At 38.9% G+C, this 144,179-nt stretch overlaps 1 protein-coding gene across 2 annotated transcripts; it reads right to left on the bottom strand.

The window, feature by feature from the left end:
• Positions 1-47,679: 47,679 nt before the first annotated feature.
• LOC126354181 (elongator complex protein 2) lies at positions 47,680-126,496 on the bottom strand. 2 transcript variants are annotated; one of them, XM_050003624.1, is made up of 12 exons: positions 125,579-126,496; positions 124,439-124,763; positions 123,166-123,426; positions 122,841-123,089; positions 112,027-112,253; positions 105,743-105,895; positions 89,881-90,073; positions 89,489-89,629; positions 72,427-72,592; positions 53,318-53,457; positions 52,845-53,172; positions 47,680-47,859 (listed from the first exon to the last, which is right to left on the bottom strand). In XM_050003624.1, the coding sequence occupies exons 1-12, from the start codon at positions 125,714-125,716 to the stop codon at positions 47,730-47,732; spliced, it is 2,451 nt and encodes an 816-aa protein (XP_049859581.1). In that variant the 5' UTR covers positions 125,717-126,496; the 3' UTR covers positions 47,680-47,729. The 2 variants fall into 2 exon arrangements, with proteins under 2 accessions (XP_049859581.1, XP_049859582.1); XM_050003625.1 differs by having other exon boundaries at positions 123,166-123,423; positions 125,579-125,926.
• Positions 126,497-144,179: the final 17,683 nt, after the last annotated feature.

The raw sequence follows: 144,179 nt of genomic DNA, 5'->3' as shown, positions 1-144,179 counted from the left end.
ACTAAAAATAACAAAATAAATAACAAAAATAACAAAAGAAATGGACAATAACATCATGTAACTTAAAAATAAAAATTGAACCCACTAACGATAGCTCAAAGGTGCTGAAACATGTATAGGTGAAACAAAACAAAAAAAAGGTGTATTGGATAAGACGGAACTTCTCATCTCATTTTCGTAGCAAGCATGGACACAACAAGAAAAACTGCAGCAAAAGATGATTAAAAGTAACATACTTCGTCTACTTTAATAACGTCAAATTTTCTAAAATTGGTGCATTAAAAACTGATAAGTGTAAAAAAGTGACTATCAAGGGAAATGATTTTTTTTTTTTAACTAAAGACGATCTGGAAGAATGGAAAGCAAACGTACCCTGTAATTTGGTATAGGTTAAGAAATATCATGTAATATATACAGATATTTATTTCAATAACACTGAAACAGTGATTCACTTATGTGAATGCGTGCCGAGATGTTCCACGCAGTGGCGATAACATTGTGTCCCCCATGGCATAGTGGTTAACGCACCTGTCTAGTAAGTAGGAGATCCCGGGTCTGAATACCCGCCCGCCACACATGTTCACTCGTCGCCGCTGATTCGGAATAATATCCCGTTGCAGCTGACGTCAGTAATCCCTTCCCTTCCCTTCCCTTTCCTTTCTCCCCCCCCCCCCCCCCTCCCTTCACCTTCAATTTACTTACAAAAGTGAATCAAATATTTCAAATTCACTGAACACATTTTGCTGCTATTTACTACACAAAAAATAAGTGCGAACAGAATACTCATCGGTGTTCCATATACTGAACTGAATTCATCCTGAGTTCGGAAACAAGTAATTTTATTAACATTGCTTGGGTCCGTTTTTACGATACTGCAGTGCACGCTTTAGGTTGTTCTGTAAATATATGATAAATAAACAACACCGAAACTTTTCCAACGTCAACTCCAATGAGTTTATTTCCAATTTAAGATAACGTGCAAAGTATTTCTCATCATATAACCTGCAACGAAAGACGCTATACGTCCAATCCTGTTCTTGACATGTTTCTTTCTCCAAGTACTTAATAAATAGTTCTATAAAAAAAAACTTAAATCCTTAGCGTCAATGAATAACAATTTTCCTGAGCTTTTGTCGCTGACAGGAAGCAGTATTGCCGCGATGGCGGCCAACCAGTATCAGCAAGGGCCAAAAAAAACAGGTGTACTTCAGAACCACATTTGCGCTTTGTAAAAGCATACTCCACTGCGCAGTGCACTTCTGAATTTCCCAATTCCGAATTAAAAGTCTGTGAAAAATAAAATGTTGGTTTTTCATTACGCTTTCCGTAAACCATCCGAGGAAATTAAAAACGCTTGCTTTGGAGGTTTTGTCGCATTCTAATTCTAGACCGAAGAGGAATTTTGTGCACAAACTACCACATGCCTAGCATCGTCGCATCGAGGACGAATTTCCTGGAAGGAAAATCCTGTATTCTGTACAACAGAACAAAATGGCACTATGTTGGTCAACGTTCACTGTGGAATTTAACTCGACAAACGACACCAAGAGTGATATTCATGACCTCATAAGGGGACAAGAACAAACAAGCAGTCGGCCAATTACATGTCTTGTATTAAGCTCTTTAAAGCAAGTAAAGACTTCCATACGCTAAGAATGTACGCTACACTACATGCAATTATTGCTCTTTCAGTTATGACTGACTTGAGTTAGCACATGTATCCATCGTCAAGAAGAAGAGAACAAGAAAAAAAGCGCAATTCTCATTTTGACAGCTTAATGGAGTTCTGAAAATTGTAATTAAATGTCTCAAAACACGTGAGTTGTCACGGCATACAACTAAAAAGATACCTTTTTTTCTAATACGTTTTTGCTGAAGCGTAATGAAAAACCAGCAGTCGTAATTAGCATTTCGCAGCGAAATTTCAATTTTAAAAAACATATTTATGATGTAACATCGCAATTCAGTTGAAGTCAAGTTAGCTGCAACAATGCCGCATGAGTTTTTCTAAAATAAGTTCGTTTCACTCAAGTAGAATGACGAAATAACACATTTTCGCACGTTGTAGTATTTCCGGATTGCCTAACATCCCAATGTAGTTAAAAAAACTATTAAATAAGCAGTACCGCGTAAATCAGAAAATTTATAATTTACATAAGGGATACACACTATTACTAAATTCATCATAAATCGTAGGAAGTTTACAAAGCACCTTGAAGCACGCACATTTAATGTGGTGTATTGTGTTGAACATAGAAAAATATTGCCACAGAAACCTGAAAATTTGTGAAGAATAAACGATAAGATATGTTGACGAGCAGAGATGTACACCCGTGCGTTGCTGTCTTTTTAGTATGTTAAAAAAGCTCTTGAGTTATGTGCCACAGCAGTAATAAACAGTGTACAAGAAAACCAACGTAAGACAACACCTGCGTATTTAATTTTCGAACGGCCGCCAAACACAAAGAAAGATAGCTGTTTAAAGTCCCATTCACGACGACAGCATTAGTGACAGGACCATAAGAAACTGTCGTAACAGAATCATCTTTCTTAAAAATTCTTACCGACATTTGTTCCAGATCGCAGTGTCAAGCTAGCCGTCAGTGGATGAAGTCACATCGAGTGAGTCATCTAAGCTATTAAGTTCAAATATTTCCAGAATTACTAAAAATATCGCAATTCCGATTCCTCTCAGATGTACAGTGAGAAAGTCTTCACTAAACGACGTGTATTCTCTTTTTATGGTAATATTATTTATGAAGATGTGTGTATCAATGTAGTTTCCATTCAAAAGTAATTATACTAACGTTTGGTGCTAACATTGTACATCTCGAAGAGACAAGTTCAACGTTATTTCATCCTCCGAAATCCGTTAAGTGGAAGTTACAGATTTTGGCACTTAGAATTTCTAGATTTTAAACATTAAAGTCATTTATATCTGATGTGACAGTTCGTGATATCGTACCGAACTAAGGAAACCAGTCGCGATCAGATAAGAAGGCACCAGATAGCTACACCCCTGCGATACCAGTATAAAACACACATTAAAAATGCAGATTTGTATCAGGACAGTTTTGCGAATATGCGAAAAAAGTCATTGGACAGACACTGGAATTTTAGGCAGGGATTAAGGACAAGCCTGCAGCGAAAAGAGCGAAAATAAATTTTCTGGAAGTTTTTGCTCGAAGTCTGCATGTTAGTGGACGTCCGATCATTGTCAAAACTGCCAAGCAATTTACCGTCAACAGGGTGTTGCAGCCGAAGAAAGAATTGAATTATATTCATAAATAGTCCACGAAGTTTCTATATTCTGTTTCTTACAGTCAACCTTGTATTCAGCAGAAATAATCGCGTTCGTTCCGTGTCCGTAACTAGAAACTACGTAAAAATTTTCTGCTGTATTGTATGTAATATAAAGGAGAAAGTACTACTCATCAGCAACAACAATTCCAAAGCCCGATGTAATCATGACAATTAGACACTCAAAAGGCCTTTAAAAAAAACTATGGCATGTCTCCACATAAAATATCTTCTAGTGTTCTTCACATTTTGCATCTAACAGTGTCATGGGTCATTTCACCAGTAGAGCGATCTGAAAGTTCAACAAGACATAAAATTAAGTCATTCGGTTCTGATGCGTTAATGGGGCAACAGATTCTTTCGTTAAGTAATTCTCTTTAACAATGACGCCACATTTATACTGTAATTAATGATTTGCGCGTAATGAATAGGCGCTGGTCTTCTGACAATCCACACTGGCTAAGACAGGACGAACACCAGTAGTGCAACGTGAACGTTTGGATTTACTGAAAAGCATGCAGCTGGCTGTTACTTCATTTAGGGAACCTCAACCGTAAGCACTATTTGCTACCGAAATGCTGCGGATTCTTTTAGAAGAAGTACCACTGAAATTCGTCGCTAGACGCGCTGCAAGTTCGGATGGGTACCTGACTCACTGCTCGCTTGTCGATAAAGCGTGAAGGCGTTATCAGGTAGCCTTCCGACGGACTATTTTGCTGGGGGTAAACTACAAGAGGAAGCCTATAGACAAGATCCGACGATTTAAAATATCGCTGTGTCGCAGAATGCGCAACGATATTGAAACAAATTCTTCGGTCTGTCTGGAAGTATTTGCAGAAACGACTGCAAACGTGTATTGCAATGGTTAGTGGACACTTGGGAAACTATGGCAATTCACCGTTATGGAAGTTTTAATGCCTTGTTCTTTTACGGCTTTCTATTGTTGATGCTACTAAACGTATCATTCCGCAGTGTAAATGTGAAAATCGAAATAAATCTCCCTTTCATTTTTTTAATACTGTATGAAATTTTTATTAAGAAATGTCAATTCCTCAATCCTCTGTTTTACATATCGATTCCACTTGTGGCATTCGTGTTTCTTTCAAGAGTCTGACGTAAAAAAGCAAAATGTTGCAAGTGAGAAAGAACTCTGCAGAAAGACACACTCTTTTTAATAAATAACTTCTTCAGCGTAACCATTTTCGACCCAAGACCCATCATCGGACGGCAGCGAAGATTTCCGCCAATTTTCACAGTTTATACTTAGTTTAAACGAATAACTGTTAGTTTCTAAATTTATTAATTTAAAATTAGTATGGATGGTTGCAGTTTTCTTTCATTTTCTTCAGCCGCGGTGTTCTCATGCCATCATGGATAAAATAAAGAACAGGTTAACTGGTGAACCATCCCCGAATTAGATATCCTTTTGGCTTCCAGTTAACGTATTGGTCCAACCTTATATAGTCATTTGTTATTTGCATCAACTTCTAAAATAAACTCTTATGCTCTATTCCGAATCTGTAATTAGGCTCATGTAACTGCTTCAAACTGGAACCACGAGTGACGTCTCCATGTGATACGAACTTCGGCATGTAACAGCAATGAGGTCGATATTAAAAACGGAGAAATTGCAAAATTTCCTGGAATGTACTCGCCGGAATTCGGACAGTGGAACACTGTTGAATTAGTGTATTCCATGTCTGCCATACAAGCACCAGAATTCCCGTAGTTCTACTTGAAAACCAAGCTCGCACCAATATCTCTAATTACTATAGCTACGAAAAATAAACTATATATCACTTATTGAGGACATTCTCACAGTTCATCAGTACGAAAAAAAAAATACGATTTGTCAAATTGTTCTGGAAGTATTATAGATTATCAGATTACTTAGCTTCACCCTGTTTACCAGTTCAAAAATTTGGCAGTCTTCGAATTAGATTATTAAGCTGTTTGATATGAATCCACGACCTCAGATCGGTTTCCACGTGAAAGCCAGCAATTTCAGCGTGCTCCTCCGAGTGGCAACATGACTACAGAGAGCTGTTTGTAAGACACAAAACGAGCTGACTGACTTCATACATTATAAACATAAGAAAAGGAAAACTAATAACTGCAAAAGAAAACAAAAACAGTAACAAAATAAGGTAGAAATTTGAAGTACTTCGGTTACTTTCACGGAAGAAGGTAGAAATTTTAAATACTTTAGTTATTTTATGCTGCTACTGTACAGTAAAAAGGGCACGTTCTTAACAATTTTATGCCAAATGGTCATTTCAACAGGTAGCTCTCAAACTTTGCTTACTGGCGTTGTTCACTGTTCACTAAATTCAGGTCACAGTACCTCAGACTGGGCGTGGTTCCGAACTCGGTTCCTTGAAAGTCGACTATTAAAACACGTCAAAAATTAGCATGCGGTTCATTTCCAATTACCTCGTCGTGACGAGGGTGTTGCATCCCGATAAACAACAAAATTAAATTCACTTATAATCATTAATGATTATATTCATATTTTCTGCCCGTAGCGGTCGGCGATAACAATTTATGTATTATAAGTCCTCTCGTTCAGGTTCACGCAAAAACTAGCAACACATCTAGAAGACGATATAAAGAAGTAGTACTAATCATTTCCAGCAGCATTTCCCGAACCTGAGAGAACTGTGATAGTTACGAAGCGAAAAAGTTTTCAAAGAAGCTCCTGACCACGCAAAATAGCTTTACATTTGTTAAAATGTTTTCAATACAGAATTTTACTGTTAACTTCACTCCTTCATTTCAGAATTAAAATCCATTTTACAAAGAAAGCCAACCCTGAATCGTGCACTTGGCATCACAGCAAAGAGCACTTCAAACAAATGGATATCACAATACCACTGAGTACGAATTCGCATCACGATCCCATTGTCAACCATATTGTACTTCAGCCATCTAATTCACTAATTTAGAGAAGATAGTTACTATAGCAGACCCAGATCCTGCCGAATAGTGAACTTACATGAGGACCTAGTTTCTCGTGGCGACATTCTTGAATAAATGCTTCACGGAGTTCTTGCGCCAGTCTCATCTGACGCGGCAAGAACTCCGTGAAACATTCAAACTTAAATGATCCTAGTCCAACACAAAGGCTGAACAAAAGCGTTGTTAGCAAAATTCTAAATAAGTGTCCTCCGTTCACGAGCGCAGGAAACACTAATGAGAATGAAACAGGGAACATTGTATCATTCAGGAAAAAATAGACGCAGACAACAATGATTTATAAGAACAGCAGTAATCCCTAGGTATGCTTTACACGCAACATTTCCCGGCGTAATTCGTTGGGAGATACTGTTGAAATGGTGAAATAAAAAACACTATTTTTTGCGTTGACGTGATGAAAACGTCTTTGCAACAACTATAGCTACTTTATTATTTGTAAAGAAAAATCTGCAAGAAACTGTCGTTCTGTTCAAGCGAAGAGGCTAATATCAGTGGTTGTTTCAGATTGTAGTGATTCGTCTTCATATAAACTGCGGTACATGATTTACATTATATGAACGACGGATGACTTCGAGATGTGACAATATACAGTGGACTGGTTCTATAGACATGCTACTTTTTCATACAAATCTCATGCTCTGTGGCGCTAAACCTTACGTAAAGGCTATTTTCACGCACGTAACGCTACGGAGATTATTACTTTAAACGTGGTAGGTTATTACACCTTCACAATTTTTCCTAGTACAGCTTCCTAACGTTCTCTTATACTGTATCGCAATTCCATATAAGGCTGCTAACGATGAAGCTCTGAATCTGTTATCTGAAGTTTAATATATATCACTTTACGCAAGCCCTCTGCAGATGAACTTGCGGAAATGCAAACAGATGTCGGCTTTTTTTTGGTGTCAAATGAAACAGAAAACACAAACTGTGGTCTATTAAACTTAAGTCTTTCACGAACACGCAATACATAGTAAAGAAACCTTCTGTGATAGTTCCACGGAGAGATTAAGAAGCCTGAAAATAACCCTATTATTGTGTGCGTGAAGTGGCGGTAGTGAGAGTTGGAAATAAACGGCGAATATTGTTTTTACCAAAGCGCATCTACCAAACATGTATCAAGAAAAATATTAACTGAAGAAGTAATGCCGCCAAAAATGACTGTGTGATGGAAATATAATATACAAAAACCACCGAGGAAATAAATTCCAAAAATCAGCAGTGGGTTGCTCGAAGCATAAACTGAAGCATTGAGATCACTGTGAGGCCTTAAAGTTGTAAAGAAATGGAAAACGTTGAAGACACTGCATTGCCTCCATAATGGAAATTTGACTCATAACGATTTCTAAGTGTTATCCAGAGGAAATGCTGGTACAATCAGACAAATGATGCGGACGGAAGAGACATAAGAACTTAAACAGGAGTAAAAGTAGCGAAAAATCTAAACAGAAAGAGGGGCGTTTTTCGGTAGTTATAAAAGCACGCAATACTGAACGTAATCAGTAAAACGCCCATCGCCAAACATTCTCGACTCATAAGTCGGCACAGCAACAGCAAGATCTTTCGATTTATTTATTTAATGTCTATATAGAATGCTTCATTGTCATTTCTTAAATGAGTAAACTAACTTAATTTTCAACGCAGTTTTTGCTTGTTTGCCTCTTTTGTTAGATTCTCGGGATACGTCAATGGAAGCCAGCATTTCTGTTGCCTTCACGGGCAACTGCCGAGAAGGCATCTCTGGGACCTTCGCGTCGAAACACGTATGTAAGCCATCCTTAGAAGAGTTCGTTAATTTAATGAGATGTGCACACTTCTACAATATGCTTTTACACATATGGTTGAGTCTCTTTTTGGGATGCACTTGATTTATAGCACAACGTTATCTCTGTGGTGCTCCACTAACTGACGCATTTTATTCAAGGTCTTTCGCTTGCAATTTATTACGTATACTAATCACTAGTGTCACTACGAAATGTCTAATAGTGCGTAGTGCAGAAACTGGTGAAAGCTTTGCCTTAATTTTGTAATAACCTCGCTATGTCCCTTATCGACAACAGATGAAATTCGTTTTCCCGACTGACTAGAACACACACTGAATTTCAAGCAAATAATGATCTCGTCTTTCACTGCGTGCAGACATTACTGAGCACAACGTTTTTAATTCATGTTACTCAATCTGCAAACAGTCCATCGACCTTAGATTCCTCTTTAGAAATAAGGACAGAAATCAGCGTCTTTCAGCAGTTCATATCTTCCGACTACATCACTTACGTAATTGTCGTCGAAAAGCTGCGATAGCCTACGTACAAAAAAAAAAAAAAAAAAAAAAATCAAATTAAACAAAAAATAAATAAACTTTTTAAACAGTAGCAAGTAAAGAATCAAACACCTCGCGACTCAAGCGATATCTATATCGAAAATGTTCATTTTTTAATAAATATATGCTATGTAATCTTGAACGATAGTCCGGTAGATGGCGGTATTGCTTTTTCAGTCCGATTTTCCAAAGCTGTACAGCGTGGGAAAAAATTACAAGAAAAAGAAGAACTAAGCTCCTAGGCATCGAAAAAAAAAAAATTTACTTCGACTAGTATTGAATAATTTGCAGAAGCCTTGGGCAGTACATTCAGATTCGTAGAATCTTACATATAAGATTAACAGTGGATCGCTTATTGATTTAGTAGATTTTATTCTGGGTAGGTAAGAGACACAGACGTCCGCGATACATTTCATTGGAGAAGAAAGATGCTGTCGTCCTAACAACTTGATAGTGCATGAAGTAATGAGAAACTGCTGTAAAAAAACCATTCGACATCAGCTCACAAGAATAGAACGATACTATGTACTGTAATATGTGAAAAGGGAGAGAGATTAGGTTGCAGTTAATTCGAATGTGTCTCTTCCAAAGTAAACAGAAGATGTATTTTCCCGTCAGAAAGTAAATCGCGTTGTACTTATATTTCGCGCAGTAATTAACATAATCTGATACTTCCTACCAAGAAAACTCTTCATGGACAAAAATAGTGGCAATATTTCTCTCTAAATCTCCTCCTAAAATTCAAAGTAGAATACAAAAAACAATTAATCGCGAACAAGACAGTAGTAGCTTTTTGCGTTAAACATAAACCGCTGTAACAGATAAACGGATTTTCTTGGGTGCTTTCTTAATTTAATGAAGGTCAATAATTTCTACCCAATTGAAGACGTGTTTCGAGCACATGAAGGACGTGCGTGGACTTTATTATGCTGTGGAAGAATGCGGGTCTGTTGCACTGGCGTTCGCTTGAAGACCGCCTGCTCCAAGAAGGCGACAACGTGGTTGCTAAACGTCATTTCGTAGCATGTTCGCGCGTTCCTGTTCCACGGAACGAAAAGTTGCGTCATCAAAGCAACGACGCGCTGGTTCTCTTTCCCGTATTTTTTTCTCAAGTACATCATCAATGCACAGTCACGTGGTCTTGTATCTGCACTATTTAGCAACTATTCTTTTTTTCTTAAAAAAAAAAACAGACATTAGAGTTTATAATATTCACGCAACAAAATATTCAAGCAGGAACGTACATTCGGCGGGTTTTCAAAAAAGTGTTGAATAGGTCTAATAAAACTTACGTTATTTATTGGAAAGGACTGTCTTTATATTACTCGTGAAAAAGCAAAAAAAGCGACTCTTTTCTAACAAGTCAGATACCGTTACTCCAAGGGAGACAACGTGAGGGGGAGAGGGGGGGGGCGTGAAAATTTACAGAAAAGACAAAGTCAGGAAACAGTATTATTACATATCGTAATTCGTTTATTCTAAGAGAAATGGTCCGTCAGAGCATTTCGTTAACATCAACACACACTTTTATCTTTTGCCAGTTTGTGATGAATCTGAGTTTTACCCTAAATTTAACACGGAAAAAGACAGTACGTAAGTAATTAGAAACTTTATATTCACTGGATATCGACTGAAAGGCATCGATAAAAATTGCTGTTATTGGTAGCGAATAACACAGTATCCTGATGGATTGGGCGTTCTGCTATCTCAAAAATTTTTGTTTGTTGTTGGTAACGATGGCAGATAATTTATGAAATGAATCTGTGGCAAATGTGCACAAGTTTCACATTGATACAGTGCAGTTTTAAATGAAAAAATTATACTCTGATTTTATTACTTCATGAGCTTAAATTAGTGCACGTTGTCACTGCAAACCCATATTCTGAACTTCGAAAACATTTAACAGAATCTGGATTCATTAAATTAACGCCCACCGATACAGTTTTTGAATCTGTCGATGCACCGTAAATTAACTAACGTGTAGAATTTCGATAACCTCGATGTTTACGTAAGGTAGTCTCAAGCAGTAATGTTGTTTCCTCCTAATGGAATTTGTACAACATTCGATTTACGAATTTTGGCATTCACAGAACAGCTTGGTATTCAGCACACAGTCTGTGGCGAAAATCAGTAACTGAATTTTCATGCTATGAATCATGGAATATATAGTAGATCCGGGGTTAGCGTGAAGTTTAAAGCACCAAATGTTGGGAGTTTTGACGATAAACACCTTTCGGTACTAATAAAGATGCAATATAACAGCAATTCTGAACAAAAGGAATCTAATTAAAGGTTTCTAGTAAAATAATAGCAGCACCGTATGCCTAGAAAATGCGAAGTTAACAGCACTCGGCATTTAATGTTAAAATATAAGATAATCCCAAACAAGAAAGTAAAACAACTTATCTATCCCCCCTAATATCCTAACAAATTTCTCGGATTGTCATTCCCAAAATATAACGTATTCGCTCTAATAAGTATTCTCTTTCTAACATACGAGCGCATTAACGCGACAATCTTAGCGAAAGCAATTTTCTGAAACAACTGTGTAATACACTCCTACTACAACCACGTACAACAGCGTCACGATGTTCCGTCTGCAAGTATTTGGAGCTACAATTAAGTCAAAGTCATCTAAAAACATTTAAACAGTGACGGTCATTGGTAAGAGAACATACGTCTCGTTGAACATGGAATCACCACGCATTTTTGACAAAGTAAACAAACAACCACGCTTCCCTGCTACACCGCCCGACGTGCACGCCGACACACGCAACTATTCCAAGAATTTTCATACTACATAACGCGTCTCCGCTCTCAAGAAATTTTGCAGATGCTGGAATGACAGTTCTCCACGACGAATGACAGTTTCGTCTGTCTCAGCCACAGCTCCTGTCAAACACTTGCTGATCCAGCGTCTGTTTCGGCGGGATGTGTATTTACATCGCCGAAAAATGCCACAGACAACTAGCAGTGTCTACGACAGCTTTCACAGGCAACCACATTCGACGAAAAACAGCGCACACGTAAATTCACATCACTGCAATGACACAATCGAACATTGTTACCTCGTTTCGATGTTGAAGCGGTCCCCGCTGGCCCCGGCGCTCCGGCGAGAGACAGAACCAGTCCACAGAATAACCACCACATTTTTTACGTTTTAACGGCATTTTCCACGGCCATTGTGCAATATCAGGATTCCAGTTTTCAATCAAATCACACCGTTTTTCCCCTCCAAACGCCAAGCCCCAACACTATCGACCTGAGCAGCCGACGCTTTGCACAGCTCTGACTTCAAGTTCAATAAAATTTGGAACATTCTCCATGCTGCCATCTGGTAGAACTCCGGGCGAAGCTTTGAATAAGTATGAGAACCTCCAGCGCTAAACGGGCTCAACTTCCCTCGCACTGCCTGCTGGGTCCCCACGCACGCTCCGTGAGGGCGGCGTAATCAATAATATGAGCCGCCATCTTGTATTTCCCGCTGACGGGCTGGGCGTCTGCACTTAACCTACAAATATCATTTACCAGTTGGAGTACATAAATAAGACTTCATTTCGAGCTAAGTAAATGTTAGTAAATCCTGTTGTTTAGGAAAAAGATTTTTTTAAATTTTAAACACCTGAGGTAACGTAACTGAAATTACACCCGTAACGCGACTTTTTAAAGGACTTTTGATAGCTTCTCTACTCTCAATTGTTTGGGAATCATTTTGGAAGGTGAAATACCGTAGAAATAATTTGTCGGTGGTCCGTTAAACATAGGAATAGTAGCACATCATATTTGTAGCTACGTAGCATAGCTACTGCCATTTAAATTTCGCGGTCGCGCGAAGTTTCGAATCTTGCGCTCAGGTGACTCCGCACTACCGCAAACACCGTTTCAGTTTCCACACTTAATGAAAAACCACGATCCTCTCACTCCACAAAACTTCTTAAATTAAACCAGAGTATTTTAGTCTCTTCAGGAACTATGTACGCCTCGCCTTTGTTTCTCCTAAAGACACGAAGCTGGTTCCATGCCTTTAAAAAAATGTATATTGCTTCAATAATTGGATTCCTCTGACTAATTCTAATCATGAATAACATTTAACGTTACTTTATGATATGCCCCTGGGCTCTTCAGAAGAATAGGTCCGCAATCTCCAAATAAAAAAAAAACACCAATTCAGCAAATTCTAGCTGCCAAATTTAACTGCTGAAGACAGAAAAACCACACACGGCTTAGAAGTAACGGCTAGTTACATAATTCCTCAATATTGACTGAGGTTCCTTCGTAAAATGAGAATCCCATCTTAACACCATTTCTCACAATACTACCAGTTATGTATATTGGTTGACCACCACCACCATCAACACCAGTCAAGCGGTACGAACATCTTCATTCATTCTGACATCCAGATGTTTATTTTGTTGTAAAACTCATAAATGCTGTTGGCAAAGGTAAGACTATCTTGAAGCACAGTTAGCCTCAAATATACGTTATTGTTTTTTGTTTTTTTTTTTTCAAAAAGCAAATTGAAAATGTAATTATGTCATTTCTACAGAAATACTACGTTAAGGGTTATAAATTGTGTCACAAAGAATAATAAGTCACACTCAAGCCTTAAAATCTTATAGATATTTATTGACTTCCTACAAATGCACCATTATATTTGTTTGGGTGAGGAGGGAATTAAACAGGTAAATATGGACCATTAATCTTGGTCATATTTACTGACACACTCGATATCCTTGTAAGTTTATCACAGTTGGATTGATGGAGCAAGAAATAAATAAATAAATCATGGGGGTGCAGTTTGAGCATGGAAACTCATGGATGGTGTGTAACTTAAATAGATATGCCATTTTTTAAACTTTGCATCTATTTATGACAAATATCACAGAAGTATTTAAGTTATCCATCCATAGATCACTTTCCACATATATTTTAATGTTATCTTCATACAAAGAGATACACAACTGAAAAGCTAAGTTGTAAATATTAATACTAGCACTTCATTCTACCTAGGCCCATTTTACAGTCATAGAGGATTTGTCAGCTTAATACTTGGAAAAACAAAGATCATATTTACAGAAATATGAATATACACACGTTTATATAAAGAGGAGGGGACAAGTGGTTGACAGTGGCCTTCTTGAAGGAACCATCGCAACATTCGTCTGAGGCTATTTGGGACATACATGAGAAACGTAAATCGAGATGACCAGACTGAGCATACATCTTCATCCCCCTGAATCTGATGTCAGTGTCTTAACAAATGTACTATGTCTTTCAGTTATGTGCAATGTATTTCTTGTATGTTTGTACATACCTGGAACAAGTTGGCTAAATAATAAGAAAAATAATTATACACTCTTCATCTAGACTCACTATAGCTTCAACACTTCATAGTTAAAGTCACATTTTTATATACAGGTGTTCTACATCCTGGAAGATAATCTTGTTAAGAATCTATTGAAATAAAAAATACACCTCTCATTTCATCTGCCAAAGGCTTTGCATTTTACATATGTTTTTTTCTGTATACATATATGTAAACAAGTAAACCAATAATCTTAAAAAATGTTTGTACACTAGATATTCATATAATCTTAAGAAGTTTTAGCACACTAGTTATTCATATTGTTTCAATGGTCTCTCTCTCTCTCTCTCTCTCTCTCTTTCTGCTAACATCACGACATGACAATACTTGTGCCTTTGTGTAACATCCGTTGTATTTCCTCATTTGTGCCTCTGAAAAATTGAGTCAGCATCCCTCAATATACAACTACAATGTTAAGTTCACAGAAAATGGTAGACAGTTAGTATCTCACCCTACACGGAGCTTGCACATAAGATTTTACAGTAAGATGCAATATATTTTGACTACATGCTATAGAATTACAGAAATGTCTCAATACTTGACTTGCTCCTTTATTTTGTAATGTGTTTGACTTTATTTTTAAAGCTCTTTAGTGGCATAACAGGAACCACTGTTTCCAAAATGCATGCATCTGCATGTACCCTATTGTTTTCAGCATTCAAGAAGCAATTAGTAATCTTTTTGGAAGAGTAATAAATTAACTGTCTCTTCCAGCTCTGGAAACTAGCAACATTACAATTAGTCCTTGGCGTTGTGCTTAACTGTCCCTCTCATTGCAGATGCACGTGTGAGAACAGAAGAATAAAATGATTTTGTTGTCAAAAACAGTAAACAGGATGCAAAAAAGAGAATGGTTAAGAGGCCTGGCTGCAGATGTGCATTTATATGAAGTTTCAAACATTATAAGTTACTTAAAATCAAATAAACAATCAATATACAAATTAAAAGATTCTGTAGCTATCAATACAAGGTAGTTACGCTGGAAAATATTGCTCTTCAGTATATAATAAAAGATTTCTGTCTATGTATATTCACAAATGATTGCAGAGAAAATATTTTAACAGCCTAGAGTTGGAGAGGTTTGGAGGAACTGAATTTAACTTTGCTTTCATCTCTGACAGAGAAATTAACAGCCCTATGTTTTTAAAAATATTTGTTATGTTGACAGGTGAATAAATAACTATTTGTGCATATTCTTGAAAGATGTGGTATGCAGTAAACGAATGATTAGAGGTGGGCAGGAGAACTAAATAATGGGTTTCACAGTGTTTGTGAATTTTTGCTCTTCAGAGAGTTAACTATTTTGCTGGAGAAGTTGGTGCATTCTCAAACTGACTGAATAGCTGTCATGCTGATGACTGTTACATATATTGCAATGCTTTTTCTTTTGACCTGACTATGAAAGATTTCTCTTTTATGTTCAGAAAGTGCCTGTTAGACACACTAGCTACATGTTTGTTGTCATTTGCAAATTCGGTCAATGTTTTTAATTACTAGATCATTTTTTCCCTGCCAGATTTTCTAGTCCCACTTCACATCACATACCACATTGTTTCAGATTTATTTTCAGAATTGTTATTTTCTGACATGAATTACTGTTTCATTTTTCATAATTCTTCTTATTAGAGAAAAATACCTTCTATATTATGAAAACAGCTGCTTGTCTGTGCTTGTCCACACTGTTTTGCATGGTTCTTTTTCCTGCTACAATATAGTTAAATGTCTTTTTAATGTTATCAGTTGTAGAAACTCTTCCCAGTGGCTGAATCACCATCAAAAATTAATATGCGCTAACTATAAAAGATCTAACAAAATACATCTAGTTTTCAGCAGAGCTACGGCATACAGTGCGCTTATTAGGAAAAATATACTGCCTACCACATTTTTTGTTCTGTTACCAATAACCAAAATTCCTTCTATGATGCTAATATAAACCATTTAACTCTTGATTAAAGCCCACTGTAGATCAGAAATTTTGACCATAAAACCTAGTGCCCTGTGCAAATAGTTACAAAGCAGCAAAACTTAAGTATTTGTATGAAACAATTAATTTTTCTGTGTCGCAATGGTCACATTAGCTGTATATTTATATTTTTCTATGATAAAAGAAGCAAGTTAGTTTCTCATTTTCTCTCAGAGAATGTAATTACATTTGATAAAATCTTGGAAGAAACTAAATAAGGGCTTTTATGGAGAAGTATCCTTATGAACTCAAAAAGGAGAAAATAGTCAAATGAGGCACTGAAAACAATAAGAGCCTAAACCACATCATCGTCAATTGTGAGATTGTGGCATGTATTCATGCTTGCATGTGCTGTACATCCACATGGTATATATGAACATTCCAAAAAGCTGTCTCACCAGTTTCTCTGACATTCACTTAAATTTGGACTCAACAACAGCATACTATAGGCCCTTAACGTTCTCAGCATCTCAAATAAACTTGAGTTTATCAATGTAATGCAAGGTACTGTTGAGCATGCCATTCCCGTCATTTGAATCTGCTATTCATAAGTTCCACTCACTGCAAAAGATAGGGGTTGGGAATTGCTCTGAGAAACAATGTTTAAATTACACTGCTCCTGTCAAATATCAGGAAATTGTACTACTTGACTTAAATGTATCTACTTCACTTCCATTTTTCTTGAGTTAGTTAATTGTAAAAGTTGCCCCAAACAAGAAAAATTTCCTGTGCCTAAAACAGTACAAGAAATAAATTATAGGAACAACTTTTCTTATGTCTTAATGCTGTTGCAACAGGTCTCAATTTTTAACCACTTTGTAAGAAATATCATGGTTTGAATTTTGCAAACCACAGAGCTCATTGGAGAGCAGTAGCAAATAATTTCAAGGTAAATAAGCACTTTCTCACAGTGCCAAATATCAGTTCACTGAAATCATAAGTATGTGTCTGATTCTGTGTCTGGTACTACATTTTGCAAACCACTGTACAGTGCATGGCACAGAGCACTCCCCATTGTGCCATGTATTATTGTTGCAGAATATTAAGTTTTAGTCTTTTGTGAAATGCACAATTTTACATGTCTGTACATTTCAAGCAAGTTACCAATCGTTGAACCACTTACCAAAATATAATGAATATTTGTGCAGCTTGTTTTCAGACAGTACTTCATTGTAGATAACTGCAAGTAGTTTGAAGCTGCTGCGAAGTGTTGTCTGCCATGTTATAAATACATAACGTGAACACCCAGTATCCCAATACACTTCCCTGGGGCATGCCTTGAGTTATTCCTGTAACTGCTCATGTATTTACATCTAGGATAACATGTATTCTTTCCACCAAGAAACCCTAAGCCCAGGCAATAATTTCATTTGATACATCATTGGTGTGGTACTTTCCGAAAGTCAATAAACACTGCACCTACCTGACTGACTTGATCTATGGCTTTCAGGTTATCAGGTGAGAATAGTAGGGATTTCTATGACTGATGTTTTCAGAATCTATACTGGGTGGAATGAGAGGGATCTCTGTTTGCTACACCTTGTTACATTTGAACTCAAAATGTGTTTTAAAATTCTATAACAAATGGATGTCAGTGATATTGGACTGTAGTTTTGTGCCCCCCTTCTGCTACCATTCATGTAGACAGGTGTGACCTGTGCTTTCTTCCAACTGCCAGGCAGTTTCTTATTCAAGTCATTTGTGGTATACCATGGTTTCCTTTGATTTATCTTGAGTACATTTGTTAATAGTAAATTTTGAAATTTCTTACCACAACTGAACAAGAAATAACCACAAATAAAACAACTTATTTATTTTAGATGATTAAATTATCATACTCTCAATACCATTACTGCTACACTACTACAAGATGAATACTGTATCTCTCCTTTTCTTACTGGGCACATGAGAATGCATTAAGTTCTGTTAAAAACAGTAGGAATTGGTCTGTTTTAATGTTTAAAAGTACAGGGAAAAGTTTCAACCCATCAGCATCCAGAATATTTAAGTACATGTAAATGATAATTTACTAAATGTTGTCACATTCCTCATACTAGACCATTGGTTTAAGACTTCCTTTACATATTAGTATACCACAATTTTAAATGTACCCAAGGCTAAACCTGAAAGAGTATCAAAGCCAAAATTACCATGTATGATTAGTTATCGCTGAACTGGGATGAGCACACTAGCACAACAGCAAAAAGATTTTTTTCTTTATCTCATATTCTTAGAATTCTAACCTCAATACATGACAATGTGCTTCTGAACATTGTATTTTACACAGGTTCATGGAAGCTTAAGTTCTTGCTTGAGGAAAAAATCCTCAGAATCTTTTTACCATATTTAAGTGTTCGAATTATGTATAAGAATCATAACAAGTAGTAAAAGAAACACACACTGTACTAATGCATTAAAAATGCCTTTCATTCTAACTGTGCTTTCAGATATAAAAACACATTACCACATATTCTGCAAACAGATCTGTTCACAGCCGTATTATTAGACTTCACAAAGACATTCACATTCCAAGAATGAACAGAAATAATAGCTTCAAGAGTATTTATTACCATAGTATAGAACTATTAACAGTCTGCCACAATACACAAAATCACTTGTAAAATTTAGAAACTTTTTTAATTGGCAGCTGCTTTTACTCGGCACAGAGGGGTATGTCGTTGCAACTGAGACTGTAGAGGAATAAAAAAAGAAGTGTTGACTGAATGAAAAAACAGCATACTTTATGTGGTATCCTATTTATTTTATACAGGTGTATTCTTTGTAGTGTACAAGAAGGCAATTCAACTGAAAATTATGCATCTGATGTGAAATTACTGAATTACAGGTACTAACGAAAAGTGAAAATTTTTGCTTCTGCCACATATATCTATTCGTATATACATATTGAGAACGAATCATAAGTGAACTGGCAAACAGATAACTTTTTACTTGCTATTATTTATGTAGTGCAAAAGAGGGACAGACTGAAATTTATTTACTTGTATTTAACGTTGTAATTTTGTATTTGTAACTTTCACAGAGAAGTGGACAAAGCCCATGCAATGTAAATTGTCATGGAGTGAATAATCAAATCAAATATGTGGAGAAGCCTGCATATTTAATTCTGCAAATATATAAGTTATGTGGTGACTACTCTGATGAAGGCTGCCTGAAACAGTACCCACATTAGTAGTGTTGTTATATCTTGTCACAGTCACACATAGAAAAAAGCCCTACTAGGGAGAAAAATCTTAAAAGTAGTCTAGCAGTATCTGTTATAATTTTGTGGGTAGGGTACTTACTCATATTTTTGTACAAAACTGATAACAATAATATTTTTGAACTTAATTAAAAATAGCACCCAGCTGTTACAATTATGTGATTTTCTTGGATGATCTATTGTTTCCACTTCATAAAATTTATACCACTCACTCATGCAATTCAGACATATTATTTGTCAACAGTTTCACTAATTGGGTTAAAGGCACATGTACACAGTACTACAGATGTGTAACCAGAGGATTTGATATAGGGACAGTCTCAAAAAGACATTAAGAAATGAGTGTCATTACTGACGTCAGTGTAGTTTTGATGTCAGACAGGGCCTGAAGGTCCTAATCTGATCAAATTAAGTAAATAAAATAAATTTACTGTGAAAGCAAGGAACAACAGTACATTGCTTCATATTACAGAATGCTACAGACCTTAATTAGAATGGTAATATAGCAGGAAAGAAAAACCATGAAAATAATTCACACTTGCAGTGAGCAATAAACCAAGAATGTCATTGGAATGAGACATTACTGTATCAGTGTATAGTTCTCAACTGTGGGTAATAATCAGGAAGTGATGAGTGAAATATGTGAATGAAAATTACTCCACATGGTTGAATCCCATCGATTATTACAGCACATCACCACCTTGCCGTAGTGCCAGAACATTGTAACATTTTATGTTGATATAATCAGAACCACTTTTAGGAAATCATTTTACTGTCATTATTGGTGGAAAAGTTTTCCCCAGCATTCCTATTAGGTTCTCTTCAGTAAGTAAATACAGTATAGAGTCCCCATGTGAACATATTCTTTCCTATTATACTTAATAAAGCTGTTAGTTTTCAAAATTAATTTCTTTCATGATGTGATTGTTTTTTCCATATGTCATTCCCCTGAAGACTCCACAAAATTTTTCTTTAGCTTAAGCTCATAATACTTCAGTTCTAGTGTTTGAAATTTTAAGTATGCTGCAGGTCCCTTTCATATTTCACGCATATAGTAATTTGTTTTGCTAGGGAAGATGGTTGTTCCATTTTTCTCTCTTTTTCATTTATTTTGTAGATTAGATTAATACTTGTTCCATAGATCATGAATACGACACTTCGTAATGATGTGTCAGGTTAATGAAAGATGTCTGTACTTGCTATTTTAAATAAGCCTTTTTAATATTAACTGTCAAGTAATCTAATTCTGTGTTCATTGTAGGTTGAAACAATTGCTGATTAAGCAAAAGTGCTAGCAAGTGAAATGAGAGATTAGCATTGATAACAGAATATATCATGGTGAAATTTGGAGTCAGCCATAACAAATCATAAAATAATGAGAAGTTACGAAAACCATGAACAACCATAACAACGAGAAAGAAAACTCTGAAAGTTATTCATACCTGTAGTGTGTAATAAACAAAGAATGTTATTGGAGTTAAACGTTACGGTATCAATGTGCAATTCTTGAAAAGGGGCAATAATTAGGAAGTGATGAGTGAAATACATTAATGCAAATTACTTCACATGGTTGAATGTGTTTACTTGCCATTGATTATTATGGCACATCATCACCCTGATTCATGCCATTTGCAGTAGTGCCAGAACATTGTAACATAAAGCTGATATTATAATTATTTCAAGTTTACTTTATTCTATTCTCAATGAGAAATGTGTATTGTAAACACACTTTTACAAGTAAGAATCAAGAACATGACAAAAAGTTAGAAATAAGTGCATCACAGAGTAAAAAACTAATTACATAAAATTTGTTATTTCTAGTGGTTGCCTTCATTTTGATTTGTAACTGGGCTTATGATACTGCCAAAGTCTGTTTCACAATATTCCATCACTACTTGATTTGCTTCTTAACTCTTTCTGCAGTTGCTTCTACCACCTTTTCTCTCATGATGCAGCTTACTGTTAGGAAGCATTATCTTCTAATTTACTGTGTTTTTTGAAAAAAGGTTTCCCAAATCCTTTACCATACCAGTAATAAAAAAACTATTACAAATTTTGTTTTCTGTTATACTTGCCAGTCACACCCTTGCACAACTTGCATGGCAGTCATTACTATCTTCTGGTTTATAACACGTAATTGTGTGTGTTACCAGCTGTCATGATGGCCCATTATGTCTGATCACAAACTAGGCTGCACTTTCATAAAAGACACCATAATATTTATATGTGCAGGTAAGTGTTTTCACTACATGTTGATCTGCTAATATCTCTGTTTAATAACCATGTCAATCCGCTGGCTACCTTTCATGTTTCAGAAAGTACATCCTTTCTTCACACATTCACCACGAAGAATAATTTACTGCACATTTTCAGTCACTGTTGTTACATAACATGAAGACATAATAAGAAAAGCTTTGAATTTATGCTCTTATAATGTACAGTGAAATAGTGTTTATTTTTAAGACAGATAATCTGAGATGCCTTTCTATTTACAGACAACAGAGTGACATATTTTAAAAAATCACTTCATTTCAGTTTATAATCATAATTTCAGAATTAAGTTTGTTTTTATTTTCTCTAACTTTTTTTGGAAGTGCTGCAAATATGGGGAATGGAATAAGAAATGATTAAACACTCATTTTTGTTGAAAATAATTTATTTCAATCAAAGTATAATACAATTTGTGTACTACATAACTGGATATTCTTTTATTCTAATTAATAAAATATTCTGAGCTATTATGCCACTGTTGGTTGGATTTCACATTAAAACACAATGTTTTGTACCCATCTGCAGGAGGTACTTTCAAAGGGAATTGTAGCTTCTTTGAGCGTCTGATTCACACATCGGCTTGATACTGACTGCACCAAAATTCTGTTTGTGTGTGCTCTCATGGGTTGGTATGATATCACATACTTTGAATACCCAAGCGCAGTTGGTAGATATCAGCTGCTGTTATCCGCTGCTGCTATTTTCCCTTGATGGATGACTGTTGCACATCGTCTTCAGCACTGGGATGTAGATGTCATTCTATTTTACACCCTCCTCCTTCGTACTGAAATTCCTGGGGCATTTAACAATCTCTATGGCCACTCTGTAGAGCCTTTCATGGTATCCACTTGTGGCTGCCACTAACTGAGCCCTATCAAAATGAATGTGGTCGTCGCCTGGCTGCAAAGTATGCTCTGCAACAGCTGATCTGTCAGTCTCTCCCCTATTATAGTTGCCTTTGAGCCACATTTCATATCAGAATGTTTCAGTAACTGACCTTAAAACCATGCTATTAAGTGTCCCATCATGACCACCACCTCCACCACCACCACCACCACCACCACCACCAACAACAACAACAACAACAATCAGAATCAATCCATTAATCCTTTCAGAAAACACCCAAAACTTCTTTAGTTTTCAGTGATAAGGTGAATCCAGTTTAATTCAATATCTTTTCTTTTCCATTCTCTCTCTCTCTCTCACACACACACACACACACACACACACACACACACACACACAGAGAGAGAGAGAGAGAGAGAGAGAGAGAGAGAGAGAGAGAGAGAGAAACCTTTGTGACATTGCCATTCTAAAGTTGGTATGAGTTATAGGTAGAAAGTAATTACTGTTCCGGGAAAAAAAAAAGTTTTTTTCAACCAAAGTTTATTTTTACAAGGAAGAGCATATCTTAAACTATTTTTCTCCATAGTTGGCATCATTGTTCAGACATCTGTCATAGCTGGAAACCAACTTTCGTATGCCATCTTCACAGAAATATGCTGCCATAGAACAGAGCCACTGCTGAACACTTATTTTTTGCATTGTCACTGCTATCCAAACGACCTCCTCCAAAATCATTCTTCAAATTCAAGAAACAAGGTGCGAGATCAGGGCTATATGGTAGGTGATCGAACTGCTGCTAAATGCATTGCTGAATAAGGCTTTGAGTGACACCAGCTGAATGGGGACGTGCATTGACATGAAGCAACACAATGCCCTAACTGAGTGTTCTACATCTTTTGTTTTGACTTGCGCACTGGGGTTTCCTCAATTTTCACAGTATCGTACTGCATTGACGGTTTCACCTCTGGGAAGTAAATCGAGAAGCAGATTGCCCTGTCTGTCCCACAACACAGTGCATTTGATTTTTGTGCTGACAATGTTGTTTTGTGAAGGATTGTGAGGGCATCTATTCCATCAATTGTTGTTTTGATTCAGGAGTGTCATGACAGACCAAAGTATCATCACCAGTCACAATTCTCTTTAAGAATTCATCTCACTGTCATCTGGTAAGAAATGTCAAATCCTGCCAGCTTGCTTAATTTTGTATACAACTATAAGCAGTTTCAGAACCTAACAGGAACACAATTTGCAAAAGCGTAAGCAATTTGTGACAATATCATGCAAAACAATTCTTGAAATTTGTGGAAACTCATCAAAAAGCATTCTTATTGTGAACTGCCTGTTTTCACGAATTTTCTCATTCACTTTCTCCACAAAACCATCACTGACGACAGAAGGCCGCCCACTCTGTGCTTCGTTATGAACACTGGTTCGTGCACAATTGAACTGTGTCATCCACTTTCTCATCATTTTATCAGTCATTACTTTTCACCACAAACCTCTATAAGTTGTCAATGAATTTCAGCTAGCTTATCATTCTTTGCATTGAAAAACTGTATTACAGAACACACTTCATAGTTAGCAGGCTCATTGATCGTCTTTTAAACATTTCAAATGATCACTAACAAATGATAACACAACACAATCTGGCTGTAATAGCACCAGTGTAAGGTCATGAACCAGAGAGACGAGTGCACAACTGCAACACTAGTGCTGCAGTGGCAGTAGAGCAAAATGGTACTTACTTTGTGGACATGCCTCTTATGTTTTCATGACACATTCCTCATTTTCTTACACTGCAGATGAAGAAAGATTCTGTTTCCTGCTGTATTCGACTACTTGTTGCAGTAAGAGTTTTCCTCCAAAACAAACAGTAAAAAAGAATCTATGTATAATTAACATCCCCTATACTGGCCATACTTCACAACCTCTTTCAAAACAAACAAGATACAAAAATATGATTGTATACAACTAACAAATAGGAGCAGAAATTAAACTGCGATCATGAGCCATTGAAGATGCTAGCAATATTATAAAGTAATATGTCAGCAATGTTCTATATTGATTTCAAATGGTAGAACACAGTCTTAAGGAACTCCAGGGATTAAATAAAGGCCAGGAATGAAAGAACTGAAGAGGAAGAGATAAAGAAATATTAGCTAAAATATCAAATGAAAAACTTCAAAGTGCTGTGAATTTCTTCACATGTTTAACAAACAATAATAATCTTAGGTGATGCAAAACTTTTACAGTAATATGTAGAAAGAATAACAGTGTAATATTCTTTATACTACTAAAATTTTCCTATACTGAGAACATAGAAGTCCATGTCCTGTTAACAATCTGCAGCATTACATCTTCATCTCACTTGTTTGTGGAGTTTCTTGTGGATACTGTATGCTACTGCCTGGTTTATTTATTTTCCTGTTTTATGGGTGTGCATAATGATTAGCATGTATAAAAATCTACATAACTGGATATCCAAAATTCCACAAGTAAAGCTACTTTAATATCACTCAACATATATAGGACATCCACACAAACATTTTTTTAAAACTGTCTCACACTTTCGCATGGATGACAACAGATGCAAAAAGACACGTACACAATTTTTACTCCAGGAGTGAAGAGGGGTTGTGGGTTGTGACAAGAAGAAGGGAATTGGCCACTCTGTACTGCTAACATTGCTAAATCCAGATGAACATGCCAGCTCCATGAATATGCATGAAATGGAAAAGAAAAAAAGAAGAAGAGTCAGTATTTGTCTAGAAACAATGGAAGGAATTCTCCAAAAGCTTATGTTTGTTGTCGTGATAAAATTAGTCCTGTCAATATTGCAGATCTTACCTTAAAAATAAAGTGCCTTAGTCATTCAAGTAATGCACATATTCAGTGCTTCAGTGCATGCGACAGGAACCATCCCTTAGATAAATTTAGAGAAAGCAATAGAATACTTAATTCACAATGGACACATTAGGTTTAGCATCTACACTGAGCAAAGTAGACCCCATAGAACACACAAATCTGAACAGATATCAAAGTGTATAGTATCAGATCATGGAAAATCTCATGCATGTTATCTGTTATCTTGCTCTTCTGGAAGCCTAACAGATATTTTTAATATTTCTCTCTCTCTCTCCTCTCTCTCTCTCTCACACACACACACTCACACACACACACACACACACACACACACACACACACACACGAGAGAGAGAGAGAGGTGGGGGGGGGAGAGAGAGAGGTGGGGGGGGGAGGGAGAGAGAGAGAGAGATGAGAGAGAGAGAGAGAGAGAGAGAGGAGAGAGAGAGAGAGAGAGAGAGATGAGAGAGAGAGAGAGAGAGAGGTGGGGGGGGGGGAGAGAGAGAGAGAGAGAGAGAGAGAGGAGAGAGAGAGAGAGAGAGAGAGAGAGAGAGAGAGGTGGGGGAGAGAGAGGTAGGGGAGGGAGAGAGAGAGAAAAGAGAGAGAGAGGCAGGCAGGGAGGGAGAGAGAGAGGAGGGGGAGGGAGAGAGAGAGAGGGGGGAGAAAGGGTGGGCAGGGAGAAATTTCTGCAAATTTGGTATTATTATAGTATTGTTTACAAAAAGTAGCTAGCTACACCCATAAGGACACTACAGATTTTGGTCATTGTTGGAAGGCAGGCAGATGATACCACACGTACAAAATGATTATACCTTCAACACTTTGTACTGTGTTACATTACAAGAAAACATACCAAAACATACGTGCTAGTATGCATCAGATCCCCATGGTTGTGAATACAAGCTTCCAAATGTCACAGCATGGATGTTGTACAGGTCTTGGACGTAGTCCTGTGACACTCCATCCCATGCCACTTACACTCAAGTGTGCAGATCAAAACACACTGATGGGTGGAGAGTGTGGAGTTTCTGATGACACACTCCACAAGGCACTCCACAAATTCTCGACTGGGGCAATGCGTTTGCCTGTGGTACAGTACCCACAGCTTCAAGACATGCTTGGGAGGTGACAGCAGTATGAGGACAAGATTTGTCCATTTGAAATAGGGTATGGAAGTTCACGAACAGCAGAGCAACAGATGGCAGGACTTCATCCATGAACCATGCACCTGTCACTCAGTCCATTAGGAGCACTAACAGTGTATGAACACCCCAAGGACATCGTTCCTCACATGATGCTGGCGAGATGTGTGATGGGAGACCACAAACCATTCTTCATGACACTCTCCACTGTGCTACCAGAAAAAAACCTGGTAGTCTTTCCCTTCAAGGTAGAAGTGGAACTCTTAATCAAAGATGACCTGCTGCCAGTCTGCAGGGACCTAAATCCAATGTCGTGAACACCAGGTGAGTCAGGCAAAACACTGCGAGGATGTAAGTGGAAGGCTTCGTAATGGTCGGTGTGTAACAAGCCTTGTGTCATGCCATCAACTGTCAATGGTTTTAGCACTTACAGAACGGTGTGTAGAAGGCAGGACAGTGTACTGAATGGCCCCTATCATTGCTGATGGGTCTGCTCGCATTTAGCACACAATCCATCAGTGTGCTCTCTTTGTGATGCATTTGGACATCCAGATGCTACATGTGGATGTGTGCCTTCCTGTATCCATTGCTGCTAACAACAGGCAATAGTGATTTCCATATGACTGTTGTAGCACACAGTATGATGACAGGACCACCAAGCCTCCAGCAGCTCCAAGATACGGCACCTCTCCAACTCATCCAGCTGGACAATGTGCAGTTGTGCACATATAGATGATACTATAGTGATGATATCTGCTCTAGTACTGACCATGGAACATACCAATATATGATCTTTAGGATAAGTATGCCATGAAGTGTTGGCCACAAGTGTCAGGCTGGCAAATTTGCAGGCTCAGATAAGCTTTGTGACATTCATATTTCATTTATCCATCATTTTAAAAATCAATTCATTATACTGCCATTAATTTCATTTCAGTTTTATCAAGTATAAAAACATCTCCGATTTGGTTCGACCACTACTAATCAATACTTGAAGGTAAACCACAAACAACTCTCATTTCGTAATCCCAGAATACTTTTCACAAGAAGAGAAACTAACTTTCTGTTCTTATGTATGTAAAGATCTCATGTACATGTTAGGATCATTTTCAGGCTAATACTCTCATGATATAAACGACATTCTCAAACACACTGTTAGCGAACATATATTGTAAATTTCAGTACTAAAAAGGAACTATCAGTTTGTAAATGCCAATAGGTTTTTTATTGTAATCTATAAAATTTTCTGTCTACGATAATGGATGACATAACATGTAATTATTACAATGAAATAACCTAAAGAGCCAAAGAAACTGGTGAACCTACCTAATATCGTGTACGGCACTCGCGAGCACGCAGAAGTGCCACAACATGACGTGGCATAGACTCAGCTAATGTCTGAAGTAGTGCTGGAGAGAACTGACACCATGAATCCTGCACGGCTGTCCATAAATCCATACGTGTACGAGAGGGTTTAGATCTCTTCTGAACAGCACATTTCAAGGCATCCCAGATATGCTCAATCTGTTCAAGTCTGGGGAGTTTGGTGGCCAGCTGTATTTTTTAGGGTGCCAGTTGTGCAAACGTTTGTAACAGTTTTTGTGCAATAAACATGTAAATGGAAAGTGAGATTTCATGTCAACCTGATTGCATGCAATTTCTCTTGGCACTGCAAATCATTTGCTACACTGTAAAGAGTTCAAGAGGTTGCAGCAAATTTGATGGACCAGGTATTCATAATTATTTTTACAGACACTGTGGCATCACAGTTCAACAAAAAATGAAGATAAGTATTTTCTGTTGACTGCTACACCCAGAATAACAACATAATACTTCAATTGTGGTGCAGGATCCTGGTATTACAGCTGCCCTGCTTATGAGGTTTTGCTAACAGATTTTGGAGTTTCAGGTTGATTTACACAATAATGGACCCTGATACATTGGAAAATTTAAAAGAAAGCACTGGCATGGACTATAGAGGCCTATTGATGCAAGAAACTGACTAAAGAGGCAATAAGTAAAAACTGGCCACAAAAAGATAAAAAAGAAAAAGGAAGACATTTGTGGCACGGAAAACAGTAATCAAGATAATACACCAGTAGAAAATCAGGAACAGGTAATAGATAATGTTGTGAGTTTGAACAGCAGCCATAAGAAGTGTTAATGTGGGAGCTTGTTAATCACTCCTTGGTTTTGACAAAACTGAAGCTCCAAGCTCAAACAGTGGGACAGTAGAATTATTGTCCAACTTAACAGCTGAAACTAAGAATATAACTCACAGAATTACTGAAGCAGCTGAAGCTTCAGGTGGCAAAATTACAGAAACAACTAACACTTTAGCTGGGAGAATTTTCGAAACAACTAAAACTTTAAGTGGCAGAAGTACCGAAACCGTTAACATTTTAGCTGGTACCTTATGTGGCCAACTTGCTGATACAATCAATACTTTGAAGGACCTTAAAACACAAGTGAAAAATACTAATAAAAAACTGACTAAAAATGAAGAGAAGATACCAAAGAAACAGATTGAAAACAGGTTAATGATCTAGTTGGATCTGTGGAAGCCAGAAATTTTCCTGCCAAAACAGAAAGCAAAGGGGAAATTGCTCATAACGAACACAATTTCAGAGTTGTTCTGTAGAAGGTAATTGTGTTGAATTGAAAAATGTATTAAATAATAGTAAGTCAGGCATAGAATTCTAAAAATTAAGAGACCACTGTAGTGACAGAGCATCAGAGTTAGACTCTGAAGTAACTAAAGTAGAAAAACTTGTGATATAGGTGCATGTAATAGCAAAATGAATCATATAAACAATAAAATTACGGAATTGTACAAAAATTTTGTAGCTGAAAGCTGTAGCAATAATTGTGCATGCTTGCAGGGTAGCATTTCAATTAAGCAATTCCCAGGTGATCCTGCTGATTTCCTACACCCATGTAGGGACAACTTGTAAGTGCTATGACGGATACTGTAATGTCTTATGGTGAATCTGAGAGGGGTTTTCTAAATAAACTTTGGTCTGAAACAGAGCAAGCAGGAACAAAGAGTGAATTTTTGAATGGGCCGATTTATAGATAAGGGCATGACAGCATTTTGTGAAAACAACTTGGGAAGATTAATTCATTTAAATAAACCATTTGATGAACTCACATAGACTGGTGCCTTGAAAAGGAGATTGCAAACCACCAGAATCCACCAGATAAATCTGTGATGGAATTCTTAAAATACATGGACAAACCTGACAGAGCCTTAGAACAAAATGGAAATCAAGACAGTAACTTTAGTAGGAATAACGGATATCAATCGAATGGATGGAATCAGTTTAGTAATTGGGTTAATTGTGTGAGGAGAGATGGCAAAAAATTTCAGAAATGATTGCACAGGGAAAGAAACATAACAGATAATCAATAGAGAGATAGAGATAGGAACAGAAACAAAGAAACAAATAACGGAACAGATTATGAGTGAGAGAGAGAGAGAGAGAGAGAGAGAGAGAGAGAGAGAGAGAGAGAGAGAGAGTAGGAAATTTATCGTAACTTGCAACAAGACAACAGAGGCAACCATAAGGAACTGAAGGTCACCTCAACAGCTGCCTGTCAGTTTGGGGCAGAAGAAATTTTCTGGATCACACAAAACATTATAGGACAAGAGAAAGCAATGTAAAATCCCACACATTCAGTAGTTAGGTGTCTCACCAAGACTATGCTTTGGTAGAATGTTTGGAGGGCAATGAAGTTTGACGAATGCAATACAAGTAATTTAGGAAGTGTGGAAAGCTGTGAATGTCGACTGAATGCAGAAAGTTTACATATTCTGTACAGTTAAGAGAACACAGTAAAACCTCTATTTTACATTTTGTGCAGTCCAGACTTAAAAAATGCAAAATTGAGGAAACTGTTAAAACCTCCAAAATATGAGGAAAAACATATGTAAATGATTAAAGATTATAATCCTCTCCAATACGTTTTATACTATCTGAATAAGTGAAGGAAATAAAATGTACCACACAATGTTTATACAAAAATTTGTGGTAAAGAATTTCATGAGTTCTTAAAAAATCACGTATGTGTAACAGCAAGTAAAAACCCATCAAAAACTGAAGTGTTATCTGGGTACAAGGTGATTGTGCTTTTTCTAACATGCTATGACTACAAATTATACATCAAAACATGTGCTTTTGAGATATCTTTCCTTTCTGATCACCCAGAAAAAAAATTGATAACATGGTGAATTAATGAGTTAAACAAAAAATTGTGAAGTATGGTGAAAGGCACTGGAGTCTAACATGTGTAGGTTTGTGTTTTCTTTATAAAGCCAATGGCAGTGCAGCATACTCTCGTGACGCGACATCAGTGACCTCTAGTGTATTGCTTGTAAGCTTTTCCTTTGTTCATTGTGTTGAGTGGTGGAAGTGGAGCGTTCTACAGTATTGCCAATGTGCACCATTTGCACTTCAAACTCATCACATGGCCATAGTGTACACACTGCTTGTTTCATGAAAGCATGTATATACACACAAGTTTTCCTTCACGCGTGTTACTAGTTATACCAATGAATATGAAATAAAGTTAAGCTTTCTGTGATTTCAGCGTTTCTCTGTCCCAGCGATCCGTTACATTTATAACAAGCGATCTGCCATCACAAGCATTACACACCATTGAAGGCTGTAACACAGACAAACAGGCCACTGCACAACTGTTCACTGCACAAGTCCTATTTTATAGACACAGCAAATGGAGTAGCCTACACCGGCTGCAGTCGGTAGTTGCATTATAAGTTCCAAACTCTATCGTAGGTTCTGAGTAGAACTACTGTAACTAAAGTTAATGCATGGTAGTGAATAGCTTAAGATGTATAACTATATAAATTAAACCTAAGTGGAATCCCTGGCCATTACATTTGCTCTACACCAATCTCATCAGCCATACTTTTGAACAAGCTGCCAAGTAAGTCTGCTGCTTATCTCACTATATGCTACACGCCACCGCATTAGCTTGACATCACCCTGCTATACAGCTATTTGCTGCATGTGGAACACAAACATCCAAAATGGTACAAACACTTGAGTGTAATCCAGCAGTTTTCACCATATTTGACAGTTTTCAGTTTATTTCACCATGAAGACTATAAATTTTTGAGGTGAACATAAAATGAAATCTGTCACAGTGGTGTGTTGGGAAATGGCTCTGTTGCCTCGTATATCATTAGTGAAAGTGGCAGTCTTTCCAGTTACGTACCATACAGTCTTTCTAGTGACAAAGCCCACTTTTTTCCTAACAGGTCTATCTTGACACAAAACTTTGAAATTTCTTTCTTGCCTGTTTAAAGATTAGTGATTTAGGTATGTCAGCTGGCATTATGAGTGTTGGTAAAATTGCTACCTAGGAGGAGAAGAATGAAATTCTCACACCGGCTTTGGTTTATAGTTTCTGTGCTTGTTTATACTTTATAGTCCAGTACTTTAGGAATTTCAAATGGTTTGTAGGCTAAAGTCTGTAAACTTATTAGGTAGTGAGCTAAACAGAGAGCTAGAATACCATAGAGAGGCACCATTGCAATCAGAGTGAAACAAATAGAACAGCCCTTTGCTGTGTTTTTGGAAGTCAAAACAAAGAGGCATGGTACAGGAAATTACAAAACCTAGCCTAAAATAATGAATTCATGTAAAGTTAAATTCATGAAAGTTCTTTCTGTGCTGGGGTATAACACAAATTAACAAAAATACCAACAGATAACATTTATAAAGAGTGCACATATGAAATGAGGTATATTCATAGTTTTACTGCTTTTGTGCCTGCAGTTATGCACTGTGTAAACCTTAGGCATGATATCGAAAAGAAATTCCACAATTGCATAGCTTGCAAGTTTGCGCACGTACTATCTAGCTTTTAAAACAATCACAGAATGACGAATGACTAAAATGAAGAAGCCACAACCGCTTTGGACTTGTATTCATCTGAAATCAGACATCTAGCACATGATGTTCTTTAATTTTGAGAGGCTTCATCATATTTCATTGTTTCCATATTATAACTCATGTGTTATGATAGTATGCTGTTATAGTGCAACAGAGCACCGAGATTTATCACGAACATGTCACTCTACATTTTGTTACAATTAAATGTCAGTTAAGGAAACATCAACTGCAGAAGTCCTTACAAGACTCTAAGTTGAATGATGATAATTTTTGAAATTGTAACTGATCACTGTGGTCATGTGGTTAAGACGTGCAATACGGGAATCGGAGGAACTACATCCTGGTACAAGCCCTTTTTTTCCCACCTTAGCGTTTGTAACATTATTCATATAACACAATTATAAGCTGCAGCATTCAATGTTATCTACATACAAGAGCATTGATAATGGTGCTGCTGCTGTGAGTGAAACAACCAGCAATGACATTTATATCTGTTGTTGTCATAAATATCTGACCCCCCCCCCCCCCCCCCACCGCCTCCTCTCCTCTATTCCACCAGAATATTTCGGGATTTCAAAGAGTGTGGTTAGGAAGAAACCATATCCAATCGCTGTGAGTGAAATGAGCAGCTGTGACATAGCATGTCATAGTACTTGGCTGTTTATTTCCAAATATGGTGTGACTTCAGTGTGTGTGAATAGAAAGGAATCTAAGAGCGCGCAGCTTGAACTGCTGCAAATGAAATACGCGGTAGTCATATTTATAGTCTTGTTTGCCACCAATATTTAGCTGCCATCAAATCCTTAACAACATTTTCACAAATTTGGCATCTAAGACAAACATTGCACCACACAGCAAGCAATTAATGCCATGCGACCAATTTTCAAATGCCAGTTGCACACAACAGACTTCCTGATTTTAGTCGCTCATACACGATGACTTCCAAAAATGTGGTGGATAACAGTCTAGTGTGGCACTGCAGGGAGTGCTGAGCCTCCTTATGTACATTCTATCTCTTTGGAGCTAAGCAAAGTGGCAAGCTCATTTTATGTGTGTTAGCGTGGCTGGCAGTTGCTCGGAGATGTAACAAGTCTTTGGTCAATAATAGCTCACTAGTTGGAAATGACCAATGTTTCGTTGATTCTGGCTGAGCATATTGTTCGAGACTAAGTGTTTGAATTAAAAACACTGACAACCAATATTGGTACTAAATACAGTACTTCAAAAATAAATGCATATAGATGAGTCTGAGTTAAAAGTGGCACAAGAAAAGGTGGCCGCTGGGCCACTTCATCACATATCGGTTCACTCTGAAATCCTTCACGCCAACTGTCATGTTTTTCCAATGCTACTGCAACCTATCAGTAATTGTATCATAATTGCATGGTGACACTGAACATTGCAAGCTGTGTTGGCAATGCCGATTGTGGATTATATCAGTATTTCCTCTCTCACGTCTCCCCTCTTCGCAGTGGCCTGAAATATTCCCTGAAATCTACCACCACCCGCAGTGTGAATCATTTGTCTTGTTTCACTTATAACTCATTCAGTCACATAAAATGTAGGTAGTAAGAAAATGGGATGAAGTCGTGTGAGACGTCAAGTAAAAATCATGGTAAACCTTACTAGGAAGAAATGTAAAATTGGAGAATTTTTAGCATTGATTTATGAGTTTTTCACAGGGGCTATGAATTTACAGTACAGGATCATGAATAAAGTAAAATCGTTCCTCTGTAGTAAGAATATGAGAAGTGGAAGTGTTAATGATGATAACTTTCATTTTTATGGTATAAATAACCTGATGAGTAATGAAGGTATGGGAAGTATGAGTAAATCTGTTTGTTGTTATGTTGAAACTAGTCAGTCTGATGATTTTGTATCAATGGGGGAAATAAAGAGTGTTAATTGCAATGCCAAGGCTGAAGATCTTGATTATGATTCTATGGTTTGTGAGGCTGAGGAGGTTGATAATGATCCTGTGATTTACAAAATTAATTCTGAGAGTCTGTCATGCTGTAGTTGATTATGTTGTAGATGGCACTGATGATGATTTCAGAATTGAGGGGTTAGATGGGATGATTGATGTGGACAGTAAAGATGATGTTTTGAAGGGAGATGATGCTGTAAGTGGGGATGGTGATTCACCCAGGAAGGGGGGGGGGGGGTTTGAAGGGGGGGCAAAGCATATGATATGAAACCAATCAGATAGAAGAGAGTGTTTATAATGAGGGCAGCAGCTATGTAACTGATGAAGAACACAGCAATGATGAGAACAAGAAGAAGGGGGTATTGTGAACTGGTAAATTCAAAAGTTAGTGAGGCTAGTAACCTTAACTAAGAACAAAAAACTAGAATTGAAAGACTTTTTATTTGAATATCATTATATGTTTTGTGAGAAACATGGAAGAGTGAGGAATTATTAGTGTAAGTTGACGTTGAAACCTCATGAGCCGTTTCTCATACAAGCTTACTTTGTTCCAATTTCAAAAAGCGAAGTCATTGATAGCGAACTACAAAAAATGAGAGGAGTGAGGTGTGTCACAGAAACGGACTGTAGTGAGAAATGGGAAGAAATTGTTACAAGGGCCATGAAACAGCAGCATAATTTAAGAAAACAGAGACATAGAATGAAATTATCACTCTGCAGCAGAGTGTGCGCTGATGTGAAACTTCCTGGCGAATTAAAACTTTGTGCTGGATTAAAACTGTTTTAATCTGCCAGGAAGTTTCACATCAGTGCACACTCCGCTGCAGAGTGAAAATCTCATTCTGGAAACATCCCCAGGCTGTGGCTAAGCCATGTCTCTGCAATATCCTTTCTTTCAGGAGTGCTAGTTCTGAAAGGTTCTCAGGAGGGCTTCTGTAAAGTTTGGAAGGTAGGAGACCAGGTACTGGCAGAAGTAGAGCTGTGAGGAGGGGTCGTGAGTCGTGCCTGAGTAGCTCAGATGGTAGAGCACTTGCCCGCAAAAGGCAAAGGTCCCGAGCTCGAGTCTTGGTCCGGCACACAGTTTTAATCTGCCAGGAAGTTTCAAACAGAGACATGATAGAAACATAAAAACCAAACAATTCAGAATTGAGGATCTGGTCCTTGTGAAGACCAATGGAAGATTTAGAATAATTAGCTAAGAAACACAAAGTTTTTTGACATACACATTGGGCTAATGTAAGTGATATCAAATCCTCATCCAAATTCTTAAAAATTGGTTTATCCCAAAAACAAGAAAACGGCGAGGAAAGAGAAAGAAAATTGCATATGATGTGGAATGGAAAAGTTAGGAATCTTTTACATGTTGTTTTCTGAATACATAAAGTGTGATATATGATTTTTATTTTACCAAAGTTTCATTGTTTCCTCAAGGAAAAGTGTTATCTTTCTACATTAAGAGTGTGGCAACCTCTAAGGACCCACAACCCTGTACCATTTATTGCTGTAATTTAACCTTCTGATAGTATAGTTATTCTCTGACTATTCTTTTAGTCTGTCCTTGGTACTGATGTATGACTTGTAAATGTCAATTTTCATTTAAGTAATGCTGTGGAATTATATTCATTTTGCAAACTTGGAAGAAAAAAGCTTAAGGCAAAGTTAGTCAGTCACAAAAGATGAAATGTTTATCTTGTAAAGAATCTCAGTCGAAGTACGAGGGCTATCCACAAAGTAAATTACGTTTTGGAATTAAAAATAAATAAAGTATTGGAATTTTTTATTATTATATACAGATGAAACCCACACTTAAGTACTACTTTTCTACATTGTTGCCATTTAAATTAAGGCACTTATCATACCGATGGACGAGCTTGGAAATTCCTTCGTCGTAAAATTCGGCCGCCTGCACCTTCAACCACGTAATGACTGTCTTTTGGGACAAAAAGATGTCATTTTTGTGGATTTCCTGGAAAGAGGCACTACAATAAACTCTCAAAGGTATTGCCAAACTCTGCACAACCTCAGAAGAGCAATACAAAACAAGCAAAGGGGAAAGTTGGGCTCAAAGATCTTGCTGATTCACGACTACGCCCGGGCCCACACGGAAAATTCCACTCGTGAAGTTCATGAATCTTTTAAGTGGGAGTTGTTTCCTCATCCGCCGTACAGTCCTGACCTGGCACCGAGCGACTTCCACTTATTCCCAGCAATGAAGAAGTGGTTGGCTATGCAGTGTTTTGATGACGACGCACAGCTTCAAGAAGAGGTAACCACGTGGTTGAAGGCGCAGGCGGCCGAATTTTACGATGAAGGAATTTCCAAGCTCGTCCATCGCTACGATAAGTGCCTTAATTTAAATGGCAATTATGTAGAAAAGTAGTATTTAAGTGTGGCTTTCATCTGTATATAATAAAGAAAATTTCCAATACTTTATTTATTTTTAATTCCAAAACGCAACATACTTTGTGGATAGCCCTCAAACATAAAGTTTATTTTCTTTACGTATTAATTTCATGTTACTTGTATTCTATGAGTCAGTCAACTAGACAACTATATTCTGAAAGTTATGTAACACATGAGAGACATTCTACATGATGTTGGAAGAGTTCGTTGATGGAGTGGGCTGTACACATTAAGAAACATACACATACACTATTTAAAACTAAACTTTGCTGAGCTGTTTTGAAGTGAATATGTAACTACACACAGACAATTTTATACTTAAAATTAATCAGTTGTACTAGCAATCTTAAGAAAGAAGCCACACACTGAAAGAAATATTTCTTTAGGTTGTGAAGACATAAGGGAGCTACCTTGTTTACATAATTACTATGTGACAATTACTTTGCCTTAAAGCACTATATTGTCAAGTAGAAGAAGGTGTAATTAGATGAATGACAAACACTAACTTCACTTTAAAAAATGGCTCTGAGCACTATGGGACTCAACTTCTGAGGTCATCAGTCCCCTAGAACTCAGAACTATGTAAACCTAACTAACCTAAGGACATCACACACATCCATGCCCGAGGCATGATTCGAACTTGCGACCGTAGCAGTCTCGCAGTTCCAGACTGTAGCACCTAGAACCGCATGGCCACTCCCACCAGCTAACTTCACTTAACGAAGGTTTATTCAGCACTTGCACATAAAAGAGGGCAGAGCGAACTGCCTTCAGCCAAAACACATATACAGTTTATACACAGCTACAGAACAGTCCAGTACAATAATTCTTGACATTTGTGGATACTTTTAGAATGTACTCGAACCATATATAGAAATTAAAATTTACAGTTCAGGTGAGTTTTGAACTCAAGACCTCCATGCAACAGACTAGTGTCATAACCACTACACCACAGTGACTGTGCTACTCAGCTTCTTCTGTGACATTGCTCCCTCCTTACGAGAACTGCATCTCAGTGTTACGCCCTTCTAGTCCGGGATCGAGTCATGGGTCCTGCATACTCTGACTCCTGATGACTGATGTTCACCCTGGTGGTGATCTTCTTAGAACTTCCATTGCCGCTACACTCTTCATCACCTTTCCACTTATTGCCTGTTGCTGGAGCTTCAAATTTACTCTGGGGTGCAGCATCCTTATAGGGCTTCATTCAAAGGATGTGGACTGTATCTCTGATCTTTTGTCGTCTTGTGTCAGGGTCAAAATCTTCTCAGAGATCAACCATCCGAACAGGAGTGAAGATCTAGATGATGTCACTATGCTGGTAGACAACAGGACGGTGGCTCACGTCATACCTTCGGCGATCGTTTCCTTGAGCCTGTAGCGTGCAGAGTCGAGCTAACTGCTGAGCTTCCTCAGCTCTGGTTAACACTCTGCTGATGTAGTCATCGTTCATGTCATCAGGATGTAATGGAAACAGTGTTCATCGTAATAGCCTCATGCCCATGCACCAGGAAAAATGGCGTAAGTCCTGAGGTGTCTTGTTTGGTGGTGGTGTAGGCGAACATCACAACAGGGAGCATCTCATCCCAGTTGCTCTGCTCAGCAGTGACAAACATTCATAGCATGTCAGCCAAGGTCTTATTAAGGCATTTAGTAAGCCTGTTAGTTTGCGGATGGTAGGCAGTCGTCGTGTGATGAGTAATGTTGCACTGGCGGTTTATCTGTCACAAGATTTGATTGAAAAACTTTCCCTTGATCCGTAATTAACGGCCTTGGGACACAGTGTTTTAATACAATGCCTTCCACAATGAATTTGGCTACCTCAAATGCTTCGACTGTTTTCACGGCTTTTGTAATGGCATTGTGTGTCAGATAATCAGTGTAAACAATAATCCCTCTATTGCCACTAGCAGATGTTGGAAATCGTCTGAAGAGGTCAATCCCAACTTGATGAAAAGGCGTTTTGGCTGGTGGAATTGGTACGAGTCAGCCAAATGGTTTCTGAAGAACTGCCTTCCTCCTCTGGCACTCTCAACAGTGCAACACACAGTGACGGACACTCCTAAATAACACTGGCCAAAAAAATCTCTTGTGAATATTGTCATATGTCTTAATAAATGCTAGATGTCCGGCCTCAGGTGTGTCCTGGAATTTCTGTAGAACATCTAAGCACATGTGTTTAGCAATCACTGGTAGCCACTTCTTTCCAAACAGATCTAAGTTTTTCTTGTAAAGTAAACCATTACCTACCTTAAATTGTCCTTTCACATCCTCTGACCTATTTAAGGCAAGCATAATTTGAGATATCTTGGTGTCCTCCTCCTGCTCAGCAGAGAGATCCTGGAGTGCAGTAAGACAGTCACTATCTTCATCAAAGTCTTGATGGCCTTGCACAGGATTTCTTGAGAGATAGTTGGCATCTTGGTTTTTTCTTCCACTTTTGTACACTATTGTAATGTCATACTCTTTGAAGACGTAGTGCCCACCTGGTGAGTCATCCTGTTGGATCCTTAAGACCTGTCAAGCAACAAAGTGAATGATGGTCTGTAACAACTGTGAATGGCCTTCGATAGAGATACTGTTGAAATTTGCATAGGGCTCAGATCACAGCAAGACATTCTCTTTCTGTAGTCGAGTAGTTTATCTTGGCTTTTGTATGTGTCCTAGAAGCATAGGCTATAACCTTCTATTTTCCATCCAAAATTTGCACCAGAACAGCACCAATCCCATACCCACTGGCATCTGTGTCGTTCTGTAGGTGCTCTCTCGCCATACAGACCAAGTACAGGGTCAGTCATCAGAGCTTTTCGCAGCTCATCAAAAGAATATTGTTGAGCGGCACCCCAGATATATTTAGCATTGGCTTTTAACAACTCTTGGAGTGGCCTGGCTTTGATACAAAAGTCCTTGATAAAACAACAGTAACGAGAACGTAATCTGAGGAAGCTTCTCACATCTCTAATACTTTTAGGAACAGGAAAATCCGTTATAGACCTCACCTTTTCTGGGTCTGGCTGCACATCTTTGTTTGACGCAAGATGTCCAAGCATTTTGATTTCTTTGGCTCCAAAGAGAGACTTCCTCCGTTTAAGTTCCTGTCCGCTTGTTGGACACACTTCAGAACAGTCTTTTTAAGTCTTTTTATGTGTTCATCAAATGTCTCTGAGAACACTATAATGTCATGATCGGCCTCTTGTATTTTGATTTGCCAGTATCCAGAGTACATTTCCATGGCTGAGAAAAACTTAGCTCCCTCCAGACAATATAGTGTATCGTCAATTCGTGGAAGGGGGCAAACGTCCTTTTTAGTTATCTTATTAAGCTTCCTGTAATCAACACAAAAGAACCAACTGCCATTCTTCTTTCTGAGGAAAACCACTGGTGACAACCATGGGCTCTGCAAAGACTGAATGATGTCATTCTTCATCATTTTCGTAGTGATCAAGTGGAGGATTTTTCTCTTCAGTGGCCTCACCTCCAAGGAAGGTCACACCCTTTAGTTTTCCAGGTTGCAGCAGCTAGGTGATTGGCTGGAGCTTCTAAACGGCGATGGAGACCTTGATCGGCATGTTGGGGAGCATCCTCTCCAGCAGCTGGCTTGCAGAAGTGGTGACGTACGTCATCTTGCACCCACATCATCTTGTTCATCTTCGTCGTCCCAGAGTTGGGGTCAGGTAAGATCAGCCTGCTGTCTTCTGGAGTGGGCGTCACCAAATATCCACCGCCTTTTTTGACAATAGTGCACCACATATCCTTGTCGTCCGCAGTGGAAACATACTGGTTGATTATCCTAGGTTGTCCAGACGTCAGTCTTCCTTGGTGCCCAAACAGGTTCCTCATGCAGCATTGTAGGACCGTAACTTCGCCTGGGTCTCGAATTTTTCACCGTTTTAAAGGGAAATTAAGGACAAGAGTTGGGTTCAATGTCTGTTCCACTTCCTCCATTATGACCTCTTAAAGTGTCTCGGTTTTTTGCTCAGCGTGCAATCCACGTGCTTTCTGAACTTCCTCTCTCACTATCTGACAAAGATCACTTGTGAAATCAGTTTCTGCCTCCCTCACAGACATCGATACAACGATTTGAAGCCATTCAAACTTCTTGTGCGTAATTCTTTTTTTGTGCATTGTCTCGATATACTGGCACCATTTTATGAAGTCATCTGCTGTTGAAACATCCTTCAGGAATACGGCTTGATACATGTCCTCAGTATCACCCTTCATATGATGTGCAACCTTATCTTCCTCCTCCATTTGAGGATCCACTATTTTACACAGCTACAACATGTCTTGAATGTAGGATGCGTCTTCTCCTAGACGCTCTGCCTTGCACTTTAATAATTTATCTTCTGTCATTGTTTGACGCCAAAATACTAGCGCAGTTCCACCTGGAAAACTTCCCAGCTTGTCAACTTTTCCTTGTTGTCCTCAAACTTTGCTTGGCAGTGCTCTCCATTGTTAAATTTGGCTATACACTCATATACCTTCAGCCACTTGTTTGGATCTTGGCCATCGTCACCAGAGGACCCGGAAGGATTTCTCATGTGGTGGCACACAGTTGCTGTCATTGTAAAATGTCCTCTTCTTCTTCTGCCTCCGATAGATTTTGATCTGTTGAATATGGCTTGAACTCGGGTTTCTCGACACGTAAACGGCAGCTCTGTTGTGGCCTGATGGGAGCCACTGTGTCGTCAATAATGTGCGCTATCACAAGTTCCAATACCCAGCGCCTCCACCAGAATAATGTCACATAGAAGAAGGTGTAAGTAGATTAATGACAAACACTAACTTCACTTAATGAAGGTTTATTCAGCACATGCACATACAAGAGAGTGAAGTGAACTGTCTCCGGCCAGAACACATGCGGTATATACACAGTTACAAACATTCCAGTACAATGATTCTTGACATTTGTGGATATTTCTAGATTGTACTAGAATCGAACACATAAATTAAAATTTTACAGTTCAGGTAAGTTTTGAACTCATGACCCTCCACGCAACGGCCTAGTATCATAACCACGGTGACTGTGCTGCTCAGCTTCTTCTGCAACAATATTATTTTGAAAATATTGCTGTGAATTCATTTTATGTACTTTACATACATATTGTGGAGAACTTTGTGGTTCAGTTGTAATGAATAATGAGGAAATGGATACTGTTTTGAACTAATGAACACGCATTTCACTTGAAGCTACTTTATTGATATATACTGTCTTCATATGCTATTTCCCATGATTTCAACGCTACTGGTCAAGGAAAATGGAGTTAGTGATACACAATGAATGTGATGAATATTACTTTAAATCATTGTTTTTGCCATCAAACTGTTGAGGGTCTGGCAGACTTTTATGAAGAAGTCGTTGGGATGTGTCGACATAATGGCTCAAACATTCACAAGTGAAAGAGTCCTACATTGTCTACACTACTACGAAATGTGATTTTAACTGAACTGAGTGTACATACCCTATGATGTTACTGTAAATATCCTATTGATAAAACATGAATTATTTATTCTTTAGGGTACACATACGGAATCAGTGCAAAGGAATATTGAATAATATGTTGAAAAGTTTGTCCGAGTGATTTAAGTCGTAGTCGTTTGTGAACCCATTTAGTCAATACTCTTGTCAGATTCACACATTCTTACAATGTTGTATTTATGAACAGTTCACTTTTCACGTATTGTAAGGATCAGGATGACTAGAGAGTTTTGTGGAGTATCATGTAATTTTATTACACTTGTATTTCACATTTACTGTGGTGAAGGCACATAGCCTCAGTGGCATACTTGTAAACTTTTAGCCGGCCGCGGTAGCCGTGCGGTTCTGGCGCTGCAGTACGGAACCGCGGGGCTGCTATGGTGGCAGGTTCGAATCCTGCCTCAGGCATGGGTGTGTGTGATGTCCTTAGGTTAGTTAGATTTAAGTAGTTCTAAGTTCTAGGGGACTAAGATGTTGAGTCCCATGGTGCTCAGAGCCATTTGTAAACTTTTATTTAAATTCATTTGTTTGAAGAGAGATGCACTTGTATACACAATTTCACTTTTATTGCACTTTGAGAGATACATAATTGCAACACTTATGTGAATTATTTACGATAGGTCACAGAGGTGTTGACATGCGAATTTACTAATCACACCATGACATGTACACTTACAGCATGTTATGTTAAAAGAATATTTGTATTACAAGCACAATTGATGCCATTTACACAGAATTTGTAAATGAATATGAAAGAAGGGTTACTTTGGATGAGACATGGTACAGGATAATTATCGTCTCACTGTAATGTAACATTGTTAGATCAGAAAAGGAGATGGTTGAACAGAATTTTATACATCAGACTGGATTACTAACTGTTAATTGTATAATTATAACACCAAACATATCAATCTGTCATTATATTAAAAATTTTTACATATCAATGTGGGGAATTATTGAACAAAACCATGTGCATGCAGTGTTTCCTTCTACTCAACAAAAGATTTTTATTATTTAATATTTTGATTTTTATGAATTATGCACTAATTTGCAGAGAGATCAAGTGTAATGTCAAAATGAATATACAAATTACATACATATAGAAAGAAATAGAAAGTAATTTATGTCAACACAAACACAAACTGATTATCATGCTACCTATACACTGTATTAACTTGCATTCTATGATGGAGGAGATATTTGAGAATGTACGTGTTACCCACAAATGACTTTTAGGGTAGTGAAGCACCCGTATTGGTAAAATTGACAGAACTTATCTTAGGAACCTACTGTTTATGAAACCATATTTGCACAATGTTAATGAAATTAGAACTATTTAATATCATGTTTCCTGTTCTGTTTCTTTGTACACTATGATGTGCATGTGGGACTGGTGAACAGTGACTAAAAATAAATTGTATGCATATGCAGAAATTACTGAACACAGTCTGTGTGCCTGGGAGCACCATAGGAATATAAAGAGGCGGGAAGGAGGTGTTACCACAAATGGAGTAGGATTTTCTCAAGCACAAGCACAAACATATAACATTAAATAAAGTATATATTTTACATCTTTATGTAATTGATTCTTCTATTCCTTTTTCAAATAATGTGGAAATGGACAATGTTTGAATCTGAATCATTTTACTAAGCTATGCTTTGCATGTATACTTATAGTAATTGCATACCAGATCTGCTAAAGTCATTGTTACAGCTAATCTTTACTGAACTCTGAAAGTCAATTTCACACTGTGCTGAATGGTAGCTTTCGGGGGATTATTCCTTTATAGTATGTTTCTAGCAATTGATTGCTGTTTGATTTTTCGCAGAGCATTGTATCTGATTCTCTGCTTCCTGAAGGCCATAAACCCAACCATCCAGAACACACCATTGTGGCCGGTTACTGTCCCCCACTGAGAGAATCTCTGCTCTTGTAGACCAACACCTTCAACCTATTATCCGGAACCTAGCCTCCTATATGAAAGATACCAACCATTTCCTCCACAGACTCTCCACAGTTCCTGTCCCTTTAACACAAGGTGGCCTGCTCGTCACTATTGATGCCACCTCCCTTTACACTAACATCCCTAATGCCCATGGCCTTACTGCTATTGAACACTACATTTCCTAACACTCGGTGGATTCCATACCAACAACCTCATTCCCAGTCACAAAGACCAACTATATTCTCACCCACAATTACTTCTGATTTGAAGGCATTACCTACTAAAAAGTCCGGGGTACGGCTATGGGCACCTGGATGGCATCATCCTATGTCAAACTATTCAGGGGCCATCTAGAGGAATCCTTCCTAACAAACAGAATCCTACACCCCTCATCTGGTTCAGATTCATTGATGACATCTTTGCGATCTGTATTGAGGGTGAGGACACACTATCCATATTCCTCCAGAACCTCAATAGCTTATCCTCCATTTGCTTCACCTCATCCTACTCAACCCAACCAGCCATGTTCCTAGATGTTGACCTCCATCTCAAAGACAGCTACATCAGTACCTCTGTCCATATCAAACCTACTAACCATCAGCAATACCTCCAATTCAACAATTGCCACCTGTTCCATGCCAAGAAGTCTCTTCCGTACACCCTAGACACCACTGATTGTCGCATCTGCAACAACAAGTGATCCGTCTCAAAATATACCAAGGGTCTCAACCTTGTACAAAAACAGATAAGCCATGCCTTATCTTTCCAGCCTCACAAAGTCTCACAGCCTGGCGACAGAGGAGCATTCCTCATAACTCAGTACCACGCAGTACTAGAGTAACTGAATTACACTCTCCACCAGGGTTTCAACCACCTCTCGTCATGCCCTGAAATGAGAAATGTCCTGCCCACTATCCTCCCCACACCTCCCACAGTGATATTCCGCCGTCCACCGAACCTACACAATTCACTCGTCCATTCTTACACAACCCCTGCTCCCATCCCCTTACCTAATGGCTTGTATCCCTATAAAAGACCTAGATGCAAGACCTGTCCCATACATCCTCCCACCACTACCTACACCACTTGAGTCACATGCATCACTTATCCCATCAAAGGCAGGGCTACCTGTGAAACCAGTAATGTAATCTACAAGCTACGCCACAGCCACTGTTCTGTAGTCTATGTGGGCACAACAACCACCAAGCTGCCTGTCCACATGAATAGCCACCAACAAACTGTGGTCAAGAAACAAGTGGACCATCCTGTTGCTGAGCATGCTGCTCAACATAATAGCCTTCATTTCAATGACTGCTTCGCACGATGTGCCATATTAATCTTCCCATGAACACCAACCAGCTTTTCTGAATTGCGCAGGTGGGAACTCTCCCTGCAACATATCCTCTGTTCCTGTAACCCTCCTGGCCTCAACCTTTGTTAGTAACTGTCCTCACCCATCCAGCCCCTTCCCTGTTCCCATTCCAGCATTACACAGCCCTCATTCCACCAATGCACCCAGTCTTTTTACTTCTCTCCTTTTTCGCTACCCTCCCCCCCCCCCCCCCCTCGCCTGCCCTCCGTCTAACCTCCTGACTGCACCTACTTGCTCTACCCTCTCTCCACCTCAACCTGCCTGCAGCTCGTGGTCTAGTGGCTAGCAAGCATTGCTACCTCTGGATCACAGGGTCCAGGGTTCGATTCCTGGCCGAGTTGGGGATTTTCCTCTACCCAGGGACTAGGTGTTTGTGTTGTCCTCATCATTTCATCATCATCCACATCATTTGTGACTGTGGCTAGATTGGACTGTGAAAAAATTGGAATTTGGAAAAACTGGGACTTTGTACAGGCACTGATGAACGCGCAGTTGAGAACGCCACAAACCAAACATCATCCACCTTATCCTTGTGCACTTTACAGCGGCAGTTCACTGTCCCCACCCCTACCCTACAATCCCTCCCTCCCTCTCCCTGTCCAAGCCTTCTCCTCACCCTCACCCAGCTGCCAGTCCCATCATGCACTGCTGCTGCTGCTTCTCGCAATGTGACTTCAGCTGCCAGAGGCTGCAGTCATGTGTGTGTGAGGTGCATTTGTGTGTGTGTGTGTGTGTGTGTGTGTGTGTGTGTGTGTGTGTGTGTGTGTGTGTGTGTCCTATTTTTGACTAAGGTCTTGCTGGCCAAAAGCTTATTTGTGACAGTCTTTTTGTTCATGCTTATCTATGACTCAGCATCTCCACTATGGTGAGTAGCATTTTCCCTTTTCATAATATAGATTCTCACCTACACACTCTGGGGGAGGTGAAGGGGGGCGGGCACTGAAACATACCAATATACGATCATTAGGAGTTTATTTCACTTACCTGATCATTTTAAATCAATTTATAACACTTTCATTATTTTCATTTCATTTTTATTGAGCACACAAACATCTCTGCTCCGGTTCAACTGCTACTAGTCAATACTTGAACATAAATCATTAACAATTATCTTTTTGTAATTCCTGAATACTGTTCCTAAGAAGTGAAACTAACTTTTCTTTTGTATTTACGCAAAAAACTCGTGTACCTATTAGGAACATTTTCCAGCTAATAATTCTCATGATATAAGTGACATTGTAAAATGCATTGTTAGCAAATGTATCATGTAAATGTAACAGTGTGGGAGGACTGAACTAATATCTAGTTTTTTACTGTCTGTTTGTAAACCACCACAAGTTTTTGATTCTAATCTTAAAATTTTCTGTTTGTAATAATGAATGACATCACCTGTAATTATTAGAACAATATATATGCACAGGAAAATCAGCCATGGAGGGCAAGTTTTGCTACAAATTTTGACTGTGACCGTTTGGTGACAGTTCTGTAACAGTTTTTATGCCATAAACGTGTAATTGTGAAAGTGAAACTGTGTGTCAACCAAATTACTTGACTTTTCTCTTGGCATACCAAATCATCAGCTGTCAAGAGCTCAGGAGCTTCCAGCAAATTTGGTGGAGCAGATATGCATAATTCTTTTCACAACCATAGCAGTGTCGGAGTTTGGCAAAAAGTGAAGATGAGCATTTTCTGCTAATTGTTATATCCAGAATAGCCCCCATATTATTTCAACCAGTCATTTGGGGACCCTCATGTCAACTGAATAGCAGCATGTTATGACCCCATCCAAGCTCTCAGAGTGCACAGCCTACCATTCCAAAGCAGTCACTAGTGTAGCTGATGGTGTGCAACCCATCTACACAGTCTGCAGTGGATTGACCAGGTCCTTACATGTAAATCTCTCTTTATTGTGAAGTGTGTGTATATAAAAAAAAAAAAAAAAAAAAAAAAAAAAAAAAAAAAAAAAAAAAAAAAAAAAAAGAAGATTCAGATTTGAAGCCCATCGATGATGAAGCACAGAGCCCAACCTCGAATCTGGACTGGTTTTAAAGGAAATAGGCTGCATCTTTTTCAATAGAACTACCCCAGCATTTCCCATAGCCAAGTAAGGGAATCTACAGAAAACATGGCAAAAAAAGTATTATTAACATCTGAAGATAAGGAGCCAAAATGGTTTTTTTGCATTAAAACTTGAGGAAATGGAAAACAAAAAAATTATGTTAAAGACCAGTGACAGAGAAAATTGTAAAACTGAATTAAAATGGCAAAATAGTACAGGTATACTGCTATATTGCTGCAAACAGAAAAGAGAATTGGGAGGAAGGATGCATAGGAGGAGTGAGAAAGGAGGAGAGAGGGAAAGAAAGAGAGTTATATAAAAAATATGTATTTCAAAATCCATAGGCAACGAATAAAAAATTTAATTAAGATCTACAAGCTGAATCCTCACAATGTGGTCAGCACCACAACTAGCTAGTTGTAGCCTAGGTGATTCTTCATTCTCCACTGGTCTAAAAGCCACTCTTTTCACTGTAAGATGATGAGCAGAACTATACACAAATTAAGGCAAAACATTAACACGTTCAGGAAAAAAATGTTTTCAATACATTACATATACACTCACTCAAAGTAACATGCATTTTCTGTATATTTATATAACTCTCAAAATTAGATATAGTGTTTAAAATCTGGCCTTGGCAAAGGAATTATCTACAGCAGTCATATGCCGGAAATGAATGAGGCCCACGTACAATTTATACTTTTCTTAAGTGAATTGCTATTGCTCTTTCTATTTCCTCGAGATGCGCCCATCTTCATAGACAAAACTTTCATTTATAAATAAATGTGATTGTACTTCTGAAAACAATTATCAAACAGAAAACATTCTCCTCCATAAGCTTTCAATTTAGGTCTTCACTGAAAATCCTCATCCCTATTCACTTCCACCAAAAGATGAGCAGATCTCATTCTTAAATGAAACTATTTATATGTTGGTCAATATCGAATTTAGGAACATAAAATTTCCTTTATAATATCCTTTCTTTCAATTTTATTTTATTTGCTGCTCCACTAAATGTATAGTTTACAATTTTCATTTCCTACCCTTTCTTAGAAATGCAAAAGCTAGATGTCAAGACCATTCAACTATAGAAGGATTTAATGTGTTTGTTTTAGTACTTACTGATCAGTATATTAAGTTCATTCACTCAAAGTCCCGATAGCATATTACTTAAAAAACACGTACTTTTTCGGCTTCTAGACAATATCCTGCTTGTCACCAAAAATGTTAATCTTGCTTGCTTCAAAGTTTCCAATGACAATATTATTGAAAGGATAGACTGCTACTCATGACATAGTGACAATGTTGAGTTGGAAACAGATAGTGCGTGTTTTGTCTAATTCAGATGGAAGGTCTTTTTGGCCAAAAGCTTACTTGTTTGACAGTCTTTTTGTTGTGCCTATCAACAACTCGACTATATGGTAACAATCCATCCTTTTTCATAATATAGTCAATATTCCATCCTGGACCTTCAAAAACCACACGTTGGACCTGATACTTTCATAAGCACTTCACTCAGACCGGTCAATACTTAGATCTGACCTTTCAGCTTCTCTCCTCCCTTTCTACTCCATTCTGCATTATTACTCCCTTTCAGCTTTGGCTAAGTGAGCGTCATGCTTTTGTCATGGAAGAGTATATTCGTAATGGCGTTTCTGTGAGTAGAGGTCAGTGGGCATTTCGCGTTTCAGTTCAAATGTGACTGACATTCTGTTCCTGGTAGAAAAGCTATTCAATTTTGGGTATCAGAATTTAGAGTGTCAGGTCCTGCACTGAAAAGAAAATCTACTGGCTGACCTCGGACAGTAACAATGCTGGAAAATGTGGTGAGTGTGAGAGTGTCCATCCATCAATCTCCAAAGAGTTCAGCACTACAACATGCAGCTGTCCTGAGACTGTCATATAGAGGAGTTTAAGAAGAATCATGCACAAAGATTGTCACAAGCACTTCTAGAAATTTTGTGAGAGTTGTCTCCTAGATGGATGCTCATGAGGAGCCATTACCTGGCCCCAAAGTCACTCAGTTTCACACTGTAATTTTTTCTTTGGGGATACTTCAAGACTCAAGTGTACAAACGTTGCCCCCACAACTCTGAAAGTGCTTAAAGCCCTTATTACTCAAAGCGCCTAAACCGTAAACCTATGCACCAGCGCCCTTATCTGTAACTACAGGCTGATTCACATAGACCTATTGCACCAACCAAGTGGGATATACCCTGCATGCATGTGCAGTAGACAGTGATAACACGTGAAGCACAAACAGAACTGTCTGATCTCTTCTAAAGTCATTCGTTCTACCGCACGAAACACAAACGGGACCATGTGACATATTGGAACGTCATCTGTTCGAATTATTTATATGACTCAAGGTGCCTATTTCATAAGAAAATGTTTATCCTTATTTATTAAGTAATTGTTATTCTCTTATGTAGGTTACTACTGTTCTGAATTACCGACATAACAGTTAATTTCATAGTTATACAGTATTATGCATATGGAGGATCCACTTGTATTTGGAGCTATTGCCCTGGTAGTGACAGTAATTCATCGGATTAGGGCATAACAATGCTGAGTTCAATCTTGGCTGAAAAGAAGGGACAAAGGCAGGGGATTATATTCACTGCTTAAGAAAGAACTGAGGCTCAAAGATCCACATGAATTTTTTAGCTTCGTGAGGATGGACATGGCTTGTTTCAAGAAGCTGCTGTCTATGATAGAAGATGGAATTAGCAAGTGTGAAACAGTCATGTGGGAGGCTGCCTCACATTCTCAAAAGTAAGAATTAAATGATATGTCTGTATGTTTTGTGATTATACCAGCCTAGCTCACAAACAAAATACCAGTAAATGCCCTGTTATTTTGCAGGCTGGATGTAACATTACATTTCATGGTGACTGGGGAATCTTTTAAGTCTGGCTTTTAGCCACGAAATAGCACAGCCCACCATTTCAAAAGTTGTTGCGGATACACGAATTGCAATTTGCAAAACTTTAAATGACCAATACTTAAAGGTGTACTTGTGTTATTTTTCCAGGGTTGGACTATATATGTGCTACTAAGAGTTTTGCAGTCCTTGTCCGTCACACTGGACCAAACTGCAAGGACATTCTCCTTTTCATTGCCAGTTTCTCGTTTCTGGCATTCTGAAATCAGGCAAGAGATGCAATCAAATCAAACCTGAACTTTCGTAAACTAAGGCATTATGATACAAACCAATAATCACCGTATAATGCATATTACTCAGAAAGAAAAGATTTCTGACTACCTTATTATCATACAATGGGTCATACACTCATCTTTCCTCGCTGTACGCCTGATTTAAGAAGCTTAACACCTCTTTGCTCCAATTCATTTCTAGAATATGAAGCTATCAATAGAAAAAGTCCTTTCACAAGTAGCTAGTATAAAAGAGTCTACTGCAAAAAAAGTTTCTTTTCTGCATTTATGAAACCTGCTAACTGAAAAAAAAGTGTGGAAAATCCCAAACATGAAAAATCCTCAACACGAAAATCTGAAATCAGCCACTAGCCACCTAACACTAGCCACCTAACATTAACCAAACACCACGCAGAAACCACTGTGGTACACCCTTCTGCATGTGTGCAAGTTATCGCTGCCTACTGCACATGCGTGGAATGATGGCAGTTTAGGAATGCTCTCTATTCTGGCACGGATAATGTCTGCTAATTTTCGTAGTTACACCCGTTCTACCACTAGATGTTTGTCCCGCCGGACCAGTACCATTTGCAACAGATTGTCGTGTAATACCCGCTTAAAGTTACACCTGCCCAACATGTGGCTGACATTCCACTGGAAATGCCATGAAGAAAGGCTTCGCCAATCTGTCAGCAATGGAGTACGCTATTTACCAGACGAAGATTTAAAAACCAGCTATTGTAATATAGCACAGTATTTGTTGTTCACAAATAAAAGTATTTTCTCTGGTGGACCCTGTACTTGCCTGTCTGCTGTTCAATGCCTTTTTGTGTTGAGTACTGGTCTCTCTGTATGAAGATATTTATATCTCACTCTATATTAGCTGCAGCCATTTCTTAAACATTTAATTTCTTCTTATCTTCATCATATCCCCCCTCCCCCGTCTCTATCTTTTCTTCTCTTTTTTCAGTCTAGAATTTTTAGTCTGCATTTGCAAACTGTGATTTATTCTAAATTTATTTGTTATCTTTGACTTACTCATTATCAGTAGTTCATTGAATGTGGTTTCAATAAAGGAATAAAGGCAACACTAGCATTTCCCAGTCTCATGATGGTCTATTTGAAAAATAATTCACTTCTTAATTAGTTTTGAAGGATTTATGAATGCAGAAACGAGTACAGGGAGATCTCTGATAATGCGATACTGCAAGTGTCAATCTTAGTGTCTATGTTGTTCATCCTGTATTTCCAGAACGTTCACTACTGTATAGATGGAGTTATTTTCTGCAAATGACATTAAATTATCCTGTCAATCCTGAGCAATGTGAAGGAAATACTGTGCAATGATTTTGATAAGGAGATTGAACAGACCCCAAGTAAATATGAAGTGTGTGTGTTCCACCTGCAGCCTGCAATGAACTGCATATAAGCTTTGATAGTGTCGATGATATGACATCTGTACAAAAATCTCTTAAGTCACCATTGTCCAATCTCTGACATTTAAACAGCATTGCAAGAATGCTTAAAAGAAATTCAACTTCAAAGCACTCCTCGATAAGTTAACAAGAAGCCAACTATAGTATTGATGTAAATAATCTTACGTTCCTCTACCATTTTGCTGGTACATTCCACCAAAGAATGCTGTGATCTCCTATGGAGAAAACTATATCCCAGCAACTAAGATTCATGAGCAATTGAATAAGGCCATTAAATCTGTCAACTGATCTTTCACATCAACTCTATCCAGATGTTGTCTGTATTGTCAAATATTGGAGCACAAGGCTTAAAAAGGAAAGCAGTTAAGACATCTATTTTCCAAAAGATCATATCCTACAAATGCTTGATTTAGCACAGATTTTCAAAACGCACACCGAACGAACTTCAAATCTGACAAACACAAATGATCTGTAATGCATTGACTGGAAACCTCCAGCATTTCTGTGGAATAGCAAGAATAATGGAAATGCAAACATAAAAACCTGTCTCTCTCTCTCTCTCTCTTTCTTTTCTTTTTATTTCTTTTGTTCCTTAAATCCCTGACTTTACCCTATTTCTGGTGAAGCAATCTCCAAAAATTCTAAATACTTAAGATCCACCAAAGTACTTTAATTTCTATGTCAGTCAGTCCTACTCCAGTTATTCCTAAGGCACAGTATGTAAGCACAGTTAATGCTCTACTATTTTAAATTTTTCATCACACACACACACACACACACACACACACACACACACACACTCTTCAGGGTTTCAACTTACTTTTTTTCTATGTAACAAGTTCACAAATAAATACAACACCATAAAATTAAGAGAAAAGGATACTTATTACCTAAAATCAAGCACTTGGTCCATTCAGAAAGATTCCATTCATAAATCATTATTATTCCAGAATCAAGTCCCACAGCCAGAACATGAGCACTTTCATCAGTGGGTAAATGAGGTGCAAATGCCAGTGCAGTTACTGACTGTCCTTTCAGCTCCAAAGGTACTGTCCTGCTTTCTCCTTTTACATTCCAAATAGCCACTTTGCCATCACGGGATCCAGTTGCAAAGTGAGATGAATCATGAGTCCAGGCACAGCACCATATAATGCGAGTATGTATGCCTGACTTTTTATCTGATCCAACAACTAATTCATATCTTTCGCTGTCTGGAAAATATTTTCACAAAGTTATTATAATACAGAATTATTATAAAACGAGGAAAAGAAATTATTTCAATAAAATAACTTTAATCAGAATTCCAAGTCAAGCAACAAATTAATCATCATATAATAATACAGATCATCATCTTACTGGCAGTTCGCTGAAACAAGCCCCATCGTCTGTCTCGTGACACAGATAGTAAGTACACACCATCAGGAGAAAAGGCCAACTGTGTCACAGTCAACTGGTGAAAAGTGAGCTTCTGATACTGCTGCCATGAGTCCACTTGCCTAAAGAAGATTTGAAGGGCTAGTGACATCTGCTAACTGAAAAACTTAACTGTAACTGACTACAACTATTGCAAATACACTGATCAACTAGAACATTTTGACCACTGACACATTATCAATATAAACCCATTCCAAGGAATAGCAGTCACCTGGTGAGGAATGACTACTCGTCAGACAAATGCACGCAGCACATAGTATCAGTAAGCATACTGTCCCTGTGTAGAATGGGAAAGGTGTGTCATCTATCTGAGTTTGACCAAGGGAAGATCACAAAGGCCTGGAGGCTTGGCATGAGCATTTCAGAAACTGCATGAACTGTCAGGTGTTCAAGAAGTGCTTTGGGGATACCTTTAATAAGTGACACAACCAACGAGAAACAATGTCCAAACGTCGTGGGGTTGGAGGCCACCACTCATTAAAGATGTTGGATGTCGTAGGCTGGGCAGACTGCTAAAACAGGACAGGCGGTGAACTGTGGTAGAACTAACATCAGACTTTAATCCTGGGCAGAGTACAAGTGTGTCTGAACACACAGTGCACCAAACACTCCTGATGATGGGCCTCTGCTCCCGAAGAACCATGCAAGTGCTGAAGTTAACACCACAACATCGGCAACTATGTCTAAAGTGGGCAAATGATCATCGGCACAAGAAATTGGTGTAGAAGAAGAGCTCTGCATGGTCTGATGAATTCTAATACAGTTTTCATCAGTCTGATTGGAGAGTATGAATCTGCTGTCTTCCAGGAGAACACCCCTTGACACTTCTACCGCGGGTTGGAGACAAGCTGGTGGGTGCTTCTGTATGCTCTAGGGAACATTTATAAGGGCATCTATGGGCCCAGTGGAGCTCATGCAAGGCACCATTACCACCAAGGAGTGTCATACACTGGTTGCAGACCACATACACCCCTTCATGACGATAATGTTTCCTGATAGCAGTGGCATTTTTCAACAAGATAATTTGCCATGACACAAGGCCACGAGTGATGAGAGTGGTTTGAGAAACTCAGTGGTGAGTTCCAATTGACGTGCTGGCCCCCCAACTTGCTGGATCTGAACCCAATCAAACAAACATGTGATGTGATTGAATGTTGCATTACAGTTCATCGTTCCTGTTCACTGTAATTTATGGGAATTAGGTGACTTGTGTGTGTGCACATGTGATGAAAACTCCTCTAGTAACCTACCAAGACTTCACTGCTTCCATGCCATGATGCATCACTGCTGTTATCCCTGCCAAAGGTGAACATACTGGCTATTCGTAGGTGGTCATAATGTTCTGGCTGACCAGTGTAGTAATACTAAATAATACAAAACTGGTTGTAATTATGTTAAACATCACAAACATTTATGTTTGTTCAGTAAACGAATAAAAAGAACAGCAACTATCAAATACTAACATTATATCAACAAATTGAATAATTTGAGGAAAACAACTTTTGAAACAATCATCAATTTTGTTGCTTAACTATACCTAAATGTGTGTGTTTCTTTCTGACCTCCCCTTACCACAAACTTTTCTCTCTTTCCCTTTTTTCTTCCTTTCAACTACAAATGAGTGCACTGCTTTCGCTTTTCCTGCCTCAGTCCCATTCTCTCTTACCAAGAAATTTTTCTCATCCTCTCTTATCTAGTCATTCTCAGGCAACACTGACTAAGCAATTGAGGAGCATTTTTTCAGAAATCGATAAATTCAAAATGTACATTACTGAGGAAACACTTTTTTTAACATCACACTGAAGTAGTAATTACATAAATGAGATAATTTAATATTTGCACTACTTTCATAAGCATGATTCTGGCTGTGCGCTTGAATTTCCTAAAATTATCATTCTAAAGTTTCCAAGTTTTTTTCAAAAGTTGATACATGCAAAAATGGAAGCTAAAATTTTTGTTAATGTACACATTGTTTGTATCTTTAACATTAATTACAAAGAAAGTTACTTTACTGTTCATTTTGCATAGAAAAACAATAACGCATTACAATGTCACACCTTAGTATCACACTTTTTCCTTAATATTTGATAAGCTGAAGTGAAAATGGTAACAAACAATTGGCATAGAACACAAAACACTGGCTACAGCAACACTGAAGTGGAAATCTATTGATCACTTTCAATAAGCTCCTTATAAAACTCTTCTGCTCCTTATGGTACATTAAAATGCCTCATAAGTTTTAGGACATCCGTATTCTTTTCTTTGCCAACCATGTTGTTCTTTTCCAGTGTGGCTGCTTTCCTCACTTCCTGGTTGCAGTTTCTGGATTTTCATACTTCAAAATCTACAGGACTACATTTTAAGTGTCCGATACTGAAAACAATATCTTCTTCTTAGACATTTCATAAGTCATCAATCGCTGAACAGTTATTTTGAAAGGTATCTTAGATCATAAGGCTTCTGGTGCAACGGAGTTGAAGTCCTTTTTGTACCCCTTTCCCTAAACATCTCCAGTTCTTTTCCTTCACCCCTCTTCCTTCCCCTTCAACTCTTCTGCCAGAAGAAAGAGCAAACAGGTCTGAAAGCTTGTAAAAGTTAAATCCTTGTGTGTGTGTGTGTGTGTGTGTGTGTGTGTGTCCTGCCACCGCTTGGTGAGTAGTTTTTTTTATCTATCCATTTACATTTTTTTATCTATCCATTTACATTATTTTTGTTGTTTTTTAACCACGTTTGTATTTTCCTCCTCCATTACTGCATAGAACTTTGTTTGTACAGTGTTTGTGCAACTAGTAGTTTATTACTAACTGATTCTTTTTTTTTTTTCAGATTGTGTGCCTTTTTTTTTAATTTCAGTGGACAATTTTGCATCTGTATGGGGAATTTTAAATGTCAAGTAAAACAGTGACAGAAAATATGTTTTTACTTCAATAAAGAGCAAGTAAAAAGGCCTGACATTTCCCTTTTTTTACAGAAATGTTTCCACATTTTGACTGTATTCAGTTAGGATTGTAAATATCCCCTTTCGGACTTTTTCTTTGAATAGTGTATCTCTCTACACCTGAATGTTTTGATATCATTCCTTATAACTTTTATAACTTTCTCATCTTCAGTAGTGCTGTGCCCTGCCCCTCCATTTTCAGCTGATAACTCCCCTGTTACATGAAATTTATTGGCCAAATTTGAGAGTCTCTCTTTGGGTACCTTAGGTTGCTTGAAATATTGGGGCACATACAGATACTGTCTGGTCATGTATTTTTCCTTGTACTGTCCTTTTTCAGAACAATATTCTTCCATTTTGCCTCTTTCTTGATGTTCCTGCATTTTGGTGATGTGATTACCACATATTTCAGGAACAATTTATCATACTCAGTTTTGTTTAAACTATTTATGTAACAATGAAAAGCTGTGATATCATCACGTGAGATCTGCTTGTTCTGCATTCTTTTCTTCCTAAGGCTTTTTGGTTCACTGGTACGTCTGGTAGCCCATTCCAAAGTGCATTATCTGGCATTTTCTTGTTCTTACTGCACTTATTTTTTTTGGATGATTTCACTCTCAGCCAGGAATTCTTGCTACCCATGCACTCAGTCAAATATACAACGTTTTCTGAATCACTTCTATTGACCTCCATTTCATAGTTTAACAACCTACTCTTTTACTGCAAACTTCTCCGTAACACAGGTATGTTGTTGTGTAAATGACTAATTTATAATGATGGTTCCAGTGACAAATACTTCCCTATACCGTGACCGCACCCCTCCCTCCCTCTCCACAGAAACCTCTCTCACATTATTATTGACAATGATGTCCTTGGCTGAGAGTACATACTGAGTTTTGTAAAACCTCATTTTCAACATACAATAACAACAGCAAATGTTGCATTTCAACCAAACGATTTCAACAGGTCATGCATGGCAACAAGCTTGACTTATAACTACAAAAATCTCAATTCTGGAATACTGAGCAGTTATTTGTTTTTAAATGAATGCTCCTCAATTTTGAAGAAAATAATTCAAATGACACAGTTTCAGAGACTTTACTGGTTGTCTCATACAGGTAAGATTTTATGTATACAGACCAAATCGCTGAGTGAAAATTTGTATCAAGGCACAGAACTGAACCAGGGTCTCCTGTTTACTAGGCAGGTGCATTAGCCACTAAGCCATCTTGGCACAGTAGTTCACGCTGCTTTGGCAATTCTGTTCATGTGTAAAGGGATTTAAAGTAGACTGGGGTGGCAGTGGGACTTTGGATCGAGGTGGGAGGCGTGCTGGGGTAATCTGTGAAGTTGTGTGAACCATTGTGCTAAAGTGGCTTAGTGGCTAGTGCACCTGCCTTGTAAGCAGGAGGCCCAGGTTTGATTCCCAGCTTTGGTACAAAATTTCATCCACTTCTTCAGTCTATGTACAAGGGTGGTTTGAAAAGTTCTCGGAATCACCACGAGAGTCAGCACTAGTGCAACAAGTTGTTCATGTGATATTCATTGGACTGTTGCCTGTAAACACGTGCCGTGTCAGTGCTCTTGGAAGAGAGCTGTGGTGGTGACATGACTCTGTTGTTGTCCCCGCGAGTGATTTGCGAAAAAAGAAAAAAAGAAAAATAAAAATTAAAATTAAAAAAAAAATCTAGATTTGAGCAGTGATTAAATACTTCGTAAAGAAAGGTATGAAAATCATGCCAATTTCCAGAATACTCTGCTTCTTCATACTCAATTATTGCCAAGTGGAAAAATGAATTTATATTTGGTCGGGAAAGCTTAAATGATGATTCGCACAGTGGTCGGCCAAGATGTGTGACTACTCCAGAAATCATTGTAAAAGTGCACAAAATTGTCATGGAGGATGGACGACTGAAAGTGCATGAAATTGCTCACGCTTGCCATATGTCATCTGAAAGGGTATATCACATTTTAACTGCAGAATTAGAAATGAAAAAATTATCTGCAAGATGATTGCCACAACTCTTGATGCTGGATCAAAAATGTGTGAGAATGGACATATCAGAACAATGTTTGGCCCATTTTAGGAGAAACAAACAAGATTTTTTGCGCCAGTTTGTGACCACAGAAACTTGGGTGCACTACTATACCCTAGAGACAAAACAACAGTCAAAACAGTGGAAACATGCTGATTCTCCACCACGAAAGAAAGCAAAGACAATTCCTTCAGCGGGAAAAGTCATGGCATCAGTGTTCTGGGATGCGAAGGGGATTCTGTTCGTAGATTATATCCCCACTGGGCAAACAATTACTGGAGAATAATATGCTAACCTCCTGGACAAATTGCTACAAAAGATACGTGAAAAAAGGCCAGGTTCAGCAAGGAAGGTTCTAAGCACTATGTGACTTTGAACATCTGAGGTCATCAGTCCCCTAGACTTAGAACTACTTAAACCTAACTAACCTAAGGACGTCGCACACATCAGCAAGGAAGAAAGTCCTCTTCCATCAAGAAATGCGCGTCCGCACAGGTGCTGCCATGTGTCGCCATGGCAAACTAAGGTATGAATTGTTGCCACAACTGCCTTATTCACCTGATATGGCTATGTCATACTTCCACTTCTTCCCAAAACTGAAAATTTTTCTTGGTGGACGAAGATTCACTTCAAACGAAGAATTGATAGCCGGAGTTGACAACTATTTTGCAGGCTTGTAGGAAACTCATTTTTGAGATGGGATCAAGGCTCTGGAACATCATTGAACTAAGAGCATTAATGTACAAGGAGACAACGATGAAAATAAAAAAAATGTTTCAGTGCTGTAAGTTCTTCCCCCCCCCCCCCCTCCCCTATTCTGTTCAGAGAACTTTTCAAACCATCCTCATACATAAGAAAATGATTGTTTTCTTTTTTCAAAATATGTCAGAAATGTGTGAATTTGCAATCTTCAATGATATACAACATTTCCAATACCTGTAACAGATACTGAAAAATCCAGTAGAGCTAGTTCATAGAAGTCGGTATTTGGTGCAGTTGCCATGAGTAGTCAATGACAAAACAGTAAATAAATTATATGTTTCCAGAGATGAATTTTAGCTAACCTCTCCTTTATAACCAAAGCACAACCTCAGATTGCCCAGATTGTTGTATATCCAAAACGAAGGCTGTCAGTAGCCAGTGACAATGACTGCTGATCTGTTAGTGCTCTTTACTTTTCTCATGGAAATTTACAATAGCCTTGTGTGTCCCAATGTAACCACAACCACAAGCTGAAATACATATGATGTATAAAATATCAATGTCAATTATTAGTATGTTATGCAGAAAGGCAAGTTAGTCATTTATAAAGAGGGATATCCTGTCCAAAATGCAGCACTGAAGTTTGAGAACAGTATTGACAAAGTTTCCTTCTATCATAATTATTTGTACAACTATTTATCTGTCACTATAAGGTGCATGGACTGCACCTGTAGAATGCTTAGCTGGTTTAGTGGGATCCTGAACTGCTCATTTTTCAAGGAAGAACACATGTCCAGAAGTTTCACATATCAGTAAGTACATCTATAACATCTGTGGAAAAAAAAAAAATCAATCAAAAGGATTGCAAAATTTCTACCTCCACTTGAGTGTAGGGTGTACATCAGCAATGTAAAGACTTAAACAAAAAGTAAAGTAAGTGCAACTGTGCACTTGTCATTTTAGTTGCAGTATGGAGCTGTGCAAGAAGGTGATTACGTGAGTAGTATACATCATTGTCTTCAGATTACCCCACAGAAGACAGTGAACAGCTGCAAAATTTTCTGACTGTGGTGGCCATGAACAGATCCCCTTTTCACACTCCACCAATCTCTCTCTCTCTCTCTCTCTCTCTCTCTCTCTCTCTCTCTCTCTGTGTGTGTGTGTGTGTGTGTGTGTGTGTGTGTGTGTGTGTGTGTGTGTGTGTGTCATCCACATGGAGCAGCATAATTGCTTCAAAGTGATCTGGAGCTCTGTTGTTTTCCAATTATATTTCCTGACAAACCTTTGACAATACGTCCAATACAGTGGGAAGTGTGAATGTGGATTTTATGCCTAAATATGATTGTTGTGCTAGTTTACAGAGGTGTCTTCAGTGAATGTGCGTTCATCAGTGAGTAGCAAAAACGTCAGATTGTGACTGAAATACATAAGGCTGTCAATACAATTGCACAATGGATAGACATCAACTACTATGGTGAATTGAAAGTAGATGTGCATTACCATTTCCAACACCTAACACCAGCAGAAGTGCAGTCTAATTGGTAAAATATTCAAAAGGCATACCATATGAAAATTTCTCAATTTCACATAGCACAATTTCTTCACAGAGTAAATGAAACAAGCAAACAACATGTACTTTTCAACTCGCACATCCTACAGCTTTGAAATTACCCGAGGTGGAAGCTACAGTATTTACTTACAATTTTCTTGCCTCTATTATTCTCCTTTCAACTGTTCTTTATGTCAAATGGTGTTGAGTAGTTCAGTTAGGGAAACATTTCCATACACAATCATACACAAGCTTTGCTATTTCCATCACTTTTATGATATATAAACAGCAAATCAATCCTTTCACTACTTGTGTTATAACATGATCCACAACATTACTGCACTCAGTTATAGTAAGAACAAAAAAATGCTATTAGGCACAGCCTGTGCATCCACCTCTCACAGGCAGCTAACATGCTGCATCAGTAATTTGGTTACTAAACACAACCTGAAGAAGATCTTGAGTCCAACCACCTTAAATATCCACACTCTACAGCCTCAAAATTACGCATTCCCAGACAGGAGTCCCTTTTGAAAAATGACCAGTTTGCTGCTCCTTGTAAAGCAGTTTATGTAGACTGATGGAAAAAATTGCAACCCCAAAAAATAATTAACGTAGAGTAATGAAATTTTGGGAATACATTTGTCTTTTGGTAACATAAAGGGGCGTTCAAAAAGAAATGAGCCAAAGTCCGGAATGTGCAAACCAGTGACAGGAGGGTAATATCGTGGTCTGTGTTGAAGGTGTGGTTCCGAACAGTGTGTGGAAGTTCACAGTCCTCGCTAGAGGGCACGCATGCATGTCACGTGACTATACAGAACTAGCAGCAGCATGCATCAATCATCCAATGCTGCCAGTCGCATTGTAAACAGTGACATGGAGGTGTCAACAGAAGAGCAAAGAGGTGTTGTTCATTTTCCGACAGTGGAGGTAATAGGAAGAACAGACTTTCATCAACAAATGTCACAAGTGTACGGCAAACTCTGCAAGTCCCGTGCAAGGGCCAAGACATGGCACAAGTGCTTCAGGGAAGGATGGGTGTCGTTAGCCAATGACGCATGGTCTGGAGCACCACACTGCATTACAGATGACATCGTCCAGCTGGTGGATGCGCTCATTGCACAGGACCGCCGAGTGACAGAGAAAGCCATAGCCGTCATGGTCAGATTGAGCATCGGAAGTGTTCACACCATCATAAAGGAACGATTGCACATGCACAAAGTGTGTGCCCAACAGGTGCCTCACAGTCTTCAACCACACCAGGAAGCATGTTGAATGGCCCACTGTCTTGCTCATCTGCAGCACTATGCTCGGGGAGGGAATGCGTTCCTGGCACGAGTAGCGTCTGGAGATGAGTCATGGTGTCATCACTTCGAACCAGAATCAAAATGACAAAAGTCTCCAGGGGAAGAATCTAGGGTCACCACCACCAAAAATGCCAAGTCCATCCACACGAGTGCAGGAAAGGTTATGCTGACATTCTTCTTTGACCAAGATGGACCCCTGTTGATTCACTTGCTGCAGCATGGGACAACAGTGAATGCCCAGTGTTATTCCAAAACCTTGACTACCTTTCGCCAAGTAATGAAATCAAAATGACCAGGCAATCTCACCCACAGGCCATTCTGCTCCATGATAATGCAAAGCCTCATACGGCTGACACGGTCGTGGCACTCCTGCAGAAGTTCAAAATGGAAGGTTCTCGGCCACTCTCCATACAGTCTGGACCTCTCTCCCTGTGATTACGCCAATTTTGGTCCCCTTAAAAAGACTCTGAGGGGCAAACGATTCACCTCAGACAATGACATCCAGCTGTACGTGCAGAACTGGTTAACATCGCTGACCTGGGAACTTTATGAGACAGCTATTCACTGCCTTGGGTCACAGTGGGATATGTGTCTCAACAGCCAGGGTCAACACTTCTAATATACAGGTACTGGTTTCTGTAATTATGCAAGCCCGTTTCTTTTTTTTAACTCCCCTTATATTTAAGTGATTAACAGTGCAAGATCACAGGTTAATGTATGCATGAGATAAGCCATTGCAAATGTGAAATGCTGGTACATTAACAATCAGTGCAACCACTAGAATGTCGAATGAAAGGATGCAAACATGCACGTGTTATGCTGTACAGGTGTCAGATACCAGTTTCTGGAATGGAGTTGCATGTCTGTTGCACTTGGTCAGTCAGTACGGGATGGTTAATGTTTCTTGTGGAGATCTAGTGATCGAGCAGGCCAAGGCAACATGTTGACTCACTACAGAACGTGTTTGGTTACAACAGCAGTGTGTGAGCAAATGTTATACTGGTGGAGACCACTCCCTGGAATGCTTTTCAGGAATGGCAACACAACAGACTGATGCACAATTTTGCAATCCATGTCTGTGGGGCAACCGCTAGAGTGCTCCAGATGTTATATGACATTGCACCCCAGACCATAACTCCAAATGTACATCCAGTGTGTCAAGCATAGAGACTGGTTAATTCCAGTCCCTCAACTGGCCTCCTAACCACCACACGGCCATCACTGGCACCAAGGCAGAACCAGCTTTCATTACAAACAGACCTCCACCCTGCTGTCCAACGTCCTCTCACTTTGCACCAATCAACTCTCAAATGGCAATGGTTTGGGATGGTAGAATGCACAACATTACTGGACACCTGGCTCAGAGTATGCTTGAGGTAAGTGATTTGTAACAGTTTGTTGTGTCACTGCTTAAATTGCTGCTGCAGATGCAGTACGATGCACCAGTGCCACACGCCAAACACGATGGTCTTCTCTCTTGGTAGTGTCGTCTGGCAGTCCAGGGCCCAATTTTGTTGCAACCACACTTTCCCTTGGCCACAGCTGCGAGGAATCTTACAGTGGCTACATTCCTGCCAGGTCTTTCTGCAATACTGCGGAGTGAACATTCTGCTTCTTGTAGCCCTATTATACAACTTCATCCCAATTCAGTGTTGATAGCCACCTCTTAATTACCAAAAGGGGCCAAGTCTTCTGCATTGTATACAGCAAACCATCGACCTTGCTGTATGAGGAAACAGATGTAGCAGCCTCCTCTTAAAATTACTTAGAGCAGACAGTTCATAAATGCACTTACAACAGAAATATATTACACCTACTATCAAAAAATAGACATAGTCTCTTTGAAGGTGTCCTCAAGGAAAATGTCAGCAACTACAAAACAGCTGTAGCAACAACAACTGCAGAAGAAGAAAGATCAAGTAAAACAAGCGGAAAGATTTATATTTTCAGTAAACTAGATAAAAAGACAGCAATTTCATATCTCAAGGAAGAATCTGAAACATTTAGCTTTGGTCAGGAGCATTTAGTGAAATATTGCTAAGGTTTACAAGAATTGTTGATCACACGCAGGCTAAGTATCTACCTAGTAGAAGAGTTTCAGATGACAGACATTTCAACAGTAAGGTGTCACAGTAAAGAAACTTCTGAAGAACCAGCAAGTATAGCACAACAAGTGTAAAACGAATCCAGCACAGCCTCAAAAATGCTGCACCTAGTAGCCCCCCATCCTGCCCCATCACACCCCTGCAGACTAACACAGGTACCACTACAGCATTTTCCCTTTACAACTAACCTAGTACCGTTCTCCCTCTCCATCCCATGCCTCTTCTGTACCACACTGCTAATCCTCCTAAGATTACTGCTCACTGCCCAGAGGCAACAGGTTTGTTTGTTTGTTTGTGTGTGTGTGTGTGTGTGTGTGTGTGTGTGTGTGTGTGTGTGTGTGTGTGTGACCTCTGAAGGAGTTCTCTGTCTGATAACCTTCCTTCAATGGGCCTGTTAAGGTGTTTTGAACAGGATGACCTCATTCACAGCAACCAGTATGGATTCCAAAAATATTAGTCCTGCGAAACCCAACCGCTACTTTTACCACATAACGTAGGAGCACATTATTTCTTTACTTCTGTAAAGTATTTGATGCAATACCACACTAACACTTAGGAACAACAGCATGATCGTATGGAGTAGCAAAGAAAATTTCTGACTGGAGTAAGATCTTGGATGGGCAATCATCGAATGATCCGTGTGCCTTGCTGTTCATATTGTATTTTAATGACCTGGCAGGCAATATGAATAATAATCTCAGAATTTTAGCATATGATACAGTTATATACAATGAAGTACCAAATGAAAAAAGCTGCACAAATATTCAATCAGATCTTGTTAAGATTTAGAAATGTTGAAATGTTCAGAAATGCTAACTATGCATTTCACAAAATGTAATATCTTATGACAACAATATCAATGAGCCATGGGTGCAATCAGTCCACTCATAAGCATTCCTACATGCAAAAAAATTAAGGGAGTATGGAATGGCGTAAACACTTAAGCCTTATTGTGGGTAATGCAGGTGGAACACCTTAGTTAACTGATAACACTGGGAAAGTGCAGTCAGCCTACAAAACACTCCTGGAATTGATCCTATAATATCACTTAAGTGTGTGGGATCCATACAGAGGATGGTATTAAATGAATGTAAATGGAACCACAAATGGTCACTGGTTTGTCTGACTGACAGGTCTGCTGAAAAACCTGAAGTAGCAAATATGTGCATATGCATGCCAATTATCACATGAAAGCTAGTTGCAAAGTTTCATGAAATGGTATCAAATGAGGAAGCTACAAACCGACTACTGCCCACTACACGCTGCTCTCATAGAGACTGCAAAGACAGGATTAAACTAATTACAGCACACACGGAGGTATTTAACCACTCATTTTTCCTGCATTTCATATGTGAACGGAATGGGCAAAAACTCTAATATATGGTACAATGGGTGGTACCATCTGTGTTGCACTTCGTAGCTGTTTGCCAAGTACAGATGTAGAACATACTAAGCATTGTTGATGTTTGTTTTTCTATACATCCGGTATATTTGAAATTCATAAATTTGACATTCTTGCATTAAAAACACATGGTCAGCAATCACTCTCTTCATTGTTGACACAAAACTAGTGACCATGAACTGCCAACATAAGCACAGTGTCAAAAGTGTCTTGGTCATTACATACACTTCAGCCACATATCTTAGTAGATACAATTAATCATTGCATACTCCAGTACAATGAGCATAATACCGTAAAAGAACAAGAAAGGTGAACAACATGTAAGACTAATATGTCACTTTAAATAATAATAATAATTATTATAATAATAATAAAGATAAAATAGACAGGCACAATAAAATAACACACAAACACACACACAAAATTTCTAGCTTTCGCAACCAACGGTTGCTTCTTCAGGAAAGGGGGAAGGAGAGGGAAAGACGAAAGGATGTGGGTTTTAAGGGAGAGGGTAAGGAGTCATTCCAATCCCGGGAGCGGAAAGACTTACCTTAGTGGGAAAAAAGGATAGGTATATACTCTCGCGCGCGCGCACACACACACACACACACACACACACACACACACACAAGCAGACATATTTAAAGGCAAAGAGTTTGGGCAGAGATGTCAGTCGAGGCAGAAGCAGAGGCAAAGATGATGTTGAATGACAGGTGAGGTATGAGTGGCGGCAACTTTAAATTAGCGGAGATTGAGGCCTGGTGGATAACGGGAAGAGAGGATATATTGAAAGGCAAGTTCCCATCTCCGGAGTTCGGATAGGTTGGTGTTGGTGGGAAGTATCCAGATAACCCGGACGGTGTAACACTGTACCAAGATGTGCTGGCCGTGCACCAAGGCATGTTTAGCCACAGGGTGATCCTCATTACCAACAAACACTGTCTGCCTGTGTCCATTCATGCGAATGGACAGTTTGTTGCTGGTCATTCCCACATAGAAAGCGTCACAGTGTACGCAGGTCAGTTGGTAAATCATGTGGGTGCTTTCACACGTGGCTCTGTCTTTGATCATGTACACCTTCCGGGTTACAGGACTGGAGTAGGTGGTGGTGGTGGGAGGGTGCATAGGACAGGTTTTACACCAGGGGCGGTTACAAGGGTAGGAGCCAGAGGGTAGGGAAGGTGGTTTGGGGATTTCATAGGGATGAACCAAGAGGTTACGGAGGTTAGGTGGACGGCGGAAAGACACTCTTGGTGAAGTGGGGAGGATCTCATGAAGGATGGATCTCATTTCAGGGCAGGATTTTAGGAAGTCGTATCCCTGCTGGAGAGCCACATTCAGAGTCTGATCCAGTCCCGGGAAGTATCCTGTCACAAGTGGGGCACTTATGGGGTTCGTCTGTGAGAGGTTCTGGGTTTGAGGGGATGAGGAAGTGGCTCTGTTTATTTGCTTCTGTACCAGGTCAGGAGGGTAGTTGCGGGATGCGAAAGCTGTTTTCAGGTTATTGGTGTAATGGTTCAGGGATTCAGGACTGGAGCAGATTCGTTTGCCACGAGGGCCTAGGCTGTAGGGAAGGGACCGTTTGATATGGAATGGGTGGCAGCTGTCATAATGGAGGTACTGTTGCTTGTTGGTGGGTTTGATGTGGACAGATGTGTGAAGCTGGCCATTGGACAGATGGAGGTCAACGTCAAGGAAAGTGGCATGGGATCTGGAGTAGGACCAGGTGAATCTGATGGAACCAAAGGAGTTGAGGTTGGAGAGGAAGTTCTGGAGTTGTTCTTCACTGTGAGTCCAGATCATGAAGATGTCATCAATAAATCTGTACCAAACTTTGGTTTGGCAGGCTTGGATAACCAAGAAGGCTTCCTCTAAGCGACCCATAAATAGGTTGGCATATGAGGGGGCCATCCTGGTACCCATGGCTGTTCCCTTTAATTGTTGGTCTGTCTGGCGTTCGAAAGTGAAGAGGTTGTGGGTCAGGATGAAGCTGGCTAAGGTGATGAGGAAAGAGGTTTTAGGTACGGTGGCAGGTGATCGGCGTGAAAGGAAGTGCTCCATTGCAGCGAGGCCCTGGACGTGCAGGATATTTGTGTATAGGGAAGTGGCATCAATGGTTACAAGGACGGTTTCCGGGGGTAACAGACTGGGTAAGGATTCCAGGCGTTCGAGAAAGTGGTTGGTGTCTTTGATGAAGGATGGGAGACTGCATGTAATGGGTTGAAGGTGTTGATCTACGTAGGCAGAGATACGTTCTGTGGGGGCTTGGTAACCAGCTACAATGGGGCGGCCGGGGATGTTTGGGTTTGTGAATTTTAGGTAGTAGGTAGAAGGTAGGAGTGCGAGGTGTCGGTGGGGTCAGGAGTTTGATGGAGTCAGGTGAAACGTTTTGTAGGGGGCCTAAGGTTCTGAGGATTCCTTGAAGCTCCGACTGGACATCAGGAATGGGATTACATTGGCAAACTTTGTATATGGAGTTGTCTGAAAGCTGACGCAGTCCCTCAGCCACATACTCCCAACGATCCAGTACCACGGTCGTGGAACTCTTGTCAGCCGGAAGAATGATGATGGATCGGTCAGCTTTCAGATCACGGATAGCCTGGGCTTCGGCTGTGGTGATGTTGGGAGTAGGATTAAGGTTTTTTTAAGAAAGATTGAGAGGCAAGGCTGGAAGTGAGAAATCCCTGGAAGGTTTGGAGAGGGTGATTTTGAGGAAGAGGAGGTGGGTCCCGCTGTGATGGAGGACGGAACTGTTGCAGGCAGGGTTCAATTTGGATTGCGTCTTGGGGAGTTGGATCGTTAGGAGTGTGATCAAGATTATTTTTCTTCGTGGCAAAGTGATATTTCCAGCAGAGACTACAAGTGTAGGACAGTAAACCTTTGACAAGGGCAGTTTGGTTGAATCTGAGAGGGGGGCTGAAGGTGAGGCCTTTGGATAGGACTGAGGTTTCGGATTGGGAGAGAGGTTTGGAGGAAACGTTAACTACTGTGTTGTGGTTCCAGATTGTTTTGACTACAATTTTGAGGTGTTGGGGGGAGTGGAGCTGGAAGTGGGAGATTGAGTAGATAGGAGAGACTGGGTCTGTGTGCAATGAGAGGAGGTTGAGGTTTGTTGGAAAGGTTGTGGAGGGTGAGTGAGTTGCCTTTCCGGAGGTGGAAACCAGGAGATTGGATAGTTTTTTGAGGTGGAGGGTGGCATGCTGTTCTAATTTGCGGTTGGTCTGTAGGAGGCTAAAGAAGTTCACCTCAACACATTCACATCTAACTAAATTATTTAACAAAATAGAAAGAAACTTCCACATGGGAAAAAATATATTAAAAACAAAGAATCCAAGACTTACCAAGCGGGAAAGCGCCGGTAGACAGGAACAATAAAATAACACACAAACACACACACAAAATTACGAGATTTCGCAACCAGCGGTTGCTTCGTCAGGAAAGAGGGAAGGAAAAGGAAAGATGAAACAATGTGGGTTTTAAGGGAAAGGGTAAGGAGTCATTCCAATCCCGGGAGCGGAAAGACTTACCTTAGGAGGAAAAAAGGATAGGTATATATACTCTCTCTCTCTCTCTCTCTCTCTCTCTCTCTCTCTCTCTCTCTCTCTCTCTCACACACACACACTCACACACACACACACACACACACACACACACACACACACACACACACACACATCCATCCATACATATACAGACACAAGCAGACATATTTAAAGGCAAAGAGTTTGGGCAGAGATGTCAGTCGAGGCAGAAACCCGGGTATGGAATAGCTCCTTACCCTCTCCCTTAAAACCCACATCCTTTCATCTTTCCCTTACCTTCCCTCTTTCCTGACGAAGCAACCGCCGGTTGTGAAAGCTCGTAATTTTGTGTGTGTGTTTGTGTGTTATTTTATTGTGCCTGTCTACCAGCACTTTCCCGCTTGGTAAGTCTTGGATTCTTTGTTTTTAATATAAATTATTTAACAGTTACATTGAAGACCCATACACATTCCCTGATACACTTACACATGGAACAACTTATCTGAAACCTAAAGATCAAGCAGACACAGCAAACCCAGCTAAATTTCGTCCCATAACATGCCTACCAACAATATACAAAATATTAATTTCAGTCATTACACAGAAATTAATGACACATACAACACAGAACAAAATTATAAATGAAGGACAAAAAGGCTGCTGCAAAGGAGCACGAGGATGTAAAGAGCAACTGATAATAGATGCAGAAGTGACATATCAAGCTAAAACTAAACAAAGGTCGCTACACTATGCATACATTGATTGCCAAAAAGCTTTTGATAGTGTAGTGGAAATATACAAAGTAGATTCTAAATTGATACAGTTCCTAAACATAGTAATGAAAAATTGGAAAACCACACTTAATATCCAAACAAATTCAAATACTACCATATCACAGCCAATACAGATTAAGCGTGGAATATACCAAGGAGACTCATTAAGTCCTTTCTGGTTCTGCCTTGCTCTCAACCCACTATCCAACATGCTAAATAATACAAATTATGGATACAATATTACTGGAACATACCCACACAAAATCACACATTTGCTATACATGGATGATCTAAAACTACTGGTAGCAACAAATCAATAACTCAACCAATTACTAAAGATAACAGAAGTATTCAGCAATGATATAAATATGGCTTTTGGAACAGACAAATGTAAGAAAAATAGCATAGTCAAGGGAACACACAGTAAACAAGAAGATTACATATTGGATAACCACAGCGACTGCATAGAAGCAATGGAAAAAACAGATGCCTACAAATATCTAGGATACAGACAAAAAATAGGAATAGATAATACAAATATTAAAGAAGAACTAAAAGAAAAATATAGACAAAGACTAACAAAAATACTGAAAACAGAATTGACAGCAAGAAACAAGACAAAAGCTATAAATACTTATGCTATACCAATATTTACCTACTCATTTGGCGTACAGAAATGCAGTGACGCAGACCTAGAAGCACTCAATACACTTACATGATCACAATGCCACAAATATAGAATACATCACATACATTCAGCAACAGAAAGATTCACATTAAGCAGAAAGGAAGGAGGAAGGGGAGTTATCGACATAAAAAACCTACATTATGGACAGGTAGACAATTTAAGAAAATTCTTTATAGAACGAGCAGAAACTAGCAAAATACACAAAGCAACCACTCATATAAATACATCGGCTACACCACTGCAATTTCATTACCTCCTCTACAACAAAAGCAAAATGAGGATAATGGAATGTAGTCAAATTAAATCGGGTGACGCTGAGGGAATTAGATTAGGAAATGAGACACTTAAAGTAGTAAAGACGTTTTGCTATTTAGGAAGTAAAATAACTGATGATGGTCGAAGTAGAGAGAATATAAAATGTAGACTGGCAATGGCAAGGAAAACGTTTCTGAAGAAAAGAAATTTGTTAACATCGAATATAGATTTATGTATCAGGAAGTTGTTTCTGAAAGTATTTGTTTGGAGTGTAGCCATGTATGGAAGTGAAACATGGACAATAACTAGTTTGGACAAGAAGAGAATAGAAGCTTTCGAAATGTGGTGCTACAGAAGAATGCTGAAGATAAGGTGGATAGATCACGTAACTAATGAGGAGGTATTGAATAGGATTGGGGAGAAGAGAAGTTTGTGGCACAACTTGACTAGAAGAAGGGATCGGTTGGTAGGACATGTTTTGAGGCATCAAGGGATCACAAATTTAGCATTGGAGGGCAGCGTGGAGGGTAAAAATCGTAGAGGGAGACCAAGAGATGAATACACTAAGCAGATTCAGAAGGATGTAGGTTGCAGTAGGTACTGGGAGATAAAGAAGCTTGCACATGATAGAGTAGCATGGAGAGCTGCATCAAACCAGTCGTCAGGACTGAAGACAACAACAACAACATCTACAACCCTTTAGACCACATAACATCAACAGATACGAAGAAAGTAAATTGGAAAAAGAAAACACTACATGGCAAGCACCCGTATCATCTAACACAGCCACACATCAATCAAGACGCATCCAACACATGGATAAGAAAAGGCAATATATACAGTGAGACAGAAGGATTCAGGATTGGAATACAGGATCAAAAAATAAATACCAGATATTACAGCAAGCATATTATTAAAGATCCCAATACCACAACAGGTAAATGCAGACTTTGCAAACAACAAATAGAAACAGTAGATCACATCACAAGCGGATGTACAATACTAGCAAATACAGATTACCCCAGAAGACATGACAATGTAGCATAAATAATACAACAACAACTTGCCATAAAACATAAACTAAGAAAAGAACACATTCCCACATACAAGTATGCACCACAAAATGTACTGGAGAATGATGAATACAAATTATACTGGAACAGAACCACTATAACAGATAAAACACCACCACATAACAAACCTGACATCATACTCACCAATAAAAAGAAGAAATTAACACAACTAATCGAAATATCCATACCCAATACAACAAATATACAGAAGAAAGCAGGAGAAAAAATCGAAAAATACATCCAACTGGCTGAGGAAGTCAAGGACATGTGGCATCAGGATAAAGTTGACATTATACCGATTATACTATTAACTACAGGAGTCATACCACACAATATCCACCAGTACATCAACGCAATACAGCTACATCCAAACTTATATGTACAACTACTGAAATCTGTAGATATTGATACTTGTTCAATTACCCGAAAGTTCCTAAATGCAATGTAACATATACCGTACAGTTAAAAGGAAGTCACGATTGATCAAGATCCGCGTCACTTTCCAATTTTAACCAGACATGACGTCTGATAAAGAAAAGCAATAATAATAGCAATAATAATAATAATAAATTAGCGAGAGAGAGTGAGTTTAAGGGGTGGGGGGGGGGGGGGGGGGGGAATCAGGAGGTTTACAGATAAGTAAGATGATCTACAAAGTTTTCTGTAAATAAATGTTACAAACCACAATATGATCGCTGCATGTTCTGCAGTCGTAGCTTTGCAAGCTGATGCCAAAACTTTCCCATCTGATCTTGCTGCTAAGGAATAGAGTTCATAACCATGTCCATACAGTTTTTGAATTTCTGGCCACAGTGTATTCTGTAGAAGATTATCTTCCGTTGGTGGTTCTATCACACAAAATGTAAAATTTAAAATTAGTTCCAGAAATAACTTCATCTCTACAACAAAGGTGTGACAGGTATTTTACATTAAAGTGGTATCATAATGACGACGGAATGTTGTCAATCAAGTCAAACATTTGTGTCTTTAATATCCATATGTTTAGTAAGAGCAATTTTCCTTAGATTATTGCAACACAGTGTAAATATGTGAACATAGTAATTTCACAGGTTATTGAAAATGGCTGATTTTATACATCAAGGGCAAAAGGTAACAAACTAGACATTTGTGGACACAAGGACATAATGTTAAAAACTGCTGAATTAAAGTAACATCAGTACTTTCTTTAACCTTTTTCTATTACATCCACAAAGATGTGTCCAAATGGAATTTTCAGCACTGAAATAGAAGGCATTGTCAGGAAGAAATATTTTCAGTATGTTGATGAAGTCAAGCTGGCTATTTGTCAGGTATTTGATAACAGAGAGCAGCTAATTACAGCTCGTCTTGTTAATATGTATTTCTTTCTTCTTCCTTTTTTTATTTATTTATTTTTAACAGAAAAAGTTGCCAATAACTGTAATTGCAAGAATGTCTAGTACTATAATTATGTACATTATTATTAGCTGTTTCCCACTGCCTCTCTCATGTATCAGTAGTTTTGCTGTGATGAGTGATGGCAAATAAGCAAACTAGTAATTTTACAAGATGTCTGCGTAGGTATAGTAATGTAGTGACGTTTGTATAAAAAAAAAATGCATGCAGTGCCATTATGTATGTAAATAATGAATGTGTTTTGAATCTGAAGGCAAGTATTATATTTTCCAACTACATTTAACAATGCCTCGATTCACTACATTCATGCAAAGGCAGAGTTTTTAAGGGGTTTCTCTGGCTCACCTAGTACTAAATTTTGGCAGCAGAGCAACATATACCAACCATTTTTTGCTCCCATTTTAATACATTGTGGTGCCTACATTTTTGTTCCATCCTCCTAATGATAACTAATTTATGATTAAAACAGTCAGTTAATAGATCATAATCAAGAGCACCCTCACCAGAAGCCCCCCGCATTCCACATGTAAAGGTATGGCTATTTGTCACACAGCCTTTAACAGATGCTGTCACTGTGAGTTTTCAAGTGTCCTGGAAACTGTAAGAGACATGTGACACTTAATGTCTAAAATGTAACAGGCTTGAAGCTGTTCTAATGTTTCTGTAGATCTTAAGGCCACCCAATGTTCTGCATCCAAGCTCCATTGGTTATGAGATTGCTCTGTGGTTTGTTGGATTCGAGTAACTTTCACAGCTTCAGTTCCCTTAGAACTATGAGCTAAATCAGTAGTTTTGTGAGGCTTATAGTAATAGTTTTAATTATGGTTCTCTGGTTTACCATGTTATTTTATTGTTGTATCTCCGCCAAAACTCTCCAGCCATGCCACGTGGTGAAGGAACTCAATATCATAAACCAAGTTCACATTATCATTACATTTGCATTGCCACACAATAATATACAGACACTAAGAGTCACCAACCATCACCCCAGCATCACCTGCATGCCGTTCACATACATCATATTTTAAAATGTTAACTACACTCAAAAAGATACATTTTTACAAGATAGCCTGCGATCTTCCTTGGAGTTCAACCTACCTCCATACAAAATTTCGTCGGTTCAGTGGTAAAGTCGTGAAAACACGACAGAGTTACTTTTGCATTTAATTAGTATTCCATTCCATTACCAGTACATTCCTGCAGTTATTCACTGATGCATTTAAATTCAAATGCTGGGCCCCACCTCAAACTGTGTATGATCCTGTATTTTCAATGGACTTGCCCTCATTAGCAGAATGCACAAAAAAAAGGGAAATGGTTTAATGTCACCTTGACATCAAAGGCATTCCAGATTGAGCATTAAAACATATTGGGGAAAGATGAGGTCAGAAAACAGCTGTGTCATTTTTGAACAAATATTCCACAAATCACAAAAACAAACATAGGGAAACCATGATAAATCTGAGTGAAGATGGTAAAATGAATATTTTAACGAAATTATTCCAAATACAATCTTAGCATTTTAATCAATGCACCTTGTCCATTAGGATATAAAGGGAAGTTCCTATTCACATTGAGCAGACATGGCCTGATTTTGTTTGTTCTTACAGAGTAATGCAAATTTTTTATCTATGTACAGCATTACTGCCTGTGAACTTATGCATACAATAACAGGATTGTATATCTTGAAATTTTCCCAAAATAGTGAACATTCTATTATGTTTGCGGATGTAATGAATAGCTCACCACAATATTTTGTTTGACAACCAAGGAGCCATTTTGTGGCAAATTCCACAACTAGTATTTCCTATACAGACAGCTATATTTATACTGAAACATGGTGGGTCAGCACATGCAGGGAGATCTTGGCTGCAAGATTGCACTTTGCTGGGCTGTGCTGACATACATATAGATGTTTCCTACCAATTTTGCATGCTCAGAGAGTAAAGATTCAATGGCCAAATTAATTGCTGCTGGGCATTACACTGGGTGGGTAATGCTATCTTTGAGAGTGTTTCCCCGTCTTATGCAAATGAAATCCATGAGTGAACAGTAAGATCTTCTTCCTCGTGAAACTCCCAAGGTTCCTTAAAAGTCGGATTCTAGATAGATTTCACAGATGTCAGTGTTTCAGCACTATAATAATACATGGAATGTCCAGTAGAAAGGGTTATCACATAGCAAAAGTCTGTAAGCATACTCCAGCACATCTTGTTTCAGTACAGATATGATTGCAAGCACTAGTAAACACTAGTCTTGGAACTGACCTAAAGATGGTTGCTTGATTGCCAACTGAAATATTGTAGCAAGATGTTAATTTCAATCAGCTGTGGTTCCAAACTCCATGGCAGAATGCCAGAATTGTTATGAAAAATGTAGTTCACCTCAGTCCTCTGTTATAAAGTCTGCAACAAAAGTGGAACATGCAATTTTGAACAAAGCTGTAAATGTAAATAGCATCTATTACTCATTATTTAAAATGTGCTACCATCAGCTGACTGCTGTCAGCAAGTATTCAGTCTCCTAATCCTTGACCGAGATGTTTCTGACCATGGATCTATACTGCATTTTGGTGCTTTTGCACATCACTAATGTAACAGCCCAAGCTAGTAATTGTCATGCACCTAGAACTAGATACTGCCTTAGTGTTCAGACCCTAAGCATATAGCACCTAGGCCACTTTATCATCATTAACAGACTGCTTCCTGGGAATGCTCTTTTTCATAGGTGGGGTATACAATTTTGAATCTGAATGATTTTCGGATTTGGAAGACATTATTATAATAAGCATCAGTACTAGCTTCTCAGATAGACATGCTTGCTTGGTGAAATCAGCCTTATTTATATGCTGAAATGCATCACTTTATCTTCACTCAAAAGACAGATGCCATAAATAAAATTAGGCTCTCTGTTGACAACCAAGGGACGATGGCTAGAACAGTTCCTTAATCAGTTCTATCAGAAGTTCTTAACCAATAAGAACACACTGTGCAAAAAACCAGAAATGCCCTACGGCATTCAGCAACACAAGTATCACGAGGTCATCACCTATAAATGAGTATCATGAAGTCATCACCTACAAATAAGTGAGGATGGAAATACAGCATGAATACTGTACTGTTGGAAAAGCTGGCCACGCTGATCCCATTAACACAAAGTACTAACAACCAAGCACAGAAATTCACTAGTTTCAGCATGTACCTTGCAAGCACTACCATAAACACACACTAAAGCTCATGAAACTGTTGATATTCCATTCATGAATGGCACCAAAATATGGGGATGAGATATCCTTAAACTAAAGGGCTGAAGCTATGAAGTTGAAGGCAACCACATGGCCATGACGACAGTCACCCTGTGTTGCACTCGTATTTCATCAACTTGTGACTCCGCATGACCCTCTTCTACCAGCTGGTTCTTTTGTATCATACTGCATTGTATTTGTATTGGTCCTGCTGTCTACAAAAAAAAGAGGCGAAAGTGATTTCTACGTGCTTATATTTAACAAACAAAATGCATGCACTTAAATATTTATATAACACATTTCATAAATTTAGAGTCACAGACATGTCCAATAGAAAGACTGCTATACATATGAGTTTTCGTCCAAAAGGCCTTCTTCTAATGTAGGAAACATATTCATTCTGCAAGCACAAATCGCACACACACACGACCACTGTCTCCAGCTACCGAGGCTGGACTACGGGCAACTGCACCTGATAGGGGAGGCAGTCCGGGTGTCAGGGGTTAGGAGGAACTTGGGGCAGGGACGGGGAGAGATAGCAAGGTAGGAGTGGGGAAGGGCATAGTGCTGCTTGTGGGTGTGCGCTGGGATATGGTGGGGATAGGGCAGCACTGCTATGTGCAGTTGGTAAGTTTTTTTCTCCTGTGGCCTTGCTGCTATTGAACACTACTTTCCCCAATGCTCAACGATTCCAAAACTACAACCTCCTTTATGGTCACCATGACCATCTACATCCTCACCTGCAATTACTTCACCTATGAACACATCATCTACAAAACAAACCCATGGTACAGCAAATGACATCTGCATGGCACCATCCTATGCCAACCTATTCATGGGCCATCTAGAGGAATCCTTCCTAACCACCCAGATTCCAAAATCTAGTTCAGGTCCACTGATAACTTCATGATTAGGACCAAGTGTGAGGAAGTAAACCCCTCATCTGGTTCAGATTCATTGATGACGTCTTTGCGATCTGAATTGAGGGTGAGGACACCACATCCATATTCCTCCATAATCTCAAAACCTTCTCCCCCATTCGCTTCACCTGGTCCTCCTCAACCCAACAAGCCACCTTCCTTGATGTTGACTTACACCTTAAAGGTGTTTACATCAGTACCTCTGTCCATATCAAACCTACCAACCACCAGCAAAATCTCCCCTTATGCTCTCACAGACCAACACCAACCCACCTGCAACCTACCCTCCTACCTTTTACGATACCAACCATTTCCTCCACCAACTCTCCACAGTTCCTGTTCCTTTACCACATAGTGCCCTGCTCGTTACTATTGATGCCACCTCCGTTTACACTAACATTCCTAATGTCCACAACCATACCACTATTGAACACTACCTTTTCCAACGCCCAAAGGATTCCAAACCTACAACCCCCTTCCTAATCACCATAGCCAACTATATCCCCACCCACAATTACTTCTGCTTAGAAGGCATTACCTACAGACAAATTTGGGGTATAGCTATGGGCACTTGTATGGCACTATCCTATGTCTAATTACTGGTGAGGTTTTTCTTTCATCCTGTCTCTTCATCTGAGTGGGAGTACTGCAACAGTTATAGCCCTAGTCTAGGGCTAGATGACTGCCCCAAACATTGCATTCTATTGTCTCCAAAGCTGAATCATTAAAAACATTCTATTATATGTGATCAACATTATCTGACAGTTTACAACTTGTCTTCTGTGGTTAACACTTCCTATTTGATTTGTTTGCCAGAGGAGGAGAATTCATAGGAATGTCTGTGGCAATCCTGATCTTTTCACTGGAGTCTGCCTTTTGAGGTGCCTGGAGCTCTACGATGTCAGCAATCGTGGTCTTTCTTGATGTTCAGGAGGGGAGGGGGGAGGGGGGGAGGAGCTATGGGCTCTGCAATAACATCACCTTTACAACTGAACTGACAGATGTAGGTAGTAGAGCTGAAATCTCCATTTATGTAGAGGGATCAGCTTTTGGAATAGGCATTTTACTGGCTGAAGTAAACGCATTAGTGGAAGTGGGAGGTTCATGGCCTTTTAGTTCTTTTTGGTCTCACCATATAAGATAGATACACTTTGTTGGTTTGAGCTCCTGTCTCTTCCTTTCATCAAGGTAGACACTGCAGTCTCTGCTCCAAGCAGAGTAATCCCTGGTGCATGTCACACACTTCTAAGGAAATGAATAAATGATGCCATTGTGTGTGGCTTAATCACATTTGCCACAAATGGCTTCTCCCTTACAACTAGAGTGCTGGCATTTAAAAGAGCACACTGACATGGGGACACGATCCCACATATTTCAGGAAAGGAAACTGGCTCGACGTGCTTTTGAAGTGTTGTGCTATCGAATATAAGAATAAAGAAATCTGATTTAATCAGTTCACCATCTACCTATTTCCTTACATTTTACATGACGACACCTTCTTGAGCCCACTTATCTTTCGGTTCCTCTTTGGGATTATCTACGATATCTCTGCTTGAGAAAACACCTTTGCAATAAGGTGAAGTGTTTTGTACTCTGTTTCAATTGCTTATTTGAATATGCTGTCTGGAGGTTTGTTGCTTATTGGGAACCAAACGTTTATAACCAACACTGCCCCAGTTTTGCCATGACTTTACAGGTTTGAAAATGCCAGCAATGCCCACTAAATTCTTTTCAATACAGAAATGTGCAACTTTCTCAAAGCTGCACTCTTTCTTTTTAAGTATTAAAAACACATTCTGTCAAATAGCATGGGTTCTCTTGCTATAAAGGAAGTGTTTTGAATAATTTCTGTGTCAGGAGGACTGGCTACACAAGTTCCGAATGTTCCATTTCAGTTCTACGAGCAACTAGGGAAATAATGGTCCATCCAGACAGAGCCCAGCATGCCTGGGTAACCCTTTTACAACTCACGTATACCAAGTTCCCTAGAGGTGGCCAACAAACAACGAACGACTGTTGTCATCGACATCCAACACATCTTGAAGTTAACGATTTCTTTTACAGAGATTTATACCACTCTCTCAACCTGGGCAGTTAAGGCAAAATACCAATTACGACAACTCACAGGGAGGGGGAGGAGGCCATGTGAGGATTTTTCAGGAATGACAAGGACATGGTCAGCATTATCCCCCAGAACCTTACCATAATGGAAAATGCTTTTGACAGGCCAATAAATACTCCTGTTGACTCCCCTTTTGTGTCCACCAGGTTTAGCACACAGTGAATACACCTATTAATGGTTGTTACTGTTGATTTCTTATTTCTGAATACAAATTGTTCATTACATAGAATTTTGTTTTTATTTACAAATTCCATAAGTTGGTCATACATAACTTTTTTCCGAAAGTTTTGAAATAGAGGAGGAAATCATGATTGCCTTGTAGTAATTTACATTGTCTCTTACACCTTTTTTTTATATTACAGAATTACCTCCGACTTGTTCAATGCATCATGGAAAGTGCTTTCTTGAAGTGAGCAGTCACATACGTGGTTGAGTAGTTCAATGATGTTTACAGCACTCTTCTTTATAACTGTTGCAGAGAAACCATCAATGCCCCCCGAGCTGGAGGCCCTTAGTCTCGTTATTGTTTTTGCTACTACATCTTGTGTAGCAGTGTTGATTTACACTGACTTATATTTATTGGATTGAGTATTCTTTTGTGTGTGTGATTTTATCATATTATCTGCAGCATTTCTTTTAGCTGGTTAATTTTTTAGTTTCTTGTGATAGTGTTATATTTTTTGCATGATGCTCTGTTTTTACAAGTTTCTTTTTTTTATAACACTCAACATGGCCTTCACAATATTTATTTTCTTATAGAGGGTATTTCAAAAATACTTTTACAAATTTTGGGGACAGGTGCCTTACAAAAAAATAAAAAATGAAAAAAGTCCAGTAAACATGGGCTCTAAAATGCATACCTTAAGAGGTATGAGAACTTGTTCATCTTCACTACTGTGGAACTTGAACAAGTACTCAAAGTTAGTAACATGCACATTTTAGAGCCCATATTTACTAAACTTTTCTTCCCTCGGCAGAGCTTGTAAAAGTATTTTTTTTTTTTTCAAAAGCCTTTATATGGGTTTATCATTATGCATTATTTTTGCTACTCTTTGTATTTTAGAATATTTTTATAATATAAAAGTCAGCCAAGTGACCAATTATTCGAGTCACACATTTCATGTACTAAGCTCTTCTTCTGGTATGAAACCCAAATTACCCTTGTAATCCAAATGTTTGTTCTACAACTGTCCCTTCTGGCTACAGTTTTCCAAGGAAATTCAATTTGAAAGTAATAGTTCACTCTATCAATGAAAATGTAAAATGTTTCATTTAGGTTATGAATTTTATAGATCTGTAACAATTTTTCTTTGTTTAGTACGCTGCTGAAGTAGTTTATGTTATCCTGACTACAGCATCTACACGGTTCTTAAAGAAACATTGTTCCCACCACTTCCTTTTACTTTCAAACTTTGTATTAGAGATAGATGGGCAATGAAGTTTGCTCACAAAATTTTTAATGTAGTGCTGTAGAAATTCTTCTTGAATACAAACTGACCTAAAGCTACTTCACATATTCTTTCACTCTGGTGGCAGTATTTATTTTAAAATTTACATTGCAGGATGTAGTAAGGTTCAAAAGGGCCTCCCTATTTCTACAACTTGTAAAAAAATGAAGGTTGAAGTCATCACTTATCATCCAATTATATTCCAATTTATTTACTTTGTTCAGCAATGGTTCCAATTTATTTGAGAAAAAGTTCAAAATTTTCAGACTGTGACTGGCAAACTGTAGCACTAAAAAAAAAAAATTTTGTAGATTTTATAGCTGCAGTCTCATATTCATTTTTGACACACGTTAAAGTCAGATATGGCAGTAAAATCAGTATTTTCCTTTATGTGAAGCATTACTGCACCCAGCTTGCGATTGTTTGTGCAATAGCAGGAAGACAAAATGAATTTAGTCCCTTTTTGTACGTTGAATAAATTCAGGGTCACAGCAGTGCTGAGAAATGCATATTACTGGGATAGCCTTTACCTCTTCTGTTTGTAGTATGTCAATTTCATCTATCTTATTATGAAGGGATTGTACATTATGGAGATAATTTTTAGGTCGGATTCATTCCTGGCTTGGTATTTGTGTGTAATATCTATTGCATCACATACCTTTAGTTTAAATTCAGATTGCCAGTCGTGTTACTTTATGTTTCTACTTTCCTGTTTCAGTCTACAGACAGGTCCCACAGGCATAGGCCTATACTCTTGCTTTGTTTTGGTGCTTTTGTCTCATTACAACCATTTATAATGGACAAAATCACAGCCCTTTTTACCCACCTATTTATATAGACGAGCTAGTCTCCTGGAACCCAGTACCAGTTGCAGGTTTCCGATCTCACATCTTCCTTCAGGGGCAAAAGAAATTCGACATTCAATATTTCCTGTAGTTACTGGTTACATTTAAAAACTTAAAATGCTGTCATAACCCACTCACTAATAGGTATACCCCCACATTTAAAGCTTCACACAATACAAGAATTATTATAGATGGGAAATGTGTGTGTGTCTTCATGCAGTGTAACTGATCAATGTAAATAATGTGACTATATTCATCCAATATTTGAGAATGAAGGTACTTTGTGACTTCCAACAAATTTTAAGCCTGATTTTAAACCTTTTGCAAACTTTTCTCACTTATGTAATTAACATCAAATGTTTTTAATGCATTACTCATTTGTAAAGTAATCAGATGTTTGAAGCTGTTTTATTTGTTGAATGAATAAAATCTTCCGCACTGGCTATTAAAATACTTTTAAATATGTCGCTACTGCTTTCACATCAATAAAGATTCATCTTCAGGTGACCTGTAAATGAACTTAAAACAATACATAATTACAATGGCTTGAAAACAGATGTATGGTACCATAAAATGCCATATATCAACGAGAGGTGTGAGTATCATGTTTTTTAAATAGTCATGGTGCAGCAAAGTAATTGCTTTAAGCCAAGTCCCATCATTCATCATCCCAAGATAGCATGTTAAAAGCTGTAGTCCATGACAATCTCTTACCAAGCCATTGATAGCACAGACGTGTGTTCGGCAAACAGCGTAAGCTGTAAAGATGAGTTGGTATTACGAACCACATGTGTGAGGTGGTACTAGCTTGAGTCTCATACCAAACTGGTGCTATCTATGACAAGAAAAGTGGGCGTTGTCTTCACAGTGTGTCTAGCTGTACTATTTTGTGTTATATAGTCAATTACAAATTTTTCTTTTTAGAAGACATTCATAGTTGAAAATGATTAAAACTATAGAATACAAGAAAATATAATCCCAGAAAACTCAGGTAATAACATGAATTTTTTGAATTTTATATTGCTCTATTTTTCGAACTAGCAAGCATATAATGCATCCATAGTAAATAAGGACTTTTTTTAAAAATGTCAAATTACATCAGTTGATCCAGAATGAGATTTTCACTCTGCAACGGAGTGTGCGCCGATATGAAACTTCCTGGCAGATTAAAACTGTGTGCCGGGGCGAGACTCGAACAGTTGATAATAAACCTGAATTTAAATTTGTGTACCCAGCTTCTTTTATCAGAGCTTTATGGTCTCAGTCACTTTAATAATGGACTATAGCCCTTGGCATGTTATCTGTTTATATCTTCATGATGAACAATCAGACGTGGCTCTAAGCCATCACTTGACTCACCATGACTGTTTTAAAATGTGCAAGTACACACTTCTCATTGATATATGGCACTTAAAGGCAGTACACATCTATTTTCAAGCCACTGTAATTCTGTATAGTTTTAATTTCTCATACAGATCACTTGACGATGCATCTCTATTGATGCGAAACTGGAAGTGACTTACTTTAAGCCAAGACCCATCATTCATCATCCCAAGATAGCATGTTAAAAGCTGTAGTATAACAGCCACTGCAGAAGATTCAACATGGGAGTTCTATTCTTTAAAGAATCCGCGATTTACTGGTCCATTACACCTGCCTTGCTACCATATCTAAAGGTTTGAAATTCAGCTTACCAGGTGTGTTGCTGTTTTATCCTTTTTGCTTCTTATGTGCTCACATGTTTGTCCGTAACTGTCTTCCTGTATTTGGTTGGTTCTTTAACTTCTAGGCAGTATTTATTATTTGTCTGTTCATTTGTGTATGCTTTATTACCAGTACTGTAACTTTTTTTTATTTTTGACACCTATATTAAAATGAGGAAAGATGACTTCATATGAACATCTTTCCTCAACTGTTTAAATGTAAACGATGGACTGTATGAACATTTCTTTCCAGTCACTCAATTTGAAATTCACAGTCAGTCTCTTTCCATACACATTTGTAGCAGTATTGATTTTTTTTCTATGGAAAGCAATTCACACACTTAATTTTTTCATTCACATCTTGGATGTTATGTTAAGAGGTACTGGATGAATTTCTACATTCATTTTGCAGGTTAATTTCACTATGTGTTTCAGAGAATCTGTTAAATCCCTTTAAAACTCTTTCAATGGCTTATCAGTGTCATTTTAGCCTCCAATTAATATTAATGTACCATTCTCTGATAAGTTCTCTGTTAATTTGTCCACATTTCTAACAACTTCTTTGATTGGTGCAGCAGGTTTTATGATATTTTGCACAATGAACCAATTACCAATCTTGTCCTTAAGTAATTTTCTACAATTTCTTCCTTGGCAACTGCTTGTTATTGTTGTCAATGGACTACACTTCTTTATTCCAACATTCCACAAACGATTTAGCTCAGGACATGACACAAATCATCTAGCACTTCAAATCGTGTGCTGCAACTTGCTTCCTAGTTTCCACACACTTATCACTAATGTCATAGCAACATGCACTGTGTTAAATGAAATCGTATAATACAGCAAAATGCACACTCCTTACTATGTTACACTTATCTTATAGCACAAAATGTACCAACATAAAATAATACATTAATATAAATACGATCTCTGTGTCAAACTACATTTTTACCCCCTTGCTCTCTAAAGCAGAAATTTTTGAGGGGGGAGGGGGCGGGGGGGATGCTTAAACGGCAGCCCTCATACATTCATCTCTACATATAAAAGAAAATGTGCTGAGTAAGTGACTTGTCATCGCCTAGCCCAAACTGTTAATGACAGAAACTTGAAATCTGGAGACGGTGTTGATTTTATATTTACGACGTTGAATAAAAAGGTATTTTTCGAAATTCCACCTGTAATGGGGTGAAAGGATTTTTGAACCTAAACCATGAAAATTGGTATTTTGTTTCTTAGTCAGAAATAAAGATGTACACATTTCTGATTTTTCAAAATTTAATGCCTACGAGGGTGAAAGTAGTAGCTGTGTTCTTCTTATAAATTAATCTCTATTAAAGAATTTGAAAGCTACATCTATGAAAATCTATATTTGACTTTTCGGTTACAAATAAAAAACATTAAGTGTTTCAGTGTTCTTGGAAATTCAACTCTTAAGGGGGTGAAATAGGGGATGAAATGTTTTGCAAATATACTTCATTATGAAAGCATTTTTGAAGCTAAAACTATGAAAATTTGAAATTGGTTTCTTGGTTAAAAACAAAAAATTACACGTTTCAGTGTTTAAGAAACTGAGCCCCTCAGGGGATGAAATAGGGCCTGATGGACTCATTTACACGTCACCCCCCAGCCCAAAACTGCTACGGACAGAAACTTGAAATTTGGAGAGAGTGTTGGTCTGTTATTTTATGCATAACTTAGTAGGGGTTCCTTCAAATTTTCATCCCTAAATGAGTGAAGTAGAGGATGAAAGGTTTTTTGGAAATAAGTCACCATTAAGCCAGTTGTGAAGTTACGACTATGAAAATTTGTATTAGGTTTTTTGGTCATAAGTTTAAAATGCATGCTTTGCCTTTTTAGAAATACAATCACTGAAGGGATAAAATAGTGGGTGAAATTTTAGTTTGAAAATAAATTATTTAACGTACTACCAAAGCATTTTTAAAGCTACATTCACAAAAACTGGTTTTTGACTTCTTGGTTGGAGACAAAAAGATATATGTTTCATTGTTTCTGGAAAATCAACCTTTAAGGTAGTAACATAGGATATGACAGTTTTATGGAAATATTTCATTACAAAACCATTTTTGAAACTAAAACTCTGAAAATTTGTATTAGGATTCTTGGTTAGAAATAAAAAATACAGTGGTCAGCCAGAACATTATGGCACCAGCTACCCAACAACTGGTATGTACACTTGTGGTATGGATATCGGTGGCAACTCATCGTGGCCTGGAAGCAATGATGCCTGGGTTCACTGCTGGAGGGAACTGGCACCACAACTGCACACATAAGTCCCTTAGTTCCTATAAATTCTGGGGGAGGGGGGGGGGGGGGAGGATAATGATTTGTAATGCCACATTCAATCACATCCTGTGTGTGTTCAACTGGTTTCATATCTGGTGAGTTTGGGGGGGGGGCAGCGCAGCAAGTGGAGCTCACCACTGTGGTTCTCGAACCACTCCATTACACACCTGGCCTAGGGATATGGCACATTATCTTGTCGAAAAATGCCACTGCTATCAGAAAACATGATTGTCCTGAAGGTATGTACAATACTCCTTGACCATCATAGTGCCTTGCACGAGCTCCACTGGACCCATGGATGCCCATGTGAATGTACCCCAGAGTTTCACGGAGCTGCTGCCAGCTTGTCTCCATCCCGCAGTACAGGTGTCAAAGAGCTCCTCCCTGGAAACTGACAAATTTGCACCCTCCCATCGACATGAAAAAGGTGGTATCCAAACGTGTCAGACCATGCAATGCTCTGCCACTGTGACAATGTCCAGTGCTGATGATCACATGTTCATTTCACTCGTAGGCTGGTGATGATGTGGTTTTAATATTGACACACGCATGGATCATCGGCTTTTGAAGTCACTCTCAGCCAAGTTAGTACACAATGAAATCAGTGCCAGCTGTGTCTGTGTGAGATGAATACCTATATCCCACCATGTCCATGCAAGATTAGTTATCAATTGCTATTTCCATGATACCACTAGGGGACTGATGACCTCAGGTGTTAAGTCCAATAGTGCTTGGAGCCATTTGAACTATGATACCATTGCACTTCCTACTCCACGTCTTGCACTTTACTGCAATATCATCCCCAGTTTTTTGCACTATTGGAATAAAAGGCAGCTTCTGTAAGTTTTTGACGATTTGCTGCAGACATGTTAACAGCAATAATGTGCTCCCTAATATAACTTTTGACCTTTGTCCAAGTAATTTCAATAGCATTCGTCTTGCAATTCCACGGTGACACGGAAAGTATGGTGTGGCCTATGCGCTTAGCCAGTTCATCAAATATGTAAGTCTTTTTCATTAGGTCTCTTTGCCTGCACAAGAGCATACAGCTCAGCCTTCATCATGCTGTTACTGCATTCTACCCTCCTATTTTGCAGCCATTCTATCATCAACTCTCTGGGTAATATACCTATGGTATTTTGTCCACCTGTCTAAAATGGTAAGATGGGCTGCCCGTGACAATGACAGAATAGGGCAGAAGATTTGAGTGCACCATATCCAAAAACCATTCCTCAAAATTCACACATTTGAGTCGCCCATGATAGTCTCCTTTGATTAATTTCACCCTACACTACAGCTTAACTTGCTCACAAACCAATTTTTCAATTGAACACTTGCCATTATCATTCTTCTGGAGGCACTTCCCATGCCATTAACATCCACTACATCTTATGATTTCTGCTAATGCACGACTTGAGGTTTTGACACACTGGGTACTATTTTCTTTTCCACGTAGAACTCCTTGGTGGAATTTCTTATTACTAATTTACTGAAATCGTCAATTTCTTCTTCAATATTGCTGCATCTCTTCTCAAGTAAAATAACATTAAATTAAAGTAATTCAAACCTATCTGCATTGTTGAATATAAACAACTATTCACTTGCACAATACAAAATAAAACTAAAACTGCCCTTTTCTTCCCAGAAGTTCCAGGTGATTCACCGGGATGAGAGCTAGCAAAATTCCTAATGCTGTCTAGACTCCATAAAAATCTAGCCCAGTATAACTGGTAGCTCTTTTACAAGCCTGAGCAATGGGGTGTAGGAGCTTTCTGTGTTTATGTTCCACCCCACAGCACTTCAGCACATTGTGCATAATTTTTACGAGCTCCATTTCATATTACAAATTTCCTTTCAAGGGCAATAGGAGTCACACTGGAACACCATAACAGGTCTGGAGTGATATCTTCACCCTTTTCAAAGTAACAAGAAGAATGACAAGCCCCATACAACACAAAGCAATCAAAGTGGAGTAGAAAATACGCAAGGCATTCATTAATGGCTGGCAGTGTCCTAAACACAGTGGTGCAGCTCCAATCTCTACAGGTACATTAAGCAATCATAGATCAAAACTCCCCAACCAAAACTGTGTAGTAAGAGTAGTAGTAGTAGTAGTAGTAGTAGTAGTAGTAGTAGTACTAATAGTAGTACCAGTAGTATTAGTTTTCTTGTTGTTGTTGTTGTTGTTGTTGTTGTTGTTGTTGTGACTGGTGGTGCAGCAATTCACAGCTGGTTATAAGTAATCAAAACTACATGGTTATGAATATAAATAATAAAGTAAGAATCAGAATATACTAAGGGTGATGATACTTAACTGTCAGGTAGTTACAACTAATTTGGAAAGACATTATACCCTTCTTTTTACCAATTTAGTGATAAGATCACAAAGGCAGAATTGTCACCCACACTGGAGGACGCGTCACTCGCTACACTACCTGGTGTCCTCTGCTCAGCATACAAATCATGTCCCATCAAACTGTGACTAAATGTTAGGATGGTGTCACACTCCAATAGCTCTTCTGACACAGGGAAGTTGACTTGAACGCATTGTGCAAAAATGAGTCAAGCTACAAGAGCATCACATTATCTGAGTGACTGGAGAGGTGTACCAGATAAGAGAGTGACTGATTTAAAGGTTTCATTTATAGTCACATCTTGTCAAAGTGAGACCCAACACATGAATTTACAGACCCCTTTTATTGTGTGGTCATTAAGAACTCATTATAAGCTCACAAATTGTGTTGAGAGTTTTGATACTCAATGAAGCAGGAATTCAACTTCATTCGCAGTACAGACAGTGAACTGTAACACATGAGTAGACAGCACACTGCTTAGGTTTGGCTGATAAAGCAGATATTGCATGCTAGAGAATGCACACACTTATAATTAATTACCACATGAGGAATCATATGTAGTTAAGAAAATGTTACAAATGTCACAGACCATTATTAACGCCCTCGCCCCTCCCCACCTAACATAAAGCCTTGAGAAAGCGACAAATAAACAGCCAACATTATTACATTCAATATGTCGTTATTTGTTTCTTGCAGGTGTGGTCTCATCTAGTCATGAACAAATTACTCTTAATGCATTATGAGCAAAGAAGGTGAGTAAATAGTGAGTCAGTGCACAATATGACAAGATGCCAGTTGACAACAGCCAAAACCAGTGCAGAAGCTCTGCTCACTCAGTGGTATTGCACCCGCTCATGTGAAAAGCGCCAATGTGACTTATATGAAGAGGATAAAGGTGGGAGCCAATCCCCCCTATCCAACACATGGATCTCAGACAGACGGAAGGTGCTTAAGAATTCAGGTCGTAGTTGATGCCCATTATAACCTCTGACAGGAGAGGGAGGACAGACCTAAAAAGCCCAGATACTCAACCAAAAGAGCAATATATTGCTAGCTGTGACCTCCACTACCCAGCGTGGAGGCAGCTGAACAGAATGTGGGCGAGAAGTGCCATGCTGCAAGAACAGCGAATAGAAATGGACATTCTCCAAGACTGTGGTGAAATGCAAGATCCAGAGTATATGTTGAAATAGAATCTGCTCGACAACCCCAGTAACCAAGAGGATTCATCTACTGTTAATGACAAGGCCATATCAGTCACAAATTTTTGGAAGCAACTTGTTTGGGCAGAGATAGAAAATATATAAGTATCAGCAAGTAAGAACGACTGTTGTTGCAGCAGTATCGCACCTGCTTCCCATGAATGAGAAATCAAGATAAGCTTACAATACAAAAACCAAACAAAATACCTGTTAATTTTACAGGAATAAAATAAGATGATTCAGGAAATTCATCTTTCACATGCCTCTCTTCCAACTGCACTTGTTGTCCCTCATAAACTGCTTTATTTGATAATCCCAGAGTTGGCACTGCAGCTCCCTGGGGAATTTCTGAAACAGAAGTTGTTGCCATAAATTTATCTATCATGAAGTTAAAGAAACAAGTAATTGTTTTCCATTGGCAGTTTTTATGTGCACACATCAGTAATTGTTCTTAAGTGGCAGTTACTGTGGATGCATTAATGGTGTCCACAACTTAAATATTTAAAAAATCATAAACAAATATCAAACACAAATTGTAACATTTATCTTTTAGGTAATACAATGCTCATGTTACACACTGGAAAATTAACATTATGTACCTTCTGCAAATTCTGTGCTATCTTCTCGCACATTACATATGGACTGAAAATTAGTTACAAAATTACTGGGGGCCTTAAATGTTCTTACAACCTTCTCCTCTGATCCAGATGCAAAGCAATACCTTGAAAGAATTGCAAGACATGACATATCATAGCCATGTACTTGTGGTCTTGCGAGTTCATGCCAGGTTATCTGTAAACCAGAAACAAATCATCTATTAGACAAATAACTATCTAAGTATACTGAAACACACAATTTTTCACTGTGGTAAACCACAGCTTCATCTATGCACACTTAAAACTTATTCTTAAAAAAATATAAAAAAAATAAAAAAAAAATTAAAAAAATTGTGGCAAAATCATCTACAAAACTGTGGATCAGCTTGTAGCTGCTGATCCTCATTTATTGTGAAATCAAGGTACAACTGGTTTCGGGATAATGAATCGCATATTCAGGTTAAATCTGCAACAACATACATTTGAATTAGAAATGTTAAGTGAAAAGATAAACAGAGCCTACTATGAAGGAGACTGAAAAGTAGTCACTTGCCTGGATTACATTAAGACCTTAAAGCAATACAATCTCCCAGCGTTCTCTATGGCATATATCCTGGTATCATCAAATGCAATGAATGTTGAAAGATCCATCAATAATCTGAGATAATTATGGGTCATCACTGAGGGACATTCTAATTTGGACCTGAAAAATAGAACGTGTAAGGGGTAGCATCTTTGATTAGTAATTGAAACATCCTCGGTCCCAGTTTGAACCCTGCCACCACTTAAATTTTGGATAATAATTAGCATTGGCAGCCAAAGGCTCCTGGTATAAGAAGTTATCCTCATTCTGCCAATGGCCTTTTCAAAGAGAGGGGAGGAGTGGACAGAGGTCCATGGCACTCTGTTGCTCTTGGGATGGGGAAACTGCTCCTAAAGATTGAAGAATCAATACTTATCAACAGCATGAGGATGCAAAACGTTATGCGAACCACTGCATTAAATACACATAATGTGTATCCACAGGACATGTGGCCTCGGTTGGGTTGTGTTGGGTTATTTTCGGGAAGAGACCAAACAGCAAGGTCATTGGTCTCATCGGATTAGGGAAGGAAGTCGGCCATACCCTTTCAAAGGAACCATCCTGGCATTTGTGTGGAGTGATTTAGAGAAATCACGAAAAACCTAAATCAGGATGGCCTGACACAGAATTGAACTGTCGTCGTCCTGAATTCGAGGCCAGTGTGCTAACCAATGGGCCACCTCGCTCAGTACAAGCGGCCTGTAATTGAAAATGATGATCTATCCATTGGCAAAAGATTCCAGAACAGCCCGCCATTTAGATCTCTCGAAGGGGACTGCTGAGGGGGAGGTGACCATGAGAAACAGACTGAATAACCGACAAAAGGATAGTGTTGTATGAGTCGGGGTGTGGATTATCAGAAGCCTGAATGTGGTAAAGAAGCCATAAAATATGGAAAGCGAAATGCAAAGGCTCAATCTAGATACAGTGGTGGTCAGTGAAGTGAAATGGAAAAAAGATGAACATTTCTGGTCGATGAGTATAGGGTAACATCAACAGCAGCAGAAAATGGTGTAATGGGAGAAGGATTCATTATGAATAGGAAGGTAGGGCAGAGAGTGTGTCACTGTGAACAACACAGTGAAAGGGTTGTTCTCATAAGAATCGACACCACACCAACACCAGCAACAACATATACATGCTGAAGTCACAAGCTGAAGATAGCAAGATAGAGAAAACTTATGACAATATTGAATGGATAATGCAGTTCATAAAGAGACATGAAAATCTTATAGTCAAGGGGGACTAGAGTGCATTTGTCAGGGATGGAATAGAAGAAAATGAGAGAGGAGAAAGACTAATTAAGTCCTGCAATAAATTTCAGCTAGGAACAATAAATACTCTGTTCACGATTCCCAAGCGGAGGAAGTATATTTCTAAAAGAACTGGAGATACAGGAAGATTTCAGTTAGATTACATCATGGTCAGATAGAGATTCCAAAATCAGACACTAGACTGTAAGGTGTACCCACAAGCAGATGAAGACACAGATGCAATGTAGTAGTAATGAAGAACAGGCTGAAGTTTAAGAGATTAGCCAGGAAGAATCAATACATAAAGAAGTGAGAAGAACTAAGGAATGACTAGATATGGTTGAAGTTCTCTAACACTATAGGTACTGCAATAAGGAATAGCAAAGTAGGCAGTACAATTGAAGAGGAATGGACATTTCTAAAAAGGGTAATCAAAGAAGCTGGAAAAGAAGAACACAGGTACAAAGAAGGTACCTGTGAAGAAGTCATGAGTAACAGAAGAAATACTTCAGTGGATCAGCGAAAGAAGGAAGTACAAAAATGTTCACGGAAATTCAGGAATATAGAAACACAAATCACTGAGGAATGAAACAAAAATAAAATGCAAGATAACTACATGAAAAATCGAAAAAGAAATGATTGTCAGAAGTCTGACGTAACAGATGGGAAAGTCAACACAACCTTTGGTGAAATTGAAAGCAAAGGTACCAACTTTAAGAATGCAATGGGAATCCCACTGTTAAATGTAGAGGAGAGAGAGAGAGTATAGGTGGAAAGAGTACATGGAGGGCCTCTACAAGCAGGAAAATTTGTCTGATGTGACAGAAGAAAAAACAGGAGTCAATTCAGAAGAGATACGAAATCAGGTACTAGAATCAGAACTTAGAAGAGCTTTGGAAGAGTTTAAGATCAAATAAGGCAGAAGAGAAAGATTACATTCCATCATAAGTTCCAAAACATTGGGAGGAAGTGGCAACAATATGACTATTCACATTTGTGTATAAAACATGTGAGTCTGGCGATACACCAACTTTCAGAAACATACTATCCACACAATTCCAAAGAGAACAGGAGCTGAGACGTGTGAGAACTATCACACTATCACATTAATAACTCATGCATCCAAGTTAATGACAACAATAGTATACAGAAGAAGGGAAAACAAAACAGAATATGTGACATGAAATCAGTTTGTCTTTAAGAAAGGTAAAAGCACCAGAGAGGCTTTCTAGCATTGCAGTTGATAAAGAAAGCAAGAATAAAGAAAAATCAAGACACATTCATAGGATCTGTCGACCTTCGACTATGGGAAAACTGAAACACAAGAGAATCAAAGCATTAGAGATGTGGTGCTACAAACAAATGTTGAAAATTAGGTAAGGAATGAGATGGTTCTGCACGGAATGGGAGAGGAAAGGAATATGGGGAAAACACTGACAAGGAGGATAGTACTTGGAGAAACAGCTATCTCAGATGCAATGATGAAATGATAACACTGTGTGCAGCCGCAGCTGCTAGTTTAAGTCATAGCGGAAATTAACACAAGTAGTGGGCTGTGCCTGTCATGTGAGTGAATGTCGATAGGAGTTGTGTGGGTTGTATAAGACCAAAGTATCTTTTTTTTCGAAGACTGGGAGTCATTTTACAAATGAAACGGCCAATCGAAGATTGGCAATTATAGTACAACATGTGTTGCTTGTCGTTGGTAACACTGATAACACTTTTCACACAGTGGAAAAATTCTGTGTAGTGTGCTTTCTTTTTTTGTACAAATCCTACTAATTAAGAATTAAAACTGGTAAAAATAAGACTGATTAAAACCGGCTTTCAGTTCCACAGACAACTAGGTTAAATTAGGTTAGTGATTACAAATGTGAGATAAATTAGGGAAATAGCAAAAACTGACAAGGGCTATGTAACAATTTATACTAAAACTTTTAAATGAAAACCAAAACACAAAATACAATTTAGGTTACATACTGAAACTTTCTCTGGATCTGAGACACAGAGCCACTCTCTTGAATTTTGATTTTTTATGGCCTCCTCTATGAGTAGCCCAATTGCAATAACAACGGCAGTAACTCATATTAACTGCATTTTGACTTTTTGTTCACACTCGCCTAGTTTTATTATACATTGTTTCTAGCATGATTCAGTTTTCAATGTCAGCTATTTTCATAATGTACTACACAATCATATTCAATAGTCTAATTTAACCTAGAAAGCCCAATTTCAGTAACTCAAAATTTAATTAGTTTTAATTTGTAATTAGTAGGATTTGAACAATAAACTAAAAAGAGTAAGCAGAATATACAGAGTTTTTCCACTGTGTTAAAAGTGTTAGCAATGTTACCAATGACAAGCAACAAACGCACGTTATTGTACACTTTATCTTCAACTGACAATTTCATTTGTAAAACAACTCCCCATCTTTGAAAAATGAGGTACTATGTTCTTACACAACACTCATGACCTCTACCAGCACCTAATAACACTCTAATGGTAGGTGCAGCTCACAGCTTGTGTCAGTTTCCGCTATGACTTAACTGCATCTTCACACAATATTACCATTTCTTCATTGCAGTCCAGATAGCTATTTTTTCTAAGTACTATTAGGAGTCCAACACTGGCAAGTTGCTACTGTACTATATTTACCGGATTCTGATGCCATACTTTTGTGTTGTTCTGCTTTTCCATGTTATTTTTCCAATTCCAAATAAGAATGCTCCCCAATGATGACCCATAATTATCTAAGATTATTGTTGGATCTTTCAACATCTACTGCATTTGATGGTGTCAAGATATGTGCCTTATTGAATATTGAGACATCACTTTTGGTTAATGTCTTAATGTAATCCAGCAAAGTGACCACTTTTCTTTCTTCTTCACATTTCGCACCATTAGTTTTTTTGCTTAACAGCCTCTAATCCATCTATATGTTGTTGCAGGTTAAACCTAAAGATGCAATTCACTATCACAAAACTGGCTGCACCTTGATTTCACAATAAACAAGGATTAGCAGCTCCAGGTGGACTCACAATTTTTAGAAGATTTTATTACAATTATTTTTTTTAATTTTCAAATGAGTATACTTTATTTTGCTTACTTGACATAACCTTTGGTACTTAAGTCTAATGCCTCTATGGTTACAATCAATGTTCACACACATTGAATCCATGTTTTACGCAGCTTATGCATGTTGTGTAACACTGTTGAAATGGGAAGGCATTAACAGAATTTCACCTAAGCACACCTGATTAGAATTATTTGTTTAACTTTTACCTTCAAATGCCACATTTGTAATGTGGTCTCCTTTCAATTTTCTCCTCATTGTACCCAAGTTATGTCTGAACTTATGTAGCATTTCTTTTCCTCTCTTTCTGTCCATATTTCTTCATCTGTTCACTGTGTTTCTTTCTCTATATTCAGACCCTCCTCTAGCTTATCAAGAAGACTTCTCAGCAAAATTTTGACTGTTAGTTATGGTACGAAATTTTGTTTTACCTTGAAATATTTCTTCACATATTCTAATCTCCTTTAGGTATTTTTGTTTGTTTCAGTTCCTCATTGATTGAGCTACATTGAGAATTTTCTTTGTGAGCATGCCGCCCTTCATTTTATGCAAGTGAGCATAAAATTTTAACCAGACGTTTTTGTCTTGTTTTCTGGAGTTTTTTATTTGAGATCTTCCACCAGTTACCATAGACCCACATGCATTAAATTCTTCCGATTTAACACCTGTTGTACAGGATGATCATAGTTAAACTTTCAAACCACTGTAGAAATAACACCACCGGTCATAATGATGTCAAATTGCAACCAAATATTATCGGAGAAGGGGGAAAATGTATGGCAAAAGAAAAATAAATAGTTACAACGTGTAGCAATAGATGGCACTGTAAGCATCATAATTTAATACTGGTCGACTACAAATGACAAATGAATCATACAACAATACCTAAGGTGTAAGTCTGACATTAAACAAATTGTACTACTCAGCGTGCATGGGTGTACAGGTTTCATACTGTTAGTTACATAAGACAATCCACCACGGCAAGGTCATATCACATCAAATGGAGAAAATCAGCTTTTAATTGTCCTGAGGCCAAAAACTGCATAAAAAGTATCAATCAAATCGGATTATTAATTTCCGTGTAACTGGTGCAAAACATGTTCAATATGCAGTCCACCATTTTCTGCGGCAAGTTGAAATAGAGTTTTACCTCACTACCCACATCGAACTGCCAGTATCACCTAACTGTTACAGATCAAAATTGTGGAAGATATTTTCTGGTAGACAGCAGTGCAGGTCTGTCTTATACCAGTTTCAAATGGCAAGGAAGTGTAGCCTCCAACCTCAATCTTATGCTACAAATGGATCAGAGATAAAAATTACAGTTCAAAGCTGTTAACCATTGATTTAGGGCTCAAATGCTATTTTGAACTGCCATTCATTGTAGAAGACATGTCAAAAGGCATATTCGGAGCTAATTCCCTTTATCGTTAAGGCTTACTCATTGATCTCAAAAACAAAAAGTTGGTATACATCACCAAATTAAACATTTCAGCAGAGGTAATGATGCAGATAGTGTAGGTTTGCTAAGAGATATTAATAAAGCTGTGTATGAACTTATTTTATTAATTATAATAACTGGCTTTCTTTACAATGGCTGACTTTTCACATGCAACAAAAAAATTCAGAGAATACTACTACTGTAAAGAAGACAAACATAAACAGCTGCGCTCACACAAATAAACACTATGCACTAGCAGTCAGAATGTGAGCATCAACAAGAACAAGAACAAGAACAAGAACTGCAAACACATACATTTGCAATTATGCAAAACCTTTCCAACACTGATTGCATTTACCAATTAACAACATTGAGCTTTGAGCACAAATATACAATTTTTTCTTTTGTTAATGCTTTGGTCAACATATCAGCAAGTTGTTCTTTGGTACACACATAAAAGACTTATCTCTTTACACTGCACTTTTCCACGTATGAAATGAAAGTGTATATCTACATGTTTGGTGCGTTTGTGATATTCATGATTTTTTGATAACTTGATTGCACTCTGGTGGTCGATTTGTAATGTAGTTGGTTCTTGAAACTTGATTCCCAGGCCACCTAGTAATTTTCTTAGCCAAATTGCGTCCTTAGCAGAAGCTACATATTCAGATTCAGTTGTACTTACAGCAACAACCTTTTGCCCCTGAGAAGTCCAGGTTACAGGACCACCAGCCAAAAGAAAAACCAATCTTGTTGTTGACTTCCATGATGTAAGATCACCTACATATTCAGCATCAGTAAAACCAACCACTTGCATTTTGCTCCCACTGTTTGAGTACTCCATATCGTAATCTGGTGTTTCAATTAAGTACCTGTAAATTCTTTTCACTGCTTGCCAGTACGCATTAGTATGGCTGTTCAAAAATCTGCTCACACTGTTCACTGCAAATAAAATATCTGGTCGAGAGATAGCTGACAAAAACATAAGAAATCCAACCGCTTCATGATATGCTATTTTTTTCACCAATGAACTCTTCATCGTTAGGTAACAGACTCACATGAGGATCAGTAGGGACACTTAAACATTTCTTCAGACATTCCAAATTTCTCAATTACTCTTCTCGTATACTGGTGTTTCCCACACAATCTTGCTCAATTTCCACTCCAACAAAGCAATGACCTTCACCGACAGTGATTTGAAAGATTTCTTTTAGTGATGTACCAACTTTGTGAATTGCTTCAATTGACTTTGATGCAATAAGACCATCATCTACAAATAATTCTAACAAGGTAACATCACCACTTATTACACCACTGAATAAACATGGATCAGCATCAGTTGCTTGACAACTACAACGTGAAAGAAAGTCTACAAATTCATTGCTCCAACACCGAGGAGCTGGCTAAAGTCCGTATTGTGATTTCTCAAGCAAACTACAGGTTTCTCTGTTTTAGCCACCACTCCCTCAGGTATATTCATGTAAACTACTTCTTCAAGCCTTCCATATAGAAACACTGAGCAAACATTGAACTGTACCATCTCTAGATCATTATAAGTGACAACTGTCAAGAAAACTGAGTGAATCATATCGTATCACTGGTGAAAACATCTCATTGTAGTTAACACCATACTCCTGTTTGAAACCTCTTGTGCACAGCCGTGCTTTGTACCAAGTTATCTTACCATCTTTGTCAAACAAAATCTTGAACATCCATTTTGAGTCAATAACTCTCTGACTATTAGTTTCAGGAAGTATCTTTCAGGTTTTGTTGTATTCATGAGCTTCCACGTCCTCTGCAATCGCTTTTTTCCAGTGTTTTGAGTCAGAACCAGAAATTGCTTATTTGAATCTGTAAGGATTATTATACTGAGCAAAATCAGTTTCATATCTTGCTCGCTTGCAGATGATAGAACGATCTCAGAGGTGCATCGACTGCCCTTTGGTAGGTTGCTCTTCATTTTCCAGTTCAGCCTTACTTACATCATTTCCTGAAATTTCCATCTCTTCCTGTGCTTGCACTGATTCACCAGTAACTTGCTTGTGCCAATCCACGATATCTTGTTCTTCATCAGTTTTGAAGTTTAAGTATGTGTTAACTTCTTGTTGTGCAGACACTGAGCTGTTGCTAACCTCACTGAATATGACATTCCTCAATATAAACACTTTGTGACTCGTGGGATCATAAAGTCAATAATTTGTTGATTATCCTTGATAACCAAGAAGTACAACTTTTCTGGATCTAGCATCAAACTTGCTGTGAAATTGCTTTGGTACATGAGCAAAGGCATCTGACCCAACCACTCGAAGATGTCCAACATACGGTTTTCGTACATTCCACAACTCATATGGAGTTTGCTCCAAATTGCGTTTTGTTGAAACTCTACTTAATATGTATACATCAGTGATAACAGCCTCTGCCCATAAAAACTTCAGGTTTTTGGCTTCCAATATAGTGCATGCACTTTCGACAATTGTGCAACTATCCCTCTCAGAATGACCGTTCTGTTCTGGCGTGTTTGGAGCAGTTGTTTCTAACTGAATTCCATGGTTCCTAAGAGACTGTTTCATACCATAATTAATGCATTCAGTGCCACTGTCTACATATAATGTTTCAACATTCTGACCAAACTTGTTTGACATAAAGATTACTAAATTCACAAAGCCGATCAATAACATCGGATTTGTGTCTTACAAAAATAAACAACTCTGTATCATCATCTTTGAACCAACAATTGATTCACTTGACATTGGTCTACACACGTCTGAATGAATAAATTCCCATGGTTTTGTTGAACGATTTGTCTCTTTGTTGCTGAACTTCAGCCAATGTGCCCTGCCTAGCTGGCATGATTCACACAAAAATCATGCTGACATCTGTTGAATTGCTCATGTACTGACATGCCCTAACCGTTCATGCCACTGTTTCAGATCAGTCACTGCAACATCAACTTCACCTCCTATTGTGGATTCTGTCATGAAACGCATCCTATAAATATTGTTCTCTTCCTTCACACCTTCAGCTACAGTCTTTCCGTCACGTATTGTTCTTCTTTGAAAGCTGCAGTGATTTTCTTTTCACCATGCATACTCCGACACTTCTTTTTGATACCTGGTACATACAAAACATTTTTGAACGTGCATCACTCCATTTGGCACTAACTTCTTTGCTGACAAAAATAGTACCAACACCAACAACTTGGCATTCTTTATCATTACCCAGTAACACATGCTCCCCAGTCACTGGACACAACTTTGAAAACCATTCCCGTCGAAAATTCATGTGACACGATGCACCACTATTCAACGGCCACACATCTGACCGATCACATTCAAACCACTTAGCGTATGTCTCTCTAGACTTTCTGACAACTCAACACGTTACCTGCTGACACAATAAATGCACACCCGGATTTACTTTCACCACTCTTATGTTTCCTTGGGTGTCACTTTTTCTACCGGCACTCGCGAGCTATGTGACCATTCTTCTTGCAGTAAAAACACTTGACTTCTGATCTCGTTTTTCATTCTTGTACACTTTTGGTTTTATCAGGATATCTTTCTTTTTTCCTTTTGTCTGTAGATGGACATCACTGAAAATGCACCAATTTCTTCGTCACTCATATTCAACTGGGATTCTCCTTCAATAAGATGCTCCGTCAAGGTTTCCAAGTTTTGTTGTCGAGTTGGCACACTGTCCCAAGCTGCTTTAAATGCATTGTATTTTGATGGTAAAGATGCAATGACTTTTTCCATTACAGCTACATCTGAAACCTTTTCTCCAATATTTCCGAGTTGTAATGCTAGATTTTCAACTTTAGCAACTACACAATCATTTGCATTCATCTGACATTCATGAAAACAGTGAGTTATTGTTAGTTTCCTGGCTTCTAACCATTGCTCATGTATTGATCTCAACTTGTTCCATATATCGTGGGCTGTCTCACAAACCAACAGGCTTTGCATTTGTGTATTGTCTATTGACGTGGAAATCAGAAACATACCTTTTGCACTTCCTTTTGTCCATGCTTTCAAGCCGGCATTGTCGTCTTCGTTAGGTTGACCATGAGAACGAATTACAACACCAAAAATTCCGTAAGCCTTTAAGATTGCAGTTATCTGGAATTTTCATATCTTATAATTCTTCACGTCCAGATCTGAGATGTATTTTGAAGATATTTCTTCAGCCACTGGAGATTTCTTCTCTCTTCTTTTCGTCCAAACACGTCAGAGTTGGGATACCGAAAGTTTTTCCTCACGCAAACTGAGCAATGCCTGGGTGCATAACCTGATGTGCATACTAGAGGTTTGCTAAGAGAGATTAATAAAGCTGTGTATGAACTTATTTTATTAATTATAATAACTGGCTTTCTTTACAATGGCTGACTTTTCACATGCAACAAAAAAATTCAGAGAATACTACTACTGTAAAGAAGACAAACATAAACAGCTGCACTCACATAAATAAACACTATGCACCAGCAGTCAGAATGTGAGCATCAACAAGAACTGCAAACACACACAAATACAATTATGCACAACCTTTCCAATAGGTAATCATTCTCTCTCTCTCTCTTGAAGAATTGAATTTGGCCCTGAATAAATGTAAAGTGGAAAAAGCAGCCGGATTGGATGACATTAGAGCTGAACAAATCAAGAATTTTGGTCCTGCTACAATGTTTTGGTACTGGAGTTTATGAACATCTGTATTCAAGAATTCAAGATTCCTAAAGTATGGCGAAAAGCAAGAGTAATTGCCATACCAAAAACAGGAAAGGATAGTAAAGATCCCACAAATTATAGATCTATCTCCTTACTCTGTCACCTCTACAAAATACTGGAGAGACTCATTCTTCAGAGAATGATAAGAAAGGTGGAGCCTCTTCTAAAACCACAGCAAGCAGGTGTCAGAGAAGGGAAAAGTTGCATGTCTCAAATATTAAACTTAACACAACTATTGAAGAGGAATATCAAAAACAGCTCATTACAGGTGCTGTCTTTATCGATATATCTGCGGCTTGCGATACAATCAACCATTGGCTCCTTCTGAATAAAGTTTATGATATAACTAAAGACTTCACACTAACGTGCTATATTAGAAACCTTCTCCAGAACTGCAGATTTTTTGTCGAATTTCAGGATAAGAAAAGTAGATGGAGAATTCAGAAAAATGGGCTACCACAAGGCAGTGTGGCTTGCACCGCTATCATTCAACATCTATAGCGACGATCTACTTATCCCTGAAGGAACTCCAAGTTTTATTTATGCTGATGACTGCGCTATCACTACTCAGGCCAACTGTTTTGACACTGTAAAAGGCACACTATCAAAATCTTTGGAAGACTTCACTGTTTACTATCATGGGAATTACTTGAAACCTAATCCTGCCAAGACTCAGACCTGCACTGTCCACCTGAAGAATCAACAGGCAAACAGATCCTTAAATATATCCTGGGGAGGCGTCGTACTCTAACATAATCCTACTCCCAAATATCTTGCAGTAACTCTGGATCATGCTCCAACATATAAAAAGCATTGCCTACACACCAAACAGGAAATGGCAGACAGAAATAACAAAGTGCGAAAACTGACAGGTACATCGTGGGGTGCTAATCTATGCACTGTGCGCTCAAGTGTGCTTGCTCTATGTTATTCCACAGCTGAATATGCATGTTTGGTATGTTTCAAGTCCAGTCATGCCAGGAACATAGATGTTGCTCTAAATGAGTCTTGCCGGATTATCACGGGTTGCTTAAGACTTACTCCTGTGGACAAACTCCATTGCCTCGCTGGCATAGCACCCCCTGAAATTAGACGTGAGGTAGCTGCAAGATATAAGAAAAGTAAGGCCACAACAAAGGAAGCCCATCTACTATATGGTCGTCAGCCCACACATCCTAGGCTGAAATCAAGAAATAGCTTCTTGACAACTACTGAGGCTCTCATCAAGAATCCACATGCGGCAAGGATCTCGCGATGGCGGGAGAAATGTTGGTGCGTGGGAGAATGGATGGCTCCAAAGGAAGAACTTCCCCCTGGACATTCGGAGAAGTGGTTAATATGGAGGTCTCTCAATACATTACAATCAAACACAATGAGATGCAAGACCAATCTGCAGACTTGTGGTTTCTCTGTGGCCTCAGTTCTTTGTCAGTGTGGTACTGAACACACTAACAGCCATTTCCTTCATTGTTCCTCATCACCAGCCACCTGCATCATGCAAGACCTTATGAGAGCTACACCAAATGCACTTGAAGTGTCCAATTTTTGGTCTTCTTTTGTGTAAAATTATGTCAACACTTATTTATACGTATATTTTATATTTCTGTACTTTTGACATGATGAATAAATCATTGTGAATGCTAAAGTCACATTAGGCTCACTCTATGCAACATGCCACTTTTCCAAACTTTCAGACAAATTTAAGTGCATCATTGCATCACTATGTCTAGTGGTCCATCACTGTACAGTAAGGCTTGTTGATTTGACCCACATAAATTGCAAATTGCTAAAAATGAAGTTCAGTTTCTGTTAAATATACATAGGTTCATCACAATCACAATGGGGTAGTCCACTACAGCTTGTGTGAAGCCAAACGGTCAATGGCGAGTTTTTGGAGACTATCACCATCTGAATGACAGGATTCTCCCACGCTGGTACCCAATTCCAAGAGTTGATGAAGAACTTTTATGCTTCAAAGTGAAAAGATATTCTCAAAGACTGGGCTACTGAGAGAATATTACCAAATTCCATTAGCCAAAAAAGATAAACCAAAATCAGCTATTATTACATCTTTTGGTCTTTATGGATTTAATTACACTCCCTTTGGACTTCATAATGCACCTAGTACATTTCCGAGGTTTACATGTGAAGTTATAACAAAAAAAAGATTTCCATTTCTTGCGTTTGGATTATATTTTAATAGCATCTGAATCTCCAGAGAAACATGCCAAGCATCAAAATTCATTATTTAAACAGCTGAATAAATATGGTCTTGTAACAGGTAGGAAATCAGTGTTTGGAGCACAATAGCTAACATTCTTGCAATATTTAATTACACCTGCAGGAAAAAAACCAGATCTACAAAAGGTTAAGACAATAATGAACTACAAACACAACACAAAACAGTTCGTGAACTCAGAGCATTTTTAGGAATCAAATTTTTATCTCTGGCTTTTGGAACATGTTGCTGAAAAACAAGTTTTGCTGGATGATTACACAGAAGAGTCAGCTCAACAGACCAAACACGTATTGACTGTACAGAAGAAACAACCATTCAGTTCCAAAAATGCAGAAAAGATATTGCAAATGACATGTCCTGGTTTGTGCAATCAACTTGAATTATTTGTGGATGCATCCAATTTTGCAGCAGGTCGTACACTACAACAGTGGCACAATAAGAGTGGAGACTGACTGGATTTTTTTTTTCTTTCAAAGTTCACAATGGCACAAAAGAAGTATTCCACATATGGCAGACAGCTGCTTAGTACATACATGACTGCCAAATATTTCAAGTATCTGTTAGAAGGAAGTGACTTCATTATTTACATGGACCTTGTTCCTCTACCATATGCATTTAAGCAAAAGAATGAGAGAGTAATGCCAATCCGATTACGTTATCTCCAATATATTTCACAATTTACTACAGATTTGTGACATGTATCTAGTAAAGAAAATTATGTTGACAATTTATCAAGACTTGACGTATTATTTCCAATTAACTATGAATATACAGCTGAAGCATAAGAAGATGATGATGATGAGCTTCATCTAATACAGTCCAGCCATCATACATTGCTTAAATTTAAATACTATTTGACACGTGGAGGGAAACAATTGTGGTGTGATGTGTCAACACAAATTATGCTCTTATATTACTGAAGTATTTAGATACCATATGTTCCAACACTATCATAATTTGTCTCATCCAGACATTAAGATGACTGTAAAGGTGATCCCATCAAGGTATGTCTGGATCAATATTTAAAAAATTATGTCTGAAACTGGGCAAAACTGCTTGTCAGGAAAACAACGTACCATGAATGTTTATGCCCCATTAGGACACTTTTCTATGAATGACAAGTGCTTCAAAATAATTCATCTTCACTTGGTAAGACCAATGCCTCCTTTTAATGAATACGCTTATTTTTTAACATGCAATGAGAGTTACAAACTGGGAAGAGGTAGTACCTCTTTGAGACATAAAAGCAAAGCAATAGCATGAGCATTTTTCGGTTGTTTGATCATAAGATTTGGAACACCATACAAACAGCGACCAATTATGGAAGATAGTTTAACTATGAGATATTCCAAGTAATTTCAAAAATATGTGGCTGTAATCAGTTCCAAACTACAGCATATAATCCTCAATCAAATGCAAAAATTGAGAGATTTCATTGAACACTTAAAGCAGTCATCTGTGCCCACACAACTGCTAGATGGACTCCACTGATACCTGTAATCCTCTTGGTCTTCAATGCTCCATAAAAGAAAACAATAATGCTACAAATGCAGAAATTGTTTATGGCTTGTCCATCATGATAACAGTTGATTACTGCCCCTCTCCTCTTTCAACAATATGGCACAAAAAGTGATGCAGACTTACTTCAATTTGTGTCACAAGTGAAACGGTATATGAATCGTATGAAACTTGTACAATATCACCACAAAGTAAAACAAACACCATTCATACATAATGACCTATGAAACTCAACACATGTACTTCAAAGGCTGGCCAAGTGAAGAAGGCATTAGAGCCTCCACGTGAAGGCTCACATGAACTGAAAGGATCCCAAAATTTTTTAGAGTTAAGGTGAAAGACCACAGAAAGAATATCTCCACTGATCAATGGAAACCCACATACCTGATGAATGAGTATGCTAAACAGCCTGAAGACAGCCCACTTGAACCCTCAGTCCAGGACCAACAACCAGACTCTACAAAGGTTGAAAAACCAAGAAGAACAACAAGATCTGGTCATGAAATTCAATTTCCAGCATGATTAGTTGAAGTCCTCAAACTATGTTACTGAGAAGTGGGTGATAGGGAAACACGACAAATTACTATTTGCATATGTCTGTAAAGTGTTTGCTGTGATAATGTTGGCATAATAGCATTATTATTGTTTGGAATTTAACAAAAAAACAAGTCTGTTACTCTATGGTTATTGTAATTCAAGTTTTATTGTGCGCGCAATAAGAAAATAAAAGAAACTAAAAATCTTAGTTAAATTAAATCCTTAATGAACGTAGAGTGCAACAATATTACTGTCAGAGGTTCCTAACTGGTAAATTCACATGAACTACTTAACTCATGAAACTAATATTGCATCAAACACAATATTCAGTCAAGACGTCAAACAAATAGTACTGTAATTACATCGAAGTTTTCCCACTTATCAATGTACTTGGTTACTTAACTGCTATACATACATAACAAGCAGGATGACATTCTAAGAATAAGTAGATACATACTGCTCAGACATAAAACAAATATGAGAAACAGAAAAACACAAACCTCCTTGTTGTCACGATCCCAAGGAGCATGCAACCGAGTGGTCTGGTCTGTACTGACAGTAAGTAGGAACTGACCTCTTGGTTCCCACTGTAAGTCAACCACAGGGCCAAAGTGTCCTCCAGCTGCTGTTCTTGGTAGCCATTCATTTCTACCCTACAAAATAAGAAAGGTGAAGTGAATAATGTCAGTTTTCCTGTAGAATTCAGCTTGCTAACTTTTAACATTCTTTTGCTATGAACAAGCAATGTAATATAGACACAGTTATTAGTGTTCAAGCACGAAATATTAACTATATGTATAAGGAGGAGTGAAATAAGCACAAGACTTACAAATAACTTTATACATCTCATTTCTCTCCAGAAAAAGTTCTATCTAATACATTGCAACTCACTTGAGTTATGTACATCACCAAGAAAGCAGAAGGCTAGAAACATGATGAATAATTACTGTCCCATCCATTTAACAAGATACTTTAAAATTACGAGGAGATAGAATAGATTACCAGTACTTAGCTTCGGGAGGCAAAATTCTGCAGTCCAGCCAACATAAAATCCTGCCCTTTGCAGCTACTCATTACCACTCACTTCACATCCTCCACTGGTAAATCCTATAATATCAAAGACAGAACAACATCCAAAACCACACATGTTGTTTGCCAACTAATATGCCTTCAGCACAGGCTTTTACATAGGAAGATTAGCACTAAACATGGCTCAGTGCATGAACTAACGCAGAACTGGTTGCCTGGATGACACAAAATACAGATCTGCCGGGCATGCTCTTCAGAATTACTCAAGGGATCTGACTGCCTTCTACGCCATACACGTCATTTGGATTACGCCGCCAAGTACTAATTTCCTGCAACTTAGAAATGGGAAAGTACATTCTACCATTATCCAGGACTTAACCTCAGTTATCATCATCACTCAATTATTTTCTTTTTATCCTCATCTTTCCTTTTCTCATTCTCTGTTTGGGTTTTACTTCTCCTTTTCCTCTTTTCTCCTAAACTGCACTGTTCATGTCCCATTTCATTTTTCTTTTGTCTCTCAGGACTAGTAGGTCCATAGCAACCTGGGGTGTGAGTGGCCTGCTCCTCCTTTCCAACCTTCTCCAATCTATTCCCATTCCTGATGAATAAGCAAATGGTTCCAAAAGCTAGAGGTTTTTGTGTCTATAGGTAGTACTTGGAATTTCACCTCCTGAAGGTGAGCACTGGCCAGTTATGTAGTTACAGTTTTCTTTGGTGAGTTTTACTTTTGATATAATAAAAGACTCTGTGGCACTACTTCCCACAATGACATTTTGAGTTGCTGGCAGATTTACACCATTATCCAGCTACTAGTAATAGTGCTTCTACCACTGCTATTGTGACTACTGTCACTACAGTAACTCACTAAAGCCAACATTTCCTTTTGGAATTAACCTATTTGAAACTGTACATTGATTGCTTTTTACCCTCTGCTAAATTAGCCCTCCCTCATTAGTTCACTTATGAAACTCAACATTTCCTTTTGGAACCAAACTATTTAAAGCTGCAGATGACTGTTTTTCATTATTTGATAAATTATCTACCCTGGTAAACGGTCACTGCCTGCCAGATTACTTGACCACAGAATGACCTTTTGACAGTGTTCCTATTGTAGTAATCAATTACAAAAATTCACAAAATCACTTTTTTTAAAAAAAGTTGTTCACACTGCAACATTTCTGAAATCATGTGCATTACTGTAATAAAGAGTCTTGCAATCAACTTTATTTGATGCTTGTCAACTTCAGTTACCATCTACCCATAAGCCTAAAATGTTGACTGGCAGGGAAGGCAACATCCTGTCACATAGCTGACTTTCTTATTAATGCCTCCTTGGCATCCTTGGATACTGGGCAGCAGTGTAAAGGCAGAAGGACCAGATAAACTCATTCCTCAATGCCTGTCGCAAGACACAGTATAGTGGCATAGAGCACAGTCCCATAATATACATACCTAAGTGACCGCACTATCACAACTGCAAATATCATTTATCTATTATGTATACAGATGTGCTTCATATGGACAATGACGAGTCAGGTAGTGGATCAAACCAACTGATGAATTACAGAATTTTGGTTTTAAAGTCTCTCCTATATTCAGGAGATATCTGTATGCACTTCTGCCTACGTTAGATGTGTTCCTTTCTTTTTGACGCAGTAGTAAAATGAAGTATTTATTTTTTTAATTTTTTTGCATTGGCCCCCATTCAAAGTACCCTATGCATTTTTATTTACCAAATATCTTATTTCCAGAATAGCCATCAATACATAGGCTGGAATCATAGAGAGGCAATTTGTTAATCTCAGTCACACATGTCATAGTTCTCTTCTGTGAACTGTAATTAACATAATTAGCTGCAATTTACTGGCCCGAACACTGACACACCATTCCACAGGATATGGGCACCATAAAAACATGTCAGAAACTCTTGGGATTTATTCTTGACATCAAACATAACAAAATGTTCATATGTAATGGGTCTGAAAACCCTTCATTAAGGAGGGTAAAAAAATGATACATTTACAAAACACAATTATGTTTATTTACTTTCTTATTTACAGTTGGTCAGAACATTTTTGCTTTTGAATAATTTCTCGCACAACTCATTATGTTCCTCCACAGCAGACTGTCAATGCACAGTATTACTGTTCGTTTTTGGAGCATCACCTGCAACCAGCTTTGCAAAAGAAATGGCGACACTTTCTGCGCAACCCAACTATCATTATGCACGACAATGCGCAGGCACATACAGCGTAAGCTGTGGCTGCTCCGTTCAGTCGATGGGACTAGGAAGCACTGTACCAACCACCATACTCGCCAGACGTAAGTCCTTGTGACTAATTTGATTATGAAGAAGAAGGAACCACTTCATGGCATTCATTTCAGTACTGTCCCAGAGATTCGGCAGGCAGTAGACCACTCCATTCACCCCATCAACAGAACAGGTTCTGATAACGGTACACTACACCTTCCACATTGCTGGCAATGGGTTCTACACGACACTGGTGACCACTTTGAAGGACCATAACAGGTGCAAACATTTAACTCTTTTGAATTGGTTGTGAATAAATAGTTGCCACTATTTAAGTTCCAACCCTCTTATGTAATAATCTAATCCACCCTTATGCTCTGTCTAATCTCACGCCCTTGCCACACGGGTAATATTCCCATAGAAAGCCCATGTGCTAGACCATCCCAACACACTCTTCTCCACTCCTGTTAAGGCTTATCCTATCCTATTACAGGCAGGACCATCTGTAAAAACTATTACGTCACATACCAGTTTGCTGCAATTTCTGCACATCATTTATGTGAGCACGACCACCAACTAGCTGTTCACCAGAACAAATGGTTACTGCCAAACTGCAGCCAAAAGCAGAGTAGACCACCTTGTGGCAGAACACATGGCTAAGCACAACATGTAGAATTTCAATAGGGGGGCTTGACAACCCATGACATCTGATCCCTTCCCTCTAACACCCACCTCTCTGATACACTTAGGTGGGAATTATCATTGCAACACATCACACTTTGCAAATACAGCAGAGATGTGCACATTCCACCTGTAACCTATCCATGCTTGCCTGTTAGCCAGGCAGACAAGCTGCCACATGTTACCAACTGAATGGGCAAGCTGCTTTACCCCCATCCAAGCCAAGCTATGCCCAATCCAAGTATGCAACAGGTATCTTGCTTGCCTGCCTGCCTGCCTGCCTGCCTTCCTTCCTGTCTGTCTGTCTGTCTGACCACTGCGCTACAGTATGTAGCAGTTTATTCTGTATACTTTCCTTGTGGTGTTCTGAGCAGTTTGGAAGCAAATGACAAATCTTATTTCATCCGAGTATCACAAGATGAGGCTCAATATATATTCATTTTACATATTTGTAAGTCAGAGAATAATGCATTTTATTGGTCCTGTTTTTCCTTCTCAGCATATTCCGGACTTGTTTGTTTATTTCGATCTGAATGGGTTTTTTTTGCAATGTCACCTTCTTTCGACTTGTGCTGGCTGTTGTTAGTTCCTACCATCATCAAGTCACCTCTAGTATATGTCTTCTGTAGTGTGCAGAACCATCTCTGAAAGTCAAGATCCTTTGCACCTAAGAACATGAAGATGTCTATTATACTGCAACACCAACTAAACTAAGATTTTTGAAGTCAAGTTTCTGTAACCTTAGTGTGTTTCAGCCAAACAAGGCACAAGTTCTACTGTTTTTAATTCTATTTCCAGGCTGTGTACATTGCAAGTTTGCTGAATTCATTCTAAGTGGCCAAAATAGTTCATTCTAAATTCCCCAAATGCATTTTAGCAAAACAAAGTTCATTTTTCATATTATGTTAATCTAAAAAGAACATTTCAGAAAGAAGAAACTTTTCTATCATACTAATGTAAGCTTTCTTCACACGATGTTGCACACCATCCCAATATGGTTGTTAATATCAACTGAGCCATATATTTCCTACTTCAGTTGATATTAGCCCTAAATTTAGAAAGCCAATGTGTTGCTAAATGGCTTCAACTCCTTAGCATACCTTTCCATACCCTTGTCAGCTGCTTGTCTTTGTCCTCTTTAAAAATATTTATGGAATGAGGAAACTGTTGGTCAAATTTACAGACATGTCATAACATACTAAATGGTCATGAATAAGTGTTCAGCAATTATTTACACAATTTAGATTGTGAGTCACCTACCAATTTTTTGAAGCGGCCTCAAACGCATGAAAACTTTTCCCCTGCTGGACTTGGGTTGTGATTCATGACTGGTATACACTCCCCAATTCTTAATTTCTCCTCACTCCCCTTTAAGTGTAGTTTGCTCGTTTTGCTGCTCTCATCATTATGATAAATGAGCTGCAGTGAAACCACCTATGCAAATGTATAGTTGGCTAGTCATGCGGGGTTGTAGGTACTACCTGTCGTCATGTGCAACAGGCTGAATGGGTCCTGTGAAGCTTGCCAGGCTTGCGGAAACCCAAGTTGGTCTGCTTTGATGACTGTGCTTCAATACACTTGCACTCTTGTGTCTCTGTTGTGGCAGGCTGACTGTTTTAACGGTTGTGGTGGAGATAGGGGCATGCGGGCTGGAGGGAGAATTTGTGCATATTTGAAATACTACCAGTTGGTGGTACAGTGCCCAGTTAATATTCACTTCAGCAGCATCCTGTTAAGAGTGTTGCATGATATGCTGCATGCAGCCTGATTAAGAAGTAAAATTTTTATTGCGAATTGCACTGTCTTCAATGGAAAGAGGAAATAATGAGGTATAGGTAGCAGACAATGGCCTCATAATACGCTCTGCTTCGTGTTCAGGAGACATAAAACTTCTGAAGAAATGAGGCTATCAATAACTAAACCCTAGCGCCAAGTAGTGATAGCACCCTAAAGCACCTGGGTACATAAAATTATGCAACGTAACATGGAGCTGTGAAAAAAGGCCGGTAAGAGAAGTTTTGATCAAAGTCTTCATTGGCGAAATGATAAAGTAGGAGCATATTGTCACATTACTGCAGCCACTTCTTGTAAGGTTAATTAAATTCTTATTATACTATTTGGTGAGTGGGCTCCTTTACTCCTAAAACATTTTTGTTCTACCTGAACTTTCCTACCACATAAATCATGATTTGACACCAATTTTCTACATTTCTTAAATTTCCCCTGGAACAGAACAGGTAAAGTATCAAAAAGTAACATAACTGATACTATTATTCATTAAAATTTTCCTTCCTGGTGTGATGTAGCAAAAATGACTCATCTGCTCTGAAAGAAATGTTCTCTAATGTTAGTTTTGTTTAATGTGAAGCTAGAGAAAATTACTGTCATTTATTGGTTTCAGAGGAAGTTGGATTTTTATCTTAGCTTTGCACTAACTATTTAAACTACTTTTAATCATAACATTTAACAAAATATAACAAAACATATATTTCATCACAAACCAGGCAATTTTTGCTGAATGTACTGTGACATTCTAAAATATAAAAGTTATTAACACAGAGACACATAGAGAAAGAAACTGAAATTTCATGGAATGATCCCTCTGTCATTTGACTTCACACAACACAATTTCCCACCTAAATTAGAGCAGAATTATTTTTAGACCAGTTTTCCAAAAACACCATTATACATTACTCAAACTTTTAATAATTTGTTCTGAAGTTTATGATGGTTACCCCCTTCAATATGAATGAGTTGGAGCAACTAAAATACCAACACACAAACAAAAAACATTGAAGATATCAGGAAAGCAGCACATACCTCCTCTGACTGATGCCATATGTGAAATGCACCTTGATAACCATGACCCATAATGCTACGGCCCTCTGGTCCAAACATGCCTCCATAGAATCCAAGGGAGTTTCCACCCAGTTCTCCAACTCGAACTTCCTCTGTCCACAAACCAGACTGTGCATCAAACGCCCACAAAACCATAGTCTTGTCAAGGGATGACGAAAGCATTCGCAATGGCTGATGATTTTTACTTTCTGTAACAAAGCCCATTATTACGAACACTTAACCTATAATATAACATCTAAGATGGTATAAAATGCTATGAAACAGACCTTTGTAACACAAATAAAATAATCTTTTAAGCCGTACACAAAACTGTGTCCCTGCAAAATTTTCACTCTTTCTTCTGGCATCTGCAACATTTTCCTTCAACTGTTGTCAGTGATAAATTGTGGGGAAATTTCAGTTAAGCTCTTTTTTTTCTAATGCCATTAATGAAACTAACATGGCAAAATTTATAACACATTCCCATGTCTAAATTAAAACTGCTTGAAATACAAGAAATATATAGCATCTGTGACAGAGAAGCTTTGAGTTTTGCTATCTGTAGCTATGCTATGTCACTATGGAAACCAAGTATCTGACACAACATTACTGTCGACTACTATGGCACCACAACACAGTTGGTGCCTGTCACCTGGAGTGCCCTCTGATGAGGCAACGCCAGAATAAGCCGACCTAGGGCCAGCCACAGCAAGCTGTAATTCAGTAATTTAGTCACTGTGTTCACATAGAGAATGTGTGTGCCAGTTGGATTACTAGTGTGATTCTAGCTTGGTCTCTATGAGTAACGGATTGGACTTAATTGCTTAGTTAAAGATAGATTGCACCACTCTGGGGAGCACTCTGTAATATATATCTATTTGTCCAATAAATTGATACAAATCTCCACTGGTTGTGTGTGTACATCATGTATATAATGGCAATGATGCAGAACCTGTGGCATGTGCAAGCCAGACTTGAACATTTTTGTTATTAGGCGAGAGCGTGGGTTTTCAATCATGGAGCAATTGCAACAAGAGCTGATGCCAACTCCAACATGGAGTTATCAAGAGCTAATAGCCATAAAGTTATGGACCATACGCGCGTTAGCAAATGCAACAGGTATACCTCCCATGCCACACGTATCTATGTATTTTCCACCCTTTTACGAACCAAGTGTACGATGGGATGCTTACTGCTAATGACTGTAGTTACATTTTTTGGTCTGCCGATTTCTGACAGGGAAAGATAAAATGTAATGTTCTTGCCAGGAAATCCTGAACTGTACCATCTAACACAGAGAAACTAGAAACACTAATGAATCCGGGAAGGGGAGGGGGGCCAAGTTTCTTATAATATTTCCTTTATTACAAAAACATTTTTTTTTAAATAAAGAAGCACGATACTGCACCAAAACTGGGGCCGCAATAAATCTAATTCAGACTGGCCACCAACCTATACAAATTAAGTTGGAATTGTAATTCTGAATGTCTGCACAGGCAGAACTAAGCTGCCTTTCTAATTAAGGATACTATAGCGTCTTAATCCAGATTAAGGAGGGAGATAACATGCACTGAGAAACCAGATCCTTCTCTGACAGAAGCAATGTGAATAGCTAAAGCCTATTAAGCTGCCACCACAGCTTTGAGTTTGTTTATAACAGAAGATGAAGTCACGGCAGTCATTCCTCCAGCACTGATCATGCAGGACACACCCCACCTCTAGCAGGGTTCTCACCTTAGTGATAGGACAAGTGACTGCTTTTAACAACCAACTGGTCAGTCAACTGTTTTTTTGTTCAGTTGGTGCCTTCAGTTGAATGAAACTAGTATCTGTGGCCACATCAGTTAGCTATACAAATGTTTCTCACTCACTCTGCAGGTCTGAATCACATTAATGTGAGAAAACCAACTAACAAGTCTCTGACAGCTACATCAGTTGCATAAAATTTTTCACACAGTCTCTGGATTTGAGCGATTTCACTTACATACTTTTTTTTAGTCTTTTCCCGTATGTAGCAGCAGCCTCGGGTCAGGTGCATGGCACTGAAACTCTGTCTCCTGCTGCTGTCAGAAGCACAGCCAGCATGAGGTGGCAGACCAGCAGCCTGGGCTGCAACTGCACCTGGACTGCCTGTTGTGCCTCGCAGTAGCAGGCCGTGCCCTCATGGTGGCTCTACTCTGAGCAACAGCATGATGCCGACATACAGTGCGCAGCATGCACGCAGAATCTGGAGGGGGTAGTTTCAAAAATGTGGCCACAGAGACTAGTTTCATATGACTGAAGAAACCAAGTGAACAAAAAAAAAAAACCAGTGATTGACTAGCTGGTTGTTAAAAGCAGTCACTTGTCCTATTACTAAGGTGAGAACCCTGCCAGAGGTGGGGCGTGTCGTACACGATCAGTGCTGGAGGAATGACTGACATGACATCCCTTCTGTCATAAACAAACTCAGAGCTGTAGGGGCAGTTTAATAGGTTTTAACTAATCACATTGCTTCTGTCAGAGAAGGATCTGATTTCTTAGTGCATGTTATCTCCCTCCTCAATCTGGAGAAAGATCCACCTACAGTAATATAATCAGTGGGTATCTTCACATTTTTTCTGTAATATGGAATGCAAACAATCACTAAAATTCAGCAGTGTTCCTTTCTCCTTCCCATACTCCCAAGGAAACTTCTATGGTTAACTTTGAGCCCCCAATGATACATCAGCTTAATTAGCTACATGTTAACTGCATACGGAACAACTTAATAATTGGCAACTTAATAACCAGTTTAAAATTAAGAAGTATTAGCCTATTTGGCACATAATTAAATGAACATGTATAATGCTCTTTTCAACCTTTGTGTACCCCCCTGAAATGTCTTTACGTACCCCACGGTAAGGTATCGTATGGGGATATGCATACTTTGGTTGTACACTATTGGTTTACTTCATGAAGTAAAAGTACTACATACTACCAGTTTTGTCAGAAAAATGAATAGATAGCTCAGTCATCTAAAACACTAAAGAATTGTTTCAGCAAAAGACCAATAAATGGTTTAAGTGACAGAAAAAACTACAAATTGACTTGGCCTGAACAGAAAGAATGAACAATTCGGCATCTGTCATTGTACAAATGTGCAAATGGTTAGTTGACAGAAAAGTTTGAACAGTTGACATTGTCTGTGGCTACAGTTATCCAGTAGAATAACATAAGACTAATACTGTACAACATTTCCTGCATATTACTCATCCTACATTATATGATACCCAGTCTTAACTCATCTGTACGCCGAGGTTTAGGCTTGTCAGGCTTTCTAATTTAAAAGAGTACTGCTAAAGCTGTAGGTTAAATTATTATTTATTAGCACTTGAAGTCTAAGTTGTATAACAATATAATTTGAAACTGCTGCTGATTGTCAATATTATGTTACTTCAGAAATTAACAAGATATGTATATGTATTTCCATATATCGTGTTATGCACAGCATATGATCAAATTATCTTAAACTTAACGAGTGGATTAAGCTCATTTATCTATTTATTTATTTATTCATTTACTTATTTCTGACATAACCTCATAGCTCAAAGTTACATACAGGAAGATGGGTTTTATGCAGCCTGCAGTGCCTTCAAACACCACGAGCAAGATTTTTGTATTCTATCACTCACAACATTCAAACTATTACTCCTGCAGAAAAAATTAAAAGGGCCTTTTTGTAGGACATTTAATGTAGTTAAATTTTGTACTGGGATATGTTTTCACTAAAGGGCATAGATTCCAAGTTATTCCAGAAAAATGCATCTGAAGGCTACTTTTGCACATTTTTATTGAATAATTAAAAAACTATGGCCTCTAGTGAAAACGCACTCTAGAATAAAATTTAACTCCTTAAATTTCCTACAAAAAGGTCCTTTTAATTTTTTCTGTAGGAGTAATAGTTTGAGTGTTCTGAGCGACAGAATACGAAAATCTTGCTCGTGGTATTAGAAGGTGTTGCGGGTTGCATAAAAACCAGTAGCAGGGGGCCGCTGAATCACCCTGCATAAATAATGTAGTTACATGTTTGTTGGGTTTATTCAGAGAAGAAAATCAAACAGTGAGATCACCGGGCCCATGATCTAGGATGGCAGAAATCAAGGGAGGAACAACGCAAACAGTGCAGTCCAGTCAAGAGGACAGGGTAATGTGCAAACAAAGAGGAAAATCGGACATCGGTGCAGCGAGAAGAGGAAAGCACAGGAGTGGGATGCGTGGAAATGTGGAGAGCACAGTGGTGCCCCAGAAACGCTGCATGCAGTGGGAGAACCAGCACTGACACTGACCCGTCCCAACACCCACACAATACCATTATCATGATACAATAGGGACAACACCAGAGGAAGAAGACACAAGAAAAAGGAGGGGGGGGGGGGGGAGAAGCACAACAGACCAGGCAAAATGTAGGGAAAAGGAAAGGAGAAGCTGGCAGGTGTGGAGGCACGATGAAGGCCTTCACTACCTGAGGAACGCAAACTCCAGAGGGGCATTCAAGGACTTAGAACCGAGAGTAAAAACAATTGTCACGAAGAAAACCAACGACAATCATACCACATGAGGATCATCCACTAACACCCGAGACAAGAAGGAAGGTAGGAGGTCACACTTCGTGCAAAGGGCCAACAGGCAGGAGCTGTCCAGCAAAATACATATCACCCTGAGAGGAGCTCTGCAATTACAAAAGGGGGAAGGAGGGCGGCTCATTGTTGAGTAAAAAATGATGGGTCAACCTTATGGCCACTATAAAGCTGGCTGAGAATGGTAGATTCCCATTGGGAGACACAGACGGAGAACATCACATGATGGGAGTATCCTTCATAGTGCAAAGTTTACTAGACAGGGGGGTAACCTCCCAAGAGTCAGACCACAAGTGAGCCAAAATGCATTTATTGTAATGCCACAAATCTGCCCCTGGAGAGCTCACAAAGAAAGAGGAGGGGGGCAAGTGGATTCCCTCCCTCCCCCCTCCCCCAGCCCAATGGTCAGCAAGTTCGTTACCTGGGATACCTACGTGGCCAGGAACCCAAAGGAAATCAACTGAACACGCAGCATCACCAAGATCAGTGAGGTCATGGAAGGCAGAAACCAAGGAATGGTGGGAAAAACTCCATGCGATAGCCTGAAGGCCACTCACTGAGTCCATACATAACAAACTCAAGTGAGTACGGACAGTTTAATGAAGCAGAGGGGCTGATAGATGGTCATCAGTTCTGCAGTAAACACCCCACATGTAGCAGACAAGAGGTAGTGTTACGTTTCAACAAAAGATGTGAAGGCATATCCCACATGATTGGCAGATTTAGAGCCATTGGTATAAAAAACAATGGCACCCTGTAACTCCTGTAAGAGTGTTCGGAACAAACAACAGAACACCATTGGAGCAATGGAGATTTTCTGACCCCGGAAGATATCCGTCCGAATCCGTGGACAAGGAACTAACGAAGGGTGGGTGATCGGCAGAGACCATGTGGAGGAGAACAAGGAGAAGATAGGGAAGTCATGGCTGAGAGAAGCGAGGTGGAAGCCAACTGGTAAATGCAGGTGAGAGTTGGCAGCTGGCAAGTGACAACTCCATGCCATGAAAAGACTAGCAGGGCTGAACAGGGGAAGAATGGATAGTGATGGCATAGGAAACCAGGAGCTGGGAGCACAAAACTGAAAGGGGAGGGATGCTCGAGTCAACCAGAAGACTATCAACAGGGACAGTACAAAAAAACTCCTGTGGCTATACAGATACCAATGTGGTGAACCAGGTCCAAGAGGAGCAAAGTAGAATGGACAGTTGATCCATAAACATGACAACTATAATCCAGATGAGACAGAATGAATGCCCAGTAAAGGTGATGAAGGGTCGAACAGTCCACACCTCAAGAGGTGTGGGAAAGGAAGTGAAGAACACTGAGTTTATGAAAACAGCCAACCTTCAGATGATGGATATGGGGCAACCAAACAAGATTGTTGTTCAAAATAAGACCGAAGAAACGAAACTGTGGACCACAGTCAGATGCTGGGCTTCAAGGCAAACCCCTAGATCAGGATGGACCATACTACAGGGACAGAAATGCACCACCCTCCAATGAAAACTGTGAGAGAGTGTCCATGTGGAAACACGCCGAATGGCACTCTGGAGCTCTCATTCTGCACAGGAGCTAGGCCACTAAATACAGAAATCATGCAAATACAGAGAAGAGAAGAGGTGACCAGTGGTCCAGCACAGGCCATAAGTCCATTAATAGCGATGAAAAAAAGTTAGACATTTAATACGGAGTCCTAGGGAACACTATTCTCCTGGTTCTATGGAGAGCTGAGAACGGTTCCCAACACATGTGACAAGATGGTGGCACTGAGAAAAGGGCTCCTGAATTAATTGTGGTTTCCATTGAAGTAGATGATTGACCAGAGATCATCCCACCCAGAAGACACACTGGTAAAGAGACAAAAGGTCCCATGATTCAAGGACCCAATTGACCCGACAAGTCATCATCCATTCTAGTAACATGCAGGGGATATTAGTCAGGATGACCTGCTGGTAAACATCGAGGGATGACAGATCCTTGCCAGGTATAAGGACAGGAACCACAATTCTTTCTGTCCACTGAGAGAGGAAAATGTCTTGGAGCCAAATATTGTTAAACACCAGAAGGAGATTTGGTGTTGCAGCAATTGGTTTTGGATGGAATCATGGTCATGAGCTGAATAGTGGGAGAAGAGGTGTCCACAAAAGGTTCCCATTCATTAAAAGATTCATTGTAGGATTACACCTGACAAGGGGTGAAAAAGCAGGAAGCTTCACCCTGCTGTTTCCAGAGGTGGAAGGCAGCTGGTAGGCTGATGCCAATACCATAGCAAAAAGAATCCCGAGGTGTTCCATGAGAACTAATGAATCTGTAGAAAGGCCACGGGAATGGGCACGGCCCGGAAAGAAAGACTGCTGCTGACAACCTTGGAGTGTGGAGAATGTAGCCCACACCACGACGAAGAGGTCAAAGAACTTAGAGAGAAGATAAAGCCTTCCCGAAACACCCATTTAATCCATTTCATTAAGTAGTGGGCTTTGGCGTGAAGACATTTATAGGTAGTAAGATCGGTGTAGCTAAAGACATTGCAAGGCTCAATGATGACCATGGACAGCAATGGCAATGACCGTGCTCCACCACGGAACTGGCTGAAGGTGCATGGAGCCTGAGAGATGCTGAGGGGAAAGGTCTCGGAAGTGAGCCCCCATCACTAGCGGGCACCGAAGAATGGGGGCACTTCTTTGGCTGGGGAGGTGGAGTAGCATCTGGAGGGAAGGGCGTGGCAATCACTGGGGAGAGGGAGAGGAGAGGGGGACAAATCTAGGGTAAGGAAGAGGGAGGAGGAGGAAAGACATTACAGAGGCAAAAGTAGACGTCATTGACACAGGATGAACTCTATCATATTTCTGATGATCCTCAATGTAAGATAAACGATCCAGGCACTTATAAATTTGTATCTTCTTTTCTTTCTTATACACTGGGCAATCTGGTGAGCATTGAGAGTGATGGTCATGACAATTAACACACATGGGTGGTGGAACACTATGGCTCTCCTCAGGGAGTGGGTGTCCACAGTCACCACACAGAGGGTCTGATGAGTGGTGGGATGTACGGCTTGATGTCACACTGATAACACATAATCTTGACCTTGACCTTCAAAAGCCAGAATAAAGGTGCTGGTATCAATGTGATTGTCCTTACAACCTTTCTGAACACGCTGAACAAAAGAAATTGCACATTGTTACAGATTGGCCCCAAGTTCTTCATCCGTTTGTAGGATGAGGTCCCTATGAAAAATGACTCACTGAACCATATTCAGCAACCAGTGAGGTTCTGAGCTCAAACATAATGATTCATCTAGAACACAACGGCCTCCTCAACGCCATCCAGCATAGATTTCAGAAGCATCAATCCTGTGAAACCCAACTCGCACTTTTCTCACATAACATATTGAAAGCTTTGGATCAAAGCAACAAGGTAGATGTAGTGTTTCTTGGTTCCCGAAAAGAAACCACACCAATGTTTACTGTCAAATATATGATCATCTGGGGTATCAAGATAAACTGTGAGGATTTTTTTCTAGAGAGGACACAGCATGTTATCTTGGATAGAGTGTCGCCATGAGATGTATAAGTAACTTTGGGTGTACCCCTAAGAAAGTGTGTTGGGACCCTGGCTGTTCATGTTGTATATCAATGACCTTGCAGACAATATTAATAGTAAAATCAAGCTTTTTGCAGATGATGAAGGTATCTATAGTGAAGTACCATCTGAGAGAAGCTGTATACATATTCAGTCAGATCTTGATAAGATTTCAACTTGGTGCAGAGACTGACAACTTGCTCCAAATGTCAGAAAACGAAGAAATGAAGTATAATATTGACAACTTGCTCTAAATGTCAGAAAACGAAGAAATGAAGTATAATATGACTATACTATCAATGAGTCACTCTTGGAATTAGCCAACTCATACAAATACCTGGGTTTTACACTCTCTAGGGATATGAAATGGGATGATCACATAGGTTTAGTTGTATGTAGAGGAGGTGGTAAACTTTGGTTTATTGGTAGAATAATGGGGAAGTGCAATTAGCCTACGAAAGAGATTACTTATAAATCACTCGTGCGACTGGTTCTAGAATATTGCTCAAGTGTGTGGGGCCCATACCAGACAGGACTAAGCGGGTATATTGAACGTTTACAGAGAAGGGCAGCACAAATGGTCACAGGCTTGTTTAACCCATGGGAGAGTGTCAGAGATACTGAAGGAACTGAACTGGCAGACTATTCAAGACAGATGTAATCTATCCCAAGAAAGTCTGTTAACAAAGTTCCATGAACCTGCTTCAAATTATTATTCTAGGGATATACTTTAGCCCCCCCCCCCCCCCCCCCGATATATCGCTCACATAGATATCATGAGGATAAGATCAGATTAATTACTGCACACACTGAGGCATTCAAACAGTCATTCTCCCTGTGCTCCATGTGTGAATGGAGGAAATACTAATAGGCTAACTGGTACGATGGAACATACTCTCTGTCAATGTGGAAGATGGTTGCAAATAGTGAAGTACTGTAATTGGGCACAATAGGGTGAATGGCAAGAAGTATAACAGAAAAAGAATTGATTTACAGCCTCACAGAACATTAGACCTGAGTGTTAAAAGTAGCAATGTCATTAGCACATGAAATGTAGCAGACAACAGTCATAGCTTCTCAAAAGTGAGTTTAAATGCCATTCACATGCAGAAGGGTCGACCAACTGCTTCTGCTGATCCACAACTGGCACTCCAAATTACACATCTTCCACAAAAAATTGCACATGCTTTTGCATAACATTACACTAATTACACTTTTCCTTAGGTAACTTAGTACAAAATAATTCGTAGGCCTTCGAGTGGTTTACGTCTCTAATAAGGGTTGTGCCAGACAAAGCTTTTTTCTTCTATGATAAATAGATACGCAACATGTTAGTTTCCGTAGCCAATGTCATTATTTTTTATGTTGAAATTAAAACCACATTGTATTCTTCAAAAAATATATGTGGTTGCTTTGTGTCATGAAAGGATGTCACAATTACTTTCTTTTTTCTTTCTTCTCTGTCATTGAAGGATGTGGTAACAGGTTGACCAGTAAAATTGCTCAAGGTCCAGACTAATTTGGAGGGTTAACACTTCTGTTATGAGGTAACAAAGCTAATGAACATGATACCACAATAAAAATCTTAGTTACAATAATTAATGAACAGTGTAAGCAATAATTTCAGCAACATATTATGTGCCACAAAAATATTTTTTGACACTATCACGAAATGGATAGATTGATACTCACTATATAGCAGAGAAGTTGAGTTGCAATTAGCCACAACAAAAAGTCTACTAAATACGTAAGATCTCTGTCAGAAAGCTTTATTCTGAAATAGACAATACAAAAACACGTTCGCACTAATGCAGCTCACATGCACATGACCACTGTGGCTGCCGAGGCCAGACTACGACCAACTGTGCACGATGGGAGAAGCAATCTGGATGGTGGGGGTAAAGAGGAGGCTGGGGTGGGGGAGCAGGGTATGTGTAGCGGATGGTAAGGTACTGCTTGTGGGGACATACAGGAATGAGGTGGAGAGAGCGTAGGACAGCTAGGTTCAGTTGAAAGGCAAGATGGTGGCGGAGGGGGGGGGGGGGGTTGAAGGAAAGGAGAGAAGTAAAACCACTTTGGGTGTGCTTGTGGAATAGAAGGATTCCTCCCACCAACACTAGCTTTTCTGAATTGCACAGGCGGAAACTCTCCCTGCAATATAGTCTATGTTCCTGTAGCCCTCCTGGCCTCAACCTTTGTTAGTCATTGTCCTTCACCCACCTATTCCCTTCCCTGTTCCCACTCCGGTACCACACAGCCTTCTATTCTACAACCACCCACAGTCTTTTACTTCTCTCCTTTTCCTGCTGATGACACTCCCCCACCTCCCATCTTACTTATGGCGGCACCTAGCTGCTCTACCCTCTCTCCACCTAATCCCTGCATGCTTCCACAAGCAGCACCTTACTGTCCCCCACCCATACCCTGCTCTCCCTCCTCCTCCCTGCCTCAGCCTCCTCCTTACTCCCACCACTCACAATGCTCCTCCCATCATGTGCAGTTGCTCACAGTCTGGCCTCAGCAGCCAGAGACAGTGGACAGGTGTGTATGAGCTGCATTAGCATGCATGCACACGCCCTTGTTCTAGACTTTTATTGAACTTTAGCTTAAGCATACCTGAATTAATAACAGGGTGCCACCGGACACTGTAAACCCAACCTTCATGCCCTGGTAACACTGATTCTACTGCCCAAACGAACCAGTGACCTTTAATTTCAAATACATGTTCTTCGGCATGAATATCTTCTGATGATGGCAGTTCACTAACTGGACTTTGTAACTGTGATCCACATTCACGAGCAGATATTCTCCATAGCCGAACAAATGTATCTTGTGAACAGCTTGCTAGAAGCACATCTCCAGAATCTGGAAACCAAATAGTACAAGAACTAAGGCCACTGACGAGAGAATGTGAGTAAATTTGTGTAAGAAAACTAGTTACCTTCAATAGCAAAATCAAGGCTTCTCACCCAGTCATCATGGCCAATTAAACTGTCTACTTTGACAAAATGTGACAGTAATGTTTCATTTTCTTTAGGACTTATACAGATCTCTTCATATTGTTTGTCAGCAAATAGATGAATCTTGGTGTCATCAGTAGCACAAGCAATAAGAATGTCTGATGTGGATGGCAAAATACATATGCGCGCACACAAACAGAATCCAGAACCAAAATTCACTGTCTGTGAGCACACAGCTGCTACTGCGAATAGAATAAACTGTTTACATCCATTGGTAAATATCTAATATTACATTATACTAAAGAAATAAATAAATGGGGTCAATGGAAGAGTTCGATTTCACCCGTCTGCTTTGACCCGTGATGTAAGGGTGTTGTGGTGTGTGATGTCATTACAGCACGGAGTTTATGAGTTGGTTGTGTCTGTAGATGTCGTCTTGATGTATTTGATGGGACCCTCTGGTGTGTGTGTGTGTGTGTGTGTGTGTGTGTGTGTGTGTGTGTGTGTGTGTGTGTGTGTTAGGTGTTATTGGTCTGCTGTTTGTGGTGCGGTAAGATGTTTAATTTATTGTATGGCTTTTGTTAATAGGTATGGCTATGACGATGAAATATCACAGTGCTATGTTGCAGTCAGACATGGAGTAGTACATGTTGTCCATTGTTAAATTCCTCCAGTTAATTGGACTGATTGCTGTGATTGTAAAGTGTAATATTTGTCATGAGAACATGACGCTGACCACCATTCCGTCATCTCGGACCAGGTACAGGTGGTGATTTTGGCGTGCAAGTTCTTTTTTTGTGTGTGTTTATTCTTCTCAAGTTTGATGTTTGTGTATTTATGGTCTATTGAATATGTTTTAATTTATGTAGGGATGTTTGATGTTTAGATTTTTGAGGTGCTGTGGTTTTGGTTTTATTTTTCGTAGTTGTATGTGTTGGTTTTTTGCTCTCAATAGTTGTGGTTGACCTATACATGTAAGGGAAGCGACCAAGTCCAATTTTTGTAGTTTTAGAGGCCAATATACAAACGCCAATCTCCTGCAGTTGTCACGTTATTTTGACTGTATTTTTGAAGGGAGATGTTATTTTCTTATTTATATGTATTTTTCTGTTTGTTGCTATTTGTATGTAGTGGCATCATAGGCACAGTATTGGAGACGCTTCCAACAGCCATTTCCAATATATTGATGATGTCATGGGTCAAAGCAGATGGGTGGAATTGGACACTCCTGTAATCCAAATAAATGAGTACTACCTTCAGCTTTCTTCCTTCTCCATATCTTCAAAGACGAGTCTGCAGACGCAGTAACAACAAGAAGTGGTTGCTTGCATATTTGATGGTCAGTGTTCGATAAATATATACCATCAGCAAATGTCACAGCACTATTATGTCCTTCAAGAACACTTGATACGTAAAATCCACCCATGTCATCCGCACTCCATAAGACAGCGGTGCCATCAGAAGATGCAGAGACAAATTCTGTCTCTGGTGAACAATTTCCTGTCTTGATCCACTGAACTGCATTTACCCTTCCTTTGTGGTGGCACAGTACCTTCAAAATCTTACCAGCATCCGCATACTGTAAAATCCACATGCAGAAGCTGTAAGTTTAAACATCTTTGAAGCCACACACTTATTACTACTGTTGTCCACATGGAAACAGATATATAATATTGGTGTCACTTAACTAAAACAAATAGAACTCCATAAAAAGTTCAACCATTCCTTAAGCTTAAGCTCATCAAGTGATTCTGACAATAACATCACAAGCAAAAATCGCTTTTTCCATCTATATTTGAACGGGGGTGCTTCAAATCATGAAGACTGATATCCGAGCCACAAGAAACCTACAACTAGTACCAATTACATTACATTGAAATCTTTCCATAGTTCCTAATTCTTAAGCACATAAAAATCTCAAATTATCAAGTATTGCGGAGATGCTACAAGTGACACGTGCTATACATATATTATTAACAGGTCATAATTCTGCTATTAAAATTTGTATGAATAAACATTCTTCGTAAGAGACTTTCATTTTTTTTCCATTCTCTTCAATGTGTTGGGCACTTAACTTTTCAGTTATTACTAATTCTGTGATCTTTACTAGGCTTCTAGGAACTTTGAATACTTAACAGATTCAGAGAAATAACAATCTCGGTCCTTTAGACTATTTTGGAAAGAAACATCTCACATTAAAATGGGATTTTAATCAGTTTTTTACATAAGTAGGGGCCACACAAATTAAAATGAAAAAAATACAGTTGGTGGCCAGCAACAGAAATTGGTGGATGCGTGAATCTGTTTTAGGTAGACGCCACGGCGAACGAGAAATGAACGCCTTGTATATAATTAAAACCATATACTATTACGTCCCACGTGTGGTGTACATACCTTCGGGTCATAAATAGCAACTGCGTTGCACGCTCCGAAACATATCAACCCATTACGCCCCCAATCTGAAGAATGTGGAGTCCGATTACATGAGCACGATATGTATAAGTCGTTATTACCGTAATTACGGCGCAGCATGTTTATGAGTAAAAGCAACACATTCACCGGCACACCAGATCATCACAACACATCCAAACCATAACACAACATATTGCCCAGAAACCAGAGAGACATCAACACCCCGTGGTGGTGTCTGCTACGGAAAACACTAGATTCAACTCGGTGAAGCGCTACTACAGTTTGACAGCTGTAGCGACACGTGTGTCCCAAGTGGTGAGGAAGCAGACACTCATATGCTTCGTAGGTTTTGTTCCATGCGTTATTAAATTACTAAGAGACATGAATTATTGCGAAATACATGCAAAAACATTCGAATCACAGTGATTCAATGACATAAGCTACAAACTTATTCACGAATAAATACTTTCGTATATATGTATATTTGTAGTTAATTCCGTTGAAAGCAAGAGAATATAAACACATATGTCATGCATGAGAAACATACGTGTTTCTGTTGTTATCTGTTGTTATTATCACAGGCATTTTATATGGAGGCTAATGATTCGCCCTTTCTTATACTTCACTCGACATTTTGGTACACAAACACTTTTATAAATGTAAATATTTTAGCTTCAAAAACAAATACATTCAAGATTCTTGACGTTTGTGGCTCAGATTTCGCAACAATCGTGAAATTGGTTTCTTCTGTATTGGGAAACAGTTTTATTGCTTTTAACGATTTATTATCACGTCTGTGCGGTTTTCCTCAAGCTACAGTTGTGGTGGCATATTTGGCAGGTTAAATAATTTAGGTATTATGTTCCATATACGTTTCCTATGTCCTACATTCACTTATTTTGCTGCAACAAAAAAACTGTTTTGTTGGGTGGACATACGTCTTTTTGCTGAACGACAGGTGTTCTGGTATTTACTAGCCATTCTTTGTTATTAAAAGAAAATTACATTATTCAGTAAATGTCTGTATGTTACAAGAAAATAATAAATACACTATCCTGTGCTGAACTGTTTCTTTCCTCCCAGGGCCATTAGGAAACTAAATAATAACAAATTTGGTAACACTGTCTCGTTACTATTGATTTTTCGGGCACTAAATGCGCTCCTTACGGTAAACGCTAAGCTATAAATCAACATAAATGTTAGCATTCGCACTCATACGATACCGTATGCAAGTGTTGTTTGCTGGCCGCTTGTAGCGCTGCTATCGCTGTGGGTAACAAAAACGAGACGGAGTGTTGCGACTGCTATGCTAGACCGTGGTTTAGACCTTTTCTGAGTGGGGTGAGCCTCCTGTGAGACTATCATCCATCTTGAGTTTGCGGAAAGATATCAATGCAGGAGCTACAATCTCACGAATTCACTTCAAAGTTGGCACTTTCATGATTCCAGCTAAGGAATGTTTTTGCAATAGTAATTTACAGATCTGAAATAATGTGACTGGTTGCTGTTTTCAATGGCTAATTAATTCCTAGCATTAAAGTAATGTGTGGATGGTGAAGTTATGTTCTGTTCAGAAATGGCCTTCAAACACGCAATCATCACATGTGCCTCATTAGTGTTAAACACTTGAAAGGGGTTTATTGGCTGTGTACCAGTGGGATAAGTCACATATTCTTTCATCGTGTTTAATCTGACCTGTTTACTGACTTCATTTTAATTGATAAGTTTAATAATTTGAGGGCCACAAATGTGTCTTAATTCTGTCTCATTATACACATGTATAAAATTATATGTGCTTTGTACATCAAAATAGTACATGTGGTAGCTGTCATTATAGCAATTGTCTGAAACTGTAAAAAGATTACCATACACAGTATTGTTGCGACTGTGTGGGGTGTGGTCAAGTGGGAGGGGGGGGTGCCACAGGGATCATTGTTGGGGACACTCATGTTCCTTATTTATATAATTGATATACCCTCTAGTATTTCGGGTAATTCTAAAATATTTCTCTTTGATAATGACACTAGCTCGGCAGTAAAGGATTTTGTGTGCAACACTAGATCGTTTCAAATAGTGCAGTTCATGACTTAAGTTCATGGCTTGTAGAAAATAAACTAACGCTTAATCACAGTAAGATTCAGCTTCTAGAGTTTCTAACACACAGTTCAACAAAACCTTACGTTCCATTGTCAGGATCTTGTTCAAAGACTTAATGCTGCCATTTTTACTATTTGAACAGTATCTGAAGTGAGTGATCGAGCGACACGAAAATTTGTCCACTTTCCTTATTTTCATTCGCTTATGTCATATGGTATTATATTTTAGGGTAACTCTTCCCATTATAAAAATATATTTTTGGCTCAGAAACAGGCGGTTCAGGCAACAAGTGGTGTAAGTTCACGAACCTCTTGTTGACCCCTGTTCTCCTGTCTGGGTATTTTGACATTGGTCTCTCAATATATATATTCCTGTCATTTCTTGTTAACGATATTAGCTTTTTCCCAAGAATAAGCAGCTTTCACTCAGTTAACACTCGGCAGAAATCAAACCTGCATTTGGATCAGAGTTCCTTAATTCTTGTGCAGAAAGGTGTGCAGTATACTGTTGCATCCATTTTCAGTAAGCTACCACTAGAATTCAAAAATCTTAGCAGTAGTCCACACACTTTCAGTTTGAGTTTCCTCATAGGTCACTCCTACTGTGATGAGGATTTCCTTGAAAATTAAGCTGGCTCTTGTGTTGTTTGTTGCATTTACAACATTTTATTTTTGTCTATTGTTACTTTTGTTGTAATTTCATGTACTGACACGTTTCATGACCTTGGAGATTTGCTCCTCAATTTTGGTCCTACAGAACTTGATGTGTAAATAAAAATAAATGAAAATAGCTGTTGTAGAAATTCTTGCTCAAACATTAAAGCAGCAGCTCATGTCTTCAATTCGTAGATTCATGGCAATTTTGGTAATTATTCTTGCCTTTCCTTTCTTTGAAAGTGAGAACCTACCAATTTCATACTCATTATTTACATACATTAATTATGTATTATAAAAACCACTTAACAATAAGATGCCCCAATGCTAAACATGTGGTGTTTGCATAAAGTATGTTCTAATTTGTGCGAAATATTACAATTCACTGTAAGAAAAATGAACTTCTTCCTTTCCACATTTGGGAGTAACTAAAACAAATTAGGAAAAACAGCTTTAGTACAGTCCTGTACCAGTACTAGAGTACATTTCATCTTCATACATATAAAGTGTTCTTGTTTGGAAAATAAATCTTCTAAAATAACTAGTTTGTAAATTTTTCTTTTATACTTTACTGTCAGCTGAGACTTGGTAATGTTTTGTTATTTTTCAAATACATCAATCTTTCTTGTACTTTTTATTTTGAGTGTACATAACGTCAATTATTAGAGAACATACTTTCCTTAAATGTGTGAGGTCCCAGCATATTTTGGAAAAGTGAATTAGATGTAGCAGGATGCGATCCAGTGGTGACTGTTTTACAGTTGATGATCGTGAAGACTTCAATAGCCATTATGTTTTTAGTTTATATTTAATGATAACAGATCATACCAACAGCGACCTATAAAATATGTCTTCTCCACCTCCTCAGAATTCGATACAAATATTACAACTGATAGATGTTCCCGATGATGGAACTGGATATGTACATGTCCATGGCCAATGTTAATAACATGTCTAAGCGCATGTAAGTGTGACAGCAGTGTATTAGTGTTAGCTAATGGCCAATGCAAACGCATGCTTTGTCAAAATTGTCATCTAACTATTTGAGCAAACAACTTCACTGGAGCTATTTCATGATAGTAAACTTTTTTGTTATAGTTCAGGAATGGGTGCCAAATAGTTAACAACAGCACATGTAGGTGGTGAGCACATTGATTGAAAAGAAAGTGAAATGGAAATGATTGTGGGTGAAACTGTGGCTAATGAGAGGAGGAGCTCGAAGTGTTGACCAGAATTTGCTTCTTGAGTTACAGTGCGAGGACATAAAGAACAATGAAAGTTATCTAAAAATTGGAGAACAAACATCTCGCTTCGACCTCCTGAAAGTGGCCCCTCATATTTGCATACATGATACTCATTAGAGAAATGCCTTTGAACAGATCTCTTTTGTCCAACGTCATATAAAATACTTACATAACTATTTGTTCTTGATCATGAGAATAAATTCCCATAAAGTATTGTGCAAATCGTGGAAAAATACGTAACTGTGCAGTGTTTCATTATTTAAATCATGATTACTATTTCTGCTAAAGATCGTTTCATGGCTAAGTTAAGATTAGTAACAACACACGAAAGATGTTTCACCTTGCAATGTAGAGCTCAAATCCCACAGTGTACCATTTTAAAATATTATTCCAAACACATCTGAACCAACATCTAAATTACCTAATGAGTAATTTGTAAGCGTTACCGGTAAGTTAGGTATTAAGCATACAAATAAATACATTATTCCACTTATGTACACTCAGAACACACTTGGCTTCTCACATCCCCATCTCCTTCCACATCCTTTCTTTTTACATATTTCTTTGGAAGATTCCAACCATTTGTAATAAACGGTAGGAATCCTCCAAAGAAATTCTCCATAACACAAAGTGCATTGACTACAAAAACTTTATGTAGTCAGCACACACTGTGTGTATTCTTCGTACTTAGCTGTGATAATTGTAGTGGTAGACATGCACTAAATATACTTCCTTATTTTATAGCTTAAATCCACTAAGGCAAGTGAACCGACTTAGAAACTATAGAACACAAATATATCAGAAGTGCAAGATCCATTTTGTGATAAAGAAACAGAGACAGACTGCAGCTCTCTGAGTGGCCAGACAGTGAAATTCGAATTCTGGAAAATATGAGGCGATAATATTGTATTCTAGCTTTCTGACATGTGGCCATCTAGACGGTCACATTTTTCTTTTATACTTTATGGGTGGGTTTGATAGTGTGGTGGTAAAATGGATTTATTTGTAATACCCAGTGTTGCAATTTCGACTCCCTGTGGCTGTTATCAACTGGAAATTATGTTCCTGATATTGTCCTTAATGTGTGTACTGCTCTCTTTAAATATCATCCTAAATTCTGCTTAATTTTAGCTTTCAGCCTTAATATTATGTGGGCTAAATGAGTCCAAATTTGTTTTTGTTTCATTTGATAAAGAAACTGGTTTTGTCACATGTTATTCTGTGGATCCATGACTGTTTGTTGCTGCTTACAAATCCATGTGTGATCTGCTTGATAAAATGCATTGTAAGTATATTGCTCTTATTCTACTTTATTTTTGTTCCCATCTGTTCCTTGTATCATCGCATTTAAAGGAGGGCACTGAAATTTTCCTTGACTTCTGCGAAAATGTACTGTTTGTATACCTGTGAAATATTTGCGTAACAACTGCCACATTTTTATCATCTCTAATCACCAAAGAGCATAGTCATACTCATTAACGTCTACACCCATACTCTACAAGACACTGTGGCATGCATGACACTCAGCAACATCATTCAAAGCATAATTACACATTAATTCCATGACAATATGCAATAAAGATGAATTCCAATAATGTCAAAACCTGATAATATGGATCTCTCCATTAAATGCAAGAAAGCACAAAAAAGCAAACAAAAAAAATATAGAATGCGAGCAATATACTTACAATGCATTAGAGCTGAGCTGTTCACACTCTTATTCGTAAGCAATAACAGGTCACATAAGTCCCCCGAACGCCATGCAGCGAAAGTAGCTTCCATTTTATGAGAAAGAAAAACAAATTTGGAATCATTTACCCCACACAATATTATGGATACGAGAAGAATGCAATCAAAATACGAGCAACATATTTACGATGCAGTTCAAAGATTGCAGTTAAGATTAGGTTAGATTTACTTTCATTCCAATTGAGGAGGTCCTCCAGGATGCAGAACGTGTCAGAAAAACAATAATACATGACAAATATTTACAACTGTAATGAATAAGCCGATGTACCTTCCACGAGTCCCAAGTGGAAAGATCGTCATTTTTTTAATGAACACTATACAAAAGAATCATTTTACAAACACTCATTTACTAAGATCACATTAATGCACCGAATTTAAAATTAAAGAAATGTTTTATTTATTTATAAGGTGTTGTTGTTGTCTTCAGTCCTGAGACTGGTTTGATGCAGCTCTCCATGCTACTCTATCCTGTGCAAGCTGCTTCATCTCCCAGTACCTACTGCAACCTACATCCTTCTGAATCTGCTTAGTGTACTAATCTCTCGGTCTCCCTCTACGATTTTTACCCTCCACGCTGCCCTCCAATGCTAAATTTGTGATCCCTTGATGCCTCAAAACATGTCCTACCAACCGATCCCTTCTTCTAGTCAAGTTGTGCCACAAACTTCTCTTCTCCCCAATCCTATTCAATACCTCCTCATTAGTTACGTGATCTATCCACATTATCTTCAGTATTCTTCTGTAGCACCACATTTCGAAAGCTTCTATTCTCTTCTTGTCCAAACTAGTTATCGTCCATATTTCACTTCCATACATGGCTACACTCCAAACAAATACTTTCAGAAACGACTTCCTGATACATAAATCTATATTCGATGTTAACAAATTTCTCTTCTTCAGAAACGCTTTCCTTGCCATTGCCAGTCTACATTTTATATCCTCTCTGCTTCGACCATCATCAGTTATTTTGCTCCTCAAATAGCAAAACTCCTTTACTACTTTAAGCGTCTCATTTCCTAATCTAATTCCCTCAGCATCACCCGATTTAATTTGACTACATTCCATTATCCTCGTTTTGCTTTTGTTGATGTTCATCTTACATCCTCCTTTCAAGACACTGTCCATTCCGTTCAACTGCTCTTCCAAGTCCTTTGCCGTCTCTGACAGAATTACAATGTCATCGGCAAACCTCAAAGTTTTTACTTCTTCTCCATGAATTTTAATACCTACTCCAAATTTTTCTTTTGTTTCCTTTAGAGCTTGCTCAATACACAGATTGAATAACATCGGGGAGAGGCTACAACCCTGTCTGACTCCTTTCCCAACCACTGCTTCCCTTTCATGCCCCTCGACTCTTATGACTGCCATCTGGTTTCTGTACAAATTGTAAATAGTCTTTCGCTCCCTGTATTTTACCCCTGCCACCTTTAGAATTTGAAAGAGAGTATTCCAGTCAACATTGTCAAAAGCTTTCTCTAAGTCTACAAATGCTAGAAACGTAGGTTTGCCTTTTCTTAATCTTTCTTCTAAGATAAGTCGTAAGGTCAGTATTGCCTCACGTGTTCCAACATTTCTACGAAATCCAAACTGATCGTCCCCAAGGTACGCATCTACCAGTTTTTCCATTCGTCTGTAAAGAATACGCGTTAGTATTTTGCATCTGTGACTTATTAAACTGATAGTTCGGCAATTTTCACATCTGTCAACACCTGCTTTCTTTGGGATGGGAATTATTATATTCTTCTTGAAGTCTGAGGGTATTTCGCTGTCTCATACAACTTGCTCACCAGATGGTAGAGTTTTGTCATGACTGGCTCTCCCAAGGCCGTCAGTAGTTCTAATGCAATGTTGTCTACTCCGGGGGCCTTGTTTCGACTCAGGTCTTTCAGTGCTCTGTCAAACTCTTCACGCAGTATCGTATCTCCCATTTCGTCTTCATCTACATCCTCTTCCATTTCCATAATATTGTCCTCAAGTACATCGCCCTTGTAAAAACCTTCTATATACTCCTTCCACCTTTCTGCTTTCCCTTCTTTGCTTAGAACTGGGTTGCCATCTGAACTCTTGATATTCATACACGTGGTTCTCTTCTCTCCAAAGGTCTCTTTAATTTTCCTGTAGGCAGTATCTATCTTACCCTTGTGAGATAAGCTTCTACATCCTTACATTTGTCCTCTATCCATCCCTGTTTAGCCATTTTGCACTTCCTGTCGATCTCATTTTTGAAACGTTTGTATTCCTTTTTGCCTGCTTCATTTACTGCATTTTTATATTTTCTCCTTTCATCAATTAAATTCAATATTTCTTCTGTTACCCAAGGATTTCTAGCAGCCCTCGTCTTTTTACCTACTTTATCCTCTGCTGCCTTCACTACTTCATCCCTCAGAGCTACCCATTCTTCTTCTACTGTATTTCTTTCCCCCATTCTTGTCCATTGTTCCCTTATGCTCTCCCTGAAACTCTGTACAACCTCTGGTTTAGTTAGTTTATCCAGGTCCCATCTCCTTAATTTCCCACATTTTTGTAGTTTCTTCAGTTTTAATCTACAGGTCATAACCAATAGATTGTGGTCAGAGTCCACATCTGCCCCTGGAAATGTCTTACAACTTAAAACCTGGTTCCTAAATCTCTGTCTTACCATTATATAATCTATCTGATACCTTTTAGTATCTCCAGGGTTCTTCCATGTATACAACCTTCTTTCATGATTCTTAAACCAAGTGTTAGCTATGATTAAGTTGTGCTCTGTGCAAAATTCTACTATGTGGCTTCCTCTTTCATTTCTTAGCCCCAATCCATATTCACCTACTATGTTTCCTTCTCTCCCTTTTCCTACACTCGAATTCCAGTCACCCATTACTATTAAATTTTCGTCTCCCTTCACTATCTGAAAATTTCTTTTATTTCATCGTACATTTCTTCAATTTCTTCGTCATCTGCAGAGCTAGTTGGCAAATAAACTTGTACTATTCTAGTAGGTGTGGGCTTCGTATCTATCTTGGCTACAATAATGCGTTCACTATGCTGTTTGTAGTAGCTTACCCACATTCCTATTTTCCTATTCATTTTTAAACCTACTCCTGCATTACCCCCATTTGATTTTGTATTTATAACCCTGTAGTCACCTGACCAGAAGTCTTGTTCCTCCTGCCACCGAACTTCACTAATTCCCATTATATCTAACTTTAACCTATCCATTTCCCTTTTTAAATTTTCTAACCTACCTGCCCGATTAAGGGATCTGACATTCCACGCTCCGATCCGTGGAAAGCCAGTTTTCTTTCTCCTGATAACGACATCCTCTTGAGTAGTCCCCGACCGGAGATCCGAATGGGGGACTATTTTACCTCCGGAATATTTTACCCAAGAGGACGTCATCATCATTTAATCATACAGTAAAGCTGCATATCCTCGGGAAAAATTACGGCTGTAGTTTCCCCTAGCTTTCAGCCGTTCGCAGTACCAGCACAGCAAGGCCGTTTTGGTTAATGTTGCAAGGCCAGATCAGTCAATCATCCAGACTGTTGCCTCTGCAACTACTGAAAAGGCTGCTGCCCCTCTTCAGGAACCACATGTTTGTCTGTCCTCTCAATAGATACCCCTCCGTTGTGGTTGCACCTACGGTACGGCCATCTGTATCGCTGAGGCACGCAAGCCTCCCCACCAACGGCAAGGTAATAGACATATAATAGAACTCCTACAATACTTATTTACAATGAACACAATACTGCACTGAAACGGTGCAGAAGTTAGATTGTAATTACACACACACAAATGAGTCAGTTCTACTGAGAAATTCATCAATGGCGTTGAAGGAGTCGACCACAAATAAATCCTTCAGTCTTCTCTTAAACTGAATTTTATTGGTTGTTAAGCTTTTTATGGTTGCTGGCAAGTTATTGAAAATGTGTGTTCCTGAATAATGCACACCTTTTTGTACAAGAGTAAGTGACTTTAAATCCGTGTGAAGATTATTCTTATTTCTAGTATTGAGTCCATGAATTGAGCTGTTGGTTTGAAAAAGTGATATATTTTGAATGACAAATTTGATTAAGGAATAAATATATTGGGAAGCAGTAGTTAGTATCCCTAGTTCCCTAAACAGGCTTCTGCAGGATGTTCCTGAGTTCACACCACATGTAACTCTTATCGCACGTTTTTGTGCCCAGAAAACTTTAGCTTGGCTTGATGAATTACCCCCAAAAAGAATTCCATATGACATTATGGAATGAAAGTAAGTATAGTATGCCAGATTTTTCATTTTTATATCCCCTATGTCTGACAAAATTCACATTGCAAACAGTGATTTGTTAAGACCCTTCAGCAGTTCTGTGGTGTGCTGTTCCCAGTTGAATTTATTATCAAGCTGTAACCCCAAGAATTTAACACTGTCCACTTCTTCTATCTTCTTGTCATCATATGTTAGACATATACTCGTGGGACACCCCTTACAAGTTCTGAACTGCATGTAGTGTGTTTTTTCAAAGTTTAGTGACAAAGAATTGGCTAGGAACTAGTGATTAATGTCCACAAATATTTTACTAGCCGATATTTCTAAGACTACACTTCATTTGGTGTTTATTGCAATGTTTGTATCATTGGCAAACAGCACAAACTTGGCATCTGGTAATGTTCTGGATGAAAGGTCATTGATATACACAAGAAAAGGGAAGGGCCCTAAGATGGAACCTTGTGGAACCCTACATGTAATTAGTTCCCAACTGGATGGTGCCTTATAGCTTGTTGCATAAGTAGGTGTGTACCCACGCAAACACAGTTAGAAATCCGAAACTAACAGAGTCTGAACTCAAGTTTCTTTTTTATTTCTTTCCATATAACAGGTTGTCAAGTAAGAGATACATAAAAGAGAATCAACAACAAAGAGTAAACAGGTAGTTATGAAAATCACAGTCGACGGCTCTCTTCTCTGTGACTCCTATGCGAACTGTAGAGAATAATCTCTGTGGTTGGCGCGAATTTTACGCGTCGGCTGCGATCGACGTGTGAGGTAGTCGTCACATGAGCCCCCTTGGTGAGAGTGGAGCTCGGATGTTCCTCTCTATAGCGGGCAGGGAAGTGCACTTGTCTGTCAGAACTTGTGGTGCATAAAGGCTGCTACTTTATTGACTGCGGAGGTTGCGGAGTTGGGTTCTGCATCGATGTGATGTGCTGATCGGTGCTCGACGCTGACATCGCTGGAGTGTCTTGAAGTATATAAGTGGATCTCACTCTACTTAGCGATATGGTGGCTTGTTTCCCATTCAGTACTATGTCTAGGGTGTGTGCATCTCTGCATATCACATGATGAGGTCCAGTGTATGGCGGTTGTAGTGGTGGTTTGACGCCATCTGTATGTAACAATACATGTGTGCAAGTTTTTAAATCGTTGTGCATGAATGTTACTGGGGATCCAAGTCTGGACGCTTTCGCGTGTTTGATTTTCTTGATCGTTTCTCTCAATCCTTGTAAATATTCTGACTGGTCATCTGCATTCGGTACCACTGAGTCGTCAGCGAACTCTCTGGGCAGACGTATTGTTTCTCCATAGACCAGCTGTGCCGGGGAGGCATCCATATCAGATTTAAAGATCGTCCTAAGACCTAACAGTACAATGGGTAATGCTTCCGTCCATTTAGTACTGTGGCACATGAGGGCTGATTTTAAGGTATGCTGCCAACTTTCTATCATCCCATTGCTTTCCGGATGGTAGGCGATGGTGCGGTGATGGCAGTACCCACAGAATCTACCTAAGCGAGTGAATAGTTCTGATTCGAACTGTCGTCCTCTATCAGTCGTTATATGGAGTGGGCAGCCGAACCTCAATGTCCAAGTTGACAAGAATGCCGTTGCCAGAGTTTCCGCCGAGATGTTATCGGTAGGTATTCCTTCCGGCCAGCGTGTATACCTGTCAGTGTTTGTTAGCAGGTAGCGATTACCATCTGGTGGTGGAAGAGGTCCTACGACGTCCAAATGAATGAGCGAGAAGCGTGCCTTGACATCCGGGAATTGTCCGATTGAAGGGGGCGCACGTGTCTGCTCACTTTGCATAGCTGACAGCGTGGGTAAGATCTAGTCCAGTTACGGCAATCGCGGTCTATTCCTGGCCATACAAATCTTTTGGACACCAGTCTGGTAGTTGCTCGAACACCGGGGTGACAGAGGCTGTGGAGAGAATCAAACACTCTTCTGCGATGTGTGATTGGAACGTAAGGGCGTGATCGACCATGTTGTACATCACAATGTAGTCGTACGTCTTCCCTGGGCACTTCAACTAGCTGTACCTTCAACGCCGTGTTGTCGCCACTCAACAGGGTATTTAGCTCATCATCTTCCTGCTGGGCTTGCGCTAGTTCTGCCAAAGTTACAGGCTGTGTTATACTGGATACTCGTGACAAACAATCAGCTACCAAGTTAGTTAAACCTGAGATGTGGCGTAAGTCTGTGGTGAATTGGCTTATTAACGCCAATTGAGAGTACTGCCTTGGAGAGCATTTGTCACTGTTCTTGTTGAATGCATAAGTCAAGCGCTTATGATCGGTAAAAATTGCGAAATCACGAGCTTTGACTTGTGGTCTGAAGTGTTTGATCGCTAAATATATAGCCAAAAGTTATCTATCGTAAGCACTCCAGCTTTGTCGTGCTGGAGACAACTTGTGCGAATAGTATGCCAGAGGTTTCCATGCGCCATCCACCAATTGTTGCAGCGCTGCACCAACACCAAACTGGCTAGCGTCCACCACCAGTGCCAGAGGTGCTTCTAGTTTAGGGTGTGCCAGCAGTGCGGCCTGAGCCAGGCTCTGACGTGTCACTTCGAATGTTGCATCAGATTCCTCATTCCATTGTATGGTTGCGTTTCGAACCTTTGGGCCAGCTAATAACGCGTTTAACGGTGCCTGCTATTCACCTGTCCATGGTAGATGCCTTCTGCAGAAATGTAACATGCCTAGGTATCTTCTTAATTGTTTTACCGTAGTAGGCTTGGGTAAGGGTGCTGAACCTGTGGCGGATATGCGATGACCTAGAAATTCCACTTCAGGTTGGCCAAACAGGCATTTCGCTGTATTTAACACTATTCCAAACTTCTCTAAGCGTTGGATGACAGGCGTATGGAATGAATGACAGGCGTATAATTCTTTCTTTAAGCATTAGCTCGAATTCCGCTTTAGCTATAGCGAGGCGTTCCAGTGCTAGTCTCCTACGTCGACATGACACAGTCTGTGGTTTTTATGTAGTGTACTGTATCATGCAACACTTTCTGCGGTGGTCCTGGAGGTTTCGTTAATTCAGGAAAATCCGCTAGGATTGCGCGGTACTCTGCGTCTGCCATTTCAATTAACTTAATACTGGTACAATCTGTGTCACGATAATAACAAGCCGTTGAGAGGTTGGTGAGACTGTCTATCAGGCGAGCATTGGCTAAGTCTGACAAAAGTCTGAAGTGTGATAAGAAATCAGCTCCTAGTATTGCTTCTGAGACGTCTTCTGCCGTGAATTTCCATTTAAAATCTCTACGGAGTCCCAAGTTCACATTCTCTTCTTGTAACCTGTATGATGAAATATGCAAATTGTTGGCAGCGGATAAGTTAAGTGCAGTTCGCGCCCGGCAAGATTGCAAGGACTGTCTTGGTAGTATACTGAGGACTGAAGTTGTGTCGATTAAAAATTTCCTGCCTGATACACGATCTGTTATAAAAAGGCGTCGAGATGCAGGAAGGTAGGAGGTAGCGTCTACTGCCACTGGGTCTAGTGAAGCAGGGGATACAACCCGTCGGCTTTGAACAGTGACGTCATATATTAGTCACAGTAATGTCTTCACTTGGAGTCATAGATAATAAAACAGTTCTGTGCTCTGGACAATCGCTATCATTGTACATTAAAATAATTATTCATAATGATATTGAGGTAATTTGGAGTATTAGTTTGTTATTGTAGAACAGTATTTAGTGTCTTATTTTCATTATAGGAATAGATTTGTCTGTTTGTGGGTATGTAATTTTCGTTACTGTCTGTCTACGCGAGCTTCGGTTATTCCTCGATATTTCCGTGTGGTAAGTTCACTTTTCCATTTGCTTCTTTCGCTGTATTTCACTATTTTGACATATTTCACTGTTTTATTCCACCAATATGTGTATTTTCGTGTTGTGAAGTATGTAATAGAAATTTCTCAACTGTCGATCTTCTTTCGTTTCCCAGCACTAGTATCAGTGACACATTTTCTAATATGTACTTGCTATATTACAGGCGAAACCCCCGACGCAACTAAAATTTGTATCCCGTCCTTCACTTCGCTTTGACACTGACGACACAACTAAAATTTGTATCTCGTCCTTCACTTCGCTTTTACACTGACACTATATATGTCAATTGGCGAGCAAGATAACAAATGTAACGAATGGGATACTATTAGCGTCCAACAAGAAAACTGTACCCCATAGTGAAGTACGGGATACTAATTGTATATGTGTCGTCTTCTTGTCTCCATGTAGAGGGACAGGTTGCAAATGTAACCTACGTCTATTTCCACCTTTTCGTTTCCAGTGTACATACATAGAGGTCAACAGAAGTCTGGTATACATATATTACATACGTAGGTCCTTCTGTCATCAGTAGTACTGATATGTGCATAACAAAAGATTGTTAATAATAGCTGAGACAAAATAAAAAACACATCTACAATTTGTATCCCGTTTTCCACTTAGGGTTTGATACATCGTTCAAGTGAAGAACAGGACAGAAATGCTAGTGAAAACGAAGAAATCGACGTACACTGAACTTGTATCCCATACTGCACTTAAGCAATACAGTTCGAAAGAGTTTCGAGATACAACTGACACACATGTAACGTGATGTATTCTTTGCTAGTAATATATTTCATTCATTTCTTTCCATTGTATTTTGCGGAGAAATACTAAGATACAAACACGCGATATCGTTAACGTGAAAATACTACTGGCCCTTATATATGTGAAGTACACTTTTTCTCTCTTGCATTCCTTTATTTCTGAACATTCTTCTCAGCACTTTCATCTTTGTAATACATGCTCTCTGGCCAATTCTGACGTCATTGGTCAAAGCCGACGGGTTGTATCCCCTGCTATCCTAGACCCCTGCCACTTTCCGCTCCGATTTGGAAAAAGAGCATGGGCTAATGCATTTACGTGCTTGCTCTCCATACCGACTATGATACCACTAAATGGTCTGTCTGTCCTCGGTTGTAGACTGCGATGCAGAACGACTGTCATGTCGTTGTCGGCTACGGCTTCTCTGATTGACAATGATGCCATTCGACTTTGGTTTCGAGAGCTGTGTGCATAGGAGATCGACCTTGGCGGTTAGTGCATCGTAATCCGCCCGAGACACCGTAGTAGATGCAGCTGCTACGCAGACAGATACGTCTACAACACTGACATGTGTGTTCGGCGTGATCGCTTCCAGTATGCGGTCGGCGTGTTCTGCTACCGCGTCCAGTGACGTCTCGTTCTGCGTGGCGATGACTACTTTTACCTGCGGTGGCAGGCGGGAACTCCACAGGGTACGCAGAAGGCTGTCTGGAATCGTGCCGGGGTCCACCTTGCTGCGGAGATGGCGCAGGAACTGCGAAGGTTTCCGGTCACCGATTTCTTCTTGCGTCAATACTTGCCGGATTCTATCTTTTTGAGAAACGGCTAAGTGTCGTATCAGTTCAGTCTTTAACCGTTCATATGCATTCTCTGTCGGAGGAGCTGTTATGATATCCTGAACTTCAGTTCCGTAACGATGATAGAGGTGGCTTACTACGAGGGAAAACTTAGTTGTTTCTGCAGTTATTCCCGCATACGTGAAACTCGCTTCCACCTGTGCGAACCACAGCGTTGGGTTGTGTGGCCAAAAGGGTGGTAAGCGACCCGCTAGTCTTGATACTGCTGGCGTGTCCATATCCGTATCTGCTGTTTGTTTTGCAGTCGAGGTCACCACTGTTGCGTAAGTAGGTGTGTATCCATGCAAACACAGTTAGAAATCGGAAACTAATGGAGTCTGAACTCAAGTTTCTTTTTTATTTCTTTCCATGTAACAGGTTGTCAAGTATGAGAATACGTAAAAGTGAATCAACAACAAAGAATAAAAAGTTCGGTATGAGAATCACCACGACGGCTCTCTTCACTGTGGCTCCCAAGCGAATTGTGAAGAATAATCTCTGTGGTTGGCGCGAATTTTACGCGTCGGCTGCAATCGACGTGTGTGGTAGTCGCCACAAGATCAAATCATGTATCTTTCCTAATAACATTCTTTGTTTCCAGCCAGAGATATAAGATTTAAATCATTTTGCAACATTTCCTGTTACACCATAATATTCTAATTTGCTTAAAAGGATATTGTGATTCACGCAGTCAAATGGCTTTGATAGATCATACAATATACCAGTTGCCTGCAATTTTTTGTCTATTGAATTAAGTACACTTTCACTGTAAGTGTAAATAGCCTTCTCAATATCAGAACCCTTTAGAAATCCGAACTGCTACTTTGACAGTATGTTATTTGTGATAAGATGGTTATAAAGCCGATTGTACATTACCTTTTCCAAAATTTTTGAAAATGCTGTCAAAAGTGAAATGCGACAGAAATTTGATGCTGTTTCTTTGTCTCCCTTCTTAAACAGTGGCTTAACTTCAACACATTTCAACCATTCAGGGAATATTCCACTGATAAATGACAGGTTACACAGATAGCTTAATATGTTACTTAACACATAATCACAGTCTTTAATTAATTTTATTGATATTTCATAATACCCACTAGATGTTTTTGATTTTAAAGATTTTATGATGGACATTACTTCTGCTGGGGTTGTGAGGGTCAAATTCATATCATGGAAGTTACTTGAAATGTCTGGTCTGAGGTATTCCATAGCAGCATATACAGAACCTGACAACCCCTTGTTTTCAGTAACAGTTATAAAATGCTTGTTAAAATGTTCTGCAACACTATACACGTCTGTCACCAATGTATCATTTCCTTTTAATGCTTTTTGTCCCTCTTCATGTCTGGTTCTACCAATCTCCTCTTTCACTATATCCCATATTGTCTTTATTTTGTTATCTGATATGGCTATGTTTTCCTTGTAATATGTGTGCTTTTATTTCCATATTACAGTCTTTAATATTTTTCAGTATTTCTTCTAATGCGCTATAGCATCAACATCATAGCTGTTTCGGATTGACAGATACAGTTTTACAAGATACCTCTATTCCTTGAGTAGTCCATGGCTTCTCTGTAGACAGTATACATGAAAAGTCGTGATCAGATGCTGATGGCGATTAAAACAACTTCTGTTAACTGTGAAACGGAAACAGACATGGAAGACTAAAAGTTAGCCAGTAAGAAAGCGAGATAATGGATTAATGAACTTGCAGCGCACCAAGTGGGCTGACAGCAAACTAGTGTTGTAACACACCAAGTGGGCTGACAGCAAACTAGTATCATAATACCAGAAGTCTCTATATGAGTTACACAGCCATGATGTAAACAATGTCCCTCACTCTTTTATCAAAAATCTTTGCTAAAAGCTTCCTTACTATACTCTTCAATAAGTATTTATCGTTGGCCACGAACACTGCATTGCTGATGTCACACAGATGTGCACTCAGGCCTGTATTTATTGTTGGCCATGCTACACGTCTTACTAACATCATAGAGAAGTGTTATGAGGGAATCTAGTTTATCCCATTCTACTACAGGATCAACGTTTTTCGGTATCGAAAATCTCTGAAGACATCCCAGTACAAGTTGATAAACGTGGACTTTCACAAGTGTTATATCATTTCCATGAACAAGGCTATCTCAGATACAAAATTATGAGGGAGAATTTAGGCACAGATGACCAACAACACCTATTTTATCTAATAACGTATGGAATGAAGAATTCATAAATACAAACTATTGTTCCTCCTCCACCGCTACAGAACTTTTAATGGATGCTATATACACCTTTTACTACTGAAGAACTACCTCAGGCTATTTATGAAACCTGCAGCACATCTTCGGACATGAGCCATATCCACCATTAAATAGTTCACAGGTTATCTCCCAATGCCCTACAATTATTGCTATATATCTTTAATGGCTACTAACAAACAAGAACATTTTTACAACTGTGAAACACAACTTCGGATACCGATTGTGAAAAAGAAAAAAAATTGAAATACTTGTATCTTCCTGTTTGTCAATTTATATGCATGGCTAGGAAAAACATTGGTGATTGAAACACAGTTCCAAACTTCCGTAGCTCAGTACGGCTTTCAAAAAGCCAAAAAGAAAAGAGATAATCTTAGAGAATCCTAGCATTTGGCATACTACAAGGATGTGAGAAGTATGAACTGAAGATATCTGTATTTGCTGACATTTATAAAAATACTAGCTGTCACCCGTTGCTTTGCTCACATATCAGTAATTTGGTTATGATGAGTCATGGTGAGTAGGCAAGCCAGCAATTTTGTGGAATTTCTGTGTATATAATGGTGTAGAGAGGTATATATAAAAATGTATGTAATGCCATAAGTAGGTATCTAATGAGTGTGTTTTGTTATTTCGCTTTATGTCGAATCTGAAAGCATTTTCTAATTATATTTAAAAAGTCATTTGCGCAGCAGTAAAGCTTTTAGGGGTTTCTCTGGCTCAACAAGTACAAGATGTGAGACTTTGCCACCAGAACAACACATACCAACCTTTTCCCCTCCATTTTATTGCATTATGGTGCCGCCATTTTTAATCCATCCCCCTGTGAAGAGTAATTTATGATTAACATACTCAGTTACTAGATTAGAGTCAAATTCAGCCTAACCAAGTGCCTCCCACACTCCAAAT

Source organism: Schistocerca gregaria, chromosome 3 (genome assembly GCF_023897955.1).
Source record: "Schistocerca gregaria isolate iqSchGreg1 chromosome 3, iqSchGreg1.2, whole genome shotgun sequence".
In the NCBI taxonomy this organism is placed as follows: domain Eukaryota; kingdom Metazoa; phylum Arthropoda; class Insecta; order Orthoptera; family Acrididae; genus Schistocerca; species Schistocerca gregaria.
Note: the sequence above shows the minus strand (reverse complement) of the source record. Positions and strands in the feature narration are given on the sequence as shown.

What these genes read in the sequence shown, in the direction of transcription:
- LOC126354181 (XM_050003624.1), bottom strand. Translation starts at nt 125,716, where the DNA reads ATGCTGCGCCGTAATTACGGTAATAACGACTTATACATATCGTGCTCA. An exon ending in TATTCCTGTAAAATTAACAG is followed by an intron (nt 72,593 to 89,488) that starts GTATTTTGTTTG and finishes TTTGTGTGATAG; the next exon opens with AACCACCAACGGAAGATAAT. An exon ending in CTTGTTTCAGCGAACTGCCA is followed by an intron (nt 53,173 to 53,317) that starts GTAAGATGATGA and finishes AATATTTTCCAG; the next exon opens with ACAGCGAAAGATATGAATTA.